At 36.7% G+C, this 128,085-nt stretch overlaps 2 protein-coding genes, 1 long non-coding RNA gene and 1 pseudogene across 6 annotated transcripts; 2 read left to right on the plus strand and 2 right to left on the minus strand.

Annotated features, from left to right (window-relative positions):
• Window positions 1–13,144: 13,144 nt before the first annotated feature.
• LOC146148605 (acyl-coenzyme A diphosphatase NUDT19-like) lies at window positions 13,145–32,705 on the minus strand. Of its 4 annotated transcripts, XM_083388456.1 has the most exons (8): window positions 31,739–32,704; window positions 28,460–28,545; window positions 22,465–22,715; window positions 22,303–22,407; window positions 19,381–19,546; window positions 19,197–19,315; window positions 18,965–19,056; window positions 13,145–14,198 (listed from the first exon to the last, which is right to left on the minus strand). In XM_083388456.1, the coding sequence occupies exons 1-8, from the start codon at window positions 31,842–31,844 to the stop codon at window positions 13,996–13,998; spliced, it is 1,128 nt and encodes a 375-aa protein (XP_083244582.1). In that variant the 5' UTR covers window positions 31,845–32,704; the 3' UTR covers window positions 13,145–13,995. The 4 variants fall into 4 exon arrangements, with proteins under 4 accessions (XP_083244582.1, XP_083244581.1, XP_083244584.1 ...); XM_083388455.1 differs by having other exon boundaries at window positions 22,303–22,715; window positions 31,739–32,705; XM_083388458.1 differs by lacking the exon at window positions 28,460–28,545 and having other exon boundaries at window positions 31,739–32,700.
• Window positions 32,706–34,805: 2,100 nt separating this feature from the next.
• LOC146148606 (uncharacterized) lies at window positions 34,806–35,769 on the plus strand. Its single transcript, XR_014494822.1, has 2 exons — window positions 34,806–34,968; window positions 35,630–35,769. It is a non-coding gene; the product is annotated as an uncharacterized LOC146148606 (long non-coding RNA).
• Window positions 35,770–55,371: 19,602 nt separating this feature from the next.
• On the plus strand, window positions 55,372–56,113 carry LOC146148607 (uncharacterized; annotated as a pseudogene).
• Window positions 56,114–70,109: 13,996 nt separating this feature from the next.
• LOC146148608 (ATP synthase F(1) complex subunit gamma, mitochondrial-like) lies at window positions 70,110–101,106 on the minus strand. The gene is made up of 8 exons (XM_083388675.1): window positions 100,938–101,106; window positions 86,234–86,271; window positions 86,038–86,169; window positions 80,893–81,088; window positions 72,729–72,872; window positions 72,598–72,662; window positions 72,377–72,532; window positions 70,110–70,304 (listed from the first exon to the last, which is right to left on the minus strand). Exons 1-8 carry the CDS (start codon window positions 100,979–100,981, stop codon window positions 70,204–70,206), a joined length of 876 nt encoding a protein of 291 aa, XP_083244801.1. The 5' UTR covers window positions 100,982–101,106; the 3' UTR covers window positions 70,110–70,203.
• Window positions 101,107–128,085: the final 26,979 nt, after the last annotated feature.

Raw genomic sequence — 128,085 nt, forward strand, 5'->3', positions numbered from 1 at the left:
ATCCATACTAACATTTAAAATAAAATAAAAACTTTTCTTATAGTGGTGTTATCATATTTATTAAATCAGCTTGCACAAATTAGCAATTGCGGGACAAAGGCCTACAGATGCCTTGTCATGGAACTGCACCATGATGTTCACTGCATCTAAAACTCCCTCCTTGCACACTTTGGAAAGCCAGGATTCTAGTATGTTGTGGCTGGCCAGCCTCTGTAAAAGGTTGATCTGTGTTTGACTGGATTCCTTATTCTTCGCCTTAATAACCTTATCTGTGTTTTCTAGTAACATCCTAAGGCAGTGGATCTCAACCGCCGGTCCGCGTCAACTTTCCTGCCGGTCCGCCAAATATATTACAATCTTAAATCTCAACTACAAAATGCAAGATGTTGAAGGCTTGTCCATCAAATTTAGAACTTCGCCAGCTTCGTAATTTGCAACATTGTGACGTAACATAGAGTTAATGGTCTTCTTTGGACTTTGTCGTACGTCACAATGCAAGTGTTGTGCCCAACCGTTTAAAAGTAGGGTACAGCTCGTTTAAGTCTTAAATTTTGGACCAGTTGTATGTGAAAACTTTAATAGTACCACGTATAACACATATGAAATCAAAGAGACAGCAGGAAATTGCTCATTGAATGGAAGTTTCCATTCTTTGCTTTTAAGTTGCATACTTTTGTCATATTTGCATTTTAGTTTGATTTTGATTTTTGAAGGTCCACCGGTCCGTAAAATTAGTTTTGAAATTTTACCTGTCCGTACGATAAAAAGGTTGAGAACCACTGTCCTAAGGGACTGCTTAAGAAGCAAAATATCTAAACCAGAATTCCAAATGCATTTTCAACTCTTCGTCTAGCTCTAGAATGCCTATAGACATAGAGTAAGTTCAAAAACACATTAATTGTATATTAATTAGGTAAAATTTGTAAATTCAATTTTCTGTGAATTAAGTGCACCCAATACTTTCGTTTTCTGAGAAGCTGTTATTCTTTTCTGCAAAAGAAGCAGCAACAGCGCTTTTTTTCTTTTTGTAGTGACTTACCATCTTATAATATTGTACGTCATACATGTTTGTTAAAAGACAAAATGCGGTCTAAAACGTCGAGCTTTTGTACAAATAGTGTTTAATTTGGCCTAAAGAAAACAAAAACTTCTTTGATCTGGTGAAACACGGTTTTGCGACAGCTTGTCAAGTTTACGAGTACCGGTACCATTTGTCTCAACTATGTCACCTAATTAATATTTTTTACGAAATAAATTGGGCTACATGGGATTGTGATGTCAGCTGGTCAATACTTTTGCACTTTCGTGATGATGTGTCTGTGTTATTTGCAAATACTGCGTTGTGGCAGATTTATTTGTTATACGCATTCTCCATCGAAGCAATGCTAATCGCATCCCAATGTTACATCTTAATTGGCATTTCGTTATGGCTTCATAAGTCATCGGGATCGGACTTAAAGGTGGTTTCTTTTGGGACTCTCAAGAGTTTCTTACGGGCTCACTAGAGCAGTGGTTGTCAACCTTTTTTTTATGTCTCATTTTCGTTTTACAAAAATTATATGACCCAGTAAATTTTATGAAAGAAAAAAGGTATAAAATAGGTTTAATTAGCGCAAACAGAAGCAGGGCATATTTCAAAACAGAGTATTTATTTGACCGTGCATTAGTGAGATTTTTGCTGCAGCACATTATCGATCAATTCATCAATTTTTGGAGAGGTTGAAAACAGGGCTTTGGGGCAGGCGTAAACTCCGGAGCTCTCTTATATCATAGGTTAGCTCAAGCTCCAGCTTATAGATACCACTGCTCCAGCTCCGGTAAAAACTATCAAATGGGGTCAGTCAGTAGTCAATATCATCGGTTGGGGCCGACTGCTAGTGCTCTGCTCAATCTGCTGTCAAATCTCCCAGCAACGTGTTTCAGTTGAAAAAGGTGGCGCCAAAGTGGCAACAGTTCTTAATTTTGCTGAATGGTTGCTGTTAAAATATGTGAATTCAGCCATTAGTAGTAGCATAGCATCTTATGAAATACATCGGAGCCGGAGCTATTTTTTAAACAACTGGCTTCAGCTCGATTTGAATTTCACGTAGACCTCCGGCTCCAAAGCCCTGGTTGAAAATAGTGCACAACGCATACCATCTTCCGCATTTAATCGGTTTCGAGCCTTAGTTTTTATTTGCAACAAAGTGGAAAAGCCTACTTCACATAAATACGTACTGCTGAAAGGCAACAGTGTTTTAATGCATTCTTTACCGATGCGTGGGTATGAAACACACACATTTGCCAAAAACTCACAGATCGATAAAGTCTCTAACATGTCTTTACAGACAGAATTCAGTCTGTATATTCAGAAGTGTTAACCACTAGTTTCGCTTTCGCTTGGTTTTCCGATCGCACATAAACCACTAGTATTTACCTTACAACGTTTTATCTCGAATGCCCTGCTTTAACGCAGTAAACATTACGCCGCTCTTTAGCCATTGTTACGTAACCCAAAGAGATTATAACCATGAGGACAAACTCTCACTTTTGCCTTTTTTCTTTTGCCTTTAAGCAATGCATTCTACTTTCGACAGCCGTCACGGTCTGATTCACAATAAGAAAAACATCATCTTTCCCATTTAAGCCTGTTATAAAAATGTACGCTTTTGGCGTAATTTGTTGTTTAATGACCCCTAGTCCTAATTTAAACCGTTTTCTGTTTACAAAATTGACTTGGTAGGACAGGCAAGGTTATCACAAGTTGCGTGACACTTTCTTAGGACCCTACTGTACTTTTTTGAAAGGTGTATTACTGTTAAAATGTACGCGATTGAGCTATGTCGTTGATTTCGGGGCTCTTTCCATTTGGTACCTAGAAAGTAACGCAAAAAATGGTCTACAAATGCCGCATAACGCAACGCACATCATTATTTTATTATTAATAATAATGCTCTACCAACCCAAACTCAAACCCGCACCGTAACCCGTTGCCCTATGCGGTATTTGTTGACGGTTTTTTGCGTTACTTTCTACGTTAAGATTTATGTGAGGGAGTTGGCGTATAAATTAAATTAATATCACTTAGTTTCTTGTTAATCTCAAGGTGCCGAACTCATTAAACTTAACTGTATGGCGGTGTTAATTGTTAGCTTCTTAATGTTTAATGTAAATGATATAGGTATTTTGCATTGTACACTGTACACTACAGAGCCTATTACAGAAAAAGAAACTTTTGGTAAACCAAACCCATAAATGAATTGGCTTTAGTGTATAAACTTCAGTAAAAATTGTAGAATTCCAAATTTGATAAGTGTGCCGCAAATCAAAATTCTTTTTTGAGGGCGTCGCAAAAAAAGTTTGCGAACCACTGCCTTACATTACTATTGGAATACAAATGTATCTATTTCTATACTACTGTTTAAGATCCCAAATTTAGCGGTGGGGCGCAGTAGTGCTATGCAGCTTGCGAACAATTTTTTGAAGTGCAAATTTTGTCTGCCCCTTGGTGGTAATTCCAGCTTTTCTTACATAAAGTAAGTTGGAGTAATATTTGGTTGTATACCAATTTAATTTAAATAAAAAAAATTTGCTCTTCTTGGTAAATGGTAACAGCCGTTGTTCATTTAGGAAATGTTCTTTACGCAAATATATCCTTATCCTAAAGAATACTTTCCATACAGTAATTTTTCTTTAGTATGCCAGTGTTCAGTGCGCAAAATAAATTTATGCTGTACTGCTGCTCTAAATAGTCTTCTATATACTAGTTCCAGTGTTACAAATTAAGACACATTGAAATTGATACCATAAACTGAAAATTAATACCAAATTCTTTGAAAACATCGTTCAAACAAAAAGTTTTTGCACCTCAGTTTGCTGTGTGTAATATTTAACTAGCAAATATTATTGGTGGTGTGCTGTTTGTGCGAGTGAAGCAAGCAATTAGCATTTGTAGTTACATTTAAAAAAGGTAGTTACATTCGAAATCAGTAGTTACCAAATGTCACTGAATTCAGTTAATAATTTTGCAAATTATATTATATTTGATTGCAGTATTGGAGTATGTTATAATAATGTTAAACTTCTCCACTTGTTTTTTTATAGAACTTGCTCGTATTTACTAGTTAAACTATAATAAGAACACATATTCGTCTATAACTGTGATTCAGCCATTCTGGGATTATGTTGGACATTGCTTAAAGACATATCAACAGTACACTGGGAAAATAAAAAAATAGTCAGTCTATTCCTCAAAGATACAACAAATCTATGGTAAGATTATTGTGACAATGAGATCATAGTGTAATGCAAACCATTATAGAGTATTTATTTTACTTATAAACAAAACTTTAAACTGCCATCTGTCCATGGGTAAAGTTTAGGCCTATCTAGTTTAGGGCTACCCAAACTTTTCAGTCTGTGACTGCTTTTATTGTATTAAACTTTTTGACCCACTAGGTTTAACATTTTAAAACATAACATTTCTCGATGTCTGCTTTGGCATGTATTTATTGAAGTAATGTGCATTACATAATTTGCCATTAACATACCAAACAAAAAAAATAACAATTTTATAAATTTAGCACTTTGTATAAAATTTAACTCATGAGCAACCCCCAGTTTGGAAAGCCCTGGTCTAGTTATACAAAACTTCCAAGTACTTTTACCAATGTTTTGTTTGTGACTTACTGGCATATTTTAAGTATTTATTTATTTAAAATCTTTTTTTATTTTAGTATATTACACTATTTTTCTATTATACAGGTTGGAAAACTGATCGGGAACCTCCACTTAAAAAGTTCTGGTCACAGAATGAGCAGATTAAAGAGTAAAGCACAATAAATTCCTTCAAATTTTCCACCCTTTTACCATTTGTTGTGCTGCAAGAAGCCTATTAATTAATGTGAAACTTTATTCTTTTGTGGATAACATATGACACTGCTTTACACAAATTCCTACTGGCAATTGTTTAGGGCTTTTGATTTGGATTTCTTAAGTCAGGGTGTTCCAAGGTTGCACAATATTTCTTACATATTCTTTACGGGCCACAAAGCAGGCTACATGCAGGCCAGGAGCGGATAAACGATTTTCGTTAGGTCGGAGCATGAAGGGGTTTACAGATTGATGGCACAAAGCATTGTCAAAAAGTAACTGTCGAAAGATATATAAACTGCACAAACTTTCTGCTATCACCAAATTGTGCACAAATAAAATCGAGCGATACTAATCAGACAGGCAGAATGGTGCGCTCCAAACACGCAAAATTGCATATTTGACAACACTTAATTTTGAAAAAGACTGCATTTATAAGTGAACACAAATATAACTTGCGTTGCAAAACAGCCATTTTAGAAAGTTCCATATAGGAAGCACTGCGACTTTCAAACCTGTCTGACACATACAAAAAATTAGGCTTTTTTTGCCAAGTTATAGTAAACTGGTTTATTTAATAGTGTAATCGCAAAAATGTAACCCTAACCAAATCATTGCAGTATGCTTACTGATTGTTGGTCACTTATATTTCTTTAAAATAAACCCTGGACGCATTACAATAATTCAACAGTGCTTCGCGGGCCACAAACAATGATGTCGGGCCTGGGTTTTGGACCACCCTGTCTTAAGTAATCAATTATTGTTAAAAGTGTCATTATTTTCCTACTTCTTTGGTAATATGCAAACTCAGGCAAGCAAAACAAAATAATGTTTATTTAAAATTTATTTGGTTAAACATGGCAGGAATCAATCAATTTAAAGAATGAATAAAGTTCTTGATTGACACCAGATTCCAGAGGCCATTTCAGTATTGTACTCTTTTGTCTAGTACCTGGTCAACAGCGTCTGTAAGAATACAATTTATCGACCAATATATTACAAATGTTTTTTATAATTTTATTAAATTATCTCTCTTTGCACTGATTTATTATATTTATATTTCCAAGTGTGTATTACATCGTAAACGTTTTGTTTTATATGAATAAAATATTTATAAATTTTTACTTTGTCGTCAAAAGAGTTGTTGAGTTATTACTTATTCTGAATTAATTTCAGGAAATAAATTATAGACTGTAAAAGTATAGTGGCTTAATTTAGAGTAAATAAAAAATTCCACACAGAACTAGGTAGCATATTGTACAGGTTTGAAATCAGGACTGTGGAGTCTGCCTCGAGGAGTCGGTTTGTTTTGCTGGAGTCAGGCTCGGGACTCGAGTAAGACCATGTAAAACTACCCGACTCCCAAGTCTGACATGCGCAGTAAACTAATATGATCGTCAACTGAAAATTGTAAAGGTGGAATATAGCATGTGGTGGAATATTTTCCAACCATGTATTATAAATGAATGAATTATATGACACCCCTATAAGTGTATAGCTGAATATCCATTGTTAAACAGGCTGTTTAGTCAGGGCCAGACTCGGGACTCAATGAAATGCCACATTTAACCGGAGTCGGACTTGGGTTATTTTTAACCGACTCCGCAGCCCTGTTTGAAATAGATATTTTTTGTCATTTTTAATGTAAGTTTGCGAAAAGTATTTTTTACCTTGAGTGCTTCTCATCTCTTTTCTCCCTAATAGCTGATAACAAAAGTTTGGAGCTTAACTGCTGGAGGATGTAGTTGAATGAATATTAAAGCCCATGTATAGAAATAGGTGACACCTTGTAAACAGCTTAAATATATATATATCTTTATTCAGTTTAAACTTGATTGGATAACTGGTAGTAAAAGAATAAAGGTTATTATTACATTTAATTTCAACAGATTACAAAGCTGCATAATCTGGTGCTTTTATTTTTCAATGAACAATATTACACACTAAGTTTGTGTTCACCGAACCCTATCGAGTACCAAAATGTGTAATGTTAATATTCCTTAACACCAAAAATAAAGAATAATTGAATATATTACAAGATCCCTACTCTAATTTTCTTTAAGTTTTTTACTGTAATGCTAAAATAAACGAAACTGGGGCAATAAAAATAACTTTAAGCAATATTGTAATATTTTGTTACACAAAAAGTTGTGCCAAAAGGCTTACTAGTAATAATAAAAAATGTAAATTCCTCTCCGGCACCCCGGTTTGGAACCACTGGTCTACTCTACAGAAACGCGTTGTACGCTTCCGCAGTCATTAACTGGACGACGTTGGCGCGCCAACGAGTGTGTTAACCATATTATATAGTAGTTATGGTTAACTGATATTGTATGACCTACAGACATTTTTAAGTGTGTTTACACGAAACTCGGCAATGAAAGTTTGACACCTAATTCAAACATAACTTTTAACCTGTCAGAAATGTCGAACCTTAATATATATAAGCCGGTTGCCTCCAAAATTTTAGCTCACCAACATACAAGTGAAGCCCAGTTGTTTACGTTTTACTATTATGCACTAGAGCGGAACGCTGTCGAAAGTAGAACAATGGGCTACGTCACAGTTTGTCCTCATGGTTATAATCTCTTTGCGTAACCTCAACAATTAGTCGTAACCATCAAAAACAAGTTTAACGCATATAGGAAGAATGTTTAATATAACCGTTAGAAACTAAATTGTGACAGACACAAATTAAACTAAATTCCTAAATAAATCTAGCTTTTTTATAATGGTCTTTGGCCCATCTCAAATGTTTCCATTTGGTTGATAACCGCTGCACTAGAGTATCTTAACTGGGCCCAAACAAAACCTTCTTAGTTATCGGCTTGTAGGCTACTGTTAACTGCGTTAATATTTGCAAGTGGCATCTACTATATGCTAACTTGCTTCGCCGATCTATAGTTTTAAACTGGTTGTTCGCTCATCAACTAACACAATTCTAATCACTAGAACGTCTTGTGGCCAGACTTGGACAACTAGATAATTCTAGTTTTTTAATTCATTGAATTAGAGCAAAATGCGGCTAATTCTAATTTATGAATTGCCTGTGTGCTCTAATTCTAGTTCTAATCTAATTCGTTTTTTTCCTAAACTGCTACTTTGTCCAACGGTATTTTTTAGTCACTCAGTTGAAACACAGAATTTCAATTAAAACTCTTTGGTTGGAACGACTTGTATGTAATTTTACAGTATAAAAAGCATAAAAAGTCTTAAAAATTATCACACACATATTTAACATTCACATAATTATAAGAATACTTTGCGATTAAATTATATTGGTTGTATGTGATTTTAGTTGCAATTCTAGTTCAAATTTGTTTTTTAGGAATTCGGTAATTCTAATCTAATTTGAAAAAACTCAAAATAATCTAATTCTAATTCTAATCTAATTTAGAAAAACTAAAATGCTCTAATTTTAATTCTAATCTAATTTTAAAGAGCTAAAAAATGTTCGCACTTTATAGGCCTTCGCAGTTAAAATAGTCCAAAAGTATGTGAAATAGACTCGTGCCTAGTTAGTCAAATGGGCATTGCCGTACCCTGCAATAGAGTAGACTAATATGTAACTGTGAACAAACAATGGACTTGAATTATATGGTTCTAATAGACCTTTTACAACGCAATCACTACAAACAAGCTATTTATTGCATTTAATCGATTAAGTAACTTCTTTTTCATCTATTTTTCCTCCCCAATTCCTCCCTGGAACAAATTTCCTGCCCAAATTTAAAAATTCCTCCCTAAGGTAGCCAAGTGGCTCACTTTGAGAACCACTTGACTAGCATATTGCCTGTTTACCTACTTCACCAAATAATGCATATTGGAAAAAGTTCAACAACATTCGAGCGCCACATATGTATTTCTTTAACTTTTAACCAAACAAGTTTGATGCAACGTTTAGCTTCTGAGCAACACAAAGCGGGTAATCCTCTGCTTTAGTTGGCTAGCTAGCGCATAAATTTGGATCACGTCCACACAGATAAAAATTAGCCTGGCGCATAAGTTATTGTTAAGCTTCCCATAACCTGTTCCGTGCAGACTTGGAGCTAATTTAAAAGAAATTGTCACAATTTTTTGGTCTGACATGATTCCCTGGACAATGTCGGTGGGCAAGATATCACACATAAATGATTGGGAAACCAGAAAAAAATCTATACGAGTTGCTACCTTTGGTTTAATTTAAACCCTGGAATATATTCGGGTTGTTTGACGCAAGCATATAGCGTGTTCATTTCTATCCCGGACTTTCAACGAAATACGTGGGGTCAGCGATTAACTTCGTTACTAAAAATACGTTAGGCGCTTGGAAAGCAAAAACACTTACATTAAAAATAGGGTTTGCACCCGCTCTACTGGTAAGTCGATACCGGTATCCCATTCGAACTTAAATCTACACGCACATCTGTATGAGTATACCTAGGTTAAATTTGCTGTGTTTTCTTTTGTCCACAGCTACAGTTAATAAGTTTTAACTTTCACAGGTAGTAGTACATTCCATGCAGTAATGTACAGTGAGCTTCGGAACCGAATTAAGGGTTTTGCATAAACAAGCAAAAGAGTACATTTCACACTGGGTGTATTCAAAAACGTTTCCGTCCACTTGAAACGGCTGGATTTCCTGGCAACATGGCATCCACCGCATGCTGTAATGATATTTTTTTAGCAGAATTTCCTTTGTTTGGCCGGAAACAAGTTAATAGAATCTTTGCAACAAGCCTTTATAATAATATTGAAATCACTCTTGCACTTGTAAAAGTGAAAGTGCTTTCGAATTCGGAGTCATTTCGCTTTCCGTTTTACATTTAGAGCAAGTCAAAGATATGTTGGTGTTTTCGCAGAGGCTTTGAGAGTTGCTATGTGGCAAAGTTGGAGGGCTCGTGCGGAGACGTTGACTTGTTGGATACAGATCTGTTGCTTGAATCTTGTTGGGAGTCGTCTTTACCTTCGCCAGCTTCCAGATGTAGGTTCTTATCAGTTCTCATTGAAGCAGCTTGTCCGTTTCGCAAGTGCTTATCAGTGCAACTCTGATCTGCAGGTTGATTTTGCATCAAAGCAGACGAACCAGGCGAGCGAGGCGTTTCAATTTGCTGTGAGCTGGCATCTCACGGCGCTTTCCGTTGTCTCTCTGTAGCCTGATTTGGGAGCTCCGTTCAGCCTCAGGACATTTTGCTTGTTTGTGTCCTGCTTCCCTACAGTGTTTGCATGTAAAATGCAGCCCATGGTAGATTAGGCCTACATAAAATTCTAACCCATCCATGTAAATATAATATAGCTCGGAATGGGATTTTCTTGTACTTTGTTCATAGCCGCAATCCTCATACCTCACAGTAATCCCTGTTTATTTTTTCTATGGGTCATCTTTTTCACCTCGCCAAAATGCGAGCTCAGATTTTCTTTAATGCTTTTGCTGGAGGAAACGAATTGCTCTTCCTGCGCTTTTCACCGTCGCGTAACTCGCCTTCTTCATTGTAGGAGCGCCCTCCTCGAGCGTCAAAGGCGAATGACTAACATTTATGCCTTTTAGCATGGAAATGCTTTGCAGACTGTGAAAGTTACATACAAATCCTTTGTTTTGACTTAGAGACTAAAAATGTCCATTGACATAAGCAGCATTTTTGATAACTTCAGAATTAGATTAGAACGAGCACACAAGCAATTCACAAATTAGATTACATTAGAATTAGTCGCATTTTGCTCTGATTTATTGAATTAGAAACTACAAAGTTATTGACATACGCCGCAGGGTTGGGTATTCGTGCTTTCCGTGGCTTATGTCAGTAAAATTCGCACTGAAACATTCTCCCGATTGGCGAGTAGTCGGCTAGGTCTATTCATTGTCACTTAACCTACTATAGCGCATCCGACCTTTTAATCTGCGACTATTGTGTTTAACGCCTAATTTTGGCCTAAAACTTTAGCCTACCTACGCGCTTGCGCAACATTAGTCCTTCCAGGCTGCAGCGGTTTTAATTGTAACCCATTTTCCGTTTCAAACGAGATTTTACGTACGTTGGAAGTAGTATGGTACGGGATTACGTAAAAAGCACATCACATGTTATAAAATCTATTGTTACCGTACCGAACGTGTGCAACGTTTCAAGTAAAGACTTCAGTTCAAAACTTATTGCATTATGTTTAACCACGCAAAATTTATGAAGAGTTCGCAAAATAGTAAGCATATATATATTTCAAATGGGTTACGGGTTTGTCTAACGTTGGACGCAGATTAATTTGGCGTTTAGTGCAGAGGTTTAGCAATTTTCACTTTTAAACACGATGCGATTTTTTCTTACGTTATACATTTGATACCGGGATTTCGTGTTTGCTTAAATATCATACAAGTCGGACAAATACTGCTACCACACGCAATACTTGGCAGAGTTTGAAAAATATTGCGTTTATCGCAGAAGTTAAACGGTAAGCATTTATTATTTTCTAAAAAAAGGATTTTTCTCACGTTTGACGCAGTTACAGGAACTACGTATTTGCTTAATTATTACGCTATCAAGCAAGTCCTAACAATTGCTGCTATAGCCTAAAGTTTTACGTCTGGAAATTATTCTCCATTGACAAAATGTCAAGGGTTTTCGTTACCGGTACTAAAAAGATGTTTGACATGCTTAGCCAAGTGTTGTGTGCTATTTAGTTGATTATTTAGTCGCACCATTTCAAAAATATCACACAGCATATAGTATTTTGGTTGCAAGTTAAATTCAAAGGACGCGCGTGCGACTTCTCGCAAAACCTTTTGACGTACCGTATAAGGGTAAAACGTTTCAAAACATTTATAGGTCAATAACCTGGGTGACCGTAAAAATCAAGCCAAGTACATTGCCTTGGTAAAAAGTAAAATTTCATGTGGCAAAGTTTATACTTTTAAGTTTAATAGCTTTTTGTAGTTTGTTTAACCACGTAAATAAAGCCTAAGTTAGCAAAATATTGCGTTTATTGCAGCGTTTTCCTTTACATTTTTTCATAAGGCATGAAGACACTTACACAGACAACGTACAGCAACCCTAACCGTGTATAAACTACGCAACGACTGAGTTTGCAAAATATCGCGTTTATTGGAGCGGTTTGAACACTAAGCGAATTTGCTTTTCAAACGGGATTCTTTTGCGTTGGATGCAGTAGGATACCTAGAGGGATTACGTATTTGATTGAATTTGAACAATTGCCCCAATATTTTTTTAAATCATCGGTTATAACATGCGGCTTCAGCAAGCTTATACAATGCTGGTAACACGTGAATTAGTTATTAAATGGTCGCAGCGCATTTGCGCCTTTCCTCTGGTGACGTTTTTCGGACACAAAACTGCTTTTTAGGTTGTACGTTAATTTTTCATTTTTACACTGTTTTAATTAATGGGAATTAACCGATACCAAAAATTAGATCTTTAGAGCCACGCAGATAAGTTTATTAGATAACATAATTAAACACGCCATTCCATTAGTGCCGCTTTCACACAGGCTGTGGGGCGTTACTCTGATTGTGGGAAAGCATTAGGTTAACCGATTTTAGACACGTGATTTGAAACACATCAAATGATTTAAAATTTCCATTTATTGACACGCAGTGCAAACGTTTAGGCAGTAAAATGTTATGCTATTTAAAAAATATGTTTGCATTATTTATGCCTCTTACAAAGATCTTACGCTACCCGTAACATTACTTCTTGGGTATATGCTGATTAGGCTACCACATTTATCTTACATAATCGTGGGCTATATCAGGAAGGCTAGCAGTTTATCCTGTTACAACTAATGTGAAATTGTGATAAAGAGCCACAGTACGATAGATTGTTTCTTTGTTTAACCAGACGAAATCCAGGTAGACTTCTTACATTATCGCGGTTATTTTAGGTGTAATTAATTTTTTACCCAGTTAGAATAACTGGTAAATATTCTATTTAACCTGGGCAATGCCGGGTATTTCGTCTAGTTGTAAATAAAAGAACAGACTTGCTTGCGGTCTAAAAAACTACATATACGCACGGTTATACAAAACCAGGTTAAATAATAAATAAATAACAAATTACGTCAAGGCGCAATCCACAGACAACGTTCTAGTCTCGTGTTTTAGGCGAGTGCTGATTGGCAAACGCTTGCCTTAACCAAGCACAGCAATTTCAATTCATTTTGCACAGTCAGCAGCCATATTACAATAATAATGCCAGAAATGCTTGGCCGATAAATCAAGACAAGCTTTACTTAAACGATATATTAAAACCCCATTTAGCCCAGGCAAATCCGATAATTCGTCTAGTATTACATAAAAATAACCAACGTAACAAGTCTACGTTACTATTTTAATAAATTACTAAACCAAAAATGTACAAGGCATTGATAGAAAAAGCCATAAATATTGCATTTCGGTCTTGAAAAGGCCGTATTTCGAAAAATATTTAGAGAGAAATATATTTCGGCAAGATATAAAATAACCAATCTACAAATAATAAATAAAAAAGTAAACATAATAACACCATCTGAAAAAGTCCATGGTCAATAGTTAGATTTTAGTATCTGTGCTTTGTCGCAATCACACTCAGAGGTGGAATTTATTTTAATTTCACTGGATAACTCATCAAAACAAAGCCAAGAATGCCAAGAGAAAGTCAAGGAGCTCACATTAAATAAATTCTAACCTTGCTTAGAATATAGGTCACCGCTAAAAAAAAAGTTTAAGAAACATTAATAAACAGAGTGCTAATGAGAAACGCTTGCCTAAACCAATCACGGCAATTTAATTTTGCACAGTGGACCGCCATATTACATACCACACGAGTTAGCTTGCAAAGCTGCACAATTGAAATAAACAAAAAAAAAAAAAAAAAAAAAAAGTACAATTTAACGATAAAACTGCCATAAATATTGCATTTAGAAGACTAAGGGTAAAAATCGCCTTTTATCCAAACAAGAAATTAATATTTCCAAAAGCGTACATAAAACACTCATTATTTCGGAAGATTTTAAGAGAAAAATAAATATATCTCGCCATAAAATGAAATCACCAGTCTCTAAATTATAAATAATGGTAAACAAAATCCCTTCAAAAAGTGTGCTACGATCAAAAGCTAGAATTTTATATCTGTGCGTTTTCGCATTTACGCTTGCCCGACAAGTTAAAAGTTTGTAATTGCATCAATTAAAATTCCAGTCGACGGCTTGAACATGTCCATAAGGCGGGGTATAGTTACATACAACTTTGTATTGAAAGTCTCTACTTATTTTTCCATGATTTAACGTCGGTGGTTGTATGGCGAGTATTTCCTTGTAAGTGTAATAAATACGGAAAACCTTTCCTTCGCCTGAAGTTATACGTTTCTGTGGATAAAACCTGTCACCTGTTAAGAATAATTTTAATGTAAAACATAAATCACAATTAAATACGATGGACAGCCAAATATGATGGACAAATGGTGGTGTGTCTTGAACCAATTCTTGTGAGACGGGATATTGGTATCATAAAATCGATAAACATTTTAATAAGGGTATTTTATAAAATATTTCACAAATCTGTTAACTAAATTGTTACCAAACAATTTCTTGACCAATATGTTTGTAAAGGTGTGAAAAATGTTAAATTTCGATAATTAAAAAAAAATAAAAATTTGATCGCCCGTAAGTAACTTTGGAGGGGTTAAATATTTTTTTTATGATTCTCAATTAATTGTTGACATTTATATTTTACTACAGCAACCAGGACTGCGGAGTCGGTTAAAAACAACCAGAGTCCAGGCAAATGTGCGATTTCGTCGAATCCCTAATCTGGGTCCATCTCTACAATCTGGGTCCGACTCTCTGCCTGTATTTCATCCATTTACGTACCTAAAATAAGATGGATATTCAGCAAACTAAGGCACTGTCTGCTGTCACAAACACAATACTGTGCCCGCCATTTTCGAATATATACTTCAGCCGTTACCTAGAAGTGTTAACTATCAATTTCGCTTTTAGCTGTGTTTTTCAGTCGCACAAAAACACACGTGCTTACTTTCATTGTAATTAGAGTGGAATACGAACGGTTAGTCGTAAACAACAAGTTTAACGCCCACAGAAAATAATGTTAAATACAAAAGTTAAGACACTAATTTGAGACACGAACAGGAAATGTGTGCAACCATTTAGTTAGCGCTAATGTTAGTGATGTAATAATAATGTTAATGGTGTGGTAGTGATGTAATGTAGGCATTTTCTTGGTAGTGATGTTATGTTGGCATTTAAGATAATATAACGTGCGCGTTAAATCATTTGACGTGCCCAAGAAATCGAGTGCCAGGGTTTGCCGACTCCTAACATATATAATAAATAGTCTAGCAAAATGGATGAAGCCGTTACTTCGCCTGTGCTCAATTGCTTCATCTGTCATACAAGCAACTCCAAAGTGATACTCAACTTTATTGAAACAAGCAGAAACTGTAGGAAATGCTAAAGTTGTAGAACGTATGAAGGAGGCTCAAATAGAAGGAAAGCTGGGGTACCCCCAGAAGTGTAATAATGGTCTGTACAACAACTTTGTTTCAACCACCAAGAAGTCAGCTCAAACATCAAAGTCAGATAAAGAGTTATCAAAGTTTAAGAGAGGACGCATAACTTGTCAGTCCAGTTCATCAACCGGCTGCAGTTCTACAAAAACACAGGCAGCTACGTAAGCATTCTTCTTGGCAACAAACCAGCGCAGCTCTACAAAAATAATCCAAAACTAGCTAGAAAGAAATACAGAGTGCCAGATAATTTGACTGCAGATAGACTGACGGCAAGTTTGCTAAAGACATCACGGACTCTCGGGGATGCCTGGAGGGGACCAACGTCTTGGTAGCAGAAGAAACTCTGTAACATGTTTACGAGAGGTGACAGTTTGTCTAACACTGATGAGAAAGGAAAAAGGAAGAGAGGACAGAGAAGTATTTATGAGGAGCAAGAGTCAGTTTTTATTGAATTCTGCGAATGGTTCGACTCAGAAATAGAGCATGGGGTAATGGACATGGGCCAAGTCCATCAAAAGCTGCAGGAGTTTGATCAGTCACCAGATAAGAGCGTTTCTTATTTTAAGCATTGGCTAAAGATAAAACTTCAAATAAAATCGAAAAAGTAAGGAAAGAAGGAAATAAGGGCAGATGTACTCTCCCTCAAAGATAACACCGACAAGATTATGCGACAGCATCATGCTAATCTTGACCATGGAGCATAAAGACGGCACTGAAGTTCATATGCAACAATATTGCCTTGAGTGACATAAATCCAAGGTCATACCCAAACACACACAGTATGACTGACATCGATAGGAGCTGAAACTTGTTCCTGCAAGCCTACAGATGTTCTGGAGACCGATCGTCAAAACAGACGAAAGAGTTGCCGTTCGGGGACAGAATTTTATTAAGGCCTGTCGACGTCGGTCTGGAGTTTTATCGCACCAAATGGGGCTTGCCATACAACTTGACCAAAGATTTGGGTCAAAATGGATGCTCAACAAGTTCCACCGGCTGGTGTACACTAAATCTTACACGTAGATACAAAACTACAAATACTGCTTCCTTAATAGTAGGAGTGTAGATTATTTTACATACACTTCTGGCACTCTTGATACCATTGTGGAGGAAATTGAAGAGGGAGATGATAAGGTTGCGATTAATGGTGTGCTTGAAGACCAATCAGGGATGACAGCCGAAGTGCCAGGCAGTAATATTGTCAAGTAATGATTCGGTGGTCTTTATGGATGTTGGAGAAACGAGCAATGCAGTCTCTCAGTTTATTAGAGATAATATAGATTCATGGAATCACTCCCTTTCCCTCAATGGGTTTGATCCAAGTCACCACTCCGGCACCACCTTTTCCAGATTCACAGACAACAGCAGCTCTGCCCCGAGTGAAGTTGAAGGCACTCGACAAAGCTAAGATCCTGAGAGGAACTGAAGTAAAGGTTATTCCATTTATGAACAGGAAACAGATAGGAACGAACGCGATCACGTTTTCCCCCATCGCTAAGCTTTCATCCTCCCTGGCTAATAATCAGCCACTCGTCACTCCAGGTGGCACACTGTGGGCAGCGGGGTGGGTTATCAAAGCCAACGATCCTGAGTTTCCACAGTCCAATTGGAATGGCTGGGTAAAGAAGATCCATGCTAATGATGCAACAGCGCGCACAGATCGAGTTACTCCCAGTTATTGAAGGAAAACCTAATGACCTCAACACCATCTTTACCACTCTGAAAGAGTGCATATGGCGCGCTGGGGTCGCTAACCTTTAATCTTCCGTTTGGCTGAAGGCTGTGAATATAATAGCCAGACACACACTGTATTTGCCAACTCATGAAGGAGCTAGAAACCTTGCCTGCTTACAAAGACACGACCACATCTGCGTACCAAGAATTCTTGCTGTAATCTCCACATTCGACCGGATATGTAAAACTGGACCCCAAGAGAAAAGTTTCTGGACAACACTCATAACAAGACTGAGCTCATCCACCTTCTGTCTTCAACCTTTCGAAAACATCACATAACGGTGGAGCAGTGTGACACTTCAAATGTGAGAGAAGTACTTACTACTGCTTTAGAAGGCTCTATTGAGGTCAGTAACATTTATGCTTCAGTTAGTATAACTATTGGATGGAGTAATATAAAAAAGATAACCTCAGATGGAAATTGTTATCTGTTGTAAACGTTGTTATATTTACAGGTGCGGGCAGAAGATGCAGACGTGCTGGCAATGCTTGAGCACCATAGCTCGGACAGCCACCATCCACTCTTCTTAACCACATCTTTAACGTCTTTGTTTTATGACATTCGAAATATCAAAGAATGTCTCGAAAACACAGAATAGGTACCTACTCTTTTGTCTAGCCTGTCATGGATGGACAATAGGTGTGCATGGATATGAGCCAGTTCCAACACTGGGCCCAATGGCTCCTGATGAGCTATTACAGTTCATGAGCTGTAATCGTAATGGAGATTGCAACAACAACCGGCGATGCAGCTGCAAGAAGAACGGGGTCACGTGCATCTCTGCCTGTGGATTCTGTCAAGGCATTACATGCGAAAATGGCTTTTACGATGATATTCAGTCTGAAGAAGGTATAGACCAGGGATGTCCAACCTTAAAGCAGAATGGGCCACATTGCCACTTTAAAAATTTCCATGGGCGGCAAAATCTCTCAAATTAAAGGGGTGGTGACGTCATAAGTTACGTCATATCGTGACGTCATTAAACAACTTGACTTATAAATACCCGCTCTTCGAGAGTGAACTCATGCGCATGCAAGTTATCTCAACTTTTTTTTTTTTTTTTTTATTATGGCGAAGCCCGAAAATGCAGGCTGGACATCCCTGGTATAGACAATGACTGTTGAAACTTCTGACATTGTGAATGAGAAATAACTCTTTCGAGTAACATACATCTATACCGAGAATCATGAAAAACCTTTATTTAACCCCTCCTAAGTTACTTAAGGGCGATTAATTTTTTTTTTCGTTTTTATTTCTCGAAATTTAACAGCTTTTTTTCTGGGTTTCCCACAAGACTTCAACTTCAACATTTTAACACATGTTATTACACATCTTTACAAAAATATTAGTCAAGAAACTGTTTGGTAACAATTTAGTTAACAGATTTTCATATGTTTTCCTTACTATTTTATTATCCGGTTTATATACCGTTCCGGCAACGATTCCTTACCTGAAAGCATTCAGGATAAAGGTGAAAACAATTTTAAATAAGTATTTATTGAAAACATTTGCCTATTTAAACCAATTTTTGCAGGTTTATTTGGCCAAACAAGTTAATATTTACAGTATTCATTAAAGGTAATTATTATTAGAAGGTAATTAATGACAAAAAGCTTGCAATTTTAAAGAGGTTATACGGTTTTGTAATGTCCAGATGTACACATACTGTTTAGAAACAAAATTTCTAAGAAGGAAATAGGGGTTACTGGGGATAAAAAATATTCAGTTAAAAAGAAATATATATAAAAAAAATAAAATTGCATTAATACATTAGCAAAAATAAGCAAAACCCTTTGGTACGACTGAAATTGTAAAATAAGACAACAGCGCTAATGCAAAACATGCAGATGTTTTCAAAAAAATTGAATAGATATATACAAAAAAGTACCTGGATAAACCATAATTAATTGGCCATCAATGGTTGTAGCAAGTATAGGTAGCCAACGTTCCATTCCCTTTAAACTGCGGTTTACTGTAAATCTGTAAAATGATTTCAAGTTTTAAAAGCATTACATGCACAGCATAGTTTAACAAAAACATAATACTTAATACTCTAGTTAAATACTATAGTACCGTAATAAACACATTAAACATCATTTAGAGAAAGAATTGCCATTTACCTAAGCAAGTCAACAAACTTTTGGAAGTTAAGTAGCCGTCGTAGTTCATATATTTGTGGGGGACCTAATTGTATCTCCTTTTTTGATTCAGCCTGTATGATATCCAATGGAGACTGCCACTAATACATACCAAAAATGTAAGATCAATTTAATAAAAAGGTAAAACAAAACAGTAAAAAAATACAATTATTTTTGTAACTTCTTCTTGGTCATGTTTGAAAATTAAAGGTTTGCTCTGCACAAAAGCCTTGTAAAAAACAGTGTCATATCTTTTTGCAAACTTGGTGATAGCTTCACTGGGAGTTAACCAATTACTCCATTCGTGTAAAGCCCATATGTCAGGAACACATCTACATAAGAAAATCGTAATTTAGGTTTCCAATCCAACTTATTTAAAAATAATGCTCAACTTCCTACTCAAGTGAACCTGTACACTTGATAGCTCATTGTGTAATAGCATTTTCTTCACAGTATTGCCTGTATTAGCCATAAAGTAAATGACAAGGTTCCACCTACTTACATTTTTTATTATTTAGCCTTATTCACCAAGTTTAAAAGAGTGCAGAGTTGGCACTTTATTTGATAAATCTGTAACATCAAATTAAAGTCTGAAACAAACTTTGTGTAAATGTTAGGGAAAACCTTTGATGAGTTGGATTGGTGGTGTTTACCATTGTTTTTCAGAAGTTGTACATTAAGTATGCAAATCATTTCTGTGTAGTCTTGTTAGACAACTGAATCCTACATATACACACAATTTTTTTGTAAGGGGTTATTTTTTAAGGGTGGTTTGTCAAAGTAATAAAGTAAATTAGGTTCATTAAAAATTTGTTTTTTTACCAGGTTAATTCTTGTAATATTATATATTACACTTTGGTTTGTTGGTTTAATTTAGGGTATATATTAGGTTGTACTTTTCCTTTACTTATTTCTACAAGCAAAAAACCCCTCCAGCGTGCTGTGGCAATTTCTTAGCTCCTTCTGACAATTTTCCCAATAGCAAACTAAATGTTCTACCCTTGCAAGTAAATGACAACAATATTTTTAGTTGATTTATATGTTATGATCGATTTTTGTTTTGATTAGTTTTTAATAGACTGAAAATGTCATTAAGCCATTAAATGAATGATATCAATAATACGCCAGAAAAGTCTGTAAAATATTCATTACGCCATATCTTTTTGAAAAATAAAAATCTTGAACAGTGGTTGTTATATAATAATTTAATTCCAGCTCTTAAATTTAATTACTAATAAAAGCAGTACTACATGGTTACATTTCCAACAGCAGAATCGGGTTTGAATCCAATTTGGATTGCAGACATACTGGACGACCGACTGACTGACTGTCAAATCTCAACAAATAGATATAAGATAATATTCATATAACAACCAAGCATACAAAGTCAACCTTGTTTTTACTTAATTAAACAGACTTGGATAGGGTTGCAGGCATGTTGTCAAATCAGTGCAGAAATACCAATAAAATTAGTTTTAAACTGCAGGCTGGACTGAAATGCTGGCCGGGAGGATCTGGCCTTGTGGTCAGAATTTTGCTCAGGTCTGGTTTAAACAAAACCGATAGTACCATGAACAGTATTTCTCAAAACGTTAGAAAAGTTACTTTATTTAGAATGAAAGTGTTGAATACCCAAACAAAACACATCTTTTTTGCATTTAAATCACCATATTAGTGGGAATTTATTGACGTCATAATTCAGAGCACCCCTGAGAAAAACAAAAGTTAGCCTCTAAGTTTGCACCATACACATTGACAGCATGATTGATGAAGTCCGTAACGAAGTTCAACAAATGACAAAGTGTGTTTTGTAAAATATTTGATATTTATGTATTCTACTTAAAGAACGTATTATGAAAGTTGGGCTGTAATTAAAATGGAGCAAATATGTTGATGTTTGAAATGCCATTTTATAATTTGTCAAAGTGTGAATATAATTATTTTGCAATCTGTGTATCAATCTTTTTTAAGCACATCAATTACCTATATAATATTACTCTCTTGAGACTCATTTTGGTACTTTTAAAACCTAAAGATAGACACATGACTAGGGATGTTCAAAGTAGAATACCAAGGTATTCTAGAATAATAGGTTTTGAATCTAGAATAACGAATCCAGAATATCGAATCCTAGTATAATTTTATTAAATTATTTAACCTCTATTTCGTTTGGGGAAGGGATTTTTTGTTAACATGTGTACATTATAATAAAAAAAATCTCCCATATGTTTAACATTCTTAACAACTGTCATTTGAAGCAGTTGTGTAAACTGTAATATGTCCACTGTCCAGGTTGTTGCCAAAACTTATATTTTTGCCAATAGTGAATACAATGCAACACCGAACACAGAACTCTTTAGCAATTCGGCCCTGTTTTTAAAGCATTGTTGTTTTTTTGTGCTTCATTTTTTGACTAAAATGATCTGTTATGCAGTCAAATAATGTACTGCAAAGAATAAGTTACTATTGACATAACGAATACTTGACAATTACGCTGTGCATTACTGTATAACCTCGCTGAATATTGGCCTAAAGTTGGCCTAAAGTTGACCTTAAGTAACCCTATAGCGCATTTAGTTACATCCAGCACCTCTTACAATGTCATGTTATGTGTGCAACTTAACGCATTTAGGGAAATTGGAACTCCCCACCTGAAATTGCACGTTAGTGGCTCGCCAAATAATGCTTGATTGACACCTAATTATTAGACGAACGTTATCGCGAGACGCTGTAATTGGTCACCCGAAAAAATGCTGACGCTACACTAACTGGTTACATTTAAAGCAATCACTATAAATTGGTCGCCGCAGCGACAGGCCAACTTACCACACGCGTTTGTACAATTAGGCGGTCGGCGGTAAAACGTTAAATTATATCGGTTCCAATTACCCAAAATAAACAGCAGAATTGGATTCGAATCTCATCTGGATTCGAATCCAAGGATTCGATATTCTACTTTGAACATCCCTACACATGACACATGCAAACTTATTTTTCAGCTTAAACCAAAGATAAAAACACAGAGATTGAGGTAAAGTAGTGAGGTAATACTAAAAAATTAACCAAAATAAGTTTTAAAAAATCTCACCGAAAACATAGAAACAAATCCATAAACGCTGATGCATTTCTGCGGACCAACTTCCTCCAAAACTCGATTTCATCCAGAGAAGAAAAGCAAAACATGTTTGCTAATCTGTTTTTAAACACCATTTGTTTACTTGATAAACTCTTGGCATATACAGTTACTTGCCTTTCATTGTTCTTCAAATCACTAGATTTTTGACAGGATAATAAAATGCCACTTTCTTCAAACATTTCTCGCAGGGCACAAATTCTAAAGGAAACCTCTGCTGGCAGTTGATTCAAACTTTTTGCTTTGTCAGTAGTGAACATGGGAGAACGTTTTCCATCACTTTGGGTTATACAAACCCTAATAAATTGATGAACAAATTGCGGATCTATAGATTGAAATAAATCAATCCAGCAAGGTGAGGAATCCGCCTTAAAAAATAACGAAGATTAATTTAACAGTAATATATGGGTGGAAACTTTAGCCCAAGAAAAAGCGGAGCACGTCAAATAATAAACAAAAGGGTAAAATGTTTGGTTTTGAACTCAGTTGGCCAATAAGGATTTGTTTGCAAACAAGGCATTAGCCTCTTAAAAGCTTGATGTGTGGTCACTGGTCATAGTTGAAGGTAGACATGTCATATTTTTTTTTTTTAGTCACTACCCGCGGAGCTTGCATAGCTCTGTTTGCAGATTGAGAGCTTTAGAATAGTTAAGTTGTTTGAATCGCATTGCAATCTTATTTAATTGCCAATATCCTACTTGTTGAAAAACAAAGGTTTCTTATCATACATTGCCATTAACGCTAGCCAGACCAATTTCCATAGTGGTTGATCCCAGATGCAAATATTAACTTGTGAATATTTGTTGCGATTAGTCTAAATAGTGATTTATTTTTTATGTTTAAAATTATCTTAACCAAATTAAAAATTAATTTTGTTATAAAAATATTCAAGTCATACTATTATAGTTGTATTACACTGGTCTACAATTTTTTTTCCAGTGTCAATTTTGTGATTCTAACAAATTTGGGGTCTGTGAATCCAAATATGAACTCAGATTTGCTCTATCATATCAGGTTTTTTAGTAATAAACACTTTTAATTTCACAATCCAACATTATGGTTTAACTACGTTAATAGGTTTGTATATGTGTTAAAGCTCTCTATATGCTTGTCGTTTTGTTTTAAAAAAGAAATACAACAAAATTTAGCCAGATTACAGCACCCCTACCAATAATTCCTATTGAGTTAATGTTTTACTGGCATCCGGTCACAAGGTTTCTTGAATTTGAATTTAAGATGTTGGCCTGAGGAAAAAGGGTGCAGCTATCATTCAAAATCCCATGGTATGGAGAACAAAGAAATGATTTTGATGATTGGTATTTCTGTCTGGTAAAGTTACAGAACACACCGGGAAAACTAAACATCTTATTCAATACCCAAACATGAATTCTGCCTTGCTACCTATTGCTCATAGTGACCAAGTTCCTTTTTCTTTTATTATTTATCTTCCACAAATTTAAGAAGGAAATTCCACTACAACGTTAAGAAGGAAATTCCACTACAACAATAGTGCAGTTCTAAGCAAAAAGGTGTATGACAATTAGGGCATTCAAAGGATCGAAAGACCAACTTTCAGACATTGAGGTCTTGGACAATGCACAAATTTGACTTAAATCTGCAACAAATCTGCAAATAATACTTGACCCACCGAATCCAAACAATAACAACCAGCATCCTAACCCATGCGTTAATTTAATAATTATATAACACTTTAGGCCCTAATTCATCAATGTGTGATGTAACAATTCTATGTAAACTGGACGAGAAATTATTTTTTGCCCACCCGAGTTTGGGCTTCTCCCCAGCAGAATTAACGCACATTAATTGGGTTAGGGTGTGACTTAGCACTATTAATTAATTCTATGACACAGTTTCTTTTATTTTTTGTGAGTTTTTAGCCAATATTTTATATTTAGCTGGGAGTTTACCTAAAGGTCTAATTATTAGTGCATTGCCACAACCTCAAGGTCTAAAAGCCAGACTTTTCTGCTGCTGAACACCTTTTTGCTTAGAACTGCTCCAATTTTTGACAGATCGGGTGCTCTGAAATGTGTGCAGAATCGTTGCCAAGGCTTAGAGATTACAAGAAATATGTCATTTGTATGCAGGTACCAGCGTAACATTTTACAGAAAGAGAGAAGAAATGCTTTTAAATTTTTTTTATTTCAAAAGATGTTTTGGTATATTGCAATGATATACACAAAATCATCGGAGTTGCCTGAATACCATTCTGAGGAATGGAGGCTAGCTACGCAGTTCAAGTGTGTGTTACTTTATAATGATAACCACTTTGGTTCCATTCCTATAGGGCACTCAGTTACTCTAAAATTAAAATACAAAAACATCAAGGTTGCAAAAATTAAAATATAAGCAGTATGGTTGGCAAATCTGTCCGACTTGAAAATGGTGAACTTTTAAATGGGCAACAATCTGAATACACAAAGTGCTTTTTTGCTATTGGGATATTCTTTTGCTATTCAGATCCAAACAGCAATATTGGATTTAAAATGCGTGGCCCACAAGAAATAGTTTAACCCTAGGCAATAAAAATATCATCCATGAACTACTGGTGACAGAAGAAAAGATCATATTATTGCCTTTGCATATCAAACTTGGTCAAATGAAGCATTCCGTTGAAGCTCTCAACTTTGGTGGAGAATGCTTCAAATATATCTGCTTGAAGTTTCCTGGGTTTACTAAAAAAAAATTAAAGCTGGACTATATAATGGGCCTCAAATTTGACAATTACTAAGATTTAAATTTAGTGTCATCTATGTCTCCAAAGGAATCTAAAGCTTAGAAAACTTTTGTTGAAGTTATGCACAATTTTTTTGGAAACAAGAAAACAGAAAATTACGAAGATCTGTTGCAAGAGCTAAGCTATCCGTTACAATATGAGCAATATTTCCCGAAAACCTTAGCAGCATTTTTGAGGAGCAGGAGAAACTTTGTCACCAGGACATTTAAAAACATAGACAAAAGCTGCCAAGGGCATTAGGACTTTCATATATTGGTAGACCATTGCTGGAGTTTAAAAAGAAATATTCCATAAGCATCATACAAAAGAAAATTATTAAAAAGAAAATTGTTTGTCATTAAATTAAATTGTTCGTCATTATTTGTGGATATACCTATTTCAGGGTTGTTCCTAAGCAAAAATTTACCCTTGCCAGGCGGGCGAGCGGCAATCAATCAGAACTCGCCCGGACGAAATAACACTCGCCAAATTTGTTGGCACGCCGTCCGTCTGCAAATTTCCGTCCTAGCTCGCACATTTCTCGTTATCGTTATTCTGTCTTATGGTTTCTATACGTAAACATTAGTTTTTATAAAAGTCTGGTCATTTATTTACATGCATGGATAAACAAATTAATGACCCATAAAGCAGTTTACGCTTCAAAAAATGTATTTAGCCGATGGTTCGGACCCTCCACCTTTTGTGACAATATTGTTTTTTTGTTTTTGTCAGGGTTTAACTCACCGCCCGAAGCAGGAATGTTTTTAATTTAATTTGGTCACGCGTCTTAAGCTAATGCGAAACGAAAATCAAACGCAAAACGCCGTTTTTCGTCTTTTGTTTGGTCGACCGTAAACGCTAGATAGTTTTTCTCTTTCGCCTTTCGTTATTCGTTCGGGTTGGCTGATCAGCAAGTGTGTGTTCGACAAATAACAACAATTAATCAAGCGGTCTCCGTTTTTTCTCGCTCAAAACGTCAAGTTAGACAGTGCTGATGTTTCTCGCTGTCCGAGCTAATTTTCGATGTTGGTGTAAGACGTGCTTGTATTTTAGCTGACTTGGTACACAGCCCAGCTCGGCTACAACTAATTAAACTTCTCGCCGAAGGCACTCGCCAGTCGGGCGAGTGGGTGTCAATCAGCACTCGCCCAGAGTGAATTGCACTCGCTGGCGAGCGGGCGAGTGCTTAAGCCCAACCCTGTATTTGCTCATAAACTTAAGAGATATGTCATCAACTATGGGTAATTGTCTAGTAGAATCTAGAATGTGCTTATATTTTTAGATCAAAAAGATTAGAAGATGTTTAGACAATTTTTTTAGAGGATGTTACTTATCTTAAAATTCTGACGTGTTAGACAAAAAAGTGATACAGAATTGAAATCAGCGACCCCAAATTACTCTATCAGTTTTCAAAGTCAAAACCGGAAATTTTGTGTTTACCAGTGTTATCATACAATTATCATAAAATAGGTTTAACAAATTTAAGTTTATAAAAAATCACAATAATATAGGCTTTGCTACACCTATAGAAATCTAAAAAAATGATTCTTTATACTCATAGGCGCCGAACGTGGGTGTGCAGAGCGTTTTTGATGCCCTGGATTCTTGACAGGGCTTAAAAGGCCCTAGAAATTGACCAAGGTAAATGCACAATTCTTGTGCAAATTTTCCTAAACCTGAATTTCAAAATGGGGAAGTACCATCTGAAGTGTTTTGCACCTACGAGTACCCAAACCAAAATACGAAACTTGCGTTAATGTAGGTCACTCCTAAGCTGAGATTTTAACTTGTGTGGGTAATATTTTTCGAACTTGCAACAACGTCTAACATGCTTTGTGTGTTGTACCAATTACTTGATGCTAAAAAAAGGGGCGGCCGAACGCTTAAATAAAACGTATATATTTAATTCGAAGCATGAGTTATCAAATGGGTAATTCAAAGCATAGGCTTTCAAATGCCACCTACATAAAACGTGGTCATCTAAAAATGCTAACTCACTTGCATTGGTTATTTGCTTAGAATAAAAACCTGCCCCCACCCCCCTAATTGTTAAGTTTAATTACAGTAAGTACTATGGCCACCAAATCTCATGCTCGCTTAAAAACTGGAATTGGATTAATGACGCCAACACTATCCGACACTCACCACTTCTTAACTGGCGCTCCATCAAAGGTTATTACCAGATGCCCAACAAGAATAAATTATTTTTAAAATACAATATTAAAGGCTTTATTTATTTCATTTATATTTCAGCTTATCTTATTGAGCTAGCAGTACTTTACAGATACAAACCTTAGCAATTTAAAAACCATATATATACACCAAAAAATTTCGTGCAAGTTTCATTTGTTTACTTCTACAGGTATACAATCGGAGAATTAAGGTTAAAGAAACATTGGTAGAGTCTATATCTAAACAAATTTAGCAAGATTTATTTCAAACTGTGCATTGGAATAATTATTTCTTTATTTGTGTATTGATTTTTTTTTTTTATTATAGGCATAGTAGATTGTCACTATATTGCAGGGATGGCGAGCCTTTTCATCGCGCGGGTCACAAACACTTTAATTTTTACAAAATGCACAAGTGGGTCATACATTTAATTATTTGTTATTTTATGCGAAACTCTGCTGTTGCGTCGTTTTAAGTGTTATTGTCTGGGTTGGTAATTCAAGGTTTTCGGGGGATTTCCAAATTCGGATTCCCACAAATATTAAGAAGCTAAATAGTTAACAAATGATGCAGCATTTTTTATGGGACTACAAGAGTTCAGCAGAAAGCTTTTCAGCATGGTTTATTGATTTAACCAGGGTTTTAGAACTTTTAGTCCGCGAACTCATAGTTTCCGTTAAAGGATCACCACCCAATACGTTTTACAGCAATAAACAAAAAGCTTTTAGCTGTCTGCTTTTCTGCACCGACTTGTTAAAGTGCAGTTAATGTAGGCCTACTCGTCACGCCTTAAACACTTTTGCACGACCCACAGATTTACCAGTCCTTATTTAAATAGTGTTATCTAACAAAGAACTTTTTTATATTTGTTCTTTCATGAATCACATTTCGATATTCCTAAAGAGACAAGTGGGTCATTAAAAATCTATGATGGGTCACTTCGTGACCCGCGGGACAGTGGTTTGCCATCCCTGCTATATTGGTTATGTCGCTCACTTGCAGGACTGAACCCGCATTCCCTTCACTGCTTTACTAAAGAAAAATTTGTTTTGACAAATACTAGAGACACAATGGGTGTTTCAATGGTAATATTAGCAATCACAAAATCTTTTTAGGTGTTAATGTTTTGGTGATTAGTAAGCATTTTGTACTGGTCCAAAAAAACGCCCTGGAATTTTTGAAGTTCGACGCCTTTGTTCATACTTGATCTATTGCACCACCAGGAAAGACAAAATTGTTTGCATAAAATGTACTTTTTGGACTTCGCTTTAACATCAATGTTTGAAAACCTAAACAATACATAAAAACAAATGTAATAATAACACTGGTTTGCAGAAACCCAACAATTATAAAATTGTATTTATGTTTTTGCGTATTATGGGGTAGTAGAACTAAAACAAAGCATTGAGAAACAGTTCATAGGGAAACAGTGGAGGAAAAAAAATCTATAACAAACCCCTCTTCGCATTAAGCTTTGGCTAACAAAGCACCATGTGAAAATCCTGGATAAAATTCAGGCGTTTAAGAGTTTATTTGGAAACAAAAATCCAGTCCTTAGTAATGAAGTAGGAAACAGGTATTTGATGGGCCTAAAATAAGGCAGCTAATGAATGTCGAGAAATCTATGGAAACCAGTGTTTTCTGTAATTTTTACCATGTGCGCAGGTGCCCAATTTTACCATGTGCGCAGGTTGCGCACAAGCCCAAAATAAGTGCGCAAAGTGACCAAAATTTCCTACAAAAAAGGTGTCCAAATTGGATACGCTTAAGATCTTTTTTTTGGTCTTCACTTTTTTAGTCTGGTAATATCCGCGCTTTTTCATTAATAATTAGTTTGGAATAGACTGTAATTATTTTTGGCTTGCTTTGTCCATCAGACGGATGTTTTCGTTTCAATTGAGAGACGGAGCAATATGCGCAGTAGAGCACAAGAGGCATCACAATATTCTTAATTAATTTCTCCCAGACATAAAAATTAGTCTATTTATCTGCAGTATTTTTTAAAGCTATTACGACGGGAGGTTTTTTATATAAAGCAAGTATTTTCCTATAACACAAAACATACAGCGCTAAACACAGATACCTTGAGCTAAACTATATATAAAATAAGGACAAAAGAAAGTTGTAAAACGAAAGATTTGCTCGTATCGCAAAAAATGATCAGTTACTGAGAAGTTAATAAGCCTATAGACACCGAGAACTAATTAAAATTAGTTGCTCAAAAACTTGCCAATGACAAAATTACGAACCAAATTTCGCAGTTACTAAACTACAACCCAATCTCTCAGAAATTAGTGCAGTTCTAAGCAAAAAGGTCTACGACAATTAGAGCATCCAAAGGAGGGAAGAGTCTGACTTTTAGACTTTGAAGTCTTGGACAATGCACTAATTTGACTTAACGATTCTGCTTAAGACGATTAAATTTAATAATACTTGCCCATCCGAACCCAAACGCTAACCAGAACCCTAACTCAAATATCGTGAGTTGGTTTAAAAAATAGAAAAGCTTTCAGTCCTAATACAAATACATCAATGTGTGATGTAACAATCCTATAATATAACCTGGACGAGAAATTATCTTTTGCCAACCAGAGTTTTGGCTTTTTCCAAGTGTTTAAATAATTATTAAATCAACGCACATTATTTAAGTTAGGGTGCTGATTAAGGTTAGGGTTCGGGTGGGTCAAGTATTATTAATTCTATTTACACATTTTTTTATCTTTTGTGACTTTTCAGCGAATATTCTTAATTTATCTATGTTAACCTATAGGTCCAATTTTTTGTGCATTGCCACAACCTCAAGGTCTAAAAGTCAGACTCTCCTGCCCTTGGATGCCCTAATTGTCCTAGACATTTTTGCTTAGAACTGCACTAATTTCTGAATCGGGTGAAACTACACATGCATGTAATTTCGAAGTAAAATATAAGACACCGAATATAGGGAGAAATCACACCAGGCGCAACATGTAATCATAAAAATTACTGCACAAAATATAAAATATTTATAGCCGTACTTACGACGCACTGAGAATTTGCCGGCGCTCTATTTAGGGGGAAGCGCCTCCTCTAGTTGAGAACCACTTTTTTTTTTCATGTATATCTCAATTAAAACTAATTTGGAACTGAAATAAAAGTAATTTGGGCACTGTTTTGTACGTATGGAGCTAGGATAAATTTAATTTGGGCACTTTTTCTTCCGTACGGAGCTCGGATAAAACTAACTTGGGCACTTTTTTGAAACTTTCTTAAAGTAAAATTGGGGTACCTAAGGTATTATATGTAATAATCTTTGCAAAATAGTGATAATGTGGGCTTAAGGAGATGACTGGACGTTGAATTTTAGTAAAAAAACAACTTTTATTTTTTTTGGCCAAATTTTTGCGCAAATGCTCAAAAAAATTGCGCTTAGCGGGAACACTGATCGAAACTATACCTAGAATAATATTTCTTTTTGGGATGGCATAATAAGCAATTTATATGTTCATGTCAGCCAAATACCCGATACGAAAATATTTTAATACCTTTGATATGGTCATAACTTAAATTAATTGAAAGTAAAATGCAAATAACATTTAATTTATCTACCTATATATATTAACTTTACATGACATTGAACACTGTAAACTAAACACTATGTTAAATCAGTCATTAGTGAAAATGAAGACAGATCACAAATTTGCAAGTTAAAAAATAAGAAATTTGTTTGTTTTTAAGGCAAATTATATTATTTTCATAGTAAAATACCAGCAAAATTATTGGCACAAAATTACTGATACAGTATATTGGTAAGAGTGGAATACCGTCTGATATATCAGTCTATCTCTAATCAAAACTCAAGATGAAAAAGAAGGTTGAATTGATGTTAGTGTTAAAAGTTAAAACACATGTTAAAACTTGCATGTGAATTGTTAATTACAAGGTTAGCATACATTTAATGTTAAAAACAGAAGGTACTTTAGAGTTTAGGTCATAAAAACTTTCCACAAGCATTATCAAGGGATATCAAGTAGTAAACCACAATACATCGAAGTACTAAAATTTAAGCAAGCAATGCTATTGCAAAATAATACTCGCCAAAAATGCCTGACATGCCATGTGAAAATCCATTCTACCAAATTACTTTTTCAATAAATTAAGCTACTTTACTATCTCGGTGCAAATACATACTTATTATTAAACAGCAAAATATCTTGTGTTTTTAGACACGAGGATGGTGGAATGTTGTTATGTGTCCAACAATAACTAACGTTTTTTATCAAGATTTTTTTTAATTAAGGTACAATTTATAACAAGTGTCTTTCACTTTGAACTGCGGGAACAACACTTATAGACACCCCAACCCAAATAATTTGCATTGTGGTAAGATTCTAGACCAGCGCCCAACTTTGTGCACCCTTAATGACAAATTATGATATTTAAACGCAAAAGTCCCTAATTTAAATACAAATTTGAAATATAATAGAGAAACATATACCAGATTACCTGTATTGTGTTTGGCAGAGAGAATAATGGTGGCTGCATCCCTCCATTTGTAGCGTGTTGTATGTTTCATTACTATTTTAGCTCTTAACAGTTGAGATTGCAACATAACTGTTTAAGTTGTAAAGTAGAAGTTTCAAGTATTGGACTTAATAGGCTGTCACCTTTAAGGAAAGAGAAGTCTGAGGCAGAGGTGAAAGTAGAATAATTTTCTTACTGGAAAAATGAAAACTTTCTTCCTGGAACGCCTGACAAATTTTTCAGAGTTGACTACACAAAGTCACAAGTTGTGAACAAGTATGCAACCAAAATTCAGTGTCAATACATTATCACTAGAAATATTATTGGTGCAGTCATTTTGATCATGTTTTTATTTTTAATGCTGTTAAGAACATTAAAACTTAATGACTTTTGCAAAGTCTAGGTCACCTTTTAGTATGTAAATTTTGAGTTTATCAGAATAACCACAGGATAAGGTACCAAGCGATTTACCTTAAAATACCACCAGCGGTCATTTTTACCGCAAAAGCATATCCAAACACCTCAACGATTAAAAAAGCGCCATAAACAATGATCATTTGTTGTGGTATTGTTTTGAAACAACCATGGAACAATTGCTGCAGTAGCTGTTAACAGTAAGTTATTAGCTAGTTCCTTTTGAGTCAAAAATTCCTATCAATTCAATGGTTGACGCCGAAGCGACTGTGAAACTATCAATAAAACTACAAAAATGTTTTGAGGATGATGCTGTGTATTTATTGGGTAAAGGAAGTGTAGAAGTTAAAAGTTTGGATTGCACTGAGGGCTGCTAATTATATGGGCCGAAAATTATTTTTGGGAACACATCTTGTTTTTGCAGCTATTCTTTTTTGGTTTGCTTACACATTATTGGGCGCTGGTCTAGAATCCTACCACAGTTCTAAAATCAACGCACAAAATTTGAGTTAGGGTGCGGGTTAGCGTTCGGGTGTGGGTGGGTCAAGTATTATTATATTCTTTGTTTAATAATAATACTTGACCCACCTTAACCCAAACGCTAACCCGCACCCTAACCCAAATGGTGTTTCGTTGTGGTAGGATTCTAGACCAGCGCCCATTATTGCTCTATGCTTACACTGTGTTGCTTAATTTGACGTCACGGTAAACGTAGCTAGTACTGACTGAGCATAGTTGCCATATTTTTCTGACAGTAATCATCTAGATTTAACAAAAAAATAATCTAAAAACATCTAGATTTTTATGGAGAAATCTAAAAAACAATCTAAAAATGATTTTTGAACATATTCAATACTTTTGGACAAAAAATCAACATTAAAAGCTTAATGCTGTATAAAGTTGCATAAAGGGACTTGCTTGATGCTTTAGATTTAAGATTTCTGCTTTATAAAACATTTTACTGAACATGGCGAGTTACTGAAATTTCGAATTTATATCTCATCATTTTTTTTTTCAATTTGCAAAAAAAAAACTTTACTGAAAAAATTACTGAAATATTTATCGTCAATAGCGAATCTGTCACTAATTTAGCTTATACAATATTTTTTTATAATAATCTAAAAAAACATCTAACATCTAGATTGTATAATCCTACATCTAGATTCAAACCAAAACATCTAAATCTAGATTAAAATAATCTAGAATGGCAACTATGAGACTGAGGTATGACCAGGACCCAAACCCAAAGAGATTATAACCATGAGGACAAACTGTGACGTAGCCCATTGTTCTACTTTCGACAGCGTTCCGCTCTAGTGCATAATAGTAAAACGTAAACAACTGGGCTTCACTTGTATGTTGGTGAGCTAAAATTTTGGAGCAACCGGCTTATATATATTAAGGTTCGACATTTTTGACAGGTTAAAAGTTATGTTTGAATTAGGTGTCAAACTTTCATTGCCGAGTTTCGTGTAAACACACTTAAAAATGCCTGTACGGCATACAATATCAGTTGACCATAAGTATACTATGTAATATGGTTAACACACTCGTTGGCGCGCCAACGTCGTCCAGTTAATGACTGCGGAAGCGTACAACGCGTTGCTGTAGAGTAGCACCCCATCCGTCAGAAATCAGTGCAGTTCTAAGCAAAAAGGTCTACGACAATCAGTGCATTCAAAGGATCAAAAAGTCCGACTTTTAGACTTTGAGGTCTTGGACAATGCACTAATTTGCATTAACAAATGTGCATAAGAAGATTAAGTTTAACAATACTTGACCCAACCAAACCCAAACGCTAACCAGCGCCCTAACCCAAATAATGTGCGATAATTTAATAATTATAACGCTTCAGGCCCCAATACCTCAATTTGTGACGTAATAATCTTAAATACAATGGACGAGAAATCCGAGTTTGGGCTTTTTTCCCCAGCATTTAAAGAATTATTAAAATAACGCACATTATTTGGGTTAGGATTCGGGTTAGCGTTAGGGTTTAGGTGGGTCAAGTGTTATTAATCCTATCTCATATTTTTTTTTATCTTTTCTGAACTTAATGAATATATTTAATTTATCTTCGCCGGGAGTTTACCTAAAGGTCCAAATCAGTGCATTGCCAGGACCTCAAGGTCTAAAAGTCTAGACTTTTCTGCCATTGGATGCCCTGATTGTCGTAGACCTTTTTGCTTAGAAATGCACTGATTTCTAACGGATCGAGTGAGAGTAGACCAGTGGTTCGAAAACCGGGGTGCCGGAGAGGAATTCACATTTTTTATTATTACTAGTAAGCCTTTTGGTACAACTTTTTGTGTTTGCTTATATAGTACAATAAACAAAATATTACAATATTGTTTAAAGTTATTTTTATTGCCCCAGTTTCGTTTATTTTAGCATTACAGTAAAAAACTTAAAGAAAATTAGAGTAGGGATCTTGTAATATATTCAATTATTCTTTATTTTTGTTGTTAAGGAATATTAACATTACACATTTTGGTACTGCATAGGGTTCGGTGAACACAAACTTAGTGTGTAATATTGTTCATTTGAAAAAGGAAAGCACCAGATTATGCAGCTTTGTAATCTGTTGAAATTAAATGTAATAATAACCTTTATTATTTTACTACCAGTTATCCAATCATGTTTAAACTGAATAAAGATATGTATATTTAAGGTGTTTACAAGATGTCACCTACTTCTATACATGGGCTTTGATATTAATTCAACTACATTCTCCAGCAGTTAAGCTCCAAACTTTTGTTATCAGCTATTAGGGAGAAAAGAGATGAAAAGCACTCAAGGTAAAAAATACTTTTCGCAAACTTACATTGAAAATGACAAAAAATATCTATTTCAAACAGGGCTGCGGAGTCGGTTAAAAATAACCCGAGTCCGACTCCAGTTAAATGTGGCATTTCATTGAGTCCCGAGTCTGGTCCTGACTAAACAGCCTGTTTAACAATGGATATTCAGCTATACACTTATAGGGGTGTCATATAATTCATTCACTCATAATACATGGTTAAAAAATATTCCACCACATGCTATATTCCACCTTTACAATTTTCAGTTGGCGATCATATTAGTTTACTGCGCATGTCTCCTCGAGGCAGACCCGCAGTCCTGACCGACTCCTCGAGGCAGACCCGCAGTCCTGATTTCAAACCTGTACAATATGCTACCTAGTTCTGTGTGTTTTTTTTATTTACTCTAAATTAAGCCACTATACTTTTACAGTCTATAATTGATTTCCTGAAATTTATTCAGAATAAGTAATAACTCAACAACTCTTTTGACGACAAAGTAAACATTTATAAATATTTTATTCATATAAAACAAAACGTTTACTATGTAATACACACTTGAAAATATAAATATAATAAATCAGTGCAAAGAGAGATAATTTAATAAAATTGTAAAAAACATTTGTAATATATTGATCGATAAATTGTGTTCTTACAGACGCTGTTGACCAGGTACTACACAAAAGAGTACAATACTGAAATGGCCTTTGGAATCTGGTGTCAATAAAGAACTTTATTCATTCCATAAATTGATTGATTCCTGCCATGTTTAACCAAATAAATTTTAAATAAACATTATTTTGTTTTGCTTGCCTGAGTTTGCATATTAGGTATACCAGGAAGTAGGAAAAAAATGACACTTTTAACAAGAATTGATTACTTAAGACAGGGTGGTCCAAAACCCAGGCCCGACATCGTTGTTTGTGGCCCGCGAAGCACTGTTGAATTATTGTAATGCGTCCAGGGTTTATTTTAAAGAAATATAAGTGACCAACAATCAGTGAGCATACTGCAATGGTTTGGTTAGGGTTACTTTTTCCGATTACACTATTAAATAAACCAGTTTACTATAACTTGGCAAAAAAAGCCTAATTTTTTGTTTGTGTCAGACAGGATTGCAAGTCGCATTGCGTCCTATATGGAACTTTCTAAAATGGCTGTTTTGCAATGCAAGTTATATTTGTGTTCACTTATAAATGCAGTCTTTTTCGAAATTAAGTGTTGTCAAATATGCAATTTTGCGTGTTTGGAGCGCATTCTGCCAGTCTGATTATTATCGCTCGATTTTATTTGTGCACAATTTGGTGATAGCAGAAAGTTTGTGCAGTTTATATATCTTTCGACAGTTACTTTTTGACAATGCTTTGTGCCGTCATCTGTAAACCCCTTCATGCTCCGACCTAACGAAAATCGTTTATCCGCTCCTGGCATGCATATAGCCTGCTTTGTGGCCCGTAAAGAATATGTAAGAAATATTGTGCAACCTTGGACCACCCTGACTTAAGAAATCAAAATCAAAAGCCCAAAACAATTGCCAGTAGGAATTTGTGTAAAGCAGTGTCATATGTTATCCACAAGAGAATAAAGTTTCACATGAATTAATAGGCTTCTTGCAGCACAACAAATGGTGGAAAATCTGAAGGAATTTATTGCGTTTTACTCTTTAAATAATCTGCTCATTCTGTGACCAGAACTTTTTAAGTGGAGATTCCCAATCAGTTTTCCAACCTGTATAATAGAAAAATAGTGTAACATACTAAAATAAAAAAGATTTTAAATAAATAAATACTTAAAATATGCCAGTAAGTCACAAACAAAACATTGGTAAAAGTACTCGGAAGTTTTGTATAACTAGACCAGGGCTTTCCAAACTGGGGGTTGCTCATGGAGTTAAATTTTATACAAAGTGCTAAATTTATAAAATTGTTATTTTTTTTGTTTGGTATGTTAATGGCAAATTATGTAATGCACATTACTCAATAAATACATGCCAAAGCAGACATCGAGAAATGTTATGTTTTAAAATGTTAAACCTAGTGGGTCAAAAAGTTTAATACAATAAAAGCAGTCACAGACTGAAAAGTTTGGGTAGCCCTTAAACTAGATAGGCCTAAACTTTACCCATGACAAAAAAGGCAGTTTAAAGTTTTGTTTATAAGTAAAATGAATACTCTATAATGGTTTGCATTACACTATGATCTCATTGTCACAATAATCTTACCAGAGATTTGTTGTATCTTTGAGGAATAGACTGACTATTTTTTTATTTTCCCAGTGTACTGTTGATATGTCTTTAAGCAATGTCCAACATAATCCCAGAATGGCTGAATCACAGTTATAGACGAATATGTGTTCTTATTATAGTTTAACTAGTAAATACGAGCAAGTTCTATAAAAATAAACCAAGTGGAGAAGTTTAACATTATAATAACATACTCCAATACTGAGCAATCAAATATAATATAATTTGCAAAATTGTTAACTGAATTCAGTGACATTTGGTAACTACTGATTTCAAATGTAACTACCTTTTTTAAATGTAACTACGAATGCTAATTGCTTGCTTCACTCGTACAAACAGCACACAACCAATAATATTTGCTAGTTAAATATTACACACAGCAAACTGAGGTGCAAAAACTTTTTGTTTGAACGATGTTTTCAAAGAATTTGGTATTAATTTTCAGTTTATGGTATCAATTTCTATGTGTCTTAATTTGTAACACTGGAACAAGTATATAGAAGACTATCTAGAGCAGCAGTACAGCATAAATTTATTTTGCTCACTGAACACTGGCATACTAAAGAAAAATTACTGTATGGAAAGTATTCTTTAGGATAAGGATATATTTGCGTAAAGAACATTTCCTAAATGAGCAATGGCTGTTACCATTTACCAAGCACAGCAATTTTTTTTATTTAAATTAAATTGGTATACAACCAAATATTACTCCAACTTACTTTATGTAAGAAAAGCTGGAATTACCACCAAGGGGCAGACAAAATTTGCACTTCAAAAAATTGTTCGCAAGCTGCATAGCACTACTGCGCCCCACTGCTAAATTTGGGATCTTAAACAGTAGTATAGAAATAGATACATTTGTATTCCAATAGTAATGTAAGGCAGTGGTTCGCAAACTTTTTTTGCGACGCCCTCAAAAAAGAATTTTGATTTGCGGAACACTTATCAAATTTGGAATTCTACAAATTTTTACTAAAATTTGTACACTAAAGCCAATTCATTTATGGGTTTGGTTTACCAAAAGTTTCTTTTTCTGTAATAGGCTCTGTAGTGTACAGTGTACAATGCAAAATACCTATATCATTTACATTAAGAAGCTAACAATTAACACCGCCATACAGTTAAGTTTAATGAGTTCGGCACCTTGAGATTAACAACAAACTAAGTGATATTAATTTAATTTATACGCCAATTCCTCACATAAATCTTAACGTAGAAAGTAACGCAAAAAACGGTCAACAAATACCGCAACGGATTACGGTGCGGGTTTGAGTTTGGGTTGGTAGAGCATTATTATTAATAATAAAATAATGATGTGCGTTGCGTTATGCGGCATTTGTAGACCGTTTTTTGCGTTACTTTCTACGTACCAAATGGAAAGAGCCCCGAAATCAACGACATAGCTCAATCGCGTACATTTTAACAGTAACACGCCTTTCAAAAATGTACAGTAGGGTCCTAAGAAAGTGTCACGCAACTTGTGATAACCTTGCCTGTCCTACCAAGTCAATTTTGTTAACAGAAAACGGTTTAAATTAGGACTAGGGGTCATTAAACAACAAATTACGCCAAAAGCGTACATTTTTATAACAGGCTTAAATGGGAAAGATGATGTTTTTCTTATTGTGAAACAGACCATGACGGCTGTCGAAAGTAGAATGCATTGCTTAAAGGCAAAAGAAAAAAGGCAAAAGTGAGAGTTTGTCCTCATGGTTATAATCTCTTTGCCCAAACCCAAAGAGATGTTTGGTCGTCTGTCACGCTCTGATGCATAGGAAGAAACAACGAAGTTTCAACTTTCAAGGTCGAAGTTCCGTTTGTGCCTTAAAGTTTCAAGGCCGCAGTTCCGTTTGTCAGCCTTTGATTGGTACAGGGTTAAGTGTAGGACATGATTTATTACCAACTAATGGCCTTTGTATTTTGCCGTACGTTTTATGACGTCTCTGCTTATGTAACACAATTATTGCCATTGTCGAATCAACGCTAAATCGCACCCAAGTGTTACATGCTAATTGGCTTTTCCGCTATGTCTCTATGCGGTTAGGATTTTGGAATTTCTGTACTTAAAGACCGTAATCCGCTTGAAAACTAACCTTCTCAGATTTCGACTAGTACTGTTAACTGCGTTGATATGCCGAAAAGCCAGCCGAAAATTGTTTTGGGCGGCCAAAAAATTGGAATTTTTTGTTTAGCTTTTGTCAATGTATTAACTGCCGTAACGAACACAAATAACAATGAAAGCAAACCGTTTCAAGCAGCAACCGACTGAGTGGTAACGCAATACTCAAAAAAACAGTTAAAGAGCAAAAACTGACTAAAAGTAGTAAAACTACATTATTGTGAAGCAAGCGGGTTGATTTTGAGAATCATTAAAGTATTTGTGCCTCTGTGTATCAACCTCACTACTACTTCAAGGTAGATACTGCATTTATATAGAATTGTTCATCTGGCTGCTTCGTATTTCTCATATAAATTGACTCGGTTTTCGTTGGCTGTAAGCCAGCAAGCAAAGCAGCCAGCGAACCGGCAAACAACAACCATTCTGTTTATTGACTAGACATGACTGGTGTATATTCATATAACGCTCTCTCTTATACAAGTTGAGAATTTGCATGAAAAAATCGCGACACGGAAATAAAATATTGTCCTAATATGGTAACATTTTACAGCGGCCTACTTCTCAAAAGGTGCGGATGTTTGACCTGGCGATTACTCATAGCGTGTCATGTGAACTGTACATCTTGGATGACGGAAAAAGCTCGGGGCAAAGGGAACTAGGTCGGCTTTTAGCTTAGTGGATGTGAAATATCACTAAACGGCGCATTCAAAAGTGGCATACAGCGCCAAAGCGAAAACAGCAACAGATCAGAAATTACGCAATACAATAAATATTCCAAATTATCCACTAATTATTTCTTGACGCTACAATTGTAAAGCAAACGTTATAATAACTACATCGTTTGTGACGTAACAATTCATGACAATTGAAGATGTGGCATGCCTGTGATCGACTGTTGTAGTACTGCTCATAAATGTTAAAAAACAAATAATTAGGAGTAAAATATTTATAAATTTTTGTCTGGCTACGCCTATGATCTGCTATATGACTAACTTGCTTCGTCGATCTATAGTTTGAAACTGGTTGTCCGTTTATCAACTAATACATTTCTAATCACCAGAAGTCTTGTGGCCGGCTCGCGAGTTACATACGGAACCTGAAAGGAGTCTAAACGAAAGCGTCAATTGGAACGCCCTTTTTGATGAATAAACTATTATAAGCCCTCGATCAACTACTAACCGACACCACAATTCAAAAATTATGCGCTGCTTTAATAATTGTTTTAATGAGATTGCTAACATTTTTGGGTTAGAGCAGGGATGGCGAACCTTTTCATCGCACGGGTCACAAACACAATAATTTTACCCGATACGTTTTACAGCGATAAACAAAAAGCTTTTAGCTGTTTGCTTTTCTGCACCGATTTGTTAAAGTGCAGTTAATCTAGGCCTAAGGCCTACGTCACGCCTTAAACACTTTTGCACGACCCACAGATTGGGCAGCCCTGATTTAAACAGTATAGTGCTATTTAACGAAGACTTGTTTTTCTACATTTATCTATTCCTGAAAATGATGGATAACATTTTCGTATTTCTAATCTAGATGAAACAAGTGGGTCATTAAATATCTGTGGTGAGTCACTTCGTGACACGCGGGTGAGTGGTTCGCCATCCCTGGGTTAGAGTAAAAGTTAGCGTTTGGCTGGGTCAAGCATTTTTATTATAGGCCTATTTATTCTCCCATATTTATTTCTTGTTGCAATTTTAATTGCACAAGTCGTTTTGTTACTATAAAAAAAAGTGGTAGTGTGGGGCGCGAGATTAGTAGTTGAGGCTTCTGACTCTCGTTTTAAGGTTGCTTGAAGGTTGCGTGCGTATAACTCGTTAGCCAACCACAAGACGTATAGGTTAATATAATTGTATTATCTGATAAGCGAACAACCAGTTAAACTAAAGAAGGCGGACAAGTTAGCATAATAGGAGATGCTACTTGCAATATCAAAGTTGCGAACAGCAAGACGATAACTGAGAAGAAGTCCTTTTTTACAAGCGGAAAGCGGTCTTAAGTATACAAATCCCTGAGCTGACAGCACAGAGATAATGCAAGCCAGTAACTACTTTGCACTTTGGAGCGAGTAGGCAATAAATCTGTGGCATAAGCAAATACATCACAAAAGTTACTGTAAACACAATCTCTTAGTCGGTAAATTATAGTCATGCGCTCTACAGTAGGATTGTAGACCATCGCCTAATTTTTTCCAATAAACTGTTTTCCTCCAGGAAATGTAAATAGTTTATCGCAGAAATCCCTCCCAGGCTCCCAGTTGACTACCTAATCAAAACTAAATGTGTCTTAGCCTTGTAAAATAGTTGTCAAATAAACGTTTTTTACCAAAAGTATGTATCAGTAACCTGTATCCTAATGTTACTCTTTATGACAAAAATATTCAAAGCTTTCACAATTATATTTGAAAATCACACTGAAAAAGTATGTCACAAATGTGCTGTTTGCCAAATTGTGACAATCGAGCACTGATATAATATCAAGTAGGCCTAAGCAAGTGTTTTTTTTTTCGGTAACTAAAAATTTTTGATAAAAAATATTTATAATATTTTGGGGTTCCTCTCCGGCAGAGGGAATGTTTCGCCGGGAAATTCCCGGGATTTCCCGCGAATTAACGATCCCGAATCTCGGAAAAAAAATTTGTAATTCCGGTTATTCGGCAACAAAGCAAAACTTTAAACAAAACTTGTCGTTTTTGACATATATAAAGAAAAAATGTTACCACACCTATTAAAGTCGTTGCCTGAGTTGCTTTATTTGCGCTTCCCAGCGGAAAAACCTAATTAAATTTATTCTACCAATAATAATGCGCCCTGCATGCGATGATACCTCCCATTTGAAAGAAACGCCTCGTTAACAGCATTATATAGCTATCGAGGCTTACGTTGGCGTTTCGAGCGTCGTGGATTGTGGGATCCGTACTCGTCTTGATTGGCTCTGGCCAAATTTGAATTTGGCAGAACCAAGGATGGCCGCCAAGAATTTTTCGAGGAGCCGGGATTTCATTTTCTCCTGGATCAGCGTCCTCTTCGCTGGTGTAGCGAAATTGAAGTTGGTCGATATGGCGCCTCCATATCGGACCACGGGTAATCACCTTGTCATTTACACTTCTACTGCCATGTCGTTTTGTTATGACAGCGGGGACCCAACGTTCATCTTGGTCGCGCTTTGGACCAAAGTATAACGCATAACAGGGATCGCCAACTTTAAACGAGTGACGTAGTTTGTTAACGATTTCCCTTCGAGGGAAGTCTTTTGATGCAAATTTCATCTGCTCGCGTTGTTTTACATGAGCTGGTGTGGGAAACAGGTGTCGATCCGAGCACGAATTTGACGTCCGTTAAACAACATACTCGGAGAGAAACCGCTGCTCTCATGTGTAAGAACTCCAATAGCGCTTCGTTTGGAGACTTCGATGACTAACGGAGAGCTTTCTTGAAAGTCTGCACCAGCCTCTCGGCAGCACCGTTTGTAGCAGGGTGATAAGGAGCACCTGTTCGCCTTTGTTTGCAGAAAACCTGATTCTACCGAAAGATATGCTTGAGCATTATCCGAAACAATAGTATGCGGGTACCCGAAATGTGCAAAATCCTTTTCTAGCATTTCCATAGTAGTTTTGGATGACATGGATTGCGTTCGGTGAATGCACGGATACTTCGAGTATGCGTCGATTACCATCAGCCAATTGTAGCCCATAAAATCCACTGCATAATCAATGTGAATTCTGCTCCACGGATGAATGACTGCTTTGGTTGGTGCGTTCTGGTGCTGTGCACAAGTAGTACATCGCTGGCACAATTACAATATGTCTGCATCAATATTTGCCCAGTATACGGCAGTTCGTGCCAATTGCCTCATGCGCTGAATACCGAAGTGTCCCTGGTGCAATAGCTGCAAGACTTGGGGTCGAAGGCTGAGCGGAATAACTATTCGCGATTCATAGAGCAAACATCCATGGCAAGTACTTAACGAATCTGATAATTTCCGAAACTTTTCCGCTTCTTCCTCAGCAGTTTGATTGCATTTAGGTGGCCAGCCTTCCCTTGCAAATCGCACAACACGCGATAAGAAATCCATTTTAGTTTCCTTCTGGAGGGTGCCGCTATCGGCGGGTTTCACTTGGAGGCTTAATGTAGTGATGGAGCAAAGTGTGTCCACGTCATTAACACTCTTCTCCCCGTCGAACTCCTGATCTTTACCCCCAGGTAAACGACTGAGTGCGTCAACATTGCCGTGTTCTGACTTCTTTCTATACTCAATGTGATAGTTAAATTGACTGAGAAAAAATGCCCTTCTTGCGAGTCGATTTGCCACAAGTGCTTACCGGACCCGAATATTGTTAGTAACGGTTTGTGGTCGGTAACAAGAATAAATTTCCTTCCGAACAAGTACTGGTAAAACTTCTTCCGTAAACGGCGCCAATTCCCACATTAGATGCATCACATACAATTCCGATCGGAAGCGATGAATTGAAGTGAGTTAAAACATTATCTTCCGAAAGTCATGCTTTTAACTGATCAAAATATTTTTGTTGAACCGTTACCCATTTCCATCGGCAAAGTTTGTCGGCAGAAACTTTCCATAAAATTGAACGGACCCCAAGAATGAACGTAGAGTTGTTGCATCCTTCAGAGGTGACATATTCAATACAGTATCAAGCTTGGAACCTTTTGCAATTCCACTTTTAAACAATGTATGCCCCAAGTATTCCACTTTGGGTTGCGCGAACACACATTTCTCCAATCGGCAGCGAAGTCCTTTGTCATGCAACCGTTGGAAAACTTGGCGAAGATTCCGAAGATGTTTCTCTGCACACGAACCACTGACTAAAAGATCATCCAGGTAAACTGGAACTCCTGGAAGGTCTTTTGTAAGATCATCCATCATTTTCTGAAAATACCCTGGAGCGGAGTGTATACAGAAAGGTAAAACATTTTGCAGAAGAACTTCACGATGTGTGCTAAGAGCCAACCTCAGTCGTTAAACTTCGCTGGGGTCCAGATTCGTTTAGCGATGCCAACATCATATTCTTGACCCACGTCTTGCTGTAAGAGCAAACGGAACCGAGCGAGATTTACAAAACACAGGCTTCGCTGCGGATTTGAATTGTACCTCTAATTCAAAGTCCTTTAGACAACCTAACTCTCCTTTAAACAGGTCCGGAAATTGACTACAAAGTTTCCGGCAATCCGTTTGTAACTGAATATCAGGTTGAGTATCGACAGATAAAGGACGTACGGGAACAACATCGGTAAATATCAATTTGTCCACTGATACTGAATAGCATTTCTTCCAAGTAAATTAAGGTTCGGTATCTTAGATACGTGGAACTCTAGTTTAGAGATTTTAAAGACATGAAGTTTTCATGCAAACAATCAGAAATTTTAACAAGATGCAAAAAAAGGGTAATTATTCAGATGTTTGCTTTTTGTGTTTTTTGTTGGCCACAGGAGTAACAACTTATCATAAGACCCTTCGGTTGCTACCCTACTGATGATCAAAAACTATTTTGTTAAACTCGAAAAATAGCATTTATTCCGGCAGGTGTGGGCAATTATTTTTTAACGCGGGCCGCATGAGAAACATAGAGCGCCAGGTCAAAAATAGGATCTCAAATTCAAGAACCTGTTACTACGTTGGAGTTGTGCGCAAATATACAAGTGAAGTCGATTTGATAGTGACAATTAGGTATCGCGCGAAAGCGCCTTAAAATCGCGACAATTTGATTTAAATTGCAAACTTTTATTTAGATTTAGAGGGTGACTTGACGCATTAAGCACCGATTATGTAGACATATGTACATTCCTTGATATGTTGGCATTAAGTGGTGGGCTTTGAACAGCTCAATGTTAAAATACCATAAAAATTTGCACAGAACGGCTTACAATGCCATTTTTGCTTATTGAAGCTTTAAGTTGTCGACGTGTTTCTTAAGATACAATGGACATATTGCAAAGATACAAATGTGGCATTAATCAAATTGGGTTGACAAATGTGAATCGGTATGTTTTAGAGCAGTGGTTCTCTTTTTTATATTCCTTCCTTACACAATCCCAAGTACTGTCATTTTCTCCCCAACCTAAAACACGATGTTGTATTCTACCTTTTTATCACTTTAAAGCATCCTGCTAACAGAAAGTCAAACCTACAGGGAAACAGTCGACAAAAGTAAAATAAAAAATTGTAAAACTAAACATCTGCGCCGAAAGCCAAGACTTGCTACAAAACTTGGATGCGATAATTGTCTGAAAGTTGAAAGTTCGTTTGAACATACGATGTATATATAGGTAGGTATTAATTTTATACCTGCCAGTTGATTCCCTTTCAGAAACCACTGTTTCAGAGGTAGGAAACGGCCGTTATACTTTATCGTTTATATTTTTTAAACCTTATACTGTTGATCGAAGCGCGAAAAATCGATTTCCAAACATTAGGCTAAGTTTGACAAACTTTCGTTTCAAAGAGTGTTACAGTGCAGAGGGCGACTTTTGGCTTTAAAGACGCCAAAAAACGCGTGGAACTAAAAAGAAAGACAAAATAAATTCGCGAGAAACGCGAAAACAATTACCACTAATTTTTAGTCTTTAAACAGGTGGGCTCGTGGGGGCGCCCATGGGCTTAATGAAAAAAATGATTTTTTTAATATGCATCAGTCATCAGACCGTGACGGCTGTCAAAAGGAAAAGGCATTGCTTAAAGGCAAAAGAAAAAAATAGGAGTTTGTCCTCATGGTTAGAATCTCTTTGTACCAAACTAATTCCAAAAAAGGCGACTTTAAGATGATACAAGCTCGTATCTAATCAAGATTATGTCGATTTAGTCGACCTTTTGGGCTTTACAATTCATTTTCAAGCTACATTACAGACCCGTGTATAGTGTACCCAAGAAGGTAAATAATTTAAAAATATACTAGGATTCTAGATTCGAAACTTATTATTCTAGAACACCGTGGGATTATACTTTGAACATTCCTACTAACACATTGGTTCTCAACCGTGGGTCCGCAAAACGTTTTCAGAGGGTCCGCAAAAACTTCTAAATATACCTTTATTAAATTAATTAACTCTGGGTAACATGCTTAATCACATTCTTGGTACCTAACTGATAAAATCACATTGGAACATGTTGTAAATCGCATTGAGTGTGACGTAACACTTCCATTGTGATGTAACGCAAATAGATTGTAAATTGGAAGGCAGCATTACAACAGATCACATGTGACATGTATTGGATTTTGGTTTATGCTATCGTTCGCAAAGATAACAGCGTCTAATATGGTCAAAAACACAACCACGCATTTCAAGACTTACTTCGGAGATACAGCAGCAGAAATCACATTAAAATAAATGTGTCATAAAGTAATTCGGTGTTGTCTGTTACTTTAATAAACATAAGGTTCACTAAAATTATTACTAAATAACTAAAAAGAACTAAACGCAGATCCACCAGAAAAATTTAAGGGTTCCGCGACTATTGGACAGCATCAAAAAGGGGTCACGGGTAAAAAAAAAAGATTTAGAACCACTGTACTAACATGTGTACATTAATCAAAAACAGCTCCTCTGGTAGGCTCATTGTAATTTGTGTATATTGTAATAAAAAAACATCTCCCAAATGTTTAACATTCTTAACAACTGTCATTTGGCAGTTTTGCCAGCCTTCTGGTGACGACCATGTTTTGGCCTAATTTCTAGTTTTTTTGTCGCTCGCCTAAACTTAAATGATATGTTCGCCTAAGAAATGTATCAACCTTGTCATGTTTAAGGCTATTAACAAGTAAATTAGTTCAGTTATTTCGGGGCGAACTTTGTGTGCAAAAATGCACCAAACCATATTAAAAAACGCGAAAAAAAACGCGAAAAAAAAAATAACGCTCGAAATAACGATATTTGTAATCCAATGTAATATAAATTGTTTGCCATGGTTAGAGTCACATAGTCAAGTTCAACATGCCATAGTATGCATATACTTCCTTTGGGCTGAATAGAATTGCTTAAAATAAAGACACGGTCATAGCAAATCCCGGCCAAAGTGTGGTCAAACAAAAATACGTAAAAATGTTTTTAGCTGCACACAAGTACATTTGTGTGAAGTGTCCGAACTCCGAAGGTATGCTAGCTGACGTTCATGAATTTATATTGGCAATTTTGTTTAAAAGGCCATTCTGGTGGCTTGAAAATCGCGATGAACAAAAACTACTGGTGATATTTAGACTTCCAAACAGCAATGGTTAACGTGTGTTAAAACTCAATCCTTTTTGAAATTGTACTTGCTTTTATTTATTAAATCTTCCAAAAATTCAGCTTCCCGAAATAAAGTTAAAATTTAAATTTTGAGTTCTGGTGATTTGTGTGGGGAAGAGCTTTCAATTAGGGACAGAAGAAAAAGTTTTTCCGGATCTTCTTTTTCTAAAACACAATATTTGAATTATATAAATTGATATAATATTCACCTATTTTTTTATAATCCTGTAAATATCGGTGTTGTTTTTTAGTTTAAACAAAAACATTAATTTTTTGGATGAAATTTACCCATTTGAAAATTTTACACTATAAACTAACATTAAAATTCTTTAAAAAAAACGTTGTTGCCATCCAAACATATATATATTGAATCAATTAATACCGGTATAGGCTTTGTTAAAATTTTTTAAAGTTATTCACCACCACTTTCTAAATTTTCACATCTACATTGCTCTTTTTTCTTATTTTGGTGGTTCAGCTTCATCCACTCTGGAACTGTAGTTGGGTTCAGAGCATGGCTCAAGTTCCAGGGTTACATTTCATCAAAGTTGCATGACGTTCTTTTAAGAAAGGAAAAGAGTCTTGGCCCTTGGATACGAATTGCATTGTTTATCTGTTGCCGAATTCGTGCATCGTTCTTTCACCTTCATCGCCACAACACTCTAAGGATGCAAGACAAGCATGCAGCTCTCAAAGTTCTTGAGTCGCAAGCTCTAGAAGTTTACATCCCTCGCGAGGGTCGAGTGTAAAATCTTTCAGCTCCTCTTCAATATCAAGCAGAAGCACCTCAAATTTAGTGAGAAAGATGCGGCGCGCTCAGCTGAAAATCAGTTTGAGGCACAATTAACCATTCCGGCATCAGCTGCATATGTCAATCAGGTAATGATAAAAGCTGAAGAAATTAAACGTAAAACCAATGAGGATGAAGAGGCGCTGAGAGTTATGCTTAAAAAAGAAAAGGAGTAAATTGCCCGAAAAGGGCGAGAAGAAGAGGCAAGAAAAACACAAGAGGAAGATGCGAATGCAAAGGCGAAGGTGGTCCAAATGGAAATGGAACAGACAATTAACATCCCGAACAAAAGAGGGAGAGGAAAGTGCCAAAGCATTATTGGCCAAAATTGGTTCCTCGGCAAAAATCTTACTACGCACAGTTCAAAAATGAAGTGGCATGAGGTTGACCTGGTCGAACTAGAGGCTGAACCGGTGGGATCCAGACTGCCTGTGACCTGGCCCCATGGATTATCTGATGTCTGGTAAAGGGCAGGCCGCTACTGCTTTCACCCCCTCGATGCTGTCAGAATCAGCAAAGCTATCAAAGCCTAATCAAAAAGCACCAAACAATGTATCTGCCAATTCAGACTGACATGATGCAGGAGGCTTAATTAGTCCTTCAATGGGGCTGGTCTCCTACCACAAACCTCGTCTCTCAGACGAGAGCTTCACCAAAGATAACTTTCACTATGAAAAGGCCTATGGTGGAGAGTACTAAAACCATGCTGCATGGATTTACTTTGCTCAAAAGATAGCTACCAAAGTTTTTTTGGGATCCAATGCAATTCCACAACTTAAGAGATATGTGCGTACAGGTTGCTTTATATATGTGCGTACAGGTTGCTTTATCAATCCAAATTTGCAAGAACACCTTTTCGTTTCTATAAATCAAACAATAAAACTTCTAACACTCATGTGGAACAGACTGGCGCGATAGCCTATTTAAAACTAATATATATTTACTGCCCGAAAAATTCCCTGGGTATAGCTTTAATAAAAATGTCAATTACACCAGGGAAGAAGCCAGAGTACACGACCCAATTTTTAGTCAAGCTACATAACAAAGTTTTCATTGATTGAACAACTGCGGTACTTCAAAGAAATAGTTCTGGGCACAAGCAAAGTTAAATAGATATGGTCCCAATATTTTATGTTATTATCTCATGTGAACGTCGCCAATAACATGGACAGACTACTCGCATTATGCTGTTAAACATGGGCGCACGGGGGGGGGGGGGGGACAGTTGCCCCACCCCCTGGAATTTCAAAAAGCGATTATTAGTAATATTTGTAAGTGTGATATGTATTTATTATGAACGTTAAAAATGTATTTATTATGAAGGTTAAAAATATTATACATTATTATCCATTGCCCCCAGCGGCGTATCCAGGGGGTTTGGGGCTCTTGCCCCTTGCATGTGGCGAAAGGCGTGCTTGTAATTTAGCGCTAGTTCCGTTCATTTCTTAGGAAACTACGCTGCTGATAGTCGAATTCTGTATGTTTTTACCACAATTAATCAAACATATTTCACGGTCTTGGTTTATTTTTTCGCCTGAAGTTAACGAATGCACGCTGTGATTTCGCAGCTGGCCTGGCAGGATTGTCGACGACGCACGTGTTCGCTTTTGCTGGGTCTTGCACCCACCATTCTATGACGTCATACTGTCACTGTTTTATGACGTCATTATTCATGAACGTCAGACGGAAGATAGGGGAATTCCCTAAGTTGAAAATTTAGGACCCCTCTTTGATTTTCTGATACGACCCTGATAAAAAACTTAATTCAGATCAACTCAAGAAACTCTAGTAGCTGAAAAACAATGCTGGTGGTAGTATACTTTCTTGTGTAGGTGATAATTGCAATTCAAATGTTGCAGGTAATGGTAAATTACATGGCCCTGGTACAGTCTTTATTGACGCTATAAATTCTTATGCTTTTCTCGTTTTTGACTACGTTCCCAGCTAACAATTTGACGTCGCAGCGACGTAGATTTTTGGTTTAAGTTTGGTCGATAAGACGTTGCAACCAACGTTATTTCTACGTAAAAGCGTCGACACTTTACGACCTAGATGCGACGTTGTGCAACAACGTTATTTATAGGTTTATCATAAACGTTATTTTTACGTAGAAGTGTCTACTCCAGACGACGTAGATTAGACGTTGCAAATTACGATGTTCAGCGACGTTATTTATACGTTTATCACAGCCGTTATTTTTACGTAAAAATGTGTGATCCGGACAAAGTTCATGCGACGTTGGAAACTACGTTGTAAAACTAGGTTATTTAAAGCGTTCACATTGTTATGTTTGCGTAATAGTTTGGACTCCATGCCCTACAAATTACGTTTGCAATGAAGTTACAAATTACGTTCGCAACTACGGTATAATGCGCAAAAAAGAAACATAATAAAGATTTTTTTGAACTTTTAAAACACTTATACTTGTTGTGACATATCTGACTGTAATTATTTACACTTGCAAATTCTTACTAAATCTTCTAAACAATTACCATCCAGGAAAATATAGAAATAATATAGTATTGAAGTAAAACAAACACGGCAGTATAAAAATGTTGACAATAAAGAACTGTAAAAAAGACAAGAAATCTGAGAAAATTGGTCTGTGGACCTGCAAAACACACTCATTTTATAGTGTTACTTACATTGCTCTATTACACTAACACAGTCTAAAAGACAAAATTTAAAAAGTTATGCATTTCACAGACTATGTGTAAAACAATGCACATTGCACATTAAAACAGGAAAGTAACGTTAACAACAACAACGTATTGAAAAATAAGAACAATGCAAATCCAGCGGTGTAAAACGAAAATCCAGCAGTTTAATCCGAATCTGAATGCGTGTGATACATCGAGAGAGCTGTTGGCAAATAATATAAAAATTAGGGAATAGGGAAGTGACTGCTAGGGCTATAGGGTCGAACAGGGGTATATATACCTTATAAAAATGGCTCATGTGTTTGTCAAGCTAAGGAAAACCCCATCCAACTTTTATCTGTTTAAGCTGCATTAACTGGGAAATGCGATTAATGACTACAAACATAACTTTCAACTTCATTTACCTTATGAAACCAAATCGAAATGAGCAAAGCCAAAAAAACTAATTGCAATGATGCACGTGCATCTACATGGTACAATAAATGCCCAACTGGTTGCCTTGAACAAAAAATTTAAAATAACCTGATAGTTATTTCATGTTTTTGATTTTTTTATTATGTCAGCAAAGTGTTTTGTGATTAATTGTTCTCACTATTGGTAATATTATGATCCAGACGTTTGGAATCCTAACACAATTCAACCATAGTTTCAAAATTTAGATGTGCCATTTACTAATTTAGCCAAGTACAGAAATTTTATATCACTGTTAATGTATTTTCTTGTGCAACCTGAATTTGTTTGGTAAAATTAAGTATCAAAAATTTTTATCTCATTTTTTTGCCAATTATAACATTTAATAATGAATATTAGTATTTTTTACATTTTTTAAACTTTGTTTCTATATTAAAAAAATATAGACCATTCTTAGTACTAGTCTATGGTATAATTTTTTCCCAATAATTCTGTCATATTATGTTTATTTTGCCTTTACTCATTGTGTGATAGCGTTTTGTGCTGTGTAGCTTCTGGTCCACAGAATGCAGACTGGTCAGAAATATATAAAATTAAAATTCTGGTGACATTGTATAACTATCACTGGTAGGTTTTGAAAAAAAATTGCTGCCCAAATAAAGAAATTTAAACGCATCCAGGATACATTTTAAAGTCTTTGTTGTTAGCATCTAGGGCACAAGCATAAAACAAAACAGTAAGAGTCAAATAAATATAATAATTAACAAAAATCTTGAAAATATTAATCACTAATTTACCTGTAAATATTGATGAGCAGCCAAGTTCATGAGGAATCTCTTTAACGTGTACTCTTCTTCAAATCCCACCTTGAACTTTTAATCAAGCCTTTAGTCGAGATCTTCAGTAATGAATTTTCAAGTGTTCATTTGGGGTTTTATGCACACCCAAGGTATTTACGCTGGCATGATACAAAGATCAAGATTTGCATTAAAATTGTTTAAAAAATTTGGGTGTTCACTCGCCGTAGAATGCAATTGCCCACAGAGGTAATAGAGCTTGTTTTTCTATGTTAGATGAAAATTAGTGGAGGCTATAAAGTCATTTATTCAGTAAATTATTTTTTTTACTACTTAAAATAAAAGTTATAAATAAAACTACAAATACAGCTTAGACTATTTAACCTGAAAATATATTTGATAACAAAGCCTAATCTTTTTATGTAACCCTAATCTTCATGGTTTAAGGAAAACAACCTAAATATCTAACAAGCACTCTAGCGCTGAGCTGCCAAAACTTATTTTGAATTCCAATATCCTGATAGCAAATGTTCAAACAGGACTGTGATGTCATCCGCATATTGGCCAATCACGAGTTTACGCGCCGTTCGAAAACCGCGAAAAAAAAGCAGCAGGGAGCGACATTCTTGTTTATCCAGGAAACTGCGTCTATATCGGTCGCTGCGCTAAGCACTTTTTTATGCGATTTGTTTCATGTAAAGACAATGTTACCCTTACTAAAATGCTATCTTAAATTAAGTCACATCTCTATTTTATGTAAGCATAACTAAGTATACTTCTTTACATTTTCTAAAAAAGTTAATCAAAACACATTACAGAAAAAAACAAATATTTTGTACATAGGCTACATAATCCCGACGCATTCCTTAAAAGAGAGCATTTCTATTTAACGAAAATTAAAACTTGGAAAGTTAGTTTTGACGTCGGTAAACAACGTTTTTTATACGACACGTATGACATTTTGATTCGATTGTACTTCAGCTCAGTCGAAAAAACTGTGTATGACACACAAATTCGTCTAAAATCAGTTACCTTCAACGTAAGTAGGCTAATTAATGTTGTTTTCACCTCACGTTTAACGTTTTAATAAGGTTCCTTTGACGTTTGTATCAACGCTAAACAACATTAATGAAATGTTTTAATTTATGTATAAAATAGTCTAAAACAAGTTGACCTCGATGTCAGGTATATACCTTGTTGTATACGTCACGTTTAACGTTTTAATCCGGTTGCATTGTGGTTTGCCGTAACCTTCGAAATGACTACGATCATTTAAGATGTTGCAAATTTGGTTGCGTTTTAGTTTTTCGTAATGTCAAGAAATACAGTTATTGGAACTTTTGAAAATAGCATTTAAAATGGTTTCAAGTAAGTTATCTTCAGCGACAGTTATCATTGCTTTTTGCATATACGCCACGTATGATGTTTTGAATTGGTTATATTGAAGATTGTAATAACGTTGAAAAATAACGCTATATTAACGTTAAAAATGACGTATAAAATAGTCTAATTCTAAGCACAAGTGAGCTTCGATGTCAGTATTTACCGTAGTTTTTACGTCACGTGAAGTTCTAATTTGATTGCATTGTTGTTAGTTACAACCCAAAAAATAACGTTGTTAAAACGCTTAAAATCACGTCCAAAATGCTGTCAAAGAAGTTTGCTTTGACCTTAGAATTCAACGTCATTTATACTTCACGCGTGATGTTGTCAGTTAGTTGGATCTTAGTTTGTCGCAACGTCAAGAAATAACGTTATTAAAACGTTTAAAATTACATCCAAAACGGTCTTAAATAAGTTAGCTTTGACATCAGAAATCACCGTTGATTGTACGTCACGTATGATTTCCTAAATTGGGTCCATTGTGGTTTCTCACGACAACGTATGAAATGAAATCGAGTTTACTTTGACGTGAGTAATTAACGTTGCATGTACGTCACCTATGACGTTCTAAATTGGTTACATCAAGGTTTGTAATAAGGTTGAGAAATGACGTTATTAAAACGTTAGAAATGATGTATAAAATAGTCATAAAAAAATTATCCTTGTTACAAAAGGTAACGTTGTTGTTATGTCACGTTTTACGTTTTAATTATATAACATTGTAGTTAGTCAAAACGGTAAAATGACGTTATTATAACGCTTAAAAATACCATTGAAAAAACCTTTAAACGACGTCAAAAGTGGCTGAAAAGACGTTAGTTTTGACGTCAGTAAACAACGTTTTTTGTACGTGATTTATGACGTTTTAAAATAAGTTGCATTTGGTTTGTTTCAACGTTACGAAAGAACGTTAATCAAACGTTTGAAGTTACGTTAAAATTTGTCTATAACAAGTTAATTGTGACGTCAGAAATGAACGTGAATTCTACGTCACGTATGACGTTCTATGCTGGTTGCGTTATAGTTTTACGGAACGTTAAATATACAGCGTTAATTAAACGTGTAAAAGACGTCTAAACCGGTCTAAAAATGTTAGATTTTACGTCAGCAATAAACGTTATTTGCATGTCACCTATGACGTTGTAAATTTGTTTCATTGTGGTTCGTCGCAAAAAATAACGTTCAACAAACGTTCTAAGTGACGTCCAAAATGATGTAAAACATGTTAAGATCGACGTCTGTAATCAACGTTGTTTGTACGTTACAAATGACGTTGAAATTTGGTCGCATTGCGGTTTTTCTTAACGTAAATTTTGACGTTAGTGCTACGTTTTACATTACGTTTTGATAACACGGCCTCGACGTATTTTCTTAACGTTCGTTTGGACACATTCCCACAACGTTTACTTAGTTTAAAAAAAAATCCGAACGTCGAAAAAACGTTGTGTGTTAGGTGGGTTTATTCTTTTAAAAATATAAGAATTAACTTGATAACGGTGCATGTTAAGGAACTTTATTTCACAAAGGATGGAAACACATAGAAGCACTGTACAATGAAGACCGGAAAAACAGCATCCGTCTTACCAACATCACATACACAGCTGTGTACCCAAAATCTTTGTCTAGCGTCCTTTTGTATGCCAGATCTTCAATGACAAGACAGTTGCTGCTCTTTCAACTCTAAAGGATAAACTTGGCATTAACGAGGGCACCATCATTTTTGTCAAACTCATCACTGATTGGTTTCACAAGATGAATGTGAAAGGTCGATATTCCGGTATTAACATGCGTATTGAGTGTCGTTAACCATGGACCAAGAACTGTACTAGTTTCAAGAAACTTAATGAAACTTGTGAAATTATAGCCTCTTGTGCATGTTCAGGTCGATATCGGACGCAGAAGCTTATTAATCAAACTGCAGAAGCATTTTTACTGTCTACAAGAGCTAACATCGAGGCCGCAGAGTTGCTACTGACTCAGCAAAACTTCATTTACGTTCTACCAGGTGTGTTTGCTGATGAGACCCTTGAAAAGTTCTTTGGTCAAGCAAGACAACGCAATGGAAGTAATTTATATGGTGAAATTGTAGATATCAAGACGGCTGCAAAAAACAAAAACCTCCATGCAATTTAAAATGTGAGTAAACTCCGTGCGATGATGTGCCTTGCACCTCTAACATTTCCATTGATAATGATCCATTTGACATCACCATTGCTGACAATGAAGACCTAGTGCAATGTCAAACATAAATCTATTTTTCTTGCTGGATATTTGGAACACAAATATCGAGCTAATATCTTGCGTATCAAAACTGAAAAAAGAGTTTCTCCATGCTTTGCTTCGTATCGATTTTCTAATGGTTGTAATTCAAGGAGCATGTCTTACTTTATCAAACATTCTTTTGAAAGCATTTGTGCTTGACAACAGTGACAAAGAATGACAACTCGGCTGTTTGAGAAGAAAAGAAAATCAAAAACTGAACAAGTATCTTTAGAATGCCAACAAGTAGTTTGATTACTCATGTCTACAAATTTCATTGTGATGAATCCCTTGAAATAACATTGTTCTAGCAATTTTTACCTAAAAATGTTAAATATATATTGCAGAAAAATTAACTTTCAATAATGTTATTTCAAGAATAACAAAGTTGTTCGTCTAAGATAGATTTCTGATGAACTATCCAGGTATAACTGTCCATGTATAGATTTTAATTCAGTCACAGGGTAGCATACTGTGTGTTTCAGTTGTTTAAGTGAGAAAATATGCAATATTTTGAGTGATTTTGCGCTATTTTTATGTGATTTGACCTTTAAATGACCTTCAGATGACCTGGTAGAAGGTTAAAAGTATAAAAAAGTATTTCCTCACCCTTCAAAACCACCAAGAGACAGCAGAATGAAGGTTCCACCATGTATTCGCACATATTATGGTCGGACCCAAGTTCCAACTTGGGACCCAGATACTGAGCATAGAAGATACCAGTCCTTCTATTTAAGGTGTCTATGGCATAACATGTATCGAGTAACAACCATGAAACCGTACGCAAGAAAAAGGCAAATGTACGCTTCGCCATCTGCAGTGTGGTAACTCGAGTGTGACATTAATTAGGTGACCCTCGAGCTGTTGTACACCAGCAATTATGCTGGAGGGAGAGTGCGTGCATAGAGTCGCCACAAGCCTACTAAAAATAGCTTAACACTAGCATTATTCCACGCTATTTGTAGCTTAAGCTATTAAACAGCATATGATACCTATCAAGAGCCATCATTTGACATATTTATTCGCAAGATTAGGAAGAATCAAAAATTTGAGTTTCAACTGGAAGATTAATTACACGAAAACTGCAAAACTTTTCGCTTGCAATGGTAGAATATAATGGGCAATTATAAAACGAATTCAGTCTTTGAATATAATGCCAAAAAAAAGTTTTTTGTGGTCTTGAAAATTTCGTTAAGCACCAACAGAACCTATCCAACGGGTTAAGCCTGTGTTCTTGTTTTAAAAGAACTAAACGAGTTTGTCGCAATCTTACAAGTGGAACATGCACTAAATGTTTGACAGAGCAGAATATTTTCACTTTTCGCCAAAACACAGACTTCAAAGAAACATTACAATCTGTATTACCAGGATTAACATTTTAAATGCAAAGGCTTGACTTAAGTGTCAAAAGTCATATATTGGATAAGACCAAGATGTGTGTGGTACAACTTTAACATTGCGTACAGCTCTTTGACTATAATTTCGATAGCCATAATACGTTAAAAGGGAAAAGTTGGGGAGGCTGTCTCGCACTAATAAGTCACAAAAGGGCACTTTGATGGCAGCGAATCAGATTAGGACAAAGCGTTGTATTTCGCTTAAAAACGCCAGAAGCCAGTATGCCAAGCAAATACAGACAAAACCTAAACGTCTCCCTGGCCAATCGGATGTTATATGCAATTATGAAAACTGTTTAACATGTTTCCATAAGCCTTTAGATTTCGCAGTAAAAACAGCTCATCGGAATGTATAACGTCACCTCGAAATTGTGTGCGCAATTTAAACTTTTATCTGAAAAATCAAATACGGAATACGGTAAGAAAAAGGTTAATGAATTCTAGACTAAATTCTAACAGTTTTAAAAGGAAATGTAATTATCGAAACTCCGCAAAATATTTTGACTAAATGGTAAAAGCTTTATACAATAAAGATGATAAAATGATTTTATATTCACAAGGAAATAAAACAGAATCTGTCTTGGAATAGTATTTACTATAAGGTTGCCGTATTATTTACATAATCTCTACAAAACAATATTATGGTTTAAGGGGCATAAAAAGGCCGGAAATGTCATAACGTTTTTAAATGTTAAAGAAACTTGCTGTTGTCACGCGAAACAGTGCGCAAACAAGCAGCTAAAGTTAAGTGTTTTTGCGCAAAGCGCGAAAATGTTTTTCTAATTGTTTAATGTTTATACCATGTTTATTGTTCGTATTCAAAAAACTTTTTTTGTTAATTGCGCTTCAAATAGCTTTGAGGGTCTATAATCTGGTACTCATCAAGTTAAACTTTAAAAGTTAACATATTCGGCTTTCATCTTTAAATTTTCATCAATAATGTAAATCAGAATACTTTAAAACTTAACATATTCGGCTTTCATCGTTTATCTTGTCATCTTTAATGCAAATCAGAACCCTTTTCATCTTTAATGTAAATCAAATCGCTAGTAAACCATAAAAATTATACTACGAATCCATTGTTGTTGTTTTTTAGAGGTGAACAACCCACTAATCGGGTGGTTTTATAGCAAATTAATACAAAAAGTTGATTAATAAGAAAACTGTTGGTTGTACTTAATTCGAATTTAGATAAAAAAAAATGATCAAAAAGGTTGTAGATTTTTGTGGTTTGCCCAAGAGTTAGGATTTCTTTTTTTTGACGAGGGTTTGAAAAAAAAAAAATTTTTTAAATATTGTTTTGTTAATAAAATATGTAATCCCGGATGGAGAATTTTTTTTTTCGGGGGCAGCAAACATATTTTATTTAATTGCTTGTAGGTTTTTTATTGTTAAGGGGAAAATAAATTGTTTTCTTTTATTTGGTTTGAGGGGGAAAGGGTGTTAAAACAATAAGCGTTTTTTTGTGGAAAAAATATTTGCTACGTTAGAAGTAAAGGCAGAACATTTTCGGCACATACCTGTTTTTGCTTGCAGAAACAAGTCAAGAAAAAGTTTTGGAATATGAATATGTCCATCAAAAGTGATTTTGCATCTGCAAAGTCATAGGTGAAGGCAAGAAATGTTTTGGCCCACATCTGTTTTTGCTTGCAGAAATAAGTCAAGACAAAGTACAACTTAATATAAATCGTAAAACGAATAAACAACAGTGTAATACATAATATTACAAAAATAAACCTATTTATAATGACCAAATTATTTAACCACCCATGAAAATAAGGAACCCCCTGACAAAAATATACAACAACCGCAACCCCATCTAGTTATATGGGCCGAAAATTTTTTTTTTATTTAATTTTTCTATTTTTTTTTTTAGTCCCGAAAATTTATTTTTTTAATTTATTTTCGGGACATATCTTGTTTTTGCCGTTATTATATGGGTCGAAAATGTATTTTCAGGACATATCTTGTTTTTGCCGTTATTATATGGGCCGAAAATTTATTTTCGGGACATATCTTGTTTTTGCCGTTATTTATATTAAACATGCTAGCTGACCAATATGTAATAACATGGCCGTAAGCATTATCTACGTAAATTTTTATTGATCAAATATATGTTTCGATCATTTCCCAAAATCTACACCATATTTGAACCCCTTTCGCTTCAAAGCCATAAGTTATTATATTATTATACACAACTTATAATTGTGTGTTGATATGTTGGATTGAAGTAACATACAGAACAGGTGCAAATAGCAAATATTCTCCAAATACGATTTTTCCAATATTCTCCAAATCGTATTTCATCGTATTGTCGCGGTAATACACAAAGAGGTAAGGCCGTGAATAAAGTTTCACCCACCGTACAATTAACGGAGGGAAGCATTGCGAGTAGAGATTTTCAAAGCAGAATATCGAGCCACTTCGCACAAAAAACGAGCCACTTCGCACAAAAACGTTGCACGCGCGGGACAATAAATCGCAACAGGATGCCAGCAGCCGCCTCGTCGCGACGCTAGCTGAATATAGCAAGCGATATGAACGCATTCTGTATTGAAGTTTTTCTGCCGCTAGATAGGAGTAGATAACTGTAAAGAACTAAAACGATGACGTCACACTTTTGGTTTTTTGTCTAACAATTAGAGGCGCCTAGGGGTGCGGACTCCTAAACCTCAAATACGCACCTACATTAGGGTTACCATATTTTCGTGGCCTGAAATCCGGACACTCTTTAGTCCCCACTAGCGGTTTTTAAAATGAGGTATGAACACATTGACTGTCAATATGACGTCACCCTAGCAATGCTTTGCCTAACCATTGTATACCGGAGTGGATTTTTGAACATAGTGTCGTGAATTCACTAGGCCAGGGGTGGTTAAATTATTTCTGCCATGATCCACCACAGCCAAACCTGATCAACGCGATAACTTCCAGGCGCACATGGCGAGCGAAGCGAGAGCGATTTTTTAGGTATATCAGCATTTCTTTTAAATTTCTGGCAAGTTTTTATTACATTGCCGAAAATAAAAATGTTAAAAATATAATACGTTTTCCGTTAACGGTAAAGAAGCGCTGATCTAATTCAAAAGACCGCATCAAAACGTAAACAAGTTGGTCGTAGAAAAATCATTCGCGCGAACGGGAAAATTTTTCGCACTTACGTAGTTAAAATAGTCAAAAAGTATTTAAAATGGACTCGTATCCAGTTTGTCAAAGTGGCGGCGGACCAAATGAATTACATTGGCGGGGCGCATCCGGCCCGCGGGCCGTAGGTTGCCGACCCCTGTTTTAGACTTTAGGTCTTACAATAGCATTGAATTGGGGCTTTCTGTCGCTTACTGATATCCTCAAACGCTCACAAAGATTAGCATTTGGGAGTCTCGCTCTATGCTTGATTTTTTACAAAATTCATCGACACTGGCAGTTGGCATTCACATGAAAACACTGAAGAAAGTTCATTTTTTTAAGACTACATTGGAAGATCCGCACAAAACGCTGAAAAGATCCGGAAGCGGATCGCGATCCGCCATTTGAACATTACCGCACTAGGCTATTGGGCCATCTCTGATTTGACCTCTGGTGATCTCTAGGCTAGGGTTACTATATTTGATAATGCGCAAATCCATAACAAATTTACCTCAGTTGCATTGACCAACTTCAGAATATTGCCAAAGTACTTTACCGCCATTGTTTTCTTGTGAAAAAAGGATAAACACGAAACTATACACAAACAGAAAATAAATGTTGTATTGCAATACACGAATGCAAGTTCTCATTTGGTCTGCAACAGACTTCCTGTTGTGCTATTTTTGTACTGCTTTTACTGCTTTATAATTTTCTTCAGCGAATATACGCTCTTATCGTTTCAGACATGTTCTAAATTTTGCAAATCGACCAAGATATAAGGCCTTCAGCTATTAGCCCAGCTTCACTCATCCATGTATCCCAAATAAAGCGCTGTATTGTCGTTTATGACGTAACAATGAAATTATTACCCGTAACGCAACAAACAATTTAAAACAATTCCGGACATTTAAGCATATTTTGGCGTTTCCCCCAGGACGCAGTTTGAACACTAAAATTCCGGACATGTCCGGGGAAATCCGGACGTATGGCAACCCTAACCTATACCATTCTACGCCATGTCTGAAAATCTGGAAGTTTTTCGATGTCTACTTTTCTATAAAGCTTCGGACAAAAATCGGTCTGAAACATACCAAGCAAACCATAGCAAACCAAAAAAGAATAGGAGGAAAAACAAGATATGTCCGGAAATAAATTTTCGGCCCATATAATACGAGGAATAACAAGATATATTACTTCATATTCGCTTGCTTTGTCCAGCTCGTGAAGCGACGAAAAATAGTCTTCGCTTAGAAAAATCACTTATTGCTCTTACGAAACAACATATTTTACCGCCGCAGATTTAAACGCGAAATCTGGTGGCATGCCGTACACTAAGGTGGAGTGAAAAATCATTTTTCTTCCAAATCAAAATTGAGGGGGTCTAAAATGCTGACAAAGCATCTAAAACCATCAAAAATTTGGGGAATTACCTCCTTAACCGACCTGGCTACCTCCCCCCAAAGGTCATGCAGGGGTCTAAATAGCCAAATCGGCCATAACTATTTTATTTGATGTGCTAGAGAGTTGGTTAGTGGCTCAAAAGATGTAGAACATACATGTTTCTATTGAATATAACGAAAACTTTTCTTCTAAAAGGACCAGAAATCCATGAAATTTACAAAAAACTAAATTTTGTCAAAAATTTTCTAATTTTTTATTTTTTCTGAAATTTTTTTGAAATGATTAACAAATGTTGCATTCAAAAAATTAAATATACCTCATATATTACACATTCATAACCATCCAATCACAATACTGATATTGGACACTATACTGTTCTTAAACAAATTGGTTCTTTGTATGGAAATATGGCATGTTTTTTGGCTTCACTTGGAAAATACCGTAACTTATTGCTGTTACAAAACAACATATTTTATCGCTGTAAATTTAAATGCGAAATCTGGTTGTAACGTACACCTCTTTGTTAGCACCCGTTATGCATGTTGCCTCAACCAATATAATTAGGCACATAAAAGAGTTTTGCATATTGCTCGAAACAGCAGATTTAAAGTCTGTTTCAACAGTGAATGCTCGGACCAAGCCATGGAAAAAAAATTAACGAGTAAAAGTTGGCAAAAGCGGAGCTGCGGAATCGGAGTCGGACTCGGGACTCGAGGCGTCGGATTGTTTTGCTGGAGTCAGACTCGGGACTCGAGCAAGACTATGTAAAACTACCCGAGTCCCGAGTCCCACATGCGCTAGCGCAGTACCAAATTTTAAGACTGATATGGCCGCCAACTGGAAATTGTAAAGGTGAAAAGCATATTGTGGAACATTTTCCAACCATGTATTGTGAGTGAATGAATTATACGACACCCCTATAAGTTGGTTGCTGAATATCCACGTTATTTTAATTACGTAAATTGGCGGAATGCAGGCTGTAGAGTCAGGACCGGTCTCGACGAAATCGCACATTTTACCGGAGTCGGACTCGGGTTTATTTTTTGGGCCGGAGTCGGACGCGGGTTATTTTTAACCGACTCCGCAGCCCTAGGCAAAAGTATGCCAAACCATAGGCGTTAAAGCATTTTAAGAAGTAGATTATTTTTGCTTTTTAAACATGTTAGCTTGCCAAAATTTAGTAACATGGCCGTAGGTATTATCTACGTAAAATCTATTTGTCAAATATATTTGTTGTTTAGTATTGCATTGATTAGCAATTCTATAAAACAGTGCTTTTCAACCCTTGGGATGGTACGCACGTGTGCGGATAAAAAAATTGTAATGCGGAGGACTAACGTCGTGCGAATGAATGTGCGGATGAAAATGGTGCATGTTATTTTTTTTATTGTTTAATACAGTAACCAAATAAGCCGGTGCGTCCACTTATGCATCACAGTTGCAGTTATATAGTCTCGTATGGTTCATTTCCGGTTAAGCTATCTATTTTATATCGGCCAAGGCTTAGGTACCCGGTTTTAGTACACAAACACTTTCATTGTTATTTCACCAACAAAACTAAAAGTTGCAAACTTACTAAGCTTGTTTCTTGCGGAAGTTTTCCAAAATAAAAAGTGTGGATGGAAATTGCAAAGTTTGAAAAGCACTGCTGTAAAATATACTGTGCATTGTTCTTGTCACCACTAATTTACGGAATGATGAATGGTCGGAATGGTCGGAACGCTCAACAATTTAAGTGTTACCCCGTTAAAACAATTATTAAATCAATGCACAATATTTGAGTTAGGTTGGGGGTTAGCGTTTGGGTGAAGGTGAGTCAAGTGTTATTATATTTAATAATAATACTATAAGCGTTCCGACCATTCCGACCATTCATCATTCCGTAAATTAGTGTTACCCACCAGAATGTGCGATTATACAATTGATGGATTGTTAAATCCACACAAAGAGGTGTATTTCAGTATAGGGTGGATAAAAATTCATCAGGGTAGAAAGCGAAAATTCTACCATGCTTTGTGGAGTTTTACAATAGGGTAGATATGTCGGGGAGATAGCCTTGACAAGGGCAAAGGCACACTTTCTAATTTAAACTTATCTTTTCTAATTTAGACTTACCCCCGGACTATTATTATATTAAGTGATTTACAAACAGTGTACCTTCTAAGGCAGGGGTGGGCCAGGGGACCCGGACCGCGACGGAATCTTGAGCGGCCCGCACACAGTTTCCGGTCTTACATGATAATGTGGCCCGCCAGCAAGTCTCTGCGGCAACCCCCCACTACTTCAGCAGCTATTGAAGTACGTTATGTTAATAACTTTACTAAATACTGTTTGTGGTCTCTATGATTAACATTAAAAACAGTTTATTTCTTGTATATGTGGAATATACAATTAAAGTATCGAATTAGGAATCCGGCCCGCCAAGTACTTCATTATCCCATATCTTGGCCGCCGACTTGAGAAGTTGTCCGCCCCTGGTCTAAGGTGCGCAAATGCCCAACAGCACAATTGCGCAGTAAAATTTGCCTTTTGCGCACTTACATCATTCTCAAATTAAAACTAATAAATATTTACATTTTTTTTCATAGCAGTTTAAGCATTTTGCATTGACCCTTCTTTGATGTTTGCATCTATAAGCAAGTAAACAAAACAAATCCGCAGTGACGATTGTGACGTAATTTATGTTTTGCTGTAAATTACTTTGTCTAATCTAATTGGTTTTCATCATCCATGCTATGCAAGTTTTATCTCACGTATAATTAAATTTATACAGAAAAAATAAGCAAAAAGAAAAATGAGAGTGCTGAACACAGCAGTGGAGTGGGGAACACACAATAAGACCTAAAAAGCAACAATACCTAAAGCAAAAATATCTATAAAACCGTAGTATTAAGACCAACGACATAATACCGCCAAATACGCAGTAATATCCAGTACAGCATAAGAACAAAATCGTCTGAATAAGACCTAAATCTGCCGGAATAAGGTTTGAATTCATCAAAATAAGGCCTAAATTCCTCGGAATAAGGTCTAAATTCATCGGAATTAGTCCTAAATTCATCGGAATAATTGGCTTAAATTCATCGAAATAAGGCCTAAATTCATCGGAATATGACCTAAATTCATCGGAATAAAGCCTAAATTTATCGGAATATGGTCTAAATTCATCGGAATAAGGCCTAAACTTATCGGAATAAGGCCTAAATTCATCAAAAGATGGCCTACATGGCCAAAATTAAGCCCGAAACTGTGGGTAGATGGTATGGGACGATCGGGGGCCATCGCTCTGGCATCAGGCGTTTTGGTGACTACGTTTAAACGCCCTAGTCTGACCGGCGCCGTCTGAGCGCCGCTGTTTTGGTACCGGATGTTTGGCCCTGTTTGGGGTTATTGGTGGGTAATGGGTGGGGTTAGAAAATGGGTTAAGGTTGAAATTATTAGGGGAGTTAGTGATGTACTTAGGGGTGGGGTTTGGGTTAGTAAAAGTGTTCTTTAGGCCTGATTCTGTCCTTATAGGTCTTATTCCGACGGATTTAGGACTAATTCCGATTTAAACGGTACTACGACAATTAGGTATTAGTCCTATTTTGGTCTTGTTTCGATCTGTGTTTTATTCTGACGTTAGTGTTGTTCTTATCTCGGTCTTATGGCTGGAGTCTAGTGAAGTGTTTGACACTAATTCGGGACCATGAAACCTAAATGCGTTTTGGGGACGTATTATTTAACACAGCCGCAATTTTTACGTGATTTTTGTACAGATACAACTGTGGGGTCAAAATGGCCCATAAAAATTGGCAAAGTCATCTTGATAAGTGCCCATAAGCGAGCAGTTCACGAATGTTGTTTGTGTGCTACAGGCATTACGTATAGCCTACTTTTTTTTGAAATTGGACCAAAATATTTTTTCGCGTGACCGCTGTGTTGCCATATCTTGAACACAAACGTTTTTAAACCCGAATGCAGTTGCACATACAAGTTTTTTAAGAAAAATTTGTTTCATCATCTCAAAAATTTTTACGACTCGCCTTCATTCAAATATCATGAATTCCTGCGGATTTACAAATAAGTATTATTTGTAAGTGTAATATGAATTACTTATAAAGGTTAAAAATATTAGACGTTATCCATTATCCCCAGTGGCGTATCCAGGGGGGTGGGGGTTCTTGCCCCCTTTTTCGTAAGTGATATTATCGTTTTTTGTTCGTTTTTGTCACGGTTTAACAAAATGCTAGAAGCGGCGTGCTTTACAAGTAATTGATTTACGCGTCTTAAGCTAATGCGAAACCAAAATCGAGCGCAAATCGCCGTTTTTCGTATTTTGTTTGGTCTACTACCGTAAACGCCGGATAGTTTTCGTTATTCGCTTAACTTGTTTTTCTAACCTATTGCTCATCACTTTTTGTCTATATAAAGTATATAAACAGAGTTGCCATCGACATGGACCCCAAAATAAGGAGAACCGAATAATTAGATTTAAAAAACATTTTTGGACATGCATTGTATTTATACGAGCCGTGTCATATAACATTCTATACTTTTGGCCAGAAACAATCTGCTCCAGCAATTTAACAAGGTTTATGTTTTGTTTTTCGGTCTACTCCAGTTAATGTTGCTAAAGAACGTTATTTTAAAAATCACATAACGCGATTGACCAGGTGAAATGTGACGATCAAACGTTGGAGTGTTGGCCACCCCTGCTTATAGCTTTACTGATTTAATCGAAGTGTCTACTGCACTGCATCCATTTCCCCATTACCAACCACTTCGCAAAAAAATGTTGCCTTCGCCGCACCCTATTCTGCTGTAGCCCAAACAGCAGTAACCTTATACTGCTGTTTATTGCTAAAATGTTGTCAGCTGCTAACTGCTGTACCACTGCCCTACCTATCTCACCACTTGAAGCAAAATCCTCTGAGACTTGTACGACACAGGAGTAGCCTACTTTTTCATTGATGATGTCATAAAATCTCGCCGCAAAAGCATAATTTTATAACATTATTCAACACTGGTTACCAGAGGAAAACGATCGAAGTTCTGTAGTTGTTGAAAATAAGACAGAATAAGGACGCAAGTCAAAAATAAGGACATTTCTTAGAAATAAGGATATTTAAGTTTTCTAAGACCTGTCCCTTCCAAATAAGGACAAATCTTAGAAATAAGAACGGTATGGCAACCCTGTATGTAGGCCTAAAGCTGTACACATTTCTCTACATCTGATTTTTTTGCTTTGGTCCCTCTTAGACTAGAGCAGTTGTTCCCCACCTGGGGGCCACAAGCGGGTGTTGGTGGGAACAACTTGGCATTCTTTGTTGAAGAAAACAACAATACATGACGTGATTATAGGCTTACGCCGTAACTTTAGTGGTTGTTATATGGTTTTAATATAAAACAGGGAAACTGTTAAGGAAGTCTCGAGACCATAAAGCTTGGAATAGCCTACACTGCTCTAAGGTGTTCATGCACTGGTCCCTCTTTTAGATGAGCCAGTATCTGCCATTCATGAGGTCGGCCGCATCACGCATAGTAGATTTTGTTTTAGCTTTACAACTTAATATTAAATACGGTATAGGCCTACTGTAGATCGATTATATTGGTTTCCCGATAATTTTGCCAATATTGCACTCCTAACAATATATCAGTAAATTTTGTGATATTTTACTATAAATAGCATTTAGTTAAACGAACAAATATTCTACTATATTACTCTATCTCTTGCAGTGCTGCGAAGTCGTGCCCGGGACACCAGTAAGACTACAGTAAACTACCCTGAGTCTCGAATACAACGTGCACATGCGCATTAACAAATTTCACATTTCCAAACAATATGTTTCAAAAACGCTTTGAAACACTTTAGTATATTAGAAATAAATCTTTTCACTTTGCTGGAAAACACCTTCAAGTCCTAATCATTTTGGTTTTCCAATGGCCTGTGTTCTCATTTAGCGCTCAATTCCTAAAACTTAATTGTAATAGGCCTAAATTGTTTTTGGGGCAGTTTTTTTAGACAATGATTTATTATAAGTTATGCTCATTACCGGTGTTTTTAAACTTTCTGTAGAGGCCACAATAAGACATAGGGCCACATAACATGAACGAATTTAAGACAACCAAGATGTTTTGTAGCCGCTTGGAGAAGATATTTTCTAGAACGGTGGTGTTCAAATGGCAGATCTTGATCCGGTTCCGGACCTTTTCAAAAATTTGGGTGGATCTTCCAATGTAGTCTCAAAAAAAAAAAAATTACAGTATTTTCATGGTAGGCCTACCAATCTATGTAACTTGGCTTTTCTTGCTGACTGTTTTACCCATCTAAATGCTCTGAACTTGAAACTACAGGACAAGGGGCACACTATCATTAAACTGTGTTAGCAGTAAAATCTTTTAAGCAACAGCTTTTGCTATTCGTTTTAGACACCACCGTTGGGAGTTCACCCCGTTTCTTTTCGTTTAGGTCGGCTGTTTAGCAAGGGTATATTTTCGACAAATGAGAGCGGCAAGTTAAACCTTCCTTTTTATCGCTAAAATCGTTGAGGACAGCTAATCTTTTTTTACTGCTCACTGTCTCCGCTAATATCCGATGTTAGTGTAGGCTAACAGCGCATTTTTTTAATTGAAGCACATTCTCTTAAAAACTGTCACTGTTTAAAATCGCTTTTTTATGTAATGATTGTTACCGCAAATAAGCAGATCCTAACATCACGTGTTTAGTGTATAATTGACAAAAATTATTTTCTCTTAACCACAGCTTGTATTTTAGCGGACTTGGCACACATATCTGAGCAGATGTTGCGCTAATCATGGCATAATAACACCCGGGAAAAACGATCTTCGTTTAGAATTTTAGCGGAGACCTGTACATGAATTTTAGCGGAGACCTGTACATGGATGGAACTTTGGAAACTGCAGTGCAAATACTCGAAACACGATTCTACTAAAATCACTTACACATATTTTAGCGTCTTGGTTTAGTTTTTCTGCCTGAAGTTAACGATTTCACACTAAGCGGTTTCGACGCACGTATTTGCAAGGTTCACTTTTGCCGGACGTTAATTAGTTTTGGCGGATTAATTTTTTATAAAGTAATTATAATCACTATTTACGCGCCAAAACCCGTCTCAATTTTATGACATCATTATTCATAAATGTCAGACGTAAAATAAGGGAAAGTTGAAAATTCGCAAACCCCCTTTATGATTTTGTTGGTACGCCCATGGGCAAATTTACATAAAAAAGAAACACAAAAAATTTAGGCATGGCAAATATGTTTACTATTTGCATTGAAGTAGATCATGTTTACAGATTTGGCTGTGGTGGATCATGGAAGAATCATTTGAATACCCCTGTTCTAGAACGTCTACTAAACATGTTTTTATAGGCGTTTACTACCGATAAGTTTTAGCTGGAGAGTTGAAGAAGACCAAGACGAATTACCAACGAGTTTTAGAGGTGGATATGACGCGAAGATGCCGTAAGCCCTTAAAAACACATCTTCTCTAAACCGTTTTCCAAACGTGTTTTACCGTCGTAAACGATTACCGTAACGATTTTCTAGAGAGGTTAACAAGACAAGAACGAGTTTTAGACAATTATAAGATGTTTTAAGTACGTTTGTGTCTCTGCTCAAATACGTTTTTTCCGTTTTTTGAAGTACGTTAATTAAACGTGCTTAAACACACGTTTATTGCCGATACGATTATAGTTCTGCAAACTTCAATAAGATTTAGACGAGTTCGAGTTTAAAACGATTTGAAGATATATTGAAAACTTTTTCAATGGATTGTTTCGTGTTCAATGGTTAGATTACAATGCGTAATGGTTTACACTGGGGCGCGCTAACGCGTCGCGTCAAAACGAATTGCGTAGCAACGCTCGTCTCTTGAAAACTGACCTTGGGAGTGTAGTGAAAGACATTCTGCTGTTAGTGTTATACTTAAAAAATTTGGTACACATTTAGTGCTTAATAAGGCAAATATGCCAAATGCTAGCATTTTTTTGTAGTATTTATTTCTATTTCTTGGCGCTGGTCTAGAATCCCACCACTTTTTTCTAGGTACAGTAACGAAAGGAAAATAAATAGGCCAAATACTAATAGTTCACCCATCCGAACCCAAATAATGTGCGTTGAGGTGGTAGGATTCTAGACTAGCCCCTTATATTCTGCGGTTGACAGACTGGATGAGATTTTCAGAAATATGGTGAAAGGATCTCTTGTTTGGAACTTTAGTACCAAAAAATTGTCTTTTTGTTTTCTAGCATTTTGCGCAGGAAATGAAACCTCATATTTTTGTCACAGAAATCAAACAAACGTTAAAGGAAGAATATGTATTAAACTTAAGCATAAAATATTGCCTTGTCGAGCATATTTTATTGAAGGAGTTTGACTATTCGTTTTAGAAATTCTTTACAGGGCCGTCATTCCCGAAATAATTTCGATGAGCTCTGTGGTGATCACCGCTTGTCTGGTGCGATTGTATAGCAAAGACATTCTGTCTATCATTTCTCCTGTAAAAATTAAAATATTGTTCTGTGAGTGAGAAACACGTTTTACTGTTTCAAAATGACATCTGAAATCATGGGATTGTAAAACAGTTTTGAAAACAATCAACTTCGCTGTGTGAAAAGTCGTTAAGGGCACTATGTTGTTAGTAAGATCAGAACTACGTGACATTTATTCTGCTTGCGTGTTTGCTCAATAGTTGTGCTGGCTCAGATTAACACATTTAGTACGTTAGGAGGTCTTATGATGACAACAACATTTTTTTGCAGGGTGAGGGGGATGTCAATCGGCAGGAGCAAATTGTACTCGCATTGCGCTAGCTTGTTTAATTACAAAAAGGCCTCTGAGCTAACTGTGTCGGATACTCATTTTAGGGTAGAATGCATACAAAAAAATGTGTCGTATTACATGCCTGACCGAGATACGTAATTCGGTACACTTAACTTTATTCAGTGTTACATTTATATACGATTGTGTTTCGAAAGTTATGTTTCCATGTCAGGACTGCTGTTAAAATGTAAAACACAAAAGTTCCACCGTTACCATGTAAACCATTAGGTTAAATTACATATCATAACATAGCGCTCCAGGTTTGGGCAAACAAATCTGCGAGCTACATACGAAACTAAAACAAATCCGATTAGGGAGACGCTTCATGTTGCTAGGCCGTTTGTTCTAATTTAAACTAATGGTTCTCGAACAGGGGTACACGAGAGAACATTCGAGGGTACGCGAGCAAGTTCATTTACCAAAAAAAAAATCGTTGCTAACGTTTATTTAACAAGACAGAAAAAATAAAGCTTACAGGTGCATCGTTTAAAGCTAAAATGACCATATTGCGCATGTTAATGGCTTAATACAGTGGTTCTCAATTTTTTTCTTAAAAACAGCGGTCTCCCCTTCAAAATATAAATCCACGGAAAATGTGAAACCTCTAACGAATCACTTTATTTGAGTGAAGCAATCACGAACAGTTTTAAAACCGTGACCGTCCACGGTGGCAGCGCAGCAAGCCATAAAAACTAAATTCTCATTAGCGCAACGCAACAACACTATCACATCACAATGCACAATTCCACTCGAAACTTGCTATCACGTGAATGAACAACTAATCGTAGCCTGTGATGACGAGCGCAAACACGTTGGAATTACGTTGGCGCAATGTCACCTTTGCGTATAGGTTGAGCCCAAGTTTGGCATTTTTTTTGTCTCACAATTAGGAGCAGATTTCATAAATAAAGACGATTATCGCATCCAAATGTTTAACAATAATAAGCCTTGGCTTTTGGCGTGTGTTTTGTAGTTTTACAATTTTTATTTTACTTTTGTCATTTGTTTTCCTGTGCACTATTTTATTGATTTGATGTCATGTGTGCTGCATCTACTTTATTTTAAATTTTTAAGCCATTTTTTATATAAAACAGCCTAACAAATGTTGTTAAAATGAAACATTTATACAATGACTACTCACTTTTAAACTGTAAAACAGGTTTATTCATAGCTATTCAATTGCAAAGCAATGCAAAAAAGTAAAATTTTTCTGGGAGAGGATAAATTATTTTTTGCCAAAATTTTAGCCTAAATCTTAATTTTTAAATTGACGTAGCACGGTTAATACTGAACCAAAAGTGCTTAGGTTTCTAACAATTCCAGTGTGTCCCCACTGAAATTTGACAAAATAGTGTTTTTTTGAATAACCCCAATGTACAGCATAGTTATTATTATTGTGTTTGTTAACGTTTGGTAAAGTAAGTTGCCTGGAAATTTTATTGCACAAAACATTTTCTCCCCCAGGAGCGCCGTGTTGTGCAACTATGTGCTAATGGGCAGTGTTTATTCCTGCTAAAGTTTATACCTTTATTGCAGACAGACCTCATTTCTGGCTTCTATCCGTAAAAAACAAGGCGTGTCTTTTAATTCAATACTCTTAACGTACAGATAAAGTAAAAGGGTACGCAGCTAAAACAGTTTCTTGAGAACCCCTGTTCTAAACAAACTTCAGAGCGACAAAAAGGTCAAAAGAGGCAATAACATCATTGTGCCAAAAAATGACACAATGGCAAATTATTTAACTTACCAGCATTTTTACTGGCACCGTCCATAGAGACCATCCTTGCACCTTGCTCACTTGTATAGTTTTCTTTCAGTGTATAATATACAGCATTTGCTAGCTGAAACTCTTGGTAGCTTTGCAAGACATCTTCATCAATTGAGTCATAAACCGTGATGCTGGCTACAAATGCATTATACATATATTTTTTAATACATAATAATACAAAACATATTAAACTACATTACGTGATTGCGAAAAAGATTCCACAGAGTAGAATGGTTGACTTTTAATTATTTGAGACATGGCTGACCTGCAAATTAAAAACAGTCCTATTTTTTTGAAATAAAATAACAATTTAAGATATATATATACATACTTAAAGTAGTTGTAAAACATCTTTCCAGAATCAAATTTAAAGCCACTTTTAAGAATTTGTTCAGCAATAACAGAACAATCAACAAAAGTGGGCGGGTTGCGGCCAATTTCCTTGAATTCCATAAGCATATCTTTAGAGTGGCCGCTGTTAGAAAATAAACAAATATATTGCATTGTTGTTTTATTTTGTTTATAACAGTGCTCCACAACCTGTATGAGGTTATAACAACAATAGCTTGGTTATTAATTTTAAATGTTGCTGAAGGTAAGCATTCATACTATTATCATAAATATAACTGTACCTCAACTGTTACTTGCATAAAAAAATACTTTCTACTGTATACTATGTGTCGAGGTAGATCAGGGATTTTTCAACACTTTGGGCTGGGATAATAGTTTGTGGCAATGCATGCTTAATTTTAAACATCAGACTCAGAAACTATGCTCTTAGATTTGCTGCATGCAATTGATAATAATAATAATAAAACAAGATTGCAAAAAATAGTGTTCCATTGTGGTTTCCAAGGTATAACGGTTTGGATCTTGATTAGTGTTTTGAGCTATGAGCGGATAAAAAGTGTTAAAATTAGTTACTGAAGGTCTGACACAAAAAAAAACAAAAAAAAAACAAGAAATGATCTGTCAAAACGACATGCGACTTCAGAAAACAAATTTATCAGATCCCAACCTACTTGACTAAAATATTTTTATTTAACCTTGTCTGACGCCTTATTGTACATTTTAATTATTAATTTTGTGTATGTCTTTTTTATATCTTATTATATTTGCGATTCGGAGTTATCAAAATAACTATATTTTTTGTGACTGGCAACTTTTCCAGAATTTTCCAGTTAGAGGAATTCCTATAATTGATTTGTCTTAAGACTTGAATGGTCATTACAATCAATGGGTAGAAAGCAGTGCTGCAGGTAGGTTTGCCATGGATCTTGATATTGACATTAGCAGACTGAAAGAAAGTTTAAAGAGTAAATATAAAGGATAAAAAAAACAAAAAAGGCTTACAAAAAGGTGCCCAATTCAGTTTTATTGGAGCTTCATGCAAATAAGAAAGGGCCTCAAATTAGTTTCATGTGCAAATAAAAAAACAAGTAATGGTCTCTTCAAAAAGACATCGTGCAAGCTTATATTTGGCCCTCAACATGTTTGACAAAGAGAATTATTAATTTCAGTATATTTGGGAGTTATTACAAACAGATAACTCAATACCCTGACATGAAGAAGCACGGTTGGTGTCAACGCATCAAATTCAAAATAAAATTTGTCAACAGTGCCAAAATAAGAATATCAAGCAAGATTACAAACAGAAGTATCCAAAACAACCTTTTTTTTATTTCTCAACTTTAATAGAGTAATTTTAAGAATGTCAAAATGAAAGACAGATGCTATATTTTAATGGTTGGCTAGAAAGCAGTAGTGTTTCTAGGTCTGCCGCTTCTGAAATAAATTTGTTAGTGGTCACTGTTACCGACCTGGAGTTAACTGATCATAAAATGCTTCTAAATACTCATGTGGCTTAAAATAGATAGGGCATATAGGTGTTTATTTTGATTTGTTTTTCTATTATAAACAGGTTTGTTCACACTTTTTAAAGATTTAAACAGTTTTTTTTAGGTGTTTGGGTGACTTATTTTTCAAGACTTTTTGCCAAACATTTATTGTTTGCTAATGCTATTATGAAATGACTGGGTTTGCATAGCATCAGTACCATTTATCTGGATAATTCTAGACACATTCTTTAGCACTAGAATGATCTACGACTTATTCAAATAGATATCCCTAATGGACATTTAAAAAAATGGTGGTGTACACTTTTAGGAGCCCTGACTATGCAAATTTTAATAATAAGGATTGTTAAGGTTTAGGAAATGGTGAAATATAAACAAGGGTATTAATGCAAATTTCAGAAATTTGGTAATTTTTAGAAAGGAAATTTATATACACCAGCAGGCGCATAGCGTGACCATTTTAAAGGGGGGTGTCCCGCAATTTTAACTTAGGGAATTCCCCTATTTTCCGTCTGATTGTAATTAATAATGACGTCATAAAAAATAAGCAGAAACACTTAACGTCCAGCAAAAGCGAACACGTGCGTCTAACAGGAAGCTATAGTTCGTCGACGTTTTAATAATCTTCTCCTCAGCGGGAACTGTTATTTAGACGATTCATCGTGAAGGGAGGCAGAAATATCTAGGTCATTAATAAAACATAAATCAATTAAATCAAAAAATCACAGCATGGATTCGAAAGGAGTTAAATGTTAGTGCAGCGATAGCAATATTTTTCTAGTGGACAGTGGTTTTGAAAGTTTGTCAGCGAAAGCACGAGTTTTATCCAAAAATATGACATCTCCAGAAAAAAAAAAGCAAAAAGTAAGAAAAATCGCATCGTATTTTGACACAAGGAGTGTCAGTGGTCGATTAGAACTGCCAGAAACGAGCCATGAAAAAGATAAAACACAAATCGAATCAGCGAGTAAAATGTCACCTCAACAACAATCGTCTGAAACTGGTTCTCCAAATGACATTGGAAATTTTGTTGGAGCTAATATTTCGAGGGAGACAAAGCGGAAACTTTTGTTAAATCCGTGGATGCCAGACGAAACTTACGTATTCCCAAGACTAGAAAGATTGAAAAACAACAAAATCTGTTATGTGTCCTTCCATGCATCATGGCTTAAAGCGCATCCTTGGCTTGTTTACAGCAATGTAGTGCAAGGTGCATTTTGCAAACATTGCGTTTTGTTTGCACCGGAAAAGGCAGGAGGGTCATCCCTAAAGCAGCTCGTCACTCCACTACGGAGTGCGGCAGAATATGTACAAGGGACTACGTTGTTGAAAGATCACGCGTCGCTCAAATATCATAAAACAGCAGCCGTAAAAGCGGAGTCATTTCTTCAGGTCTTAGAGAGGGGGGACGTTTTGGAACAAATGGATAGAGATGAACAACGATTGCTTCGTCTAAAAAATAACTTTCTTGTCTCTGTTGTAGAGAGTATAATATTCTGCGGCATTCCCCTTCGCGGGCATCGCGATTCTGGTCAGCTAACTGCTCCTGCAAACCTTTAAACTGTAGAAAACGAAGGCAATTTTCGCGCACTTTTAAGATTTAGAACTTCGGCAGGGGAACTTCAGTCACAGATTATTTGGCTCAATCCAATCAGGTTGCCATGTATTATAGTCCACAAATCCAGAATGAAATTTTTGATATTGTCGGCGATGTCATTCGCCAAAAAATAATTGCACGAGTCAACAAGTCCTTTTATTTTAGCGTTTTAGCTGACGAAACTAGCGATGTTTCTGACATCGAGCAACTTTCGCTAACTGTTCGATATGTTGATGATGGGGAAGAGATACACAAAGACTTCCTGGGGTTCATGCAAGCAGAAGATTTGACGGGGGACGCACTGAGTAACCTAATTTTAGACAGCTTAAACAGGTGGGATTTAAATTTAGACAATATGCGTGGACAAGGTTATGACGGCGCCGCCAATATGTCCAGAAAATTTAACGGCGTACAGGCAATTATTGCACGTAAATATCCACTGGCTCTCTATAAACATTGCGCACCACCAGATTAAATTTGGCTCTTAATTCTTCGGCAAATCAAATAAAATCAATACGGATGGCATTAAAAACCGTCAGTAAAATTATTGTATTCTTTAATTCAAGTCCCAAGCGTGCAGCAATACTATCCAGAAGCATCAAGACACTCTTTCCTGAAATCAAAACAACTAAACTAAAATCGATGTGCGAAACGACATGATGCAGTCTTGCTGTTTGCGGAGGTTTTTACGGCAGTAGTTGGTGCTCTCAGTGAATTGGAAACAACAGCTGACACAAACTCGCGAGACAAGGCAGCTTTGCTCAGAAAGAGATCGATGAGTTTTGAGTTTGTTGTGGCTGTATCTGTTGTGGGCATTACCAGCGGGCTCAAGCTGGCTTTGTCCAAGGCACTTCAACACAAATCTATCGACTTGTTAGCTTGTTGCAGTGAGGTCAGAACGTGCCAAAATGTTATAGCCTCGTTTTTGGAAGACAAAAATAAACAGGAATTTTTTTTATTTTTTTTAAATAAACAGGAATTTGTGAATTTTTGTCAAAGCAGTGAAGACAGCTGAAGCATACAAAATGGATATTAAGGCCAAGACCGGCCGGGAAGCCATCGTCAATAGATCACAAGTGCAAGATTACTACTATACAGAAGTTTATGTTTGGTTCTTGCAAGCCACACTTTCGTCACTTGCCTCACGCTTCAGCGATGTTTTTCAACGAGCAGCCAAGCTGAGTCATGTCATACCGTGTTTTTTGCGTAAGTTATAGGGCAAACATAGTATAATTCCGTATTAATAATTTCAGACTATACAAAGTTTTATGTGTATTAGGTGAATTGCGAGCTTCATGCAAAGACGACTTAAACGCACAGTTCGGCCAGTTGTTACGTCTGTATGCAAGAGACGTCGCAGTGTCTCAATTACCAACAACATTCCAGGAATGCTTGGACCATGGAAAAGAAATGTTTTTCCCAAACTTGCGGAAACTGATCCGAGTAAGTAATTTATTGCTTTTTAACCGTTTCGTCTTTAAATTTGCTAAATTAAATTTTGTATTACAGATTGCAATGACTCTGCCTGTTACAACCGCGACAGCCGAGCGCTCCTTTTCGAGATTGAGGGTTATAAAAACGTTTAATAGAGCGACTTGCGGCGAAGAGCGCCTGACCGGCTTAACACTAATGAACGTACACCGGGATATAAATTACATATGCGTTAAAAGGCCAGTTTTAGATTACTTGAGGTCGGTGACAAGCGAAATGCCAAATGAAACAACGATAAGGAGCGGTGATTAATGGCGATAAGCACCGACCTGATTAGGCGGCCGACGTGTTTTCAATGCCAGGTGCAATGTTTCCGATGTAACATCGCAGCAATTACAGTTTTAGTTTTGTGATCATTGTTTACTGAGATTTCAAAGGGGGGTGTCAAGACTCCTAAATACCCCCCACGCTACGCCCCTGTACACCAATATGAAATAACATTCTCCACAATGAAAAGGTCTCTCTGCGACTTTGGGATAGGAATTACACATCAGTGGCCAAAATTCAGTGATTGATTTTTCCGGATTAAATCTCTTGGGCAAGAATCCGATTTGAGTTCAAAACACTCATCATGCAATTTATCTGGAACTTTTTCCACCGACAATGTGAATGGATTTTGTATTAAATCAAGCTCATTGTCCTCAATTTCAGGAAAATATCGAATGAATTCTAATTCCAATCCTGTCAGATGTCGCAAAATCAAATAGTTTTCCAAAATCTGGAAGAACTTGTTTTTTGCCACCAACAACCAGAACTGATTGTAATTCTTTAAAAATTGCAACATATCGAGCTTGCTGGTAAAAGCTGTCAAAGAATTCAAATATTATAATATTGGTGTTTTTCCCTTGCATCTTCAGATTTAGTTTATATCAACCAAATAAGAAAGACATCTAATCCATTTATTATCATTTGGCAAATAAACAAATTCTAATTTCTTTTAAAGATCAAAAATTATTTAAGCTCTTTCTGAGCTCAAACACTTGCTTGGTAACATATCCTGTTTAAGCCACCGAGTTTGTATGAAAAAGAAGTATGTGATGGTGCATCCATGTCAGTGCACAGTTGCTTAAATAATCGGGAGTTAAGGGCTTCTCCTTTACCAAATTTGACAATTTAAATTGTACGATTAAGAACTTCACATAATGAAGCAGGAAGAGTTTTAGAAGCGAGCGCATGATGATGAATCATACAAGGAATACCTTTTACATATGGACTTTGGCTCTTAACATGAGCTTAAAATTCTGATTTGGCTCCTAACATAGATGGGGTTAAGTTTGTTCAACTCTCACAAAAGTTTTTCCACTAAAGATCTTAGGATTCAAAAAAAGAAGAAACCTTTTAAATAAGTCAACAGCTTTCGTAGTTGTTTTGTAACAGGAACAAAAAAGAAGCGCTTCTTTGAATGCCTTTCAAGGAAAATACTTTACAAATACCATTAACTGCAAACATGATGCCACACAAAAAGATTCACCGACTTGAAAATTAAATATAAGAAAATAAGCCAAATGCAGCAGACTTAATCGCTTGTATAGCTTGATCTTTTATATCTAAAGCAAAGTCTTCATATATTGTATGTGGCTTTCTATGCCTCGCTATTTCAAAAGCAAAAAAGTAAGAAGCTTCAACTACAAGTGTTTGTTTCATAGTATGTCCTACTTATTAAATCTAGTCTCATCTTTTACAAAGCACAAGCGAGGCGCACAAAAAAGCTTCTACTTTTATCCTTATGTTATGAGTGAACATTTTGTAAAAGCTGTTTTACCTTTGTTGGTTTCAAAGACTCATTTGACAAAACATTATTGCATATTACACAACGAGGTCTCTCCTTTCCATTTATATTGACGCATGTGAGAAGGCTGACCTGCCTTAACTGAATTCTGAAATTCTGCAATTTGTCCTGTCTGATTGCCGTCATTCTCAAGTCAAAATATGGCCATTTTTTGAGCTGCTTAACAATCCTAAAGCCAAATTGTCGTGGATGTCTGGTACAAGAATGTTCCAGAACCAGTAAAGATGACTTCCGGAACTGATATAGAAGTAATTAAGACTACTTCTAGATCTTCTACTAATATCCGGACACATAGATATAAACTAGTTACCACTAAATATCTGAAAGTAGCCTAGTGTCAAGACTCATAAAAAATACAAAAAAGTGGCCAAATTCTATACGCGAAAGACCTTTTTTTGGTCTTTCACCGAATTCAACCTGCAAGTCCTATGGAGAGACGAGGCGTCGCACTAATCTTAATTAATTTCTCCCAGACATAAAAAATGAGTCTCTTTATTTGCAGGATTTCACTCGCTTGAGACGGGACTTTCGATTGGTTGTTTGTGTGGCAGACTTCCGCCCAATGGTCAAAGCAATTATCCCGTGTAGTGCAGCAGTTGTAAGCATTTTTAACTTTCAAACGGTTTCCGCATTTTTCTTAAGTTGATAACTTTAATTAAAATAACATACTCTCTTTTTGGGGGTACATTATACTTTGCATTGTACACTGTTTTACCAAAACAATGAGCCTAAAAGTTACATCTTCGGAAAGTCTCAGCCTTTTAAGCCTTAAAAATGAAAAAGTTCTTTTCTGCCAATAAAAGCAAATCTCAGATAATTGCAATAATTTTGTTTCAAAAAGTTTAAGAGCTATTACGACGCGAGGTTTTTCATATAAAGCAAGTACGTTCCTATAACACAAAACATACAGTGCTAAATGCAGAACAAGCTAAAATTAATCTCCAAATTAGGACAAAAGAAAGTTGTAAAACAAAAGATTTGCGTGTATCGCAAAAATTCCAGCTACTGAGAACACTGGCCTGGTGTCTAATCTCTATGCAGAACTTAGATCCCTGTCAACTGTAGTACCTTGTTCAGACAAACTAAGCCCAAATCCGTCGTTAAATATGCAAATACGAGTTAAATGAGCCTATACACCATGAACTAATCAAAATTAGTAGCTCAAAAACTTGTCAATCATGAACAAAATTTGGCGGTTACTAAAATACCACTCGATCCATCAGAAATTAGTGCAGTTATAAGCAAAAAGGTCTATGACAATCAGGGGCACGCCAAGGATAGAAAATTTCGGCCCTAATAAATCAATGTGTGACGTAACAATCCTATAACTTGGATGAGAAATTATCTTATGCAAACCAGAGTTTGGACTTTTTCCCCAGCATTCAAATATTAAAGCAATGTACATTATTTTAGTTAGGGTGCTGGTTAACGTTTAGGTTTGGGTGGGTCAAGTATTAATAATTCACATATTTCTCATAGATCTCATAGTTTTTTTTGTGAGTTTTCAGTCAACATTTTCTATTTATTTCTCCTGGGAGTTTACCTAAAGGTCCAACTTCCTACTTGGTAGGAGGTTTCCTATACATTCTACGTCTGACTACAACCGATGGTCATTATGCTCCAATACGCGCATATTAGTTAATTTGAAACCAACTATCCATCACAGTGATGCATGTGAGCCTATTTGCGCTCATAACCAAATCGGTTTGGAAGCCAGATGAAATAATTGACAAAAATAGTTAAAAAAATAATTCATACTTACGATTGAAAGAAAACTTTAGACTTTTCACCAATTGTGACAATTTTGGTATCTTCACGTTGTTGTAAGTCAAAATCAGCCTTTAATGCACGGCTTAAATTGGAGTGTAGAGCACCACATAAACCACGGTCGGAAGAAATAGCAACAAATAATTGTTTGGGTTTGTCCTCCACTTTTACATCAGTTTTTTCATATATGCCTAAAACAAAAGTGGTTGTTGAGGTTAGGTTAGGGAAGGTGAGGCATCTTAGAATTGTTGGTTAAGTTACAGGTATAATAAAAATTTAGGCAACTTGAACAGTGAACATTCCATAATAAACACTAGATGAAATGCAATTGGGCCTTGTTAATGGATTTCGCTATAAGAATCGGTGCAGTTCCGCCTTTTTTCTTCCAGGATTGTATGAAATATTCTACCATTTCTAGTCAAAAAATATAGAACTGTTTTACTATATTCAGATTCTGTGAGAAAAGTAAAGATGTTTTAAGTAAAATGTTGAATCTTGAGGATTTAAGGAAGTATTTAAATCCAAATCTATTAGTTGTATCAGCTTATTTTAACTTAAAATTTCTTGCAAAATGCATTATTTTTAATGAGGGTGTTTATAAATTCCAACAGTGAAACAGATAACATCTATCCTCTTTATTTCAATATCCATTAACCACCAAAGATTTTTAATAATTACAAAGCAACCATTTTGACCAGTGTCATCCTAAATCACAACTGGCAGAGTATACACCTTGACCCACAAAAAGCAGCACCAAGCAACAGAAACCCTTAAGTTTAGAAAAAAACTCAATATAATTAGTTGAGTTTGCTGTTTCAAGTGCCATATTTGCTTTTTTGTTTGTGAACTGTGGAAAAACTATACACACTGTGGAAAAACTATATGCGAATGTGTCATTGCGTGAAATAGTATATGGAAGTGACATAGAAGTGTAGACCAAACATACCATGCATCATTATGATATAATCTACATTTGGCCTGAAAATATTTTTTTTTAAGATAATACTTTTTCGAGATGAACCCTTAAAATGTTTAAAAAACTAAAGTTTATTTGGTTGTAATTCAAAATGTTGCAGTCTCAAAAACAAAGCCCAACATTGTAAAAATCCATTTAGAAATGGCTGAGCTATTAAGCAAAAACACAAAACACAAAACACATATCACCATCTAGTGGCAAAAGTGATACATCTTGAAGGTATGTTATCGCGAAAAGTACTTTGTCAATTTTAACAAAATCTGAAACAAAGAGTTAGTGTTTGGGGCTTGGCAAGTGTAACAATTTTTGGAACAATCAAAGTATGTAATGCTGCATGGGTTGGGTGATTTAATATGAAATCATTCTTTCGACACTTTTTTGTCTGTATGTAGTTCTAATAAATCTAATTTGGCAATTTTTAGGTTGTACAACGTCGAACGGCACTTTTTTGACCATACATATCTCTGATTAAACTAATTTGGGCACTTTGTTGTATGAGTGTAGCACAAATATAACTAATTTGGACACTTTTTTGTCCGTCATAGCTCCAATAAAGCTATTTAAGACTATTGCCACTGCCAAGTTATTTTTATAAACTTTGCCAATTGCCAGTTTGAAATTAAACCAAATGTGTTCAACTTGTGGCCATACAGGTGACATGCCAACCTTAACAGAGACACAGGCAGTCTGCATAACATTCCAATTGTTATATGCACCACAGGCAGATTTGGGCATTTTAAAGAAGTGATTGTCAACGTGGTACAGTACCAGGAATTTCCATTGGTTCACAGAGAGTTCTATCAATCTTTGGTAAAACATTCTTATCCTTTATCACAGTGGTTCTTAAACTTTTCGAAACACGTAGGGAGCAACAAATAACTTAACATCACACTATTTTATAGCGAAAAAATAGGACCTGCTTATAATTTTAAACCAATAAACCCAATTAACATAAATTTGAAAGAAGAAAGTCGAATATGTTAAGTTTTAATGTTTATCTTTATGAGTACCAGATTATAAACCCTCAAAATTGTTTTAAGCGCAATTAATATCGCATCGCCGTGAACGTGAAAAAAAAATAGTAATTTTTTTTTGTCTGATCCTGATTTTACTCTGGTTTTTAAACTTTGAGTTTTATTATTTACTTTCAGACTAATTTTTAACCAGACTAATCTTATGATGGCATCTTCAAAGAGAACAAAAATTTGATATTAAAAATTGCTTGTTCAGGGAAGAATGGAAAGAGCAGAATGCTTTCATTCTCCCACAGGCAGCTCAAATCCACACTGCATATATGTAATCAAAGTTTTGCCTTGGTAAAAAGCAGCAACCTAAAGCACCATTAGCAGGCATGGTGGATTTGAAAAGATGTATAATCAAGGAACAGAAGAGAGAAAGAAAAAGGCTACTTGCCTTGCACTATGAAAATTCAAGCATGATTCTTGCCAATATCATGACAGCTCAAGCAAAATCCACCGAATGCTCATTGAGAATAGCTTGGATTTTAGGAAAACATAAAAAAAAAAGCCTTTCGCTGATGAAGAAGTCGTCCAAGAATGCATGATACAGACTGCTGAAACTCTGTTTGATGGTAAGCAGAGAGACGAGATTATTGATAAATTAAAGCAGATCCCATTGTCCGATTCTACAGCAATGAGGAGAACTGAATTATTGGATGGAGATCTTGTAATGCAACTTGATGAGCGACTGAAAAGCGCACATTTCATTCGTTATTGACGAGTCAGCAGACATGACTGACAATGGTCAACTTATGGTATTTGCGAGATATTATGATGGAGGAAAGAAAAAAATTATGTAGGACTTGGGTGATGTATCTGCTCCTAGCGGAATAACAAAAGGGGAAAATATCTGAAGCCTTAAAAAGCATGATAGAATCGTGAAATATTGAAAGGAAGTCAATCATTTCACTGACCACAGTCGGAGGAGCTCCAGGAATGCTTGATAAAGGAAGGGGGCTGATTGGGCGACTACTAAAAGATAATCCTAGTTTGATATCTTTCCACTGTATTATCCACCAAACAGTACTGTGTGCCAGTCTGGGAGAAGAATAGCGTGAAGTTATGGAAACTAGTAAACTTTCTTAGATCAACGTCTGCATTACAGTATCGCCTTCTCCGAAATTTTCTTTCCGAAAAAAAAAGCTATTTATTCAGATTTGCTGGTACACAACATTATCAGATGGCTAAGTAAGGGAAGGGTGTTGGAGAGAATTCGGTCAGGAGTTAACGGTTTTTATGGAAGTTCAAAACAATGTGAAGGCAGATGCATTTTTGGCATTTAAGAGATGATACAAAAATGGAAATGATTTGATTTTTAGCTGACATGATGCCGCACCTCAATTAATTGCGGCTAAAACTTTAAGGAGAAAAATGCAATATTTTTAATTTGATCAATGCAATTCGCGCATTTCAGAAAAAATTACCAATTTTCAAAAATGATATGTTTTTGGAGCAAAATTCAACTTGAGCTAATCAAATTTCAGGAGAATGTAGCAGTGAAAGACATATTTTGCAATTGTACGCCAGAAACGTTTTGGTCAAAGAAGGGCTCTTTAGTAATTTTCTTCTTCTGCGCCAATTGGCAGTGGAAAATCTCACCTTTTTTGGATCAACATACTGCTGCAAGTCTGCATTTTCAACCATAACTTCCTAAAGAATAAATTTTGCATCTGTATGACAAATGAAAACCTTCATCACTGCATCCGACTCGCTATCACTACATTAGAACCCAAATTAAGGAATTAGCAAGAAGCAAGAAATGCCATTTCTCCCACTAGTTAAACAATAAATAACTGCATGTTTTGCTCGCGCAACGTGTGTTATATTTGTTACCATATGTTCTGTATTGTGTTGTAATTTTTCTCCCGAGTGAACGAACCGCGATAAGCTTGGAATTTCTGTAAGTGGACCTTTGTTAAAAGTAATTGAGTAGCCCTGTCTTAGATAATTGGTCACACACCACCTTTTTCTCAAATGGCCAATTAGAGCGGGTAACTTAATCACATGATTAATGCGTTGCAGCATAAAGATTTTGTGCAATCATCTAGTCACAAAACTAATTCTATTAAAATGATTACATGTTTAAAGTTAAAAGTTACTTTAAACATGTTATTGCCTAAAAAACACGGGAATGCTCTACATAACGGAAAACTAAAATGTGATGACTTGATTTTGTCCAATCAAATATCACTTCGCCTTAATGTTTAGTCATGATTCATACAGAGTTTGTCAATTTCTCGCACCCCCTTGTGAACCTCACACGCCCCCCTCACCCGGTTTAAGAACCACTGCTTTATCACAATAAATTATGTGAGAATTGTGCATAAGAAAAAATTGTAATGCTGATATGATGTATGACAGCCTAACGCAGCAAATATGTTTACTTCCTAATTTTACGAAATTTTTATGAAAGACATAATTTGTTTAATGAAGCTAATATGAGTGTCGCAGAAGATTTATCCAAATTAGTTTGCAAGGCAGTTTGTTGCCCATTTGGCAAGAAAAAATCAAGTTATAAGGTAAAAAAAGTTAAAAATTTGAACATTTCGAATTTTTTAAATAATTTTTTAAAATGCTTTTAGAAATGTTAGGGGTTTCACTTTTTTAGCAAACAATATAGAAAAAGTCTCACATATACATAGTAAAATGGTCCCAAATTCTGGTAATATGCACAGTTGCACACTTAAACAACTGTGCTATTAAACACTTTTTATTTTTAGACTACAGTAAAAAGAAAACACTTTGCCCTATGCTAGTGGGGCATTAAACTGAAAATAATATAGAATAGTGTTTCCAAATATATGACATAAAGACCAAGTGCTATGCATTCTACTAGTGCCAAGAACAGTTACACAATCATTTTGACGGAACTGTGTTAAAAATAAAAAGGGCATCGATCCTCGTCTCCAGTGTTGTGCCACAGTGTGCTAACATGCAAACACTGAGCACAAACATTCATAAATTGTAAGAGAATATTTTTAATGTAAAAGCTTACCTAATGCAAGTCTTTACCGGCCTAAAGACGTTTTGAGCTTGCTTAAAATTTTCCACAGATATCGTTTCATTGTTTTGCTAATTATTTGAATATTCTTTAGAGCCACATCCGCTAATTAATTGTAGAAGAATATATTTTGGGGAAACTTACCTAATGCACCAACTCCATAAGCCCTTGCTGGCCCAATGACTTTTTGAGCTTGAGCAAATTTTGCTGCAGATATCATTTTCATCGTTTTGGTAATTTTTTGAATGTTCTTTATAGCCTTTAGCCGAATTCCCACTGGCATACAATGGTAGATGTTTATATTTACCAACCTGATTAAGTGAATAAGTTCATTACTTACATTCTTTCAGCTTTCCAGATGAATGGCGAATTTGGCAACTAAAAGCAAAAAATTGAAGCCATATTAAAAAACAGGCAAAAAGGTAAATTAAAAAAAAGGCAAAATGCAAAACCAATTTCATACTATTTGATTAAACTAATATGCGCGATATACCCCTTTTATAGGTAAGTAAACAAGGTGAAGATCAAACACACAATATATTTTATTTTGTTTGATTCATGACAAGATTGTGTAAGACATGATGGCTTCATTCATGTTTTTTAGCAAACATTTATATATTTTATTAATACAGATAGACACTACCGATAAGTTTATATTAAAAAATATATTAAGAGTAGAAAAGTCTGATACATTTTTATTCGATAATGGTAACAGATATTTTAAACAAAAAGCACCATGTTTAGCAAAGCAATGACGTCAATGTTATGCTCCAAAGTTTATTTGTAATTCCATCATACAAAACATGACGACATTATAGCAACAAACTTTTAGCTATGTAGAATAAAGTAAACAAACTTAATTTCACTCCTTGTATTAAATGTTTAAAAATAATAATTATGGCAACATCACAGGGTTGGGATTTTGCAATCGCCCACTCAACAATGTGCATTTGGCTACATACCAGTCAGGCGCGTAGCGTGACCGTTTCAAAGAGGGGTGTCCCGAATTTTGAACTTAGGGAATTCCCCTATTTTCCATCTGACGTTAATGAATAATGAGGTCATTAAACAGTGGCGGATGTGGGTCATAAAATAGTGATTGTAATTACGTCATAAAACATTCTAATCAGAAACAACTAACGTCCAGCAAAAGAACACGTGCGTCGTCGACACTCCTGCCAGGCGAAAAACTAAACCAAGACCGTAAAATATGTGTGATAGTCGAATTTTTTTACTTTTAGCAGCGCAGATTCTTAAGTTCCATGTACGGGACTAGCGTTAAATTATCGGCACGCTTTATGCCAATACTAAACGAAGATCGGTTTTCCCTGGTGTTATTATGCGACGATTAGCGCAACATCTGTGCTAGCTGTGTGCCAAGTCAGCTAAAATACAAGTGGCGGTTGAGGGAAAATATGTTGTGTCAACTGCACACTAAACACGTGGTCTTAGAATATGCTTATAGAGAACAATTTTGCGTTAACTATCATTACATAAAAATGGCGACTTTAAAACGCGCACGATAGTCATCAATATACCACCTTTTAAGAATCTGATTCAGTTCAACAAAATCCGTTGTTAACCAATATCTAATATTAGAGCAGACAGCCAACAGCAAGGAGCATTAGCTGCGCCTAACTTTGACTTTTTAGCGTAAAAAAAGAAAGATGGTTTGACTTAGCGAACAATTATCGAAAGAGATAAAATATATATTGCGTTTACGGTCGACCAAAAAAGACAAAAACGGAGTTTTGCGTTAGATTTTGGTTACAATAGTTTTTTTTAAACCCCAGCCCCCTGGATTCGCCACTGTGTCACATGATCAGTAACCCAAACCAACTAGGGGGCCTGGGGTATGGTGTGAACAAACTCCAGCGAGTACGGGCGAAGCACGAAAACTTTTACGTTTCATGTATTCTAGACGCTAAAAAAGGCGATTATTAGGAGCTTACGGCTGTTAAAAGTCGTCTATTTGACGTTACAACACCTCGTTGACTTATTCACGTCCGATTGTCAAGTGATTTCAATTGCGCGCGAAACGCTATGGAATTGCGGTGTCAGAACAGCCTCTGTGACATAACAATCACAAACTGTTGCACTTCGTTGTCAGCAAACTTAACGATGTTTATCAAACAAATTTGGTGATATTTGTAGTTTAATTTCGACGATGGTATGAAGCGTGGCTTCAAAATCGCCCTTTTAGAACTCTGTATAATTAGTAAATTATTCAGCTGAAACTGAGCAAGAAAACCACACAAACATGGCTTATTACTGAAGTTACGGTAAGACGGCCTTTTATTATCAGTTTAGCGGAAAGTTTTAATCTATGTTTCAAAATGCGATGGCCAAGCGCTCTTTTTCGAGAATGAGGCTAATAAAAAAACATTCAATAGAGCGACCTGCGGTGAAGACGTTTGCTGTACCTTACAAGCTTGTTTTCTACGTTGTTAAAACTGTTTGTCCCAACAATAGAATATATTTTCGTTATTAAGCTTGATTAAGACTACAGTACTTGAGTTATTGACAGACGAAATGCTAAATGAAACAACGATAACAAGCGGTGATTAGGCATTGGCGGCGATAAGCACCGACCGACGTGTTTTCAATGCCAGGTGCAATGTTTGCGATGTAACATTGCAGCAATCACGGTTTTAGTTTTGTGATAATTGTTTACTGAGATTTCAAAGGGGGGTGTCAAGACTCCTAGATACCCCCCCACGCTACGCCCCTGATACCAGTACTGATTGACATCTACTCAGGCGAGTGGCTTTGTTGAGAAATATTAATGAGTATGGAAGAGGTGTAGCCAACTTGTGTTTGATTGTGATCGACTGAAATATTTTTTAGGGACTGGTTCAGTAAAAAAGTCACAAGAACACATTAGACTTGTCCAGACAACAATTGTTCATTTTAATGTTCCGCTTGTGTGCAACAGCTACTATAATGATGTAACAAGTATTCAACGCAATCGACCAGGTGAAATGTGGCAATCGACGTGTTGGCCACCCCTGGTATAAAACAACTTGTGTTGAGCACAATTACTAAGCGAAATACTTCTTAGCGCCATTTATTTCCCATCATACAACTTGAACTCCCAACAATCAGTATAGGTTGCTTAAAAGTCACGTCCGATTGCAATTATCATAATCATTCTCATTGTCTTGTAAAAAAAAATCGTTAACATTTTAATAGTCCGACTAGTTGGGTAAACAAGAACTAGTTCGGTAAATGTTGTTAATTTTAATTGTTTAACCCAGTCAGTGACGCCTTTGGAAAAGTTTGTTAGACACAAGTTGCAAGAGCAATAATAGTTTTAATTATTTATTTAAAACGTGTTTGTTATTAGAAAATCATAATCTGTTACTAGACTATTTTGGTACCAAAAAGTTCAAAGGAAAGTGTTATTGTATACTAACATTTGTAAGCAATGTTTTTAAGGTGTTTTGTGTGACCAAAAATGTATTCAATACCACAAATTCTCAAACAAAAAACGGCAGAGAATTAGTAGTTAGTTGGTTAGCCTTTGTAAGCGGTTGTTGCAGTCTTAAAACTTTTAGCAGTCAAAAGTAAACCCTTAAAGAATCACTATGCAACAGGGAAAACTAAAATGACCAACTAGGGCACCGCGAAATACAGTTCGAGAAAGTTTAGTTTATTTTGTGGTTAACTTCGCATGAAATGGTTAGGTCAGGGTTTCTCAACCGTGGCCCTCGGCCCCCTTGTGGGGCTACGGAGCGGTCATTGAGGGGCCACGGGCATAACTCTGTAACTATAGGTATTGCAAAACCAAAGCATCACTATGTTCGAAATTTGCAAGTTTGTGTCATTTTTATTATGACTGTAAAACTTTCTTGTAACGTTCGTAACAAATTTTTCTGACACGTTCTTTGATGCGTTATAGGCATGTTTAAAGTATAATATTGGATTTGTTCTATCACGAAAACTTACGCTTAATCGAACGTTCACCATTGGCAAGTTTGGATAAAGGCCGATCACTATGGCTAAACAATTACTTTGCTGCTTTATATGTAAGCCAAGTAGTGCGGAGCCAGCTTTTTTCCAGGCGGCCTATTACTTTCGGATAAGCTTCGCCTAATCATAATGTGTGCGTCGAATGCTGTTGGGCAAGCAACTGGTGTGTAGCCGAGTGGTCTGCAAACTGTGGGCCGCAGAGTCATATTTGATGGGTCCAGAGTTATTTTGAATTACTTAGTGTTACTATGTAGTGGTTGGCTGTGTGGTAGCCAGACATTTGTTGCAATATATTTCAAAAGTTGGTGCGGCTAAGAATTTTGATATTGTCTCAGCGTGGTTTAGGCCTGTGGCCAAATGTGGCTCTGAGAGTGCCGGTCAAGCTATATTTTTTGCCAACTTATATGTGAAAGCAAAAATTTTGCCGCGCTTCGCGCGTAACCTGTTTTCTTAGTTTTATATTATCATTATGGCTTGCCGATGTTTTCGATATCAAGGTGCCGTGTAAGTTGTGAGACTTATAACTGTACAGTTAAATTTCTGTTAATTTATAGTATAATGATTTTTTCGAATCCTTTCATGTGCCATATGCGTCACGTATCCACTGTTTTTGTAGTGGTTTTACATAGTGGGCCTCTTAAAAGCGTACTTTAGGCCAGTGTTCCGCAACCTTTTTTCACCCGCGGCACACCTGTCGGGTTTTCCAAATTTGGCGGCACACCTGTTGTCTAAAATACAATCTAAGAAGTCCTATTCACAATGTCTATTTTGTATCATTCAAGATTTTATTTACGATATTTGTGTGATATTTGTGCTTGTTTTGAAGAGCACAGCCGAGGTATATTTGGCTCGATATTTGAAAGAGCAAGTCGTAGATCGCTGTCCACATCTTTTAAGCACAATCTTTTGCCGTTTTTAATTAACACTAAAGAAGAAAAACTTTGTTCAAATAAATACGTTGTGCAAAACTGGATAAGAATGCTAACTGCGGCCTCAGAAATTTGCTTACATTCTTCTTTGATGGAAACCCAAAACACGTCTAGTGGAACTTCGCTATGTTTTAATCTCAGACTCCTGTCATTCCTCAGTTCAACAAAATTTTCTCGAATTTGTAGGGACAACCCTTCGGTTGAAGCTTCAGCGTTTGGTGCGAACGGATTTCTGATCCAATCGTATTGTTTTGAATCGATAGTGAAAAAGTAGTGGTTGTACTTCTTTTGTAACAATGTTAAGCGTTGTATGGCCAGATCTAACACAAAATCTTTTTTAATTATTTTAAGATTTTGGCGCAGTCTTGGAAACATTTCTATCGACCCTTGCCTTAACTCATTTTGCCAGAGCTGAATTTTCTGCCTAAAAGCATTCAACTTATCAGAACATGACAATATGTTTTCATTTTTACCTTTGAGTTTTAAGTTAAGTTCATTCATGTGCTCGAAAATGTCCGCCATATATGCCAGTTTAGTAATCCAAATACTATCTTTAAGATTTTTAATTTGTTCATGCTTGTTTTTGTTTTTTTTAATTTGGCTATTTCGTGACGAAGTTCAAATAACCTTGCCAAGACTTTACCCCGCGACAGCCAACGCACAGCAGTGTAAAATAAAAGTGATTGGTGTTCGGATCCCATTTCCTCACAGAGTATTGTAAACATTCTAGAATTTAAAGCTCTAGCTTTAATAAAGTTTACGATGTGGATGCAGTCATTCATTGTGTCCAACAGTTCCTTTGGTAACATTTTAATCATCAGCACTTCCCTGTGTATGCAACAATGTGTTATTTGTGTTGCTGGATTTTCACGTTTTACCCAAGAAGAAAATCCCTTGTCTTGGCCTAACATTGCTGAAGCACCATCGCTACAAATGCATGGATTGTAAAAAAATCGTTGGTATTTCTAAAAAAAAAAAATTCTTTGCAAAATAAACTCTTCTGTTATGGAGTCCCCGTCTACAAAACGAACTATACTTAACAGTTGTACTCGTTTATTAATATCTGTTGTTTCATCTATCTGAAGTGAAAATGTCTTGATAATTTTAGCTTTTTAATAAAGTATTAAGAATATCACTGGACATGTCGTCGATACGTCTTTTAATGGTATCGGCAGACAAAGGACTTTACTGACCTCGGTAACTTTGTTTGGTCCAAGCATTTTTCGGATAACTTCCAAAACAGCCGGTTTTAATAGTGTTTCACCAATAGCATGCGTTTTTTTCTGGCGTGCAACTAATCGCGCAACATGATAACTAGCTTTTAATGCCTTTTCTAAAACTGTGCAAGACGACTTCAAAATTTCCTTTTGCTTTGTATTTTGACTACAATTCTCTGAAAGTATTCTTTACGTTTGCTGGCAAGACTGGCATGTTTAGTTTTTAAGTGTCGGTTGAGCTTACTGGGAACCATTGGTTCATTGGCTAGCTGTTCGCCACAAATCACACATAGTGGTTTGGGTTCCTTTTCATTGCCACATTTTAGAAATCAATATCGGATATAATCTTCGCAATATTGTCTTACAATACTTCGTTTTTTTTTACAACGCTGCTTGTACTGGGCACATTCTCACTGTCTTTGTTATCAACTGCTTTAATTGATCTTTTCAGAAATCTATCCATTTTTTAAGTTTGTTCTGACAAAATTGATATCGCTGACAAACTTTAAAAGTGAGTATAAATATAAACGTTCGCCTTTCACAAACAAATCAAAGACCTTAATATAAATTTACAGCTTTGCCCATCAGTAGTAATAAAAAATACGCGTGCAATTAACTTTCATTATGACGTAATACCGACACAAGCAACCTGGCGTGTCAATTATGAAAGTAGTCGGTTGTATTAGATTTAGTAGGTAGTGGCATATTTCACAGCTTATGATCTGTAGTCGGCCTCCTTGGCCAAATATATCTAATATTTTTTTCCTTTGAACTTGAAAATAAAAGCTCTGGCTTCACCGCGGCACACCTGGCATGGTCTCACGGCACACCGGTTGCGGAGCACTGCTTTAGGCCGCGACAAAAAAATTGCCGAACACTGGTGTAGCCTAATGCCAGTTGCAGAAATTCACAATTTTCTCAAAGGGCAATAACTTGCAAAATAAACTAGTAAAAGTATGGTGCAGGGTTACTCAAGGTCAGTTTTAGACTAATATTTAGTGAGGTTATGCACAGCGTATTTCTCAAGTAATAGTAACGCATTTATAAAACAAAAATTCAGAAATCATTGACGAATCTAATAACGTTCGCTTGGCTCAGTACAAAACAGAGCCGAATGTAAAAAAAATACCTTTGTAAGATAAAGCTTTGTAATGACTACTATGTGAATTTAAATTCAAATGACTGGTTTGTTATTTTTTAGAAAATTACTGATTTTGTTAAATTTTTAGAAATCTTTCGAAACTAAGAACATTTATTCGTTCATTAATAGCCATATTTGTTATTAAGGTTAAGAAAGATGTAAAACAAGTAAAAACAGTTAAACACAATGCTAGGTATTTTTCATAAGCAGGGGGGGCACGAGGGTCGATGGCCTTTCAAAGGGGTCCACGAACCATAAAAGGTTGAGAACCACTGGGTTAGGTTGTAAATTTACCACTATTTTTTCATTATTTGTGATTCTAAAAAATGGTGAACAGACAGGCCGCAGCTTAAAATTCTCCAAATGGTATGCAGTACAAGTGCATTGAGCAATTTGAGAAAATTAAATAGCGATCAACAGCAAATAATAAAGGAGGGGGTGGGGGGGGGGAGGGAGTCCCACATTTTCAACTTAAGGAATTCCCCTATATTACGGAGGCATTACTGAATAATGATGTAATAAAATAGTGAGACGAATGACGTCATAAAATAGTGATTGTAATAACGTCAAAAATAATCAGACACAGCCATTGTCCTCCAAAAGCGAACCTTTATGACGCAAAGCGAACATGTGCATTGAAACAGCTCAGTGGTCAATCATTAACTTCAGGCGAAAAACTAAACCAAGACGGTGAAATATGTTTGCTAGATTTTGGTAGAATTGTGTTTCGACTATCAGCAGCGCAGTTTCTCCAAGTTCCATGTACCGGACTACGTTAAATTAAAAGCAAGCCTTTCACCACCTACAATACTAAGGAAGATAGTTATTCCCGGGTATCATTATGCAACGATATTAGCGCAACGACTGTGAGGCGAAAAGAGAAAAAAATATACATCGCTTACAGTTGACCAACCAAGAGACGAAAAAACGGCATTTTAGATTTGATTTTGGTTGCGCATTAGCTTAAGACACACGACTCAATTACATTAAAAAATTGCTGCTTAGGGCATTTTGTTAAACCATGACAAAAACGATAATAGCACTTATGCACAGGGGGGTACAAACACCGAACCCCTCCCCCTGGATCAACAACGAAAACTTGTTTGCGGTTCCGGCAAAAACCACTGCTACTGGAGACACTTTCATGGTGGACAAAAAAATCAACATCATGCGGCCTTGATGAATAAGCATATTCTAAGAAAGTCTCAAACTTTTTTAGAAAAATTGCACAACGGTCCCTCAGCAACTTTTTAAATTGCTCACGGTCCCTTAAAAACATACACAAAATAACATTTGTTTTTAATGGTATCAATGGGATGGGTGCACTTGCTTCTTTGCTATCAGCTCGGCTATGTTAACCTCTAACGAATCACTTTTTTGTGTGAAGCAATCACGAACAGTTTTACTTCGCGGTCCCTGAAAATTGTATCGCGGACCCCAGTTTGAGAACCACTGTTCTAAGACCAAGTGTTTAGTGTGCAATTGACTCAACTCATTTTCTCTAAGCCAGGTTTGTATTTTTTTGACAGTCGGCGCAGAAGTTAATCTAATCATGGCATAATAACACCCAGGAAAATAGATTTTCGTACAATACTGCAGGAGGCGAAAGACATGCTTGTAATTTAGCGCTATTAGTTCCGTACATCGAACTTGGGTAATTGCGCTGTTGTTAGTCAAAACATGATTCTACCAAAATCAATCACACATATTTCACGATCTTAGGCTAGTTTTTCTGAAGTTAACGATTGCACACTAAGCGGTTTCGCAGCTGGCGCCTGTCAATTGTGTAGACAACGCACATGTTTGCTTTGCGTCTAAAGGTCGCTATTGCTAGACGTTTATTGGCGATTTCTATTTAGGTTTTTCCTATTGATGATTTCATTATAAATCACTATTTTATGATGTCAAAACCGCCGCTATTTTATGACATCATTATTAGTTAAAAATAGGGGAAATTTCTTAAGTTGAAAAATCGAAACCCCATCTTTTTGGATTCGCCCCTGGTCTCAAACAATACTCATCATGCATTGAGTGAAAGTCACAATATAAATTTTTTGATAAGATAACCATTCCTAAACTGTAATTGTATATCGGCATTTGTTTTTCTCAACAGACTTTCCACTAGTGATGATATGCCAAAATGAACAATAAAACTCAAGTTATTAAGTTTACGAAAGTGAAGGCCCAAATTGGTGGTAAAACTATATTTTAGGTCAAACATGTTCCTTGAAGCTTCCAACAAGACTAGCCCATTTTTGTCTAACATTTTACAGGGGACATACAGGTTCGCGTTCATTAAATCAGTTTGGCAGACCAAGGCAGTTTCAATCATCTATTTGAAAATTAAAGCACTTTGTTTTGCCTTGTTTTGGAGGTAAACCAATTCTGAGATGTGGTTTAGAAATACACACATATTGTTCAACCTGAAAGACAAAGGCAAAACACCTTGCCACTAGGGGATGTTCAAAGTAGAATCCCAAGGTATTCTAGAATAGTAGGTTTCGAATCTAGAATAACGAATCCAGAATAGCGAATCCTAGTATATTTTTATTAAATTATTTAACCTCGATTTTGTTTGGGGAAGGGATTAATCTTAATCTACCATATAGGTAGGGATGTTCAAAGTAGAATCCCAAGGTATTCTAGAATAATAGGTTTCGAATCTAGAATAACGAATCCAAAATAGCGAATCCTAGTATATTTTTATTAAATTATTCAACCTCGATTTTGTTTGGGGAAGGGATTAATCTTAATCTACCCTACAGGGCCCACAATCACAGCAATAAATCGCCCAAACAATTTTCAATTAAAAAACTCTCTCATATGTTTAACATTCTTAACAACTGTCATCTGAAGCCGTTCTGTAAACTGTAATATGTCAACTGTCCAGGTTGTGTCCAAAACTTATATTTTTGCCAATAGTGAGAAAATGCAACACTCCACACAGAAGTCTTAAGCAATTCGGTCCTGATTTTGAAAGCATTGTTAAGTCTTATTGCTTCTTTTTTGACTAACATGATCTGGGGCGGCATTATGAACAGTTCCTCGCTCGCTAAGTTACCGAGCTCGTTTTAGCGAGGGATGAGCGAGCGAGAAACTCGCAAACGCATTTGGTATTACGAACGGTCCTCGCCAACACCTCGCTATAACGAGACGCACGCGCGAGAGAATGCGTCAAAATCATAAGAAAAAGGACGACTGACTCAGCAAAATTGCTGCAGAAACGTCGTTTGGCGCTTTGTTTTGGAAATTATTAGCTGCTTTTGAATGTTAAATTTGTTATGAAACAATTTTCAGGTGAACCGCATGAATTTAATTCCTAATTAGTCGATTATAGAAAACGGTTTTGGGAAACAACGTTTGGTGCGGGTCTATAATCCTACCACAACGCATAATATTTGGGTTAGGGTGCGAGTTAGCGTTTGGGTTAGGGTGGGTCAAGTATTAATATTAAATAATGACTGTTACAAACGCTAACTCGCACCCTATTTAACAATTGTGGAAGGATTCTAGCACCCAATGTTTATATATATACGTGTATGTAAAATAATTATTTTAAAACATTTTATTCATTTGTATCTATATTTAGTAAGCTAGCTTCTGTAAACATTTTGATAATAATTCCCCAGGATGCAACAATTACAGCACTAACACTGGCATTTTAAAACAGTAGTTACAACATGCTGCTGGTGTTACACCCTTCTGACTTTTACCAGTAAATTGTGCATGGAACTGAACTTACAGGCTCTGTGTAAAGTTTATATTCACTTCAAAAGAAGAAAGACATTTATATTCACTTCAAAGTTTGAAAAACCATGTGTTACTAGTTTACCAAAAAAATAATAAAACTTGGGAGACACTGAAAAAAGCAGTCCAATTTGGACATTCCTGAACCACCGATAAGTTGTAGCAGAAGAGCAGCATGAGAACCACCTACAACTTTGTATAGATCAATACAATTTGGAAAAACACAAATAAGTCTTGAATCATCTTACTTTCAAAGAGCGAGACAATGGAATAGTCGGTTTGCAGTTTGTGCACAAATATTGTTTTCTTCTAGTTCCCAAAAATAGCTATCATACAATGTCAGCTGTGAACTTTGGTAAAAGCAAATTTCTTTGTATAAAAAGAAATGAATTGGGCTGCAGTTTAACCCTTTATATTTGGTAATATAATTTACAATTGTATTGCCTAAATATTTTGCTGTGTGAAATTTTTGGGCTTTCTAAAATAATGCTTTAGCATAACTTATTTCGTTCAACTAAAAGTATATTATTTTCTCTTTTTATATTCTATTATATGTTTTTGTGACTCAAAAATACTTCATAAGCTTACATACAACAGCATATTTTTCAAACAATAGTAAATTGTGTTTGTGATTCTAATTGCACTTCTGGCTCAAGGGTTTCTTTGGATTATTTAATACAAAACTATTTTGTTCCTAAAATAACATAAGTTTTATAAAGTTTATCGTCACTTTTGAAGCTCTTGTTTATTGTATAATGAATGAATCCTGACAGATGCTGGACCACTGGTACACCATGGTATTATAATACCTCATACAAAAATACTCTTTTGATGCAAAATATACATGTATGAATATCAATTGCTAAAAATTACCTATCTGTTATAAAAAAAATGTTCACATTTTTGCATTAGTTGATTAGTACTGAATATATGTGTTTAATAAACTGACTTAAAAGCACCAATAAAATAAGTCATGGCATAAATATGCTGCTTTTGTAAATTCTTAATTGGTTGAATAAAAAAACGTTTAAAGTGAAGTTGGTTTTAAATCAGTGTGTCGCATAGAAGTATGACGTCACAAAATGTCCACTAAAAATATAAGTTTACATGCAGAGTGGTAAAAGAGTTAAAATGTATTTTAAGGTCAATAAAATTGACTAACTGCCGGAATATGTGTAAAATAGTAACTCAAGTTGTAGGCATCAACAAAAATATAAAGAAATAGTTATCATTGATTTTTTTTTAGGGGGGGGAGGGTGGCGTAGAAGTCTTCACTGGAAATGCTATTGGCGCCGTAAGCACACCAAACTTCATATTGTGTAGGTAGGAGATCGCCTAAATCCATATTTCACGCCATTTTGGTGAGAAATCCACAAATGATTTATGAATCCTTATTATGACATCCATTAATTGTCGGCATTATTATAAACGTTTACTGATAAAAAAATGATTTTTTTAACAGCAGTTAGGTTTTTAGAACACAAATTAGGCGTTACCGAGTGGTCTGAGCCGCTCGTTAGTTAGCGAGGAGTTTAGCGAGATTTTGGTAACGAGAAGTGGGTTCGTAATACCAAAAGTCGACTTAGCGAGCTCGTGCGTCGTTAGTGAGCTCGCTCAACTTAGCGAGGTGTGTTCATAATGCCGCCCCTGTTATGCAGTCAAATGATGTACTGCAAAGAATACAAAGGAATTCTTGACAATTACGTTGTGCATAACTGCATAACTTCCCTGAATAGTGACCTAAAGTTGACCTGAAGTAACCCCATAGTTTTTTTTTGTGGACGGCCAGCACGGTTTGCAACGCTATGTTACTTTTGCAACTTAACGCATTTAGGGAAATTGCGAACTCCACACCTGACATTACACGTTAGCCGCTCGCCCAATAACGCTTGATTGACACTTAATTATTAGACGAACGTTATTGCGAGACGCGGTAATTGGTCGCCCGAAAAAACGCTGACACTGCACTACGAGGTTACATTTAAAGCAAGCACTAAAAATTGGTCGCCGCGGCGACAGGCCAACTTACCACACGCGTTTGTGCAATTAGGCGCAACAATCCGCGGTAAAACATTAAATTATATCGGTTCCAATTACCAGAAATAAATGGCAGAATTGGATTCGATATTCTACTTCGAGCATCCCTACCTATAGGGTAAACTGTAATATGTCAACTGTCCAGGTTGTTGCCAAAACTTATATTTTTGCCAATAGTGAGTACAATGCAACACTGCACACAGAAGTCTTAAGCAATTCGGTTCTGTTTTTCAAGCATTGTTGGGTCTTAGGGCTTATTTTTTTACTTTAACGTGATCTGTTATGCAGTCAAATATTGTACTGCAAAGAATACAAAGTTACTATTAACTTAACGAATTCTTGACAATTACGCTGCGCATAACTGCATAACCTCGCTGAATATTGGTCTAAAGTTGACCTTAAGTAACCCTATAGCGCATTTTGTGGACGGCCAGCACGTTTTACAACGTAATGTTACTTTTGCAACTTAACGCATCTAGGGAAATAACGCATCTAGGGAAACTCCACACCAGACATTACACGTTGATCGCTCGCCCAATAACGCTTGATTGACACTTAATTATTAGACGAACGTTATCGCGAGACGTGGTAATTGGTCGCCCGAAAAAACGCTGACACTGCACTACCAGGTTACATTTAAAGCAAGCACTGGAAATTGGTCGCCGCAGCAACAGGCCAACTTACCACACGCGTTTGTGCAATTAGGCGCAACAATCCGCGGTAAAACATTAAATTATATTCACCCGAAATAAACGGCAGAATTGGATTCGAATCCAGATGGGATTCGAATCAAGGATTCGGTATTCTATTTTGAACATCCCTACTTGCCACACAACAGTAAGTAGATTGTAAAAGCAAAATAATTTTTAAACAGTTCAAAAATATTGCTTCTATGCATACATATGGGCATAACAATAATTCAAATGACTTATGAAATTGTAAGGGGGCTTAGTACTGTAGAGTCAATACAGGCAGCATCAAAGGAATTTTTTAGAATTTCATTTGACATAAATCCACTTCATATCAAAAATTTCACTAAACACACATTAACCCCAAAAGGAATACGGTCTGAATATTTTTTAGAAGCATATTGAGAATGATAAGTTGAAAAGGAACAGTGACATTATTCAGCTGCTTTGCAGAGTATGATATTTACAAAAAAAGTTATTTTTGGCAATAAACAGGTGTTGTATTACAAAAATTTGAATTTTTAATAATGTGGAATTGTGTAACTAGATGGCCTAACAAAATTTATGTTGGAAACACTTTTCAAAGTAGTCTATGGAATCCTAAAAATCGGGGGGAAAAAAGAATTAAAAATTGCAGTTGAGGAAGGCTTGCTTTAATGGTGGCCATTCAGTGAAATGCCAGCTTTTTAGGTTGCGCATTAGTTGCCAATTACATACCCTCGCTTATCATATTAGGTTAATCAAATCCTATTGGGCAAGAGATAATTCAAAATGCAAGGTGCAGATATTTTTTTATAATGATTCTCTTCAAAGGTGGTCTAACTGTGACCTTTCAAAGCCGCCTTTTTTATTTAATGATAATTACCACAAAATCATTATCTATAAACATATACTTAGACCACGTGTTTGGTGTGTTAATGACACAACTTATTTTGCCTCAACCACAGCTTGTATTTTAGCTGACTTGGCACACTGCTCCGTACAGATGTAGGATAATCGTGGCATAATAATACCCAGGAAAAACCATTTCCGTTTAGTATTGCAGGTGGCGAAAGACATGCATGTAATTTAGCTAGTCCCGCACATGGAACCTAGAAAAATGTGCTGCCACCAATCGCGCCACTATTTTATGACATCATTATTCATTAACGTCAGACGTAAAATGAGGGAATTTCCCAAGTTGAAAATTCATTTTGGGTTTCTTATTCTAGATTTGTTTTTTTAAAGACTTATAATACGCTCATAAACAACAGACTTTTAAAGATTTAATGACTTGGTGACAACCCTGTCATATGAAACCTAACTACCATACCATTGTGGAGCATACAGGACCGCCTTAGTTGTAACTGTCAACATCTTCTTCAGGGTGATTTTTTCTCCAAAATATGTTAAATTCAAAGATGAATATAAATGAAACAATAAATTATTTTAGAATGTGGCTATAAGTTATGCAAGTAACATTCTGGAAAAAACAAGTTACATTTGTAAACAATTAAAACAAACCTATTCCAAAAACTGTTTGTTACTAGGACATCTAGGGATATATGAATTGGCCTAATCAAAAATATAATACCTATTTACAAAATAAGTTTAAGTCTAACAATTTTTTAATAATTGACAATAATTTAGAATTTACCTAATAACTCTAAAGAAATTTGATAAAAATTCCAAGTGTCAATACCAAAAGGCCAAATGTCAGACCGGTCTCTGATGTTCCATCCTCTCTCCCTACTGTTTTAAGTGTTATTTAGATCAGTGCTCCGCAACCTTTTTTCACTTGCGGCACACCAACAGAGCTAAAATAATAAGGCAGCACAACTACAAAATCTATGACGATCGACAATGAACAACAAAAGCAATATTTCAAACTGTCCTTTCAAAAATGTCCGTTTTACAATTAAACGCATCGAAGGCGCCGAAAATTTGACGTTTTACATTCGTTTATCATCTGATTTTAGAGTCTTCCTAATCTTAAGACGGTCAAAGGGACTCCAGCCATAAGACCGAAATTAGAACAACATCACCGTCGGATTAAAACACAGTTCGGACTAAGGCCAAAACAGGACTAATACCTATAATTGCATAATAAGGTCTAAATCGTTAAAGTCCTAACCCGTCAGAATAAGACCTAAATGTGGAGAATAAGGTCTATACAACCTTTTACCCAACCTCAAACCCCTCCCCTAAATTCATCACTTACTCCTCTAACAATTCCAACCCTAACTTAATCTTTAACCCCACCCATTACCCACCACCAACCCCAAATAACGGGAAAACAACCCAATGCTAAAACAGCAGCGCCGTAATCGTTGTTTAAACGAAAACGACAAAACGTCAACATCGAAACACACATGTTAGACCGAAGTGTCTCGATTATTCCATACCCTCTTCCTTACATTTCTAAGCATTATTTTGTCCATTTAAGCCTTACTCCGACAGGTTTAGGTATTTTTTACTCTATTTTAGAGATCTTATTCTATCGTGATTAGAAAACAATGCGGTATATACTCTTGTTATTGGTTTAGTTAAAAAGCTGTTTTTAAATTCGACTTGCGGCGATTGAACGTAACATAGGTTTTATAGTTTTAAATATTTAGGAAAAATTATAAGTTACACGTTATTGCAGAAGGTTAAAATGCCTGCCTTGATATACCATTTTTGTTTAATTTTGCTGTACAAAATACAATTAAAACACGCAAGTAAACACCTCGGGGCAACGTCGCGACACACCTGGCATGGTCTCGCGGCACACCGGTTGCGGAGCACTGATTTAGATCATTAAAAATTGATTTTGTATTGCCATTTTAAAAAAGGTATCTTTTAGTGGGAAAAAACGCAGTCATGGGCCAGGTTGGAAAGTAAGGCCTGCGTGGGGGATTTATCGCCCAAATGCGCAAAACTTTCCTCATGCTAACAGTTTTCAGTATAGTACTCCATTTTCAGCCGTGCAAGTTTTACAAATACCGTTATTACAGCCGCGCAAATTTGGGCGGAAATGTTATTACAGCCGTGCAATTTCAAGCTGCAAAATCGTCTCCCCCGCGCAAAATCCAAAGTTTCCAATCTGGGTCATGGGCATATAGGTTGTTTATGATTTTAAATCATCACACTTATTTTCAATAATAGAATTGTTGTGTGCTGGCAGTTTTACTGTGATTGGCACCTTATTAACTTGAAAGCACGCGAATTTAAGTTAAATAGACAAGTATGACATTCGCATGGCCGGATCTAGGGGTACCAGGCCACGCTTCTCTAGATAAATAAACTATCTTTTTTCCGAACATTTTAACTATGTAAATGCAAAAAATGTTCGCACTTTGCGCAAACTTGTTTCAGCTTCTGCTATGTTCTCGTCTCTGTGTTAAAAAAATCGAATTAGCACAAAAGCACGATGCATACTATGTCATGTCGCGCTGTGTGACTTGGTAAACAATTTCATTTAAATTGGATTATAAATGCCTTTTATTAAGAGCAATATGCAAATCTCTGTTATGTGCCTAATGTATCACTTAAAATTTGCACACCGAGATTCTGCCAGCCGGGTGACACATAACCTCGGCAAACAATTTCTATTGAATGTCGTTATATGATAAATATGCAAATCTCTACTAATATGTCACTCATTCCTAATTGAAAATTCCTGCCAATTGAACGAAATAAATGTTTTTTTGGGAATATTACCTTTGGTAATGCTAGCGCTTGGTAGTTAAACCTTTAGGTAAACCGCCTAAGAAAAAAAAATTGCCCTCCTGGGTGCATAGAACCGTTACTAGTAAATAAATTAAAAAAAATTAAAACTGGAATAATCAATTTAATAATTCACCCAACCCACCCTAACCCAAATCTGCACCATTACGCAAATAATTTGCATATATTTAATAACTATTTAAGCCCTGGGGAACTCTGGTCGGCATAAATAGGAACACCTAAGCCAGTGGTTCTCAAACTTTTGTTCAAAAATTATGCAACGGCCCCCCAGCAATTTTTTAATTGCTCACGGTCCTTAAAAATATACACAAATAAACTCAAAATAACACGTTGTTTTTAATTGTATCAATGGGACGGGTGCACTTGCTTCTTTGCTATCAGTTATGTTAACCTCTAATTAACGAATCACTTTATTTGAGTATAGCAATGACGAACAGTTTTAAAACCGTGACTGTACAGCCCACAGTGGCCAAGCTGTAAAAGCGTAATTCTCACTAGCATAACGCAACACTATGACGTCACAATGGACAATTTAACTTAAGCGTGCAATAACGTAAATGAACAACTAATCAGCTTGGTTTGGAAAAGTAAGTTGCTTGAAAATTTTATTGCACAAAAAATTATCTTCTTTAAGAGAGTCGTGTTGATTTTTTTGTTAGGTGCTTCGCGGTCCCAGAAAATTGTCTCGCGGACCCCAAAAGAACCGTGGACCCCAGTTTAAGAACCACTGACCTAAGCCAATGGGAAGATTTAGGTGTTCCTATTCTTTGACTATTTTCTTTGACAAACTAGACACGAGTCCTTTTCAAATACTTTTGACTATTTTAACTACGTTAAAGTGCAAAAAATTTTCCAAAAAAAAGACATGATCTTTCTATGTCCAGTTTGTTGACGTTTTGATGCTGTCTTTTTAACTAGATCAACGTTTCTTTAACGTTGCGCCGAGGAAAAACGTATTTGAAAATATTAAACAATTTTTCATTTTTTATTTTCGGCAATGTAATAAAAACTTGCAAGAAATTTAAAACAAATGCCTTATACCAAAAACAATAGCGCTCCCTTCCCTCGCCAGGTGTGCACTAAACACTGACCTAGACTAACTATTAAAATTATTGTCTGATTCACAGTTGTTCTAACATTTCAATAACACAAATCTTAGTTAACATTTTTGTGTGGCCCGAAAGACCTTTCTAAGTTTGGTTTTGGCCCGCGATTAGAAAAAGGTTGCAGAACCCTGACCTAAGCAAATATGACTTGTAACTATTTGGAATCTGTCCTAAATTTGTCAGAGAAAAACTTAAATAATTTTAACTAAAACAGTAGGGAGAGTGTTTGGAACAGCCAGTCTAACAACGACCGTTTTGCCATAGCTGTTTGGACAGCCTCGTTTAAATGAAGCCTCTGTTTTGGCTTTTGTTTCTGGTTAGGGGTGCGTAGGAGACTGGTAAAACATTTCAGGTGGTTTAGGTAGTATTAAATTTATTTTTATGGGAGTTAGTGATGAAGTTCAGGATGGGTTGGTCTTTCCGATCGTTTAGGTGTTATTCTGAGGCGGATTGGAAACTTTGGATTTTTTGCGGGGGAGACGATTTTGCAGCTTGAAATTGCGCAGCTGTAATAACATTTCCGCCCAAATTTGCGCGGATGTAATAACGGTATTTGTAAAACTTGCACGGCTGAAAATGGAGTACTACACTGAAAACCGTTAGCGCGACGAAAGTTCTGTGCATTTGAGCGATTTTTCGCGGCTGACCGCTAGGGATGTTCAAAGTAGAATATCGAATCCAATTCTGCCGTTTATTTCGGGTAATTGGAACCGATATAATTTAATGTTTTACCGCCGATTGTCGCGCCTAATTGCACAAACGCGTGTGGTAAGTTGGCCTCTCGCTGCGGCGACCAATTTACAGTGCTTGCTTTAAATGTAACCTGGTAGTGCAATGTCAGCGTTTTTTTCGGGCGACCAATTACCGCGTCTCGCGATAACGTTCGTGTAATAATTAAGTGTCAATCAAGCGTTATTGGGCGAGCGATCAACGAGTAATGTCTGGTGTGGAGTTCGCAATTTCCCTAAATGCGTTAAGTGGCAAAAGTAACATTACGCTGTAAAACATGCTGGCCGTCCACAAAATGACAGAACTTTGTTAAGAATGTTGAACATATGGGAGATTTTTTTTATTATAATGTACACATGTTAAAAAATTGTTTGGGCGATTTATTGCTGTGATTGTGCGTCCTGTAGGGTAGATTAAGATTAATTCCTACCCCAAACAAAATCGAGGTTAAATAATTTAATAAAAATATACTAGGATTCGCTATTCTGGATTCGTTATTCTAGATTCGAAACCTATTATTCTAGAATACCTTGGGATTCTACTTTGAGCATCCCTACTGACCGCATTTAACGTTGATTTTGCACAAAATGCGCGGCTATGATCGCGGCTGAGCGGGGCCTTACTTTCCAACCTGGTACTGAGAAGTTAAAGTCAAATTTTATACTTCAATACAGATATTAGATATTCATTATATTCTAAACTGATTTATTCCTATTTTTACCAAAGTTGTTCTATTCCTATGAATACGCTATACGAAAACGATTAAATCAGTGAATGCGTTTATTGATTTCAAGTTATTACCCTCCCGTTTACCGAACTTCGATATTCGCACTACTGCACAAGTATTTAAAAAAATTACAATACGATCTATTGCTCAAGTCGTACTTCGGTGCACATAATTGCTCCTAGATTAAAATAATTAAAATAATCTACAAAGGCCACTATGAGGGATAACCAGTAATCATGACCTCCGCTGCAAAATTCTTTTGACAACGATTGAAAAATATGTGATAATTTTCTATCATACAAATTATAAAAATACTTTTGTAGGCACCAGCCTTAAGACCGAAATAAGAAAAACATCAACGTCGAAATAAAACACAGTTTGAAATAAGACTTATAGCTAATATTATTTAATCAATGTTAAGTAGCCTACGAAGAAGATATAAATTAACACAGTAAAGAAAAATTACAATGCTTGATTTCCTGCGAAATGCTAAATATTTGGGTAACACCATAAAATAAATTTGATTACATGATAAGGAAATATTTTTTTAAACGAGAAAACAAAATTACAATGATTCATTGCTCAATTTGTTTGCTAAGGGACAACTCCCGGGTCAAGATTATTTTCCTATTTCGTATAGATATAGAGCAGGGGTTCTTAAACTGGGGTCCGTGAACTAGTTTTAAGGGGTCCATGAAGGCCAAATTGAAATATTAGTGTAAATATATTTAGGAAGTAATCAATTTAAAAAAAAAACAGTTTGATTAAAAATAAAACGGTTTTGCACTGAATGTATTTAGACTCTATTCCACCTTCACATTTTTGGACCGAATCAGCAGATTAAGAAGTCTATTTGTACTATGACCAGTGTTCCCTCTAAGAAAATTTCCTACTGCGCAAATATTTTTTGTAGTGCGCAAGAATATTTTTGTAGTGCTGTAGCGTCATAAGTAATAATTAGTGGATAATTTGGAATTTATTGTATTGTGTATTTATCAAATATGTTACGATTTATGATTTGTCACTTTTTCACGCCTTTTACCAAACACTCGCTGTCATTCTGAGAACAAAGCATTCGGCTGTTTCACCATGATAAATGTTATATCGTTACACATACTTCCGTAACAGATAAAAGTATTTCACTTGTGTGAACGCGTTATTGTTAAAGTTCCCGGCTGCCAAAAAGGCTCCGGGTTATAAATCATTTCCGCTTTTTGGTGTTGCCTTTCCTCTTTTATGCAAACTTTCAACTTATATATGCGAAAGCTTATATCAATATAACCAGTTGGTGTCAGTTAATACACAGAAAGGTTGTGTTGCTCGCCGGCTTCTGGCTGGTTTAGCAAGCCAGCAACAAAAACTGTATGGATTTGTAATCAGACTACAACAATACTTATTGAAGCAATAGTGTGGTTGATTGGTCGAGGCAAATTAGTTTAATGAGACTTGCAATCAACACGCATGCCTCAGTGCGCAAGAATATTTGAAGGCTGCGTTGGCAGGGGCCCGCGACCGATCAATGTTTCTTGTACTGTGGCGAGGCATGAAAATTTTAAAGATGACGTCACGAAACACATATTTATAACACTGTGCTGCGTTTAAAATTTTTTTTTCAAAGGTCAAAGATGTTTTAACTGTTTCTAAATCAATTTTTTGTGCTGAACCCAAAAATACCAGCAGTTTATTTCAATCAGGTCAAGTTTTTTATTTATCACCTGTTTAATTATTCTAACTGTGTTCATAATTATGCCCAAAGGAACTACTAACTCTGGTCATACACTTTATCATATTTTGTTATTAGAAAACGTTTTTGTTTAAATAGCTATTCTAGATACTGTAGAGACACACAACTAACCAAAAAGCTTCCCAAATCATATTTTTCTCTCAATGGCGCTAAACGCGACGATACTGATGATATTACTACACACACTTGACTTATGATGGCAAAAAATTTCGCTTCAAAGATTTTCTTCTGTGTGGAATTTGGAAGATCTCATTTTAGGCACCAACAGTAATCTGCAAGCATGTTTACGTCTGAGGTGTTAGGCTCATTTAGAATAAAAACAGACTCGTATAACAAAGGGGGTATAATCAGATTTATTTTATGCAATAAAATAGCGTTATAATATTCAGTACTCACTTTGATTGACAGAACTTCGCAACAAGACTCCGGTACAACAGATAAAAAGTAACACGCCTAACTTAAGACTCAGAAAATGTGAAGTGAGAGAGAGAGCGAGCAAGAACAGACAGATTTTTTGACGAAAGAAAAAAAGGTCGCTAGAATGCGTTGCTGGCTTCTGGACAGGAAAACGGCTTAGGAAATAGACCAGGCACAAACGCTCGCACAATTCGACAAGCGTGACAGCTCAAACAGGAAGCTAGCTTGCAGCTGCGATTAATTATATGCATACAGCTTTAAACATAAGGCATTGCTTAACCGAAAACTTAACAAATTAAATCTGAACGAAATATAGTTAGGCTATATTGCTTTGTAAGCTATAAACGCTACAAATCATCCCCCTTGTCCAAAAGAAAGTCCGGCTGATGTTTGTCTGCTTCTTCTTTTGCTTTTTCCTCCTGTCTTTAAAAGCATTGTTTAATATGATGAATTCCTCCAGTCCTTTTTAAGCATTGTTCAAAATGACGAATTTCTTCAGTTTAGATTCCAGGTTGAAAAAGTGGTGACGTGAGCTCTTTCCAGTGATGGATTCCAAAAGCTCGGTGATGATGAACACTCCGATGAGGACGTAGATGCAGGATCAGAGATGTGATGACTAGTTGACACGAAAATCCATGTTCCAGATGACGAGATGAAAAATCTCCTCCGAACAGAAGGGTTGTGGTCTCCAATCAATCAACTATCGTACAAGAAGAGTCGAACACCTCCGAGGGTTGATTGCCAAATGAGTCTGTAATTTAAAACTTGAGCGCAGTTATCGGATTCTAATAAGGTTGTTATGTTAAGTCTAAGATACTATAATCTGTAAAATCTGTGACACAACAAAACATAAATTCATGGAAACAAAAATTAAACGAAAAGGTAACAGAACAGAAATAGTCGGTAACAAGTAGTGAGAGCTGAGGAGCAAGAGAAAAGGAAATTCTGAATGAATCTCGGAAACGAGAAGGCAAGTGAATGGGACGACCTCGTCTAGTATGACGCAAAGGCTCGTCGGTGGAAACTATTTCATTAGTTTCAAAGATGTTAGAAAGTTATCAACATCTGTAGCATCAGGACGAAAGTTGGAAGAGTCAGGAAGAGCCATGAAATCTGAAATATCTGGAAGATAAGCAACCTTAATCCTGTCTATGGAGACGTTGTTACTACGTCCGCGCATAGCAAGAGTGAAATATTTTGGATGCTCATTTAAAATCTTGTAAGGACCGTCAAAATGAGGATAAAGACTGCCTTTGTTAGCATTCACCCTGACAAAAGCATGAGTGCAGGACTTCAGCGATGGGTCGAGATACACCTTAGTATCTTTTTGTTCTCTACGAGGAATAAAAGATTGAAGCGACATAAATCTTGTCAGTTGCTGCGAATATTCATGTTGAGGCACATTCGGAACGTAAGGTTCGAAAAATTCGCCTGGCAAACGAAGGGTTGATCCATAAACTAACTCAGCAGAACAACAATCAATATCCGGTTTGTAAACAGAACGTAGGCCTAAAAGAATTAAACCTAAGTTTGAATGCCAGTTAAGTGGATCGTTATAAGCCTTCAGAGCGGATTTGAGTGATTTGTGTGTAATTTCGATCGCTCCGTTTGAGGCTGGGTGGTAAGCGGTTGTAGTCTGCAATTTAATGCCTAGATTGTTGCAAAAGTTTGCAAACAAAGCCGAGCAAAACTGCGTGCCGCGATCGGTAGTTAAGCGTGTTGGACAGCCGAAACGCGCAACCCAGTGAAGCAAAAATGCGTCGGTGCAAGTAGACGCTGAAATATCACGCATCGGTATGGCTTCTAGCCAACGCGTGTATCGATCAGTGCATGTTAAAAGATAAGAGTATCCGTTTGAAAAAGGAAGAGGACCAACGATGTCCAGGTGACAATCGCTAAAGCGAGAAGAAGGTTCGACAAATTTAGCTAAAGGAGCCTTATTGTGTCGAATGACCTTGCAACGTTGACATGCAATGCAAGTTTGACACCACCTTTGAATGTCTGCTTTCATACCGTGCCACACAAAACGATCGCCGATAAGACGCTGCATCGCTTTATTACCAGGGTGTGACAACGAGTGAAAGGTGTCAAACACACGTTTCCGCAACTGGTGGGGAACAACAGGACGAAAGTTTCCTGTTGAAACATCTCAGATAATTGATACGTCGGTATCTGGAATTAAATCTGTTTGTAGGCGCAAAGAAGCAAAATCATCTGAAAGAGTGTTAAGAAACATTTCGCCTTTTTGTTTGTCTGCAATTTCCGTTAAAGGAAGTAGCTCGTCAGCTAATGAGACAGCGCTAATTTCAATGCGCGAAAGAGCATCACTGGCGGTGTTCAGAAAACCACTCATAAATTCAACATTGTTGGTGTGCTGCGCAATGAAATCCATATAACGCGTTTGGCGAGGAGTGAAATTTTCGCTGTTTGAGCGGAATCCTTTCACTAAGGGTAGATGATCAGATATGCAATTAAAGGATCGACCTTGAAGTATGTCCTTAAAATGTTTAAGGGACAAATAAATTGCGAGAAGTTCGCGATCAAAAGTCGAAAATTTCCTTTGAGGTGCGGTAAGAGCTTTTGAAAAGAAACCTATGGGTTTCCACTCCCCATTATCAAATTGATTCAAAGCAGAACCAACTGCAAATTGGCTGGCATCGCAAATGAGAGAAAATCTCGCATTATGCTTAGGAAATTGCAACAACGTTTGGTCGCTAAGTTGACTTTTGACTTTATCAAAAGCATCAACAGCGTCAGACGACCATTCTAAGGCTTTTGTGCAACCTTTCTTTTCCTTCGAAATCATGCCGTTTAGGTGCCGCAGTGACTCTGATATATTTGGGAGAAACCGTTTGTAATAGTTGATTAACCCGAGAAATGATCTAAGGTGGGTAACAGTCCGAGGGCGGCGAAAATTCCTGACAGATTCGACTCGACATTTTAAAGGACGGAGTCCTTCGCGAGTAACTCGGTGGCCCAAGAAATCAAGTTCAGTTTGGCCTATCTTACTTTTCTTGCGATTAATCACTATGCCATAGTCTGTTAATCGTTGAAAAATCAAGTTAAGATGGCGTTTGTGCTCTTCCTCGTCAGCACTAGCTACGAGTAAATCATCGACATAAGCAAAACAAAAGCTTTCATATCCGCGTAATACTTTATTGATGAATCTTTGGAACGTTTGAGAAGCGTTACATAAACCAAAATTCATCCTGCGGTATTGAAAAGCGCCAATAGGAGTAGTGATAGTAGTTTTACCAATCGAGTCTGCATGCATTGGTACTTGATGGTACGCAGATAGCAAATCGATTGAGCTAAAAAACTTCATTCCGTAAAGATTGTAAGTAAAGTCACGCAAGAAAGGCATTGGGTAAGAATCTTTTACAGTGGCTAAATTAAGGCGACGATAATCGCCAACGCATCTGTAAGAACCATCCTTCTTTTTTACCATGTGAAGCCCATGGCGAATTACTTGGCTCAACAATCCCCTTTTCAAGTAACTCGCCAAACTGTTTCTTAACGACTTCTAACAGTTCGGGCGCGAGGCGACGCGGGCGACAAGAAACTGGTAAACCCTTTGTTTCAATCACATGTGTGACATAATGCTTAACCGGCCGATTAACTGACATCGGTTGGGTTAGCGTTGGAAAATTATCGAGGAGTTTCTCGAATTGATTGAGAAGCACGTCCCGTTCGTTAGGCGCAGATAAGGAAACAGCGGCCGTTTTCAAAGTAACGCAACAATCACTGAATTGTTTTGCGATTGGCGCTGGGGCAGAAAGAATTATCGGAACGAGTCGCGATATATTTGTAATCAAGCGGGCACTTCTGCCTATCAAAGAACGAATTGACAAGCTGGCAATGTTTAATAAGTAAAACAGGCATGTCACGAATGCCGTGCATACAGGCTGAATGGAGCATTTCCGCGACTGGCTGCCGGAAAGATTAACAGCTGCTGTGCGTTTTACAGACTTCTTCTGTTTGGCAGACTTGCTAATACGTTTGCCACGTTTTGTCAGCGGCTTGACAGGCGACGTGTCAGGAAAGGCGGAACAATTAACATCTGTGCGGCGTTCAGATTTTCTCTGTTTGACAGATTTGCAAATACTCTTGCCACGATTTGTCGGCGGTTTATCAAGCGACGACTGTGACGTGTTAGTAACGGCGGAAGAATTAACACGTGACGCGTTTGCACTGGAATTAGATTTAATTAGTCGCTTGTGCTTAACGTCGACTAAAAGATTGTGGCTGCCTAAAAAGTCTGCTCGCAAAATGCATTCGTGAACATCACAAACTAAAAATTTCCATTTGTAAGAACCAACATCCAAATTTAGATTTAGAACAACTTCACCATAAGATTTAAAATTGTTGCCGATCGCGCATTTCATATTTACTGCCTTAGAACGGCGAAATTCTGTTACCATAGATTTCGGAATTAAACTTAAAACACTTCCCGAATCCACGAGGAAAGATAATTGATTTGAGCAGTCGAATACGGTGAACGTGTCATTGTTAATATTTGATTTGTCCTTCATACGTTTCACCGACGCGAAGGACTTGGCTCGTTTTTTGAAAAGTGCCGGTAGTTCGGTTGTTCAAAACGCGTTGAACTTGCGCCGTATGTCTGAGAGTTATAGCGCTTAGGTGGGTCATTGTAAACCCAAGATCTTTCATTACGATTTCGAAAAGGCGGTCGAAAATGCCAAGGTTGCCGTTGATTGTTTGGCGGCGAAAAAGAGTTGCCTCTTCGATAAGTATTAGGATTATGATACGAGCGGTTGTTGTAACCTTCTCGTCTTTGATAAGAGAAATTGTTTTGTTGTTTTTCGTTCGATTGAGTGGTGTGTAATGTGCGTAAGGCACCTAAGTCTTCAGCAATCTTACTTAATTGTAATTGAAAATTGTTGTTTATTAAGGTTTGACAATTAACCAAACCTGATGTGTCGGTTTTTGTTTGAGTTAGTGCTGGGTTAACAGCGGGGGCCATAGGTAAACCATTAGGATTTCCGATCATGATGATTTTGTCAGAGTTTATCTGCTAAGGCGTCTAAATCAAGATCGTAATCAGCAGCGAGAACCAAACGAAAGTTTTCTGGCATTCGCTCAAGAAAAAGCTTTTTTAAAACCTTTTCTGTTGTTGAATTTTGTTCACCACCATTAATTAGTAATTGCTTCATTTTGTTCATTAATTCGGAAGGGCGGGAGCTTCCGAGTTGTATCACGTGTAAAAGTTTGTCAAGACGACGAATGTCATTGTCTTGATATTGTTTTAAGAGAGCTATTTTGAGAGAAATGTAAGGTGTTTCAGTTGAGCGATATTAGGATCGCATGTCCAATTTTAGTAATTTGGGGCTGTTTTAAGGCCGAAATTGTTAGGTTGAAACGTTCATGTTCCCCAAAAATTAAATGATTTTCGAAGATTGCTTCGATTGCCGCAAGCCAAAGTTTAACATCCTGAGGCCAAAAATAAGGTAAGGCTACTTTGCGCAAGGCATGCGCCGTGGAACCTAAATTAGTTTGAATTTGATTGAAAACTCGGCTGAACGTTTGGTGTAGGTTGAGTTTGGATTGGCCAGTTACCGTATCCTACAGGGGTCATTTGTTGGTAATATTTTGGTGTATTTAGTTTGACCAAACGTGTCTGTTGTGTTAAATTAGGTGTCATGTTCGTAAAAGTTGAACTAACCGTACCCTGCGATGACGTGCAACTTGTTATTTCGAAAGGGTTAAACGTGCTAGCTGAACCTGATTGCGAGTAAATCGACGGTGCAACAGCCGAAATACTACCATTAGAAGAGGAAACACTTACTTGGTATGTTGAGTAGATAGATGAAACTGTAAGAAAGTCATTAGGATTGAGAAAAGAGCCTGTTAATGCATGCGATTCACTAACCCCAGATGACATAGCAGCTACAGTACTAACATCACCCTCAAAATCTGGCAATTCGATTTGTCCCAAATTAGCCATCATATCGGAAGATTTAGCACTGCTTTTAGAACTTCGAAACTTATCAGAAAATTTAGTGAAAATAGGTAGCAATTTGCCCGAAGATTTATCAGTGCTCATTACTCGTAAAGCTAATCATGCAACAACAAAAACATGCAAATTAAGCAAGGCGTAGACTTAAATTTAACGGTGCGTTAACTTAGTTATTTCTGAGAATTAACAAATATTTCAAAGAACGTTAGTTAGGTTAGAATTATTTTGACTGTTATCTAGAAGGTTTTATTGCGTGTTCAAATCACGTCGGGGTCACCAAAAATGAGGTGTTAGGCTCATTTAGAATAAAAACAGACTCGTATAACAAGGGGGTATAATCAGATTTATTTCATGCAATAAAATATACTTTGATTGACAGAACTTCGCTCCAACAAGACTCCGGTACAACAGATAAAAAGTAACACGTCTAACTTAAGACTCAGAAAATGTGAAGTGAGAGAGAGAGCGAGCAAGAACAGACAGATTTTTTGACGAAAGAAAAAAAGGTCGCTAGAATGCAGGAATTTCATGTTTTCATAGCATTCTGTAAGCTTCACCGAATGTCTGACAAGAAGAGAACCTATATTTTATTCCTATTGAGTAAAACTGTCTTTAAACTCTTTACAGACCAGTCCAAAAACAATTGCCATTTTGCCGAAATAAAGGTTATGTCTAAAGCTAATATAAATCAGAAACATCCTAAAAGTGTACCAAGGAATGCTCTTTGTCATAACTGAATTATTTCTGCACTCTTTATCTCAGTTCGAATACCAGAAATATGTGTATGACATTACAAATTTGTATTGAAATACACCTAAAGGTAAATTTGCCCAAAAATGTAAATGTAATTTGCTAAAAAACTAGACCTGATGGAAAAAAATGAATACCATATTTGGAATCAGCATCAAAAAGTACACCAAGAACCGTGAACACTTTGATAACCTCAAAAATTACGCAGCACAGTGTAATTAATAAACTTGCATGTGCAACTGCAATCGAATTAAATATGTTCAAGGATACTGCAACAAAGCGATCGCGCGAAAAAAGAACCGATTATTTGTATTTAATTGACAAAATGTCCAATTTAAAAAAAAAATAGGATGCGTGATGCAGGGGCGGATTAAGGCGGTGGCTGAGGGGGCTGCAGCCCCAGGCCCACCGCTAACAACTTAATATAACCAACCTAAGTTATCTTTGTATAAAAAGTTATATTCTAGAGATATCACCACATCTTGTCTATTTTGAGGCCGTCAGACTGTAAACTTGTGACGTCTGTGCATGTTTGTTACTACACAAATTAAGCTACTATGCGAAATCAAACTTATAACAAACCACAATGAGCTACCTTAAGTTATGTTTAGCTCTAAAAAAATCGTGAATGTTTCGAATAATAATTTCGGTGATGTGCCAGCATGCTTTGTAAGGTAACAAGCCTCATTGACGTTAAAAGAATTTGTTGTGCAGAGGAGTGTTACAAAAACATGTTAGAATGTGATGTAAGTATTGACGAAGTCATGTTTCATGCTAAATTACACATAAGACTAATTATGAAAAAATACAAAAGTGGTTAGGAAAAGCAAGAATCTAGAAAAGAGAAAAAGTGCGATTGGTGAGCGAGGATAAATCTGAAAACACATCACCTGACCCACCAAACAGATTTGAAGAAGAATCGTGATTGCTTTTTCCGTTTCTGGCGGAACTAGATACCAAATCTAACCGTAATATTGAAAAGTGTGCTAAAACTTTGCTTCAGTATTTTACCCAGATGATCTGGAAAAAAAAAGAGATGATTCATTTTTCTTCACTGCTTAAATAACACCATTTTAACGTAGAAAGTAGCAAAGAAGCTCAAATGTTTAGATTTGTTAGGGAAAATTAGTTCATGTATGAGTTTTGTAACGTGTCTATTGTATTAAGGATACATCTTTTATCCAATGATTACCAATTGTTTAGGCGAACGCTTATTTTCGGTCCTTAAAAGAGTACCAAAATGCGTTCGTCCACTCCAGGGGTCCGCAACCTACGGCCCGCGAATATAATTCATCCGACCCGCCGCCTCTTTGGCAAATTAGAGTCCATTTCACATACTTTTTGACTATTGAAAGGCTGACAAGTGCGTCGCGGAACAACGGAAACGTATTCAAAAATATTGGACTATATTTTGTTCAGAATTTTTATTTTTTATTTTCGGCAATGTAATAAAAACTTGCAAGAAATTTAAAAGAATTACCGGTATACCAAAATAAAATCGCGCTCGCCAGGTGCGCCTTGACTTAAAACGCTTAACAAACACTGAACACTCATCAACTTTAAAGGTTATCGCGTTCCCTCAAAGTAGTTTTATTACACTTTTCATTAGTAGTATGGATGACGACGTGTGAACTCGAAATTTAAACCAGCTATGAAGTTATCCACAGCATTGCTTTATGTTGAGCTAGAAAACATGTTAATTGAATCTGTTTGATATAGGTGAATAAAGCAGTGTTATTTTATATTAATTGTGGTTGGGATAGTAAACAGAACGAAAATAGACCCATAGGCCTCTGACTGCCATACAGCCCCAGGTCCATGAAAACCTTAATCCGGTCCTGGCGTGATGCCTTTAGCGCACAATCAAGAATCAAGAACTATTCGCTCATTTGCATTCAATAAGATGATTTTGTCAATTTGTGAGAGCCTTTATTGACCCCACAGCTGTATCTGCACAGAAATCATGTAAAAACTGCAATTGTGTTAAAAATTTACGTCCACAAAAAATGCATGCTCATTTCTTTAAGCTTGATTTTCCTGAGTAGACATTTAATTCTACGCGAAATAACAAAAACATACACAGCATGAATGATGAAAACCAATTAGACAAAGTAATTTATTACGTCACAATCGTCAATGCGGATTGGATTCGATACTTGCTTTTAGCTACAAACATTAACGAAAAAATGGCCAATGCGAAATGCTCAAACTGTTGTGGCAAAAAAGTAAAGATATTTTAGTTTTAATTTGAGAAAGATGTAAGTGGGTGCGCAAAAACAAATTTCACTGCGCAAATTGTCTGATTTTGCTGCGCAATTGCGCAGTTGCGCACCTTAGAGGGAACACTGACTATGACGTAAATTTATGACGTCATTTTGATTTTTTTTGCCTACCGTGGGTTTCTGTTATTCAGTCAGTTTATTCCCCAATGCGTGATTGACTGATTGTCCTCAAAATAGATACGAGTTAAAACGTTCGTCTTAACAAGCGATCCATGTCCAAACGGGATACGACAGAAAAAAGTTCGTCTGATCATGACTTTTATTGCCGATCCTTGCATAATTATTTCTGATTTTTTGATCATCAACCACCGCGCTCCAGCCACCTGCAATCCAGCCGTCTTTTTTGTGTTGATGTAACGGCTGCGGAGTCGGAGTCGGACTCGAGTAAGGCCACGTTAAACTACCCGAGTCCCGAGTCCGACGTGCGCATGCGCAGTACCAAATTTTAAAAGTGATATGGTCGCCAACGGTAAATTGTAAAGGCTGAATGGCATATTGTGGATATTTTCCAACCATGTATTGTGAGTGAATGAACTATATGACATCCCTATAAGTGGATTGCTGAATATCCACGGTATTTTAGTTACTTAAATTAGCGGAATACAGGCTGTAGGGTCAGGGCCGGACTCGACGAAGTAGCACATTTGACCGGAGTCGGACTCGGGTTTATTTTTTTGGCCGGAATCGGACTTGGATTATTTTTAAGCGACTCCGCAGCCCTGGTTGATGTGTTGGTATATCGGAAATGTAGAACGTAACAGCAGTATTTTTGTCACATAGATGTTTACGAATAAACCTATTTGTTTGATATTACATATAAGCTCTCCCACGTCTACACCATTTTTGATACATGAACATTATAGAAAAGTATACGACAAAAAAATAATTCTAAACGTTTAACAAAAGGTTTCACAAATCAGTTTGAATCCCACCAATGTTTAAATTTTTTTCATTAACAATCAGATAAAAACTGCAGCTAAACGTAAACAAACACAAAAAGGATTCTAGGTAAATTGGCATTTTAGTCGGTATAGAAAATTATAAAATATAGACATTTCGATCGAACACGAAAAATCGCTATTTATATTAGGCTTGTGGTCGCCGCCATACGTTCTGTAATCTATAATATTGGTTCCCAACCTTTTTTTCAAGGCAACCCAAAACTCAGGAAAATATCAAACTGAGTAAATCTTACGACCCAAGCATTTTTTGGTGAGAAGCGGATGCAGGAGTTTTGTTTGGGCGTTGTAACATTTTTAGAAATATCTGTTGCGGACAAAATAACAGTGTTCATATAAGTTTTCCACGTTTCTCTAGCCAAGTGCAACGATGCGTTGCGGCAATTCCTTCGGGTGCTCGTGGGTTTGGCACACCCTTTCTAGTGCAGTATTGTGTGCAAGGCAGTAATCTGTTAGCATTGTAACGCGGCCTGTTTTGGAAGTGGCTAGGTTCCTAGCTACGTCACACGCTGCCCCTGCTTTCAAGGTGTAACACCGACCGTGATCGAAGTATCCACAGAAAATGTAAAACCTCTAACGAATTACTTTATTTTGGGTGAACCAATCACGACAGTTTTAAAACCGTGACCGTATAGCCCACAGTGGCAGCGGAGCAAGCTGTGAAAACACAATTGTCATTAGCACAACGCAACACTATGACGTCACAACACATAATTCAACTCACCAAACACGTGAAAGGAAAACAACGAAACGGTATCAAGGGTTTGGTCAACAATACGCCAAACTGGAAATAAATCACGAATTCAGTTTAACTAAGTCACTTATGTGGTAACGAAGAATTAGTAAAAAAGCAACATATCTTACCGAGTTATCGACAGTTTCAGGCATTAACAGTTCACTGCATTTACAGCCACGATTTACATACATCTGCAGTATACAAATCCAGTTACTTTAATGAACTTATCTGATGGTTTACTTTACTTAAATACCTTTAAGTAGATTCACCAGTCAACAACAAGCAAAATAACTAAACGAATTTAACTGGAACAGCTTACAACAAAATTACTGAACAAAATCATGAAGAATATCACGATGCGCAACCATGCATGAAATGTATTATTTTAACAGTAAGGGAGCGCATAATTTATGAAATGGCCTCCGTAATTCGTTCCCCTTCGATCGAACTAGGACTTTTCGTACAACTCTATGCTGACCAGGATGGACGGCGACGACTCTTCCAAGCGATCACGACGACCTTGGAGTTGTGTTGTCGACCAAGAGGAGGATATCGTCAACTTTTATGTTCTTCTTCTCATGATGTTATTTTTGACGGGCAATGATGGTGCGCAAATATTCGCGCGCCCAAAGCTTCCAGAACTGATCTGAAAGGTATTGGACGTGTCGCCAATCTCGACGTGCATAGCAGTCGTGGTCGTTTGTGGCGGTGGGTGGTAAGCCAGCATCAGAGCTCACTCTTAGTAAATGATTCGGAGTCAGCGGTGTCTCATCATCGATATCCAGCGTGACTGGCGTCAATGGACGAGAATTCAAAATCGACTCCACTTTCAAGCAACGTCTGAAGTTGATCATCGGTCAGGATCCGGTCATTCGTCAGGGAGGAGAAATGCACCTGGCCGAACGAATCATTCTTTTCCATGCTCCTCCCATGTGGCTGGCGCAAGGAGGATGAAATGTCCATTGAATTTCCTTCTGTTTCAGGTGTTGTTCGATATGCCTCTGATTCCATTCGCGAATGCCTTGTCGGAGTTCTCTCTCAGCTCCAACCAAGTTGGTTCCGTTGTCCGAGTACATGTGCAACACAGCACCTCGCCGAGCAACGAAGCGGCGAAACGCATTTATAAAGGCGTTAGTACTCAAATCAAATGCAACCTCGAGGTGAACTGCGCGTGTGGTTAGGCATGTAAACAAACATCCGTACCTTTTTACTTCGCTGCGTCCTCTTTTGACCAGTAGCGGTCCAAGATAGTCCACTCCAGTGTATGCGAAAGGGTGTAAATTCATCTGTAGACGAGCAGGAGGCAAGTTGGACATCAACTGCCCTGCAGGCTTAGCATGACGGCGCCGACACTTCAAAATTTGTTTAGGACGCGACGAATCGCGACAGTGCCCTACACAATCCAGAAACGCTGATTTAGCAAGTTGAGCGTGTGATTCAATCCGGAGTGACCTGATCTCTCGTGGAAGTGAACGATGATCATATCAGTCAGTAACGAATTATGAGGTAGTATGGCCGGATGACGTGCTTCATATGCAATTGGTGCCTTCTCTAGACGGCCCCCGACTCGGAGAACCCCATCCGCCATAAATGGATCCAGTCGGAACATTGGTGACGACCTTGGTATCCTTGTGAGTTTTTCTTGTCCTGGAATTCAAATCGTCCATTGGGCAAATTGACTCCGTTGCTCATACTTAACCAACTCAATTTCCGCATTGTTTAACTCATCGACCGTCAATGACTAACACGGCGCGTTATAAGCAATCTTCCGGAACCTTGCCAATAGATAGGACTTGTGACGTAGCATCCACGCCACTGCACACTTTAACTTATACAGGGACGAAACTCTTTCCAACAGCAGGTCTGTTGGCGAGTCCACCACGTCAGTAAATACTCCAGCAGGTTTCTTTTCAAATACGGCTACGTCGACACTTACATGGCTGGTCTCAAACAACTTCGGTCATTTATCGGGCCCTTTTAGAAATGCAGGTGCAGAGGACCACAAATCAGAATGAGCGAGTACGTCGGCGTTTTAGTTTGGATGGTACATGCTTCCATTTGCGTACTGTACACGTGCATTTTTCGATGAAGGCGAGGCGGCGCGACACAAATAGTGGAAATCGACGCTTGTCGTTTTGTATACGTGTAAAATCACAGAAGAATCGGTCCAAAATATTGATGGACGCAGATCTAAGGCAAGTTCTTTTCTTACGGTCTGCTCCAATTTTACCGCTGCTACGGCAGCCATCAGTTCCAATATGGCTATAGAAATCTCTTCCTGTGGGACCAATCTCGATTTGCTTATCTCCAGGCTGCACGTTACTTGGTTATCCTCACTGACCGAACACAAGTAACACACAGCACCGTATGCTTCCTTTGATGCGTCGTCGAACACGTGAAGCTGGCTCCTCTGTATGTTGTCGTAAGCATGCAAGTGGAAAGAACGTAGAATGGAAACGTCATGTAAGTTTATCAGACCAATTAACCACTTTTCCCATTTTCGTGTGCGTGGTTTCATCGGTAGAGAGACCGTGAACTTACGAAAATCCGGCTTTAGCTAGCAAGGACCGCAATCCTGCTACAAGAGATACTCCGGCGCTAACATCAGAAACGGATGTAAGGCAATCATCCACGTAAAAATTTATTTCAACGGTTGATGCAACGATTGGCTCGTATTCACCACCAAAGTCACTAGCAACTTGCCTTAAACAAAACGCAGCACAACTGGGAAAAGAAGTTGCACCAAAGAGGCGTACCTTCATTCTGTGGGGCTTGGGCTCAAGGGACAAATCTCCTTCAGGCCACCATAAAAAACGTAAGCAGTTGCGATCGCGCGGAGCAACACCAACTTGGTAAAATCTAGCTTCAACATCAGACACTAGGGCAATTGGTTCCTTACGAAAGCGGAGCAACACGCCAACTAGGCTATTAACTAGATCGGGGCCCTGCATCAACGATTGGTTCAGCGACACACCGCGATGCGGCGCAAATCAAAAACGATACGTAATTTTCCTGGCTTGTTCGGATTTAGAACGCCATGGTGGGGAATGTACCAAACGCGACCCTTTGCAAACGATTCTTCTTCTGGCACCTCTTCAGCATAACCCTTGTCGATGGCAGCCTGCATCTGCTCAGCGTATTTTGTTCTCAGTGCGTTATCTTTAGCCAAAGTCGCTTCTTCGCCATTTTCAGATTGTCGGTAACTACCAGCCGAGCTGTGTCTTTATGGGTCCATATGAACGAATTCTGTATGAAAGTTGTTCTGCGTCTAGATGGCAGTCGTTAGCTACAGAGAGTAAAAACAAGATATGTCCCGAAAATAAATTTTCGGCCCATATTATAACGGCAAAAACAAGAGCATATAATAAGCAGCAATTTAAAAACTTATTTTCTTGTGATGCGTCGTTTGTTTAAAAAAGCTTACATTGAACAAATTGTGCAAACAAAAAATAAAAATTTGCAAATTTATAAAGGTGATGTTGCTCAATGTTAAAAATTAATAGAATGTAATCCCGAACAATTAACTGCCACTCCTTCTTTTCTGTTTTTTACAGTTTCACGTTTTTTATCACCTTATATGACGGAAGGGTGTGAACGAGACAAAGAGACAATAGCAAAAGATCTGTCGTTCGTTGGCTTATCGACAGAAGACTGTCATCTTGTTGTTGAACGTGTTGCTAAAAGCTGCAACTCGTATGACTCATTGCCTTGTTTATGTTCATTTAGCTCTAATCGTATAACGCACAAATCTCAGTGGGTTGTAATGTCTGCTGGTCAATGCTTTCGCACTTATACGTGAACACGTCTGTGTTATTTGCAAATACTGCGTTGTTGCAGATTTATTTGTTATGCGCATTCTGCGTCTAAGCAATGCTAATCATACCTCAGTGTTATATCTTAATTGACATTTCGTTATGGCTTCATAAGTCATCGGGATTGGACTTAGAACTAGTTCCTTTCGGGACTCACAAGAAGTTCCTTTCGGGACTCACAAGTAGTTTCTTTCGGAACTCACAAGTAGTTTCTTTAGGGACTCACAAGAAGTTCCTTTCGGGACTCACAAGTAGTTTCTTTCGGGACTCACAAGTAGTTCCTTTCGGGACTCACAAGTAGTTCCTTTCGGGACTCACAAGAAGTTACTTTCGGGACTCACAAGTAGTTTCTTTCGGGACTCACAAGTAGTTTCTTTCGGGACTCACAAGAAGTTCCTTTCGGGACTCACAAGTATTTCCTTTCGGGACTCACAAGTAGTTCCTTTCGGGACTCACAAGTAGTTTCTTTCGGGACTCACAAGTAGTTTCTTTCGGGACTCACAAGTAGTTCCTTTCGGGACTCACAAGAAGTTCCTTTCGGGACTCACAAGATGTTCCTTTCGGGACTCACAAGTAGTTCCTTTCGGGACTCACAAGAAGTTCCTTTCGGGACTCACAAGTAGTTTCTTTCGGGACTCACAAGAAGTTCCTTTCGGGACTCACAAGTAGTTCCTTTAGGGACTCACAAGTAGTTTCTTTCGGGACTCACAAGTAGCTTCTTTCGGGACTCACAAGTAGTTTCTTTCGGGACTCACAAGTAGTTCCTTTCGGGACTCACAAGTAGTTCCTTTCGGGACTCACAAGTAGTTTCTTTCGGGACTCACAAGTTGTTCCTTTCGGGACTCACAAGTAGTTTCTTTCGGGACTCACAAGTAGTTTCTTTCGGGACTCACAAGTAGTTCCTTTCGGGACTCACAAGTAGTTTCTTTCGGGACTCACAAGAAGTTCCTTTCGGGACTCACAAGTAGTTTCTTTCGGGACTCACAAGAAGTACCTTCCGGGGACTCACAAGTAGTTTCTTTCGGGACTCACAAGAAGTTCCTTTCGGGACTCACAAGTTGTTTCTTTCGGGACTCACAAGAAGTTCCTTTCGGGACTTACAAGTAGTTTCTTTCGGGACTCACAAGAAGTTCCTTTCGGGACTCACAAGTAGTTTCTTTCGGGACTCACAAGAAGTTCCTTTCGGGACGCACAAGTAGTTTCGTTAGGGACTCACAAGTAGTTCCTTTCGGGACTCACAAGTAGTTTCTTTCGGGACTCACAAGATGTTCCTTTCGGGACTCACAAGTAGTTTCTTTCGGGACTCACAAGAAGTTCCTTTCGGGACTCATAAGTAGTTTCGTTAGGGACTCACAAGTAGTTCCTTTCGGGACTCACAAGTAGTTTCTTTCGGGACTCACAAGATGTTCCTTTCGGGACTCACAAGTAGTTCCTTTCAGGACTCACAAGTAGTTTCTTTCGGAACTCACAAGATGTTCCTTTCGGGACTCACAAGTAGTTTCTTTCGGGACTCACAAGAAGTTTCTTTAGGGACTCACAAGTAGTTCCTTTCGGGACTCACAAGTAGTTTCTTTCGGGACTCACAAGTAGCTCCTTTCGGGACTCACAAGTAGTTTCTTTCGGGACTCACAAGTAGTTTCTTTCGGGACTCACAAGAAGTACCTTCCGGGACTCACAAGTAGTTTCTTTCGGGACTCACAAGATGTTCCTTTCGGGACTCACAAGTAGTTCCTTTCGGGACTCACAAGTAGTTCCTTTCGGGACTCACAAGAAGTTCCTTTCGGGACTCACAAGTAGTTTCTTTCGGGACTCACAAGAAGTTCCTTTCGGGACTCACAAGTAGTTCCTTTAGGGACTCACAAGTAGTTTCTTTCGGGACTCACAAGTAGCTTCTTTCGGGACTCACAAGTAGTTTCTTTCGGGACTCACAAGTAGTTCCTTTCGGGACTCACAAGTAGTTCCTTTCGGGACTCACAAGTAGTTCCTTTCGGGACTCACAAGTAGTTTCTTTCGGGACTCACAAGAAGTTTCTTTCGGGACTCACAAGTAGTTCCTTTCGGGACTCACAAATAGTTTCTTTCGGCACTCACAAGAAGTTCCTTTCGGGACTCACAAGTAGTTTCTTTCGGGACTCACGAGTAGTTTCTTTCGGGACTCACAAGTAGTTTCTTTCGGGACTCACAAGTAGTTTCTTTCGGGACTCACAAGAAGTTCCTTTCGGGACTCACAAGTAGTTTCTTTCGGGACTCACAAGAAGTTCCTTTCGGGACTCACAAGTAGTTTCTTTCGGGACTCACAAGTAGTTTCTTTCGGGACTCACAAGTAGTTCGTTTTGGGACTCATCAGAGTTACTTACAGGATGACTAGCATATTGGCCCACATAGAACGTCTTCTTAGCTATCGACTTGTACTGTTAACAGCGTTGATATTTGCAAGTGGCATCTGCTATATGCTAACTTGTTTCGCCGATCTATAATTTGAAACTGGTTGTTCGTTCATCAACTGACACAATTCTAATCACCAGAACGTCTTGTGGTTGCTCGTGAGTTAGATATGCACCTCGAAATAGGAGTCAGAACGAAAGCGTCAATTAGAACGCACTTCTGTTGAAAAAACTAATATAAGTTCAACAAATAAACTCGTGCCCCACACAAGAACCACTGCACTATAGGAACAGTTCTAATTGTACCCCTAAAGAGAGTCAGGCAGGGAATTACAAGAACGAAACAACGTAAAAACGCGTATGTCAGTATTTTAACAGTTCGATAGAAAACTTAGCCAGGCGAAGCTTTTTTGACCCTAACAAATTGTCCCGCAACCGCTACAAAAGTTATTATTGATGGGGACGGGGTCTTCGTGACTTTACAACAGGGGTGACGAACCTATTTGATGCCGCGGGTCACTTTGTCAGTTACCACTGAATAAGCGGGCCGCACAACTTTTTACTCATATTATAAAACCTGTTAAAATCAAAGGCAACCTAAGCTCACACTCAACTAGTTACTACTGGAACAGGCTCACAGTTGCCATTTTTTCTTAGGGTAAACATCTAGAATTACAATAAATTTAATCTAGAAACATCTAGATTTTTTATAGAGAAATCTAAAAAGGATTTTTGAAAATATTCAATACATTTTGCCAAAAAATCAACATTTAAAGCTTAATGGTGTATAAAATTGCATAAAGGGTCTTGCTTGAAGCTTTAGCTCTAAGATTTTCTGTTTTAAAAAATATTTTACTGAACATGACCAATTACTGAAATTTTGATTTGATACCTCGCATTATTTATTTTTCAATTCGTAAAATTTTAAACTTTTTAAATTACTGAAATATTTAACCTGGATAGCGAATCTGTGACTAATTTAGATTATATAATATTTTTTTTGCAATAATCTGAAAAAACATCTAACATCTATATCAATGGTGCTCAACCGGGGGTCCGCAAAACGTTTTCAGGGGGTCCACAAAAACTTATATATATCATTATTAATTTAATTAACGCTAGGAAATAACTAACGCTTGGTAACATGCTAATCACAATCTTAGTAAGTGATTAAATCACAGTATTGTAACACGTTGTAAATCTCATCGAGTGTGAGAGGACCCTTCCATTGTGATGTAACACAATATATTGTAAAATGGAAGGCGGAATTTACAGTTCATATGTAGGCTACTGGATTTTGGTTTATTGCTTATGCTATCATTGTCAAAGGTGACGTTTAGATTCTAGCATTGACAAAAACACAACCACGCATTTTCTGGCTTCGGCGATTCAGCAGCAGATATCCCTTAAACGTGTGTAGAGGTCCCACCGTCTGTATTTGTTATTTACTGTGTTTGTTGTGCGTGTGCTTAATGCCTGTTTAAGTCGTTCTGGTTTATTCCTTTACCTGCATCCTGCTCGTTAACTGGCCAGTTTTAATCCTCAACGCATTCGCTTTGAATGCAACGTTAGTCGTGTCCTTTCTACTACAAAACAGTCAACGATGCGCTCCTTACTGGCAACACGTGTTTTTACTGCACTGTAAGCCATTTTATTGAAAGCGAGCTATACTAAATTATGTGAATGTACAATAAATCTATAAGCGACCTGACAGTATGCTAATTAAATTACAATGGCAGCTTCTTTTAGTTTCGATTTAGTGGAGTCAGATAGCACGGTGGTCATGTCTCACCTGTTGAAATATACATTGGAGACCCCGACTGAGATATGAACATGCAAATAAATCCTTCTGAATGAAATTTTATGCATACTGTCATGTTGCATAGAAAGTATTAATTAATTTGGTTTGCTATCGAAGTTCCTCGTTTGTAAGTATTTTTAAGCTACGCCGATCAGTTATGATTTGTTGAAACGTTTGTTACCAAGATTATGCCAGCGTTATTGCTTGTTAAATTGATGTTTGATTAGATGTAATGCAGAGAAAATCGTTTTACGCTTCAAATTACTAGTTACGCAAGACTGTTCTAGTTATTGTTGCGAAATTATGGCCCTTTTTGGCAAAGTTTTTAAGGTGAAAGTATTACGATCGAGGTTGAATTCTTCTCGTGATGCCTAATCTCGAAACCAATAAACGGATAGATTCTATATCAATCAGCACTTACAGAAATCGTTACTTCTAAAGTGTCAAAGCCACTGCGGCTACTGTTTCTGGTCACGTGTTATGGTGATTAATGTTTTATATCTCACAAAAAATAACCTGATCACTTTGTCTGAAATCCCTGCGCCACTTAACCTTTATGTTTCAACATAGAAGGAAAACAGAGCAGAAGGCCAAACCTTGTTGCCAATTCCCAACATAACGCGAGATTTATCTCATTTGTGACTGCAAGCGAGCATGCTCTGGGTATTATAAACCCATGACTTTTAAGGCTGTTAATGCCTCATTTACCTTTCAGACGGTGTGAGATAACCGCCATGTAGTCCACATGAAGTTACTTGCATGCAGAGAGTAACTTTCTAGAATGACCTTTTGCGCCAAGGTTGTTATGTCTGCTTTAGGGAACATCTAAAATGTGGACTAGGCGATGTAATTTGTTTTCGCGTTTCTGAGATTAACACCTTATCCCCTTTCAATTGGTATTTAGAGCAAAAGACTCTAAGCAACTAACTACAGTTTTGCGATTTAAAATTCAAACTGAGTTTTAAGACGATAATTTTCTGCATTTGGCTATTCAAAAGTGTTTTGCATTGTTGTTTATTGTGCCTTTTAAGTACCAGTTCAGACGTTACATCGTGTCGTACAACCAGCTACCCCTGGAGTTGTCCGTTGGCCACTGTAGATGTAGTTGATAATGAGTACTCATTTAATTGCCTTTTGTGCCTCGATGTATCAATCTTACGACTACAATGTAGATACTGCATTCAAATTGAATTGTTCATTGTCGACTTCTTCTAACATACGAGCACTCCAATTGAGACCTTTTTGCTTAGAACTGCACTGATTTCTGACGGGTGGGGTGCCAATTGGTTCCTTGAGTAACAGACAACACTTTATTCGATACTGATCTTC

The sequence above is a fragment of the Ascidiella aspersa genome, chromosome 4 (genome assembly GCF_963924565.1).
Source record: "Ascidiella aspersa chromosome 4, kaAscAspe10.2, whole genome shotgun sequence".
In the NCBI taxonomy this organism is placed as follows: domain Eukaryota; kingdom Metazoa; phylum Chordata; class Ascidiacea; order Phlebobranchia; family Ascidiidae; genus Ascidiella; species Ascidiella aspersa.

Bases quoted from the DNA above. Each gene is read 5' to 3' on its own strand.
- LOC146148605 (XM_083388455.1), bottom strand. From the start codon at position 31,844: ATGTTGCAATCTCAACTGTTAAGAGCTAAAATAGTAATGAAACATACA. The intron at 19,547-22,302 runs GTGAGATTTTTT...TTTCTTATGTAG, and splicing joins GATTTGTTTCTATGTTTTCG to ATGTGTTCCTGACATATGGG. The intron at 19,057-19,196 runs GTAAATGGCAAT...ATCATTTTACAG, and splicing joins AAGTTTGTTGACTTGCTTAG to ATTTACAGTAAACCGCAGTT.
- LOC146148608 (XM_083388675.1), bottom strand. From the start codon at position 100,981: ATGTTGACAGTTACAACTAAGGCGGTCCTGTATGCTCCACAATG. The intron at 81,089-86,037 runs GTAAGTTTCCCC...CTTTTGTTTTAG, and splicing joins TTATGGAGTTGGTGCATTAG to GCATATATGAAAAAACTGAT. The intron at 72,663-72,728 runs GTATGTATATAT...TTTAATTTGCAG, and splicing joins ATGTTTTACAACTACTTTAA to GTCAGCCATGTCTCAAATAA.